Below are 144179 nucleotides of genomic sequence, written 5' to 3' on the forward strand. Positions count from 1 at the left end.
GAGAAAGGCAATATACAGGACACTAGAAATATTATGGATAATACTCCACCGACAGTAACCAACACTGCACCAAGTCACGAAGCCACCAGTGCAAAAGAGGTTGAGATGGACAAGGTAAAAATAGCTGAGTCCATACGGGCAGGTACAACTGATTCCCCGGCAAAGGTTTTGGCAATTGACACTTCTCAAGTTGAGAAGAATTAGTCTCTGAGTTGAGTCCAACTGAATTAACAATGACGGCTACTCAAGAATTACTGAAGGAAGGTATTGCAGATAAAGGATTAATAGATCAATCGGTCTTAGTATTGCACAGACTAATACCTGAGTGTTAGATTTAAGATGGACCAAGCCCTTCTGGTAAGCTCGAGACTCTAATAGAGCATATCTCTAACAATTTTAAATCTCTGAGGCATATTGCAGACTGACAGGATTTGGATAATTTCACAGCAACAAAAAGAACAACTTTTGATAAGATTATAGAAACAGAGAAGAAGAAAATTGAGGATAAACTTATCCCTATTGAGGTTTGTTTAAAACAATGCACAAATATCTACAGAGTGTGTTGTAACATAGAAAGTCTTACGGGTAATGTAGATAGCAGATTGAAGGAGTTATATGATAAAATGGCTAAAATTGCCAATTCTTTTGATGGATTGACTACACTGACCATATTTGTTGATGGACAAATTTTGTCCTTAGGGAACCAAATTTTTGCTTTCAAGAAGGAGAGAGATAAAATCATACGAAGAGCAAGAAATCTAAGAGGATTGGTACGTCCTAGACTAGATTCATTGGGTATTCATAAGAAAGAGTGCATGGACATGATAGCTAAACCCACACCAATGGATATCCAAGAGAAGGAAACACTTGCCCACTTACTAAGTGGACTTGCATCTATTTCTGATACTTTCAAATCCGACTGGGATACATATCTTCAGTTATTGCAAAAGGCATACCCGAAAATCTTGAAGATGACTAAGCTCCAATGAAACTAATAGTATTCTTTTGTTCTTTTATTCTTTCAATTCTTTCACCAATCTTTGGCATTAATGTCAAAGGGGGAGTATGCACATATGTGAAAAATATCAGAGAAACACATGGGAAGGATATCAAATGGAGTGTATTGCTTAGGGGGGCATACCGGCAGGGAATCTATTTTTCACATGAGTGTTACCATCAATACCAAAGGGGGATATTGTTGGTAATTGACACTCATTGGATTCATTTTGTTTTCATTAATGGCAACAAGATCTGATGGAAGTCATAAACCGACACTAGGAAGCATATACCGCCTGATATCGGCTTTGGAGCATTTAGGGTTACACCGGCACCGACACCGACACTGGCACCGACACCGGCATCAATAGTTCATTGGAGGCCGACATCAAGGAGGATTTACTTAATAAATCATTTTGTAATTATTGTCAAGGCCGACATTGAATACCTTTTGTAAATGTATTGTTAGCTGACATAAGGCATATTATTTGTAATAGGTATATAGGTCAGTATGCTAGGTTATTTTTGAAATGATGATGAGACATATGAGATGTGTGGATATAGGAGAATATAGCAGAACTGAATAATGTAAAATATATGTATGAAGATCATTTTGTATGTGAATGTTATATCATGCAATTATCTATAGATAGCTTGGAAAGCATTCTTGGAGGAGAAGAAATATCGGTAGTAGTTCAGGGTTTATGAACTGGTACAGAGCATAGACATAACTGGAACTCTATTTGGCATAGCAGATGCATTCTTGAGTTCATTTTTAGTAATTTACTTTAGCAGAAAGCTTGTAGTCAGTGAGGCTCTTTAGTGATGAGCAGTATTCTCTACGTAATGTGCCTTCCTGCAAGTGTAGGCCCCTATTATATGTAATATCTTTTCATATGACTAGTGAACTGATATTGTGGGTCACAAATCTCACCGTAGTTTTTCCTCATTGAGGTTTTCCACATATAAATTTTGTGTGTTATGGTGTTCAAATATGTGGATGGTTTATTTACTTCTTGTTATATGTTTATTTGTTTACCGGTTTATATATGCATGGTGTAAAAGGATAAAAATAATTGATACCGGCAGAACACTGATTCACCCCCCCTCTCAGTGTTCTTGGATCCCAACAATGTTTGCTTTTGTTAAGAATGTAATCCACAAGATAGATACAGAACTAGGCTTTGGATCTAAACCGATAGATAAACTGATAGTGGTATGTGCTTCAGAGGTAAAGAAGATAGAAACCTTCATATCTCCTGTCACTTCTGACTCTTATACAGAGGATAATTAACCTCTTGTGTTCATAAGGGTATAGAGGAAGAAAGTTGACAAGCGTCCGGTAGAAGAGAAGAAGATGGAATTGAGGAGGAAGGTAGTAAGAAAGGTGACAAATCCAATAGCATCCACACCTCCAGCAAGGAAACCTACCCAGAAGAGGAAGCCAGCTCCATCGGCCCCTGCAACCCCCGACAAGAAGAAGAAAAAGAGTGAGATAGATGAAGCAATTGAATCTAGTAATGTTACCATCATCCCCCTAATGACTTGTGCAGAATTAATTGATGAGGTAACTAAAGATGGAATTTTGAAGAATGTGTCAATTTTTTATGAGCATTTAGATGACAATGAATAAAATGAAATGGAAGAAGCAATTTTGTTATATTTAGACATATATAAGAAGGATTTGGTAGAAATTTTGAAGGAATTTCCTCTATCTTTGTATAATAAGTTGGATGCAAGGAGATTAGATGCAGTCAAGAGGGATAGAGAGATTAAAGAAGTTGAACTTTTAAGCATTTGTGGTTCTATAAATAATGAGAAAATGAAAAGATGTATAGAAGTTGCAAATAGAACAATCTTTAGCAGCAAACCCCGCCAAATAAGCTTAATGATGGGTAGAGTCAATGAAATAATAAATGAGACCAGAGAAGGATGGGCTAAATTTTTCCAAAAGAATCCTGATTTCCTTACTTCCCAAGAAGAATTTGCTAAGGCAACTGCTCCCACTATTCTCAACAGATCAAAAGGAAAAGAAATTTTGGGAAGCTTAGATCAAATTTTGAAAGAACTGATAGATAATTCTCAATCAAATAAGAGTGTACAAACTCCACTGGCAGATAAACCTAAAACTAATGAGAGTGTACAGGCTAAACCGATAGAGAAAAAGTAAGGTAATATAGATAATATATAGGATACAGATAATATTGTGGATAATAATCCACCAGCAGTGATAGATACTGCACCAAGTGGCAAATCCACCGGTGCAAAAGAGGATGAGAAAAGGGATACATCGGGAGAGGATAAGGAAAAGGAATAAAAGGAAAAGGAGACTGATAAGAGTAAAGCTACACAAACATCCAGTACCAAACCAGTAGATGATTCCTCATCAAAACTTTTGGCAATTGACACTTCTCAAGTTGAGAAGAAATCCATCACAGAGATGAATCCCATAGAGCTATTGATGATGGCTGCTCAAAAACTAATGGAGGGGTCTACAAACAAGGTAGTAATAGATCAGTCAATAACAGTTTTGCACAGATTGATTCCAAAATGTATGATTGAAAATGAAGCGAGCCCTTCCGGAAAGCTTAAGGTATTGACATAGCACATCTCTAAAAAACTTTCAATCATTATAGCAGATTTCCGACCGGCAAGCACTTGAAAGATTCAATTTGGCTAAGAAAGTTGCTTTTGATGAAATCATTGAGACGGAGAAGAGGAAGATTGAAGAGAAACTTATACTTATTGAAAATTCTTTGAAACAGTGTACTAACATTTACAGGGTCTATTGTAATATAGAGATTCTTACAACAAATGTAGATAAGAGGATAAAGGAGTTACAAGAAAAGATTGCTAATATTGCTAACTCTTTTGATGGACTAACTTCACTTACAACATCTATTGATGGACAAATTTTGACTTTGGAGAACCAATTTTTTTATTTTGAAAAGGAAAGAGATAAGATCATTCAGAGAGCCAGAAGTCTCAGAGGTTTGGTGAGTCCAAGATTGGATTCACTTGGTGTACATAAGAGGGAATGCATGGATATGCTTGCGAAGCCCACACCGACAGAAGTCGCTGAGAAAGAATCACTTGCACATTTACTGAGTGGACTTGTATCCATATCCGACACATTCAAAACCAGTTGAGATACCTATATAGAGTTACTAGAGAAAGATTATCCAAAAATCATGAAATTGGTCAAGCTCTAGTAAAGTAATCTGTAATTATTCATTCTTTTGCACAAATTCCTAACAATTCTTTCAATTCTTTCACTGGTCTTTGGCATTGATGCTAAAGGGGGAGGATATGTATGTGAAAAATAAAATGAAAAGGAAAGTGTGTATATAATCCTAGGGGGGGGATATCAGACAGAGAGTATATGAATCAAAGTGGTCAATCAGCTCAAGGGGAGCATGTTTCAGTTTCAGTTGAACCGACAGGGAATCCATTTTTTTCACATGAGTGTTGCCATCAATGTCAAAGGGGGAGATTGTTATCAATTGACACTCATTGGATTCATATGTTGTCATTGATGGAAACAAGATTCTGTAGAAGGAAGATACTGGTAGATACTGGTAGAAATCGGCAGCACCGACAGATACCGGCATTGGAGTAATCAGGATCATAACCGGCACCGGCATCCAACACTTCAGTGAAGCCGACATCAGTCTGGGATCCGGGAAAGGTTTTATTTGTAAAATAATTTTGTAATTATTGTATAGAGCCGACATTGAATATCTTTTGTAACGTGTTGTAAGCTGACATAAGGCATATTGTTTGTAAAGGGTATATAAGTCAGTTTATTAGGTCAGTTTGATAAATAACGAATGTGGAGAAGAAAAATGATGTGAAGGATATGTATGTAGATCATTTGTATGAGAAGGTAATATCATGCAAAGGTCAGTAGATGATTTGTAAAGCATTCTTAGAGAAAAGGAGATACCAGTAAAAGGGTTTAGGGTTTATGAACCAGTACAGAACAGAGCTATAAGTGGAACTCTTTTTGGCATTACAGATGCATTTTGTGAGTTCACCATTATTGTTTTATCTCAGTTGAAGCTTGTAGTCAATAAGACTCTTTTGTGTTGAGCAGTGTGCTCTAGGCAGTGTGCCTTCCTGCATGTGCAGGCCCCCATTCTATGTAATATCTTTCATATGGCCAGTGAATTGATATTGTGGGTCACAAATCCCACCGTGGTTTTTCCTCTTTGAGGTTTTCCACGTATAAAATTTTGTGTGTTATGGTGTTCATTCATGTGGTTGGTTTATTTATTTCATGTTATATGTTTCTTCATTTACCGGTTTATATGTGTATGTTATAATAAGGTAAAATCTTACAACACCGGAAGAACACTGATTCAACCCCCCCCCCCCCCGCCCTCTTAGTGTTCTGGGATTCCTTCTTTTCCAACATAAGAGTGTCAAATCCTTCTCACACACAAAAGTGTTCCCATTTTTTCAATAAAACATATCATAGTGTCTAGATTGCATGTTAAAAATTTTATAGTTGCATTTAGTATTTTGAAAACCTCTTTGGTAGAAAGATATTTAAGAGTGAGTACTAGAAGTTGTGTATTTTTTCATAATCTTTTGTTAATATTTTTTTATTGATTTTTCAAAGTGGACACATCCTGAAAAATTAGATACCTATTTCTGTGGGTCACATAACTTGTACCAAAATAACTGAAAAATGCAACAAAAAAAATTAATTGTAAAAAATGAAGCGTAGAACAATAATATAAAATTTATTTCAAATTTGGACAAGTAGGTAAAAAGTTATTATAAAAATGGTACACATATGTCTCTCGGAACTATAGAAACATTGGTAAAAGAAATTAAAAATTAATATATTAATTTTGTTCAAATCTAATAAATATTATATGGTTAAAAAGCTCGGAAGAAATATTAAAATTTACGCTTTGAATATTTTTTTTCTCTAGCATGCTCATCCATACTTGTATTATACTTATACTCCTCTCCAATTATCTCTTCACTTGTGCATGCATTATACTAACTCGTCTACTTCTATTTGATGCACTCTCATTTAGGTATGTTCATTAAGTAGCACATTTGGGATATGTTCTATGCACAATATAAAAATGGGTCTAACAAGTAGATCAATTTATTGATTTTTTAAATATAAATTTATTTTATGTTGATAAAGTATTGGTATGTTGATCTATCTACTATCAAAATTCTTAATAACTTTCTCAAAATCCTATTAACAATCTCTATATGATCATTATTCTATGAATTGTACGTATAACTATAATTTCGATGTTTTATCATCTTCTTTCATAATGTATGCTAAAAATAATTGAAAAAATTAATATCTCTATCTAAGGTGATACTCTATAGCAACCCATATATCCTCAAAAAATCTTTAAACAACATATAGTTACAACCCTAGAAGCATCATTATTCTTTTGACAAGGAATGAAATATACCATTTAAAAACCTATCAAATACTTTAAATATTAAATCATCACCCCATGCTAATTGAAGGATGAAATCCATGTAAAGTTATTTGCAAGGCTTTTGTACAATAGACAGCATATAATACAAACTATTATTCTAGAAAACACCCTTCGTAATATAGCATGTCTTACCTTTCTTAAAAAATATTTTAAGTTCTATTATAAACATGGTCAAAATCTTAACTAGATTATTTAAATCCTTTGTACAATAGACAACAATAATACAAACTACTATTCTATAAAACACCCTTTACAATATAGAATGTCTTGCCTTTCTTAAAAGATATTTTAAGTTGTATTATAAACATTTATCAAAATCTTAACTAGACTATTTAAATGTCATCCTATCCCTCCACTATGTAGCTCCTTCATTAATTTCCTACCATTAGAACTTTGTATTATACAAAACTTCCTTCTAAACAAATATCTTTCTTGTATGAAATACCTCCAATAGAAGGTTTCTCAAAACTCTTTCATGCCTCAACCATAATATACATTTGTAGTATATAGACTCTTTGTCATCTCCATTCCAACTATCTAGATATTATCAAGGTAGACAATAATTAATGCCTCTTCAAGGCACGTCTATAGCCTTATTAATTACACTAGCTCTATGCTTCGAAATAAACGAAAACCCTGTAATAACCCACTCTACTTAACCCAAGAATTTTTGACTATATTTTTTTTTCTTTTGTGTCTGATTCAATCGTATACTCTAGGCATCTATCCAATTGGACTATGCATTGATCCATCCGGGATGAGCATCTAACCATGCGGGTTAGGCATCTGTCCATACGGGACAGGGGGTTTCATCTATCCAATACGGGATAGGCATCTACCCAAACGGGGTAGGCATCTATCCAACTTGGGATAGGAGGTGCTCTGGCCAGAGATATAGACTCATCGGGACCATCTGGGTCCTAAGTCACTCTCTAAGTACGACACTCCTCTAATAAGAGTGCACCGAGGTCACCATCCTTAGGAGCAAATAAATTAACATAATACGATCTTGAATTCCACCTCAAAATTTGACCTAAAGCCTCGAGAAGTCAAGTGAATCCATATGGAATTCATTCTGAGTATGCGTTGAATTAACTTTTTTTTATTTCCCTTATCTTCCAATTAGTAATTATGTCTCCTTTGATGCAGAGGACAAGGAACTTCGAAGACCATCTGCTCACTTTGATCAACATCCTAAACCCCATCCCCAAACGCCTGAGTACTAGGGACAACTTCGTCCCTAGACTACCTACATACTCGTTTTGGCATGGGATCAAGGCGTAAAATATGTAGTTCTATTTTGTAATCTATGGTTTAATGTAAATTGTTTTAGTGGGTACGCAACCCTTTCTAGGGTCAGTGTCCCAAACAATTTCTCTGCGGTTGCTACCCACAACGGTAGCTCCAAGCAAGGGCTCAAGGTGGCCTATTACTTGTGGCCTAAAACAACTAGATCTCATTCCCTATCATAATCATCACCCTTGATCCAGTTATCATCCGTTGAAAAGCATTAAGATAAATAAAATCTGACATCATATGCAACCAATCCCTAATGGGGTTTTCTAAGCTTAAACAAAACGCATGTAAAATTCATTTAAAAATTATCTTTTTAGATTATCGATCCAAGGGGGATTACCCGCCCCTTGGATTTTAACTTTCATAAGACCCTTATTAGTCCTCGAAAATTTATAGGGACGATGCCACAGACGTCGTTGTTGCAGTTTTATTAGGCGTTAAGTGCAGTAGTTCAACATGACGACATTACCTGTAAGCGTGACCCAGAGGCACCATAGATACCGAATGCTACTAAGGTTTTTTGTTTCCAGCACCTCTTGTTTAGTCATCTAACTAAATTATGAAAGCTTAAGAAAAATTACCATGCTTGAAACAATTATGAAAATATAACTATAATACCATTGAAGGCCTAAGCAAACATTACTCTAATGCAACATGGAATCATAATGGAAAGGATTTAGATAATTGAAAATAACTAAATTTTATGAAAAAGAAGAACCACTTGAAAGTACCATCTTACTACGACTAGATGATTGATATTCAAAACTTGAAATATAACTTGTATGGTAATAATAGTTATGTAACTTGCAGGTAAATAATAAATATGTAACTGGTGTAATATCAACAAACAAAAAAACATAACTCAAGCATGAAGGTAAAGAAATGTGTAACTTACAACAACTAATGTGTATCTACAAGTTAAATTCCCTTGATTTTACACTCTTTAATTTCGCTTCTTAAAAATTGCCTCAATCATTTGAGAGGAAAAAAAAAATCTCCAAAAAAAATTCCCTTTAATAATTTAATAAAAGAGTTACAATTAATATTACCAATCTCATAATCAAATTTTATACTAATCAACACAATTTATAATCGATTTTTTTTTACATTAAAATCGATACAAATCAAGTTTTTATTATATAATGTTAATGAAAATCTTATCTATACAAAACAAATTTATAATCAATTTGTAATCAAATTTATAATTAATTTATAATCAACACAACTTATAATCCATCCATAATCAAATTTATAATCAATTAATAATCAACACAATTTATAATCAAACTATAATCAAATTTATAATCAATTTATAATCATTCTATAATCAAATTTATTAATTAACATATTTTTATCCAATTCAAAAAATAACTAATATAATTTAATAAATAAATGAATTAATACATAAATTCGTATTTAAAACCTGGCTTCCAACTGCCAATGTCGAATTTCTACGCTCTGCACTTTCTATCGGTCTTCGAGAATATTACCGAAAAGACAATCTGATCGTCCAATCTGCTCGATCTCTCTTTTGTGCTTCGCCACGTGGCATTCACTAATTGGTCCCGGGGGCTCTACCCTGACATCTCAGCATGACCTCTCTAACCACCCAGAATGCTCAATCCGATCGTCCGATCTGCTCGATCTCTCTTTTGTGCTTCACTACGTGGCATTCACTGATTGGTTCTGGGGGCTCGACCCTAACATCTCAGCATGGCCTCTCTAACTGCCCGAAATGCTCTTCTTTTTCCCTAGGTCCAACCATGGTCGCCAATTCACAACAGATAATCTTCGATTATTTTCCAGTCACGGTATAGCGACAGTCGTCCAATCCTTTTGGAAGTCGCGGGACTTTCTCACTTGTTATCGGCTAGCACTTTCCTATCGGGTTCGTGGGATAGCATAAAAAAATTCTCTCCGATATCCGACAACTTCCATCGAGTCTTCAGCGTAGTGAACAATCGATCTTCCAGTTGATATCTGATGGCTCATCAGGTCATCGGTGTAGCCTAAACACTCTCCACCTGATACCCGATGCAACCACTCCAAACCTAAGCTTTCTCATCGTCACTAGGTTAAGTGTGAACCACTCCTTCCGATACCTGATTTAACTACTCCGACTCGAGCGACCTCATCGGGTTAAGACTTGTCGATCGGGGTAGGTCTTGCCGATAAGGTAAAACTTCAAAAACTACAAACAAAACACCAAAAAGTATTTACATGCCCATAGGAAGGTCTCACAAGCCAAAATTGCTCAAGGGCATTTCAACCCTTAGGTGCTCCTGCACCATACTCCCCCAAAAACAAAGAAGTCAAGTGACTGTGCTCGACGGCAAGGAAAGATCAAATCCTGACTTCACAAAGTCTGATTCAGGGACCCAAGTCGCTTCGAAATCAAGTTTATGCATCCATTTCACCAAATGTTCCATGTAGACTTGTTGTCTAGTCTTCTTGAGAACGCGGGAATCCAACACTTTCTGATCAGCCTGAGGCACAAAATGATATGAAATATAATAACAATAATTATAATAATAGCAAGTTTTTATCAAGATAGAGAAAGAAGGTTATGACAAACCCATAGAAGCACCCCACCCAATTTGTGTCTCTTTATCAAAATTTACTTAATTATTGATGAATATTAATTCCTAATGATTAGTACATCAAACAAAGTCCATTACTATCAAACAAATAATGACCCCACTTTGATTAGGTTTAAACAATTGCATAAACTAAATATTTTTCTTGGATTCGCTAAAATCAACGAGTTTACATTCCTGAATTTAAGAAAATAGCAAGAGCCTTACCACTATTATTGCAATCCACTTTGAAAAATAGATTTCAGTAGAATAGTGGAAACTTTCATTGTGGTCTCCAAAATGTTGGTCGAGAACATTGAGAGAAAGAATCAAAACCATGTTACGATTTTTTCAATTACGACGATGACCCAGGTCGAGCAGACAACGGAATATGCGGAGGATACCATCAAATACTTGTCGACAAAGCCATGCGACTGGTCAAAGTTGTCTCGCACAAATTGAGGACGACTTTCTTGTATGTTATGGGGAAACATAGAGTGGTTTGAGGTCGTGGATCGTGTTACAAGTCGACAATTGTATCGACTCCTCCAATTAATTCTTGTTTTCCAAGTAGCAAAGTTTTAAAAGCAATCAAACTAGTAGAATCGAAAAAAATTTAAGACTAAAATGGTTAAAGTTAAAAAAGGATAGATTAATTATTATAAAAAGTGTGTGTTTTAATCTAATTGTTTTGGGATTGGCCTTTTACAAATGGAGTTTATTAGTTTGTATGTGATCAAAGTGAGGTTAACAAGAAGATGGGATAAAGAATAGAATATTGCAAATGGGTATGAAATGTGGTTTCAAAACATTTCTCTTTATTTTCTTTATTTATGTTTTCATATGAACTTATAATTACAACATCTAACAAAATTATTTTATCTTTTATACTTTGATATCCATATTATGTTTCAAAGTTCCTATTTTGGTATAAACTAGGAGATCCTACAAAAGGTTGCAAAATTTGGGTTTATACTTGTCAATTGCATTTGCTAATTGCATTTGCTTGAAAGTTTCCAAAGTCTTTTAAAAATTTGATTTTGTGACTTATCTGCAATCAAGAGATTCCATGAGAACTCTTTTCTTTGAGACATTATGTTAAATAATTCACATGATTTGTCTATGGTTCCACATTCTACATATCCTACAGTCACAACATTCTATGAGACCTCATTTCTTTAAGGTATTTTATCAAACATTTTTTGTTCCTTGTTTTCGCTTCTATATTTCCCATACATGTCTACTAGAGCATTGCCAATGATAATATCTCACAAAAGTATCCTTTCGATTAATCTTGATGGATTTTCATACAGATGACAAAATCCCTCTGTCAAATCTATCCTTTAATTGATTGTGTACCATGATCCAAAGCTCTCATTTTCACACATGTAAGGAGGATGTTGGCAAAGGTTGTGGATTTCATCTTTACACCTACCAATTGTATTTGCTTGAAGGTTTTTGAAGCCTTTTCGACAAATCCCTTTTATGTATATCCTACAATCATATCATTCCATGAGACCATATTTCTTTGAGGTATCCTATCAAACTATTCACATTTCTATTACATACATGTCTACCAAAGTTTCCAAATGTAATATATAAATAATCCCCATTTCATTCCGTTTTGATGGACCTCCATACCCTATTCTGAATCTCCCATTTTCACACAAGCCAGGATTGCACTAACAAATGAAAATTGTTTGGCTTGGAAACTTTTTTTTTTTAAATTATTCTTTGCTATATGTTAGATTGACTTCATATTTCTAGATCTAGATCACAATTGTAATGTCACTCTACACCCAAAAATTTAATCTTTGGTGATCTTTGGATTCTACTTAGTAGATTCTTCAATAAATGGATAACTAAACAATAATATCATATTTCATATTCTTAGGGTTTTTCTCTTAAGGAGGTATTTAAAAATACCTCAAAATAGATAACAACCTTCACACATACACATGAATTTTAGGATGAAAATCAGGTGATTCACATCCACTAGGATGAGTGTGATTAGATGTCCAAGATTTCTTTCCTAATTTTTGAATTTTCATGGAATTTCAAAATATTGTTCTTCTAATAACTAATTATTATTTATGTAATTGAATGAGTGCAAGATTATGTTATTTTATAGATGAAAATTGCATCAAATTTAAAGATTGTGTATAGTTTGCTTAGGACCGAAGTGTAAAGTAGGGTAGATGGAAAAAATGTTTGATTTTGATTTTGCATTTTAGTGAATGAAGATCACAGTTATGAGGATGTGTCCTTGTAACAATATACATATTGGTTATTTGAATTAGAAAAAGTTAATTGGACTATGATTAACTATTTTGAAATTCAGCTCACAAAGACATATGGCAATAGTTGAAATGGGTCACAATCACCTAGAAGAGATTACTAATAGATATTTAAAGCTTTGTAATGTAAGGACTATTTCATTTAATAAAAAGAAGGCATTCTAGAGGGTAGATTAGTCCAAGAGAAAGAATATTCATGTCTATTGAACTATCTAAAAAAAATTTTAAGAATTCTATGACAAATTATTAAGAGATTCTTAAAGTAACAAAACAAAAAGTTTGTTAAATCATGATATAAACATATGATACAATTCAAGAAATAATTGATAAAATATATTGCATAACATTACGAAGATAACACATTACTTTAAAAACTAGCATAAGAATTATACGTATGGCGAGCCAAATGAGATACTAGAAGTTTATATATAACTAAATGTGGGGTTTTAAAAAATAAATAGTAGCACAACAAATAATATAGAATGTTGAAGAAAAATTGCTGACATGGTTTGGAGATTAAATAATGTTAAGTGTGCATTTATGAATTAAGTAATAACCAACAAATAGAAACACATGCTTGATAAAAGTATACCTAGCTTCATAGAAATGAAGTTATTAACAAGAGTTTAGAAACTTCCTATAGTGAAAACACAGCCACAAAACTTAACACAAAATCACATGAGTCCAAAATCCACTGTGTAGATTATGCAACCATAAGATAAAGGCTATATAGATTATGCAACCATAACTTAACACATGATCTGAGGAATTCAATCAAATAGTTGAAGTGCCTTGTCTATGCTTCCACATTTTGCATTTCCTACAATGATGGCATTTTGTAAACAAATCTTTGGGACATTCTTTCAAACAATTCATTGTGTTGTCTATGCTTCCACATCATGTCTACCAAGGCAGTTGTCGCAAAGGGAAGCTCCTCCTACGCAAGGAGGACAGAAAAGTATAGATTTACCCACCACTTTTGCTGAAGAAACACATGCAACAATGGCATCTTCTTAGGCCTTTGTCCATTGATTCAGCCTCCTGCTTGACCTACAAATCTCCTAGCGAAAGGAAAACTAATCCAGGTGAACGATAAGTTGGACTTTATCTTGTCCTCCTTATGGTTACCCAACAACCTCCTATTCTTGAGATTTGAGAGCCAGAGATCAGCTTATGTTAAGCCATTTTCAAGAGTATTTTGACATGTCTCTTTAGATTTATAGATAACACTAAGAATGCATAGACAAACAATGTGAAGTAGTTGGGGTGCATACGATAAGAAACTTATATCACTCATAGATTTCAGTAAAATAATAGAAACTTTCATGATGGGCATCAAGAAGGTGGTCGAGAACGTTGAGAGAAAGAATTAAATCTAGCTTATGAATTTTTCAATTACGATGATGACCCAGGTCGAGCAAACAACGGAATATGCGGAGGATACCATCAAATACTTGTCGACAAAGGAATGTACAGTACATATGCGACTGGTCAAAAGGTGTCACACAAATTGAGAAGACTTTCTTGTATGTTATGACAAAACATACAAGTCGAGAATTGTATCGACTCCTCTAATTAAATCTTGTTTTCCAAGTTGAAAAGTTTTAAAAGCAATCAAACAAGTAGAATCAAAAAAAATTTAAGACTAAAATGTTTAACGTTAAAAAATCTAATAGTTTTGGGATTGGCCTTTTACAAATTGAGTTTATAAGTTTGTATGTGATAAAAGTGAGGTTAACGAGAAGATGGGAGATTGAATATTGTAAACGAGTAGGAAATGTGGTCTCAAAACACTTCATGCCCCTTGTCTATGCTTTCAAATGAAATTGTAATTATAACATCTAACAAAATTATTTTATCTTTTATACTTTGATGGATGTTCGTATCATGTTTCAAATCTTCTATTTTGGTATAAGCTAGGAGATGCTAAAAATTGCAAATTTTGGGTTTACACTTGTCAATTGCATTTGCTCGAAAGTTCCCAAAGTCTTTTAAAATTTAATTTTGTGAATTATCTGTAATCAAGAGAATCCGTGAGAACACTTTTCTTCAAGGCATTATGTTAAACAATTCACATGATTTGTTTATGGTTCCACAGTCTACATATCCTACAATCACATTCTATGAGACCTCATTTCTCTGAGGTATTTTATCAAACATTTTTTGTTCCTTGTTTTTACTTTTATATTTCCCATATATATCTACTAGAGCATTGTCAATGATATTATCTGACAAAAATCTCCCTTCCATTAATCTTGATGGATTTCCATACATATGACAAAATCCCTCTGTCAAGTTTATCCTTTGATTGATTGTGTACCATGATCCAAAGCTCTCATTTTCACACATGTAGGGAGGATGTTGGCTAAGGTTGTGGATTCTATCTTTACACCTACAAATTGCATTTTCTTGAAAGTGTTTGAAGCCTTTTCAACAAATATATTTTATGTATATCCTACAACCATGGCAATCCATGAGACCATATTTCTTTAAGGTATCCTATCAAACTATTCATGTGCCTATCTATGCACTAATATATTTACATATATTCGCATAAATGTGGCATAAATAATCCTCATTTCATTATCTTTTGATGGATGTCCATACCCTATTCCAAATCTCCCATTTTCACACAAGCCAAGAGTGCACTTACTGTTAGGATAACCAGTGGGCAACTGAGAGGGGGGGGTGAATCAGTTGTCAACAGATTATGAAACTTTAAGCACACAAAACCTTTTACAAGAATAGCAGATATAACAATTAAGCACAAACATAAATCACAGAACAATTACCATCCATCCACAACACATAACACCAGGATTTGTACATGGAAAAGCCGGTAAAGGGAAAAACCACGGTGGGAAGCCTACCCACAGTTAGATAATACTTCTGCAGTAAGTATGTGATTACAATAATAGGGGTCTGCACATGCAGGAAGGCCAACAGCCTAGAGCGCACTTCTCATCACAAAAGGTTTCTCACTGACTACAAAATAAATCCATACTTCAATCCGGAAAGATGAATGAACTGCTAGAATAGCATCTCCTATTCCTAAGTACAGTTTCGGTTAAGCTCAATACCAGAGGTCTTAAACCTCTTACACAAATCCAATTTGGTCACCTATGATCAACCAAAACCTTTGCATATGATTACAACTTTATTCGCACACGAATAATCCCATAACCCACATACCACGATCTACAAAGAGATCTTACATCATATTTATACAAACTCGGGACCTAAACAATTAGGTCAGCCACCTAAAAGATAATACAATAAATCCTTTACATAATCCCGGAAACCAATGATAAACCAAGTCAGCCTAAGACCGAAACAACATAAACTGGAATCAATAAATCCAACTGGTAACGCATCGGGAGCATCAACCAACACGTTACATAAACTAGTACATAACCTAGCAGAATAACACCGGACCTTAAATAGGTCGCCATAAGCCAAATGAAACAACATCGATCAACTGGAACATGAACACGATAACCATCAGCATCTTGATAACCTTCTAGAAGCCACACCAACACCACTTATCGGATTCATCAAAAGATCTTCAACAAAGCTCTATCGGTAAAACCCTTACCGGTAACCAAAAGGCTTACTAGAACAAATGATAGTTTTCGAATCATCAAATCCTAGACCAACTGAATGTGATACGCATCAGGAACACATGAATAACCAATCCAAACCAATTCCACAAACTGGAACATACCATAGAAGATCTTCAGATCAACATCATAATCCAACCATTCTACCAGAACCCGATAGACAACAAAATAGCTAGTGTTGACATCAATGACACACATCAATGCAACACATAATCAATTCCTCAAAATTGCCAACAATCTCCCCCTTTGGCATTGATGGCAACCCTAGATCTGAAAAACATCCAAGTGCCAAGAAATGCCAAACAAGTATCCCCCAAAGGAAGACATCCAACAATCTCCCCAAGATGATATGATAATGAATTTTTGAACCAATAGACCAAACTCCCCCCATGAATGATATCCATTTTAAGCTTTTTTTCACATAGATATCTCTCCCCCTTTGACATCAATGCCAAAAATTTGACATAAACATCAAAGAAAAATCATAAATCCTCTGAACCACACAGCTGACTACTCCCTTGAGTAGTAGCACCAACACATCAATCTGAAATGAATGATAGTTATGATAATGCATGTCGGACTGATGCCAACCAGCATCACTCAAGTCTCTACCAGAGGGGCAGAGATCCCCAATCTGTCTCTGAATTACTCAAAAGATTCCTTAGGCAAAGGTTTAGTGAAGATATCTACAATCTGCTCTTTAGTGTTCACATAAACCACCCTAACTTCATTTGCTTCCACCTTCTCCTTTAGAAAATTATACTTGATAGAAATGTGCTTTGTCTTAGAATGAAATACCAGATTCTTTGATATGTCAATAGAAGCAGAGTTATCACAGTGAATAACTACCGATTCATTGCAATCTACCCTTACATCCTTCAACATTTGCTTCATCCATAGAACTTGTGTACAGTTAGTAGCAGTAGCAACATACTGAGCTTCAGCAATAGATAAAGAAGTACACGATTGTTTCTTGTTGATCCATGAAACAAGTTTATTTCCAAGAAAGAAAGCTCCACTGAATGTGCTTTTCCGGTCATCAACATCTCCAGCCCAATCTGCATCTGTATACGCACATAGTGTAAAGTAATCATTTTTAGGATACCACAAACCATACTAAGTTGTTCCTTGTAAATACTTGAAAATCCTTTTCACCATACTCTCATGATTCTCTCTAGGATCACTCTGATATCTCGATCCAATGCAAACTGCATTCATTATATCTGGTCTAGTCTGAGTCAGATATAACAAACCTCCAATCATAGATTTATACCTTGTAGGGTTTACCGAAGCTGATGCATCTTTCTTTGTCAAATTCTCACTTGTAACCATAGGAGTACCAACCGGTTTAGAATTTTCCATACCAAATTTCTTCAACAACTCTCTAGCATACTTAGTTTGATAGATGAAAATACCTTTATCAGTCTGAGTAATCTGCAAAACTAAGAAAAATTTCATCTCCCCAATCACAGACATCTCAAATTCATTCTTCATATTATCAAAGAATTCCATACATAACTTATCCTCACCTCCACAAATGATATCATCAACAAAGACTTCAACAATCAATATGTCATCATCAGTGATCTTATAATATAAGTTATTGTCAGCATTACCTTTAGTGAAACCAAACTTTAAAAGATATTTATCCAATCTAGCATACCAAGCTCTAGGGGCTTGTTTCAGTCCATATAAAGCTTTCCTTAACCTGCAAACCATGTTCTTGTCATCTGAAAGTGAAAATCCATCAGGTTGCTTAATGTAAACTTCCTCTTCAACATCTCCATTCAAAAATGCACACTTGACATCCATCTGATAAACCTTATATTTCTTATGGGCAACATATGCAAGAAATAATCTCACAGCTTCAATCTTAGCTACCAGAGCAAAAGGCTCATCATAATCAATTCCTTCCTTCTGAGAATATCCTTTACATACCAATCTAGCCTTATTCCTCACAACTTGTCCATCCTCATTCAATTTATTACTAAAGACCCATTTAGTTCCAATAACATTCTTATTTTTAAGTCGGGAAACTAAAGTCCATGTGTTGTTCTTTTCTATCTGATCTAATTCCTCTTCCATAGCTCTCATCCAACATTCATCTTTATAAGCTTCAATAACTGATGTCAATTCAACTTGAGAAATTAAGCATACCTCATTAGCTATCAACCTTCTTCTTGTCATTACTCCTTTGTTCCTGTCTCTAATGATCTAATCTTCTGAATGATTTAACCTTAGATACCTAGGAGTCTTCTGACTTTCTATTTCTCTGCTCTGATCTTCAGTTACTGTTGAATTTTTTGATACTGTCGGGGTAACTGGTTCAATATTCTGCAGTACAGGTGCTACTAGTTTAGTTATGATCATATCCACTTCCGGTTCTCTCTCATAAGTTCTAATTTGACCTTTGTACTGCTCATCCACCTTTACATTAGCACTCTCCACAATTCTCTGCAATATTTTGTTATAACATATATATGCTTTGCTTTCATTAGAATAACCAAGAAATGTCCCTTCATCACATCTAGGATCAAACTTTCCAATGGAATCATCTCTTTTAATATAGCATTTACTACCAAAGATTCTAAAATACTTAACTGCAGGTGTATGACCAAACCATAACTCATAAGGTGTCTTACCGGTGTCTCCTTTGATATGAACTCTGTTGAATATATATATCATCATTCTCATAGCTTCTCTCCAATAAATATGAGGCAAATTAGCTTCCATCATCATAGTTCTAGTTGCATCCAAGATAGTTATGTTATTTATTTCCGGAGTTGGGGTGCAGACAACTGTATCCTTATCCCATGCTTCTCACAATAACTGTTAAATTCACCTTATGTGAATTCACCACCTTGATCAGACCTTAAGCATTTAATCTTCAACCTTGTCTCTGTTTCAACTTTAGCTTTAAATATCTTGAACTTTTCAAAAGCTTCAAATTTCTCCCTTAGAAAAGTAACCCACATCATTCTAGAATAGTCATCAATGATTAGCATGAAATATCTATCACCCTAAAAAACTTTTTATTCTAGCAGAACCACACAGATCAATATGAATAAGATCAAGAACAACATTAGATTTGTCTTGTATACTCTTAAAAGAAGTTCTGACTTGCTTTCCCATTTGATATTCCTTACATATTGGATTTTAAGGATTCACAATCTTAGGTATATCTCTAACAGCCTTAGTTGAACTAATATTTGTGCAATGCAATCAAAATTCACATGACACGACCTCTTATGCCATAGCCAACTCTCATCAATTTGTGCAATCAAACATGTCTTCTCACCGGAGTTCAAATGAAAGATGTTACCTTTAGTCCGAGTACTGATTGCAATCTCCAATCCAGATCTATTGATGATTTTGCATTTTCCATCCTTGAACTCTAATTGAAATCCCTTATCCACCAAACTGTCCTACACTCAAAAGATTATGCCTTGAACCTTAAACATAATAAACATTATCAGTGTTATGCTTACCATCCAATGATATATTTCCTCTTCCTCTAATCATGCATGCTTTCTCATCTCCAAATCTAACCAAACCACCATCAAATTATTGCAAAGATAGAAACTTCCTTTTATCTCTAGTCATATAATGTGAACATCCGATGTCTTTCACCCATTCATCCTTGTCTTCAACTTTAGCAGCAAGTGCCTTTTCCACATTTTGAATGATAGGTTCCAAAGTATCTTCCTTGATAGCCAAAAATACCTATTCCTTTCCACTACCGGATCCACTAGTTGAATCTTGTGTTGGTTCATCATCAGAATCAGTCACACCTTCCTCATCCGCATAGTAACATGATTTGTCTTTGTTCCTCCTATACTTACGCTTGTTCTGATAATCATGGTTAGGCCCAAAAGATCTTCTAGCTTTCTCTAAAATCTTGAATTCCTCTCAAGACATCTAGATGCAAAGTGACCCATCTTTCCAAGTTTTTGATTTTGTACTAAGTTCCAATTCTTCCCAATATAGGGAGCTCAAATCCAATTCAATGCAAATTTAAACATAAATGCCCAAAAATTCTTGACATTAATGCTCATCCATCATAATATAAGAGCCTAGAGTATAATCAATGTTTCAAAGAGAACCTTCATTTCTGTATTCAGAGGGGAAATTATAAAGTTTGGTCCATGTTGAATTCTTACCTAGTGGTTGAAGCCAAGGATTGAAATTAGGTACCCAATCCTCGGTGAATAATCAAATTGCATCCATTAATAAAGGTTGAGCTAATATCTTATCTTTCAAAGCTTTAGACAAAAAATTAACCAAAAAGAATCCATTGGGTAAGGATTTAAAGAAATCTCAGAGCCCCAACGATGAGACCACCAATTATGAATTTTGGATCAAGAAGACCAATTTCCCACCCATTTCACAAAGAATACTTTCTCCTTGAGTCAATTTACACTAGGATCCATAAGTCTTGAAGTAACAACAATAGCCTTGCAATCTACAATACAATTTGATTGGAACCTCTTTGTTTCCTAGTGTTGAAAATGATCTTTAAGAATACATTGTTTCTTGAGAGGAAATGATTAAGGTCGTAGGTCATAGGAAGTAAACCCAATGGTATTTTCAAAATAATGAGAAGAGTGTAGTTCTCCTAAAGGAATTCAACTAGCCCTAGTTGCAATAGATTTTCTAGTCCCAAAATTTCAATCTAAAGAAGACCCAAGATGAACTTATGCAATTCTTGGAAATTGGAATTGACCAGGATCTTTGAATTTTACCATTTTTTAGAATCCTGTAATTTGTGTCAAATAGATTTTTATTTTCCTGTATGGTTTTGTATATTTTAATTTTTCTTTGGTGTGTTAACACGAAGGTAAGCAACTCTTCATTTTTGACATGGTAGAGAGTGACCTTGTGAGGTTTGAACCTTGGTTGTTGGCTCTACAGGCAAGAATCCCCACCATTTCACCAAGGGGTCTACCTCACATATATGAGTTGTTTCATCCTCTAAGGAAGAACATAAGATGGTTATCAACATTAGCTGGTTAATAAATATGTGGCTAAGTCATAGTGTTTTTATATTGTGATAAAAATTTGAAAATAATTGTAGTGTCCCTCCTTGATTCATTTATCCTTTTTGAGAATCAATAGACTATATTGATATAGCATAGACTATTTTATGATGCTTTTGATAGACATGTATGGATTTATCTATGATTTGGATGCCCTATAGTTTATGACAGGCATATCATATTTGCATATGACATTATGGTTTCATATGAATGATGATATTCATGGACTATTGCGATGGATTTATATTTGATGATCTATATGCACTTATCTTTATGCGAGGTTCATATTTGTTGTAGTGATAGGATGGTATAACACTATGTGCTAGCCCCATTTCATCGTTATATTGGATATGATGATTATGACTGCCTTCTATTGTGTTTGTGTTAGGGACAATGTCATACCACTCATTCATGAGAACGATATGATGTTGTGATTCCTTTCCACTTGTTTGTCTATTTCATGATAGATGTTATTGTATATGTTGTTGTACGTGTATTGGTGGTGACAGATTTGCAGGTACCAAACATCGACTTCACTTGGCGTCACAGGTTTGAGCGTGTATTCATCCCAATGGCAAGTTGATCGTAGGTGACATGAGATCACATTCTACACTCTAGGTTTAAGTTGGTATCATGTTAGTTTTAGTATTGTGGTAAGATTTGTCTTGTGGTGTCATGTATGTTAGGTCATTTTGAAGAGTTGTGATTATTGGTTGATTAAATTATTAATTAATTAATTGGCTTAAATATTTAATTAATGTTATTTTATTGGATGGTAATAATATTTAAATAATTATGTGTGATTATTTTATCATGAGCCTTTCTATTTATTTATTGTGATTTAATATTTAATTGGGCCTTTTGATTTAATTACTTATTATTGATAAATTATTATTGAGCTTCATGGTTTAATATTTGATTGGCTAATTATATTATTGCCCATTTGGTTTACTTAATTATTTGGGGCTATTCTCATCATTTAAATATATTTTTACCCCTTTTGGTTATCTAAATATTATTTATCCTACCTACCCTATTTTATTATTGGCTATGAGATTGGGTAAGTTTAAATAATATTATTTTATTAATATTTACCTCGAATTTGGGTAGGGTTGGTATGAAATATATTTTTATAGATTATTTTTTATTGGCCGACATTTTTCATGGATTTTGAATCAAATTTTATTTATTGAGTTTTATGAGTTTTGTTGGGGGTTGGCTCGAGAATTATTCGAATACTACTGTTTTGTTAAATATTTTTTTGTGAATTTGGATCGTGGAAGCTTGGTTTTGGATTTACTGGATTCTTGTGCTTCATCAGAGAAATTTGTCCTTCCATAACTTCAAGTCCAGGTTGGGAGATTTTTGCTCCCTTTTATTTCTGAAAAGAATGCTTTCCCTATGCCTGTGAAAATATTGCTTGCAAGGATGGGAAGATTGATAATACTATTAATTATTCGCATAAGTTTTACTATCAATGTAGTGTTTGGGAAATTTATTGTATCCTATGTATTTGAATTGTTGATGTTTTATCATGATTGGCGTTGAGACTGTTTTCTGTGTTTGCCATAAATGTTTTGATCCTCTTGTATGTATTGTTTAGGGAGATGTGTTATTTGATAGGTGGTTACTTTGATGTATCATCTCGATGTCCAACATTGGGGAAGTTTTATTGTTTTTCTTTGTAATTGTTCCTCGTTGTGTCTGGACGAAAGTTGAGTTGTATCGTTTTGATGAGTATTGTGTGTGAGTTCTGCCAATTGATATTTTAATAAGTTCTACATTTCGTATTTACCCTTGTATCCCTATTTGACTGGTTTTGACACCATTTGTAAGCTTAATGTATTTTTCTGGGCATTGTCATATTTTTTATTTCCATATTTCAAAAGTTACCTTTCATATGCACTATACCCCATGTCAAATATGCTAATACTATGTTTGCGCTATACCCTGTGTCAAAAGCATTGAAATTTTATGCATATGCGCTATCATATGATTTGAATGTGTTGTGGAGTCCTATATTTGCACTATTAGTCAATGTGAAGGCACCAGGTTGTGTTGCATATGCATTGTAGAAACTTTTATATGTGTTATTTTGTCAAAAAAAAAGGTGTTGCCTTGTTTAATATATGCATTGTTTCAAGAGCCATACACACTGAGTTGTTTAACAGAAGCATTGTACTAGTTTTTCAATGTGCTACTCTGCTATATGAATGCACAAGACTATTGTTTTGGTCAATGTGATAGTTTTGGCTTCCTGAGTCAGTTTTTGAACTTTTTGATTTGGTATTTCGACAATCCAAAGGTTGTGTTTATGTTTCTTGAGTGTCCCAAGGTGATCTAGGACTATATTATTGTTTAAGTTTGATATTTTAAATTAATAAGGATTAAGAAAGATGATTGATACCTTATTGTTGCATTGGGATCTTGTGGAGATATTGATATTTGTGGATTTTGGATGTTTGTGATACCATGTTGCCTACGAGGCTATGTTATTGATATTGTTATGCATTATTGTTGATATTCATTATGGTTGGAACCTTGGATATCGATATTATGTTGCTTGAGAGCCCTTATTATTGTATTTGAGTATGTTGTTACCCTAAGGTCTAGGTACATGATTAGGAAGAGTGAGATTCCATGAGTTTGTCGAGGTCATGAGGAATCCAGACAACTAGGATTCCTTGTGTTAAGGAGTAGGGGTCTAGACCATTGGGATAGTTCATTGGGAGTTTATTGTAATAATCAAGTGATAACAAATGAATTAATCTTAGGTGGGATGGATAGTAGTAATTCATCTTAACAAGATAAGAAAATGTATTGGCAGTACTCCATCTCGTGGCCTGGAGTACTTGTATAGACTCGAGGTGAGGTTTGGGAAGATTTAGTAACTGGATAAACTGAACTCCCTTGATTTCCTCAAAGGTTGAGATGGTTCCACATGTGTATCACAGATGCTAGGAACGTGGAGTATCAACTCCCCTTACCTAGGATATCCTATATTGTTTTGAGTGATAAGATGTGATGAAACTCTTCCCTACATGTAGATCCTAGTTCCTTATGGCTTGATATTGATTTACCTCTAGATGTTTATGTCTTGTGCTTTTGATATAGCCATGCGATGTGTTGGAGTATTGTTCTTGTGGTTTTCATTTGATGTGGTTTGGTTTTATCTTTTGGTTGTTAGGCATCAACTTACATCTAGAGTGTGTGGGGGACCTTGTATCATCTCCAAGCACGAGGGGTGGTTCCTTATGGTTCCATATGGTCTGGTGGTTTGATGCCTTCTTTCATTGAGATGTTATTCATGGGATGCTCTTGTGCATGGATGTGGATTCTTTATCTCTTCATCTTTTGGATGGATTCTTGGAGTAGATTGATGTATTATGTTTCATGTGATATTCATGAGATAGTTATATTCATAGATGGAGTATCATGTATCTTGATGTAAAGGACATTGTATTTATATGTTATGGAGAAGGATGTAATAGGATTGTGATCATGATTCTTGTGATAAAACATGTTATTGTAATCCTTGTTGATTCAATGTTGTATCTTGGATGTTGCTCATTATGGAAATAAGGATTTAGATTTATGGTTGCATAAGTTGTTAATGGATTAGTCTTAGATGGAATTAAGTGAATGTTCTTGGAATGAAAGATGTTATTTCCTTGTTGTACTTATCTCTTAGAATTGATTATGTAAGAAGAATTGTGATATTACGAAAGGATCATTCTTATTAAAGGAAATGAATTAGCTATGTTGTATGTGATGTTTAGTAATGGAATAATGATGGTATGGTAGTAATTAAGAGAATGGGAAATTAGGAACACTTGGATTGGTGCTCTTAAAATGAATCTAAGGGGGTTAAATTACATTCGTATGATAATTAGATGTGTTCAAGACAGATAAATGAATGAATAATCTCTTATATAATTGTGAGAAGTAAATGTAGGAAAGGATAGGATATGAATGATTTTGATAGCAATTATGATGTTATGTTCTTAATGTTAATTTAATTAATGGCATTGAGATACCCTAGGGAATGTTAATTGATGAGATGCATTATTTCCACTTGCGTATTATGTTCTTATAATCATGTTTAAAAGTTGAATATATGCATATCTTGTGTATGCTTGTTTAATGCTTATGAGTACTTTAGTATATGTGTTGCATTAGTAAATGATGTTTTAAAAAACAAAAATCTCTATTTGTTAGATAGATGATTATATTTCTCTACAGTATTTTGGCGGACATTACATTTGGTATCAAAGCCCATGTTCATACATTGGGTACTCTGGTTTCATGTTGATCCCATTGTACGTAGTAGCACTATAGTTTGGATTAGCCATGTGGTTATCCCTGCTAGTTATTTTCTTGCATTAGTTGCCCTATATTTTATCTCATAGTTACTTTGCATCTTGGTTAGACAAGCTGCCTCCTAGAGGTAGAAGTCATTGATGTGGTGGTTGTATGGGTACTCGACAAAATCCTCATGTCGAGGGTTTTGAAGAGTCGCACCATGAGGAGAAACAACGTGACCAACAGGAGGAAGGAGTCTAGGGTGATGCAGTTTCATAGTTGATTGATGTGCTTCAGGAGCTTCTTGGTCGCTTACAGCCGAGACAAGAGGAGAATCGGAAAGAGGAGTCTCGTTATTCTATTCGTCAAGAGAGAGAACATTCATGTTTGCCTTGGAGGAGAGTTGATGCAAATCAAGATGCGATTGCAACAAGTCACATGAGATATCTTTTGAGGTCTCATCCTCCTACTTTTGATGGATCTAGAAGTGGTATGGAGGTGGAGACTCGGCTCTTGGATTTGAGTAGGTGTTTTTCTACGCACCCGTATAGTAGTAACACCAAGGCTAGGTGTGCAATCATGCATCTTCGCGATTTTGCTTCTAATTGGTGGCGTATGGAGGAGAAAAAGTTGTGTTTGGATATTGCAACAGTTTCGTGAGAGTTGTTTCTTAAGCGGTTTCATCCTCATTTCTATTGGATCTATGGAGGCGGAGGAAGGCAAATGAGTTTCATGATTTGAGGCAGTAGAATATGATAGTTGAGCAGTATGAGCATAATTTCTTTGAGCTTAAGCAGTACATAGGGGGTGTAGATGATGAGGCTATGTTATTACAATATTTTGTTAGAGGTCTCAATGACTGTATCAGTGAAGGAGTTCTGGTTTTCAAACCCAAGACTATGAAGGTGGTTGTGGAGAAAGCGTGCTTGGTTAAGGAGAACCTAACTTTGGCTTTGGGAGGTACACATGGTGTGCAAATTGTCAGTGCTCCAGCTTTAGGATTAGTAGTGATAGGTGCACAGTCTCAAGCATCAAGATTTGCTAGGATTTACCTTTCACTATTCAAGGGTGGACGTTTTCAGCAGAAGAAGAGTTCTCAGAATCAGAATTTTGCTCACAGAAAGATATCACAAACATATAGGGAGCTTAGTAGGTAGCGTGTTATTTTCTTTCACACTAGTCAGCCAGCACAGAGTTCTCAGCATAACTCTAATAGAGGCAATTTCTAGCAATCTAGTGCACCTTCAGATAGTCGTGGCTTTAGCAGAGGGGGTTGTTTCACTTGTGGTTAGTAGGGTCACATTGCAGTGAATTATCCTTAGAGATCAGCGGCTTCAGAGGCTAGTAGCTTTAGAGCCTACAGTAGGTGATGTAGGGAGATCTCATCGTGTATTTGTGGTGATTGATAACCGTTAGGCTGAGCATTAGGGCACAGTTGTGGAGACTTCAGGTAAGATAGGTGGTATTTCTTTCTCAGTACTATTTGATTATAGTGCTTTAGATTCTTTTGAATCTCCATCTTTTATAGAGCAATGTAGACTTGTGGTGGCAAAGTAAGACGATAGGTGGTGGGTTGAGCTAGCTTCGGGATCTAAGGTGGTGGTGGACTCCCTTGTGCATGGTTGTATATTGCATTTGGGAGTATTTTCCACCACAATGGAACTTCGTGTTCTCTCTTTGGAGTTATATGGTGTTGTGTTGGGTATGGATTGGCTTGAGGCTCATCAAGCTATGATAGATTGTCATCATAAGAGGGTGCAGTGTCTTGATGACAGTGGGAGGAATGCAGAGATAGTGGGTGTGCAATGACCTATCTCTCTTCGTATGATTTTTGCTATGCAGTTGAAGCATTATGTGCGATAGGATTGTCAGTTGTTTGTAGTAAGGGTGAACGATTTGGATGAGGGAGAGAGTCATGATGATCTCTTTCATCGCCATCCCATCCTTCAAGAGATTTCAAATGTATTACCTAGTGAGATTTTGGGTATGCCACCTAAGCATGACATTGATTTTCGAATAGACCTTGTCCTTGGAGTAGAGCCTATATCTAAGGCACCTTATTGGATGACTACTTAGGAGTTGAGTGAGTTGTGGTTGTAGTTGGAGGATTTTCTAGCTAAGAGATTCATTTGTCCTAGTGTCTCTCCTTGGGGAGCACCTGTGCTAATTGTGAAGAAGGATAGATCTCTTTGCTTGTGCATAGATTATCAATAGCTAAATAAAGTGACAGTGAAGAAACCTTATCCTTTGTCAAGGATTGATGACCTCTTTGATCAAATTAAGGATGTTAAGGTCTTCTCCAAGATAGATCTTAAGCCAAGGTATCACCAATTGAGGATTCACGAGGTAGATATTCATTGGACAATATTCCATACTCGATATGGACATTATGAGTTTACAGTGGTGCCTTTTGGGCTTACCAATGTGCCCTCAGTATTCATTATTTTAATGAATGGAGTATTTAGGACTTATCTTGATAGGTTTGTGCTTGTGTTCCTTGATGACATATTGGTGTATTTAAGATCAGTAGAGGAACATGAGGAGCATATGAGGCAAGTTTTATAGTGTCTTCGTGAGAATTAGTTATATGCCAATATGGCTAAGTGTGAGTTCTTTAAGGAAGAGGTTAAGTATCTTGGCCATGTTATTTTAGGAGAGGGTATCATAGTGGATCTCTCTAAGATTCAGGCTATTGTGGATTAGCCAACACCTACTAATGTGGGCGAAGTTTGCAGTTTTATGGGCCTTGCAGGTTATTATCATTGATTTGTTCAGGGATTCTCAAAGATTGCTCATCCTATCAGTTCTCTTAAGAGGAAAGGGAAGACATTTTTTTGGTCTAAACAGTGTGAGGCAACTTTCTAGATTCTCAAGGAGCATTTGACTAGTGCACCTCTTCTAGCAGTGCTAGATCCTTTAGGTAATTTTGCGGTGTGCACGGATGCTTCTTTAGAGGATTTAGGAGTAGGTCTTATGTAGGATGGTCATGTGATTGCTTATGAGTCGCGTAAACTCAAAGATCATGAGTTGAATTATCCCACTCACGATTTAGAGTTAGTGGCAGTGGTTCCTTCTTTGGTGAGATAGAGGCATTTTCTTCTCGGGCATCGGTTCGAGTTGCATAGTGATCATCATAGTTTGCAGTATATCTTTGCATAGCCAAACCTGAATGCTAAGCATCAATGATGGATGGAGTTTCTTTGCGAGTACGATTTCGAGGTGAAGTATATCTAGGGTAAGGAGAATGTTGTGGCAAATGCTTTGAGTCGTAAGAGGCATGAGGTATAGGTGATGACTCTCAACGTAGACTTGAGGAGTCAAATTCTTAGTGCACTTCCTTCAAATGCTTGGTACCAGGAGGTTAGTGCATAGATTGGTTCAGGTAGAGATCTTGAAGGGAGATTTGTAGGATATTCATTGGAGTCAAATGGTCTTCTTCGAGATCTGGGATGTATTTATGTTTCAACTTTAGGTGGACTCCATGCTTTGAATTTGTCAAAGGCTCATCGTGCACCTTACTTAGCATATCCAGGTGTCAAGAAGATGCACATAGATCCATGTCAATTGTATCATTGGATAAGTATGAGATGAAATATAGTAGATTTTGTGTCTTGTTGTTTAGAGTGTTGGTGTGTGAAGGCAGAGCATCAACATCCAATAGGTTTATTATCGTCGAACCTAGTTTTGGATTGGAAATGGGATATCATATCGATGGATTTTATTGTTGGATTTCCTATGTCTTCACGTCGTCATGATGCTATCATGATCACCATTGATAGGTTGACTAAGGTGGCACATTTCTCTTCAGTCAAATCTTCCTATACAACAATGACAATAGCTTGGATTTTCATGGAGGATATAGTGAGATCGCATGGTATTCCTCGTTCAATTATATCAAATTGTGATCCAATGTTCACTTTAGCATTTTGGACCTCTCTTCAACATGAATTAGGAGCTCAATTGAACTTCAATTCAATATATCATCCCAAGACTGATGGTTAGACCAAGAGAGTTGAATAGGTTTTGGAGGATATGCTACAAATGTATGTGATGGATCAACAGTTTCGATGGGAGGATTATCTCTATTTGGTGGAGTTTGCCTATAATAATGGCTATCATAGTTCAATTGGCATGTCTCCTTTTCAGGCTTTGTATGGCTGACCATGTCATATGCCTTTGAGTTGGGATCATTTGGAGGATAGAGTGATTTTAGGTTCAGAGATGTTGTAGGATATGGAGCAACAGGTGACCCATATTCGTGAGCATTTGTTGGTAGCATAGGATAGACAAAAGAAGTATGCAGATGCTCATCGTATGGATCGACAATTTTTAGTGGTGACAATGTGTTTTTGAGGGTTTGTCCACGAAAGAGTCCTATCTGATATGGGAAAGGTTCTAAGTTGGCACCTCATTTTATTGGACCATTTGAGGTTTTGGAGAGGATTGGTCCTATGGCTTATCACCTTGCCTTGTTGCCCATCTTGTCTCACATCCATTATGTGTTTCAAGTATCAGTTTTGAGGTCATTTCCATGTTTTGGATTGGAATGCATTGCAGGTAGAGGACATGCAACTTTATTTGGAGCCTGTGCACATTCTACAACATTGGGGGATGACCCTCAAGGGTCATGATATAGAGAAGGTAAGGGTGGGACTTGAATGATGATTCTTCAGCAACTTGGGAGGATGCAATGCGGATGAGAGAGTTATTTCCCTACTTGTTTTCAGGCTTCTGGAGTAAGCCGAGGACAAGGGGTAAGGATGCAGTGTCCCTCCCTAATTCATCTTTCCTTTTTGAGCATCGATAAACTATATTGATATAGCTTAGATTAATTTATGATTCTTTTGATAAACATTTATGGATTTGTCTATGAAATGGATTCCCTATGGTTGATGATAGGCATATCATATTTGCAGTTGACATTATGTTTTCATATGGATGATGATATTCATGGAATATTGTGATGATGGATTCATATTAGATGATCTATATGCACTTATCTTTATGTGAGGTTCATATTTTCTTTAGTGATATGATGGTATCATACTATGTGATAACCCCATTTCATGGTTATATTAGATATGATGGTTATGATAGTGCTTGGTTCATTATTGTCTTCTACTATGTTTGTGTTAGGGATGATTGTTGATATGTGGCAACTGGCCATGCATGTACTGTACACCCGTTATGTATCCTAAAAATAACCGACTTTGAGTGTTGCCCTAAAAATTGCTTGTTATAAGTGGTTGGGGTGTAAAAAGGAAATGTAATGGTGTTGTACTGATTTTACTGGATAATAAGAAAAGATTGGACGACTATGTTCTGTGGGTGTAGCCCATCTTGGGTGAACCACATTAAATCTCTGTATTATCCATGTTATGCATTTTTTCTTCATCTTTTATGTTTGTATCCGCATATAATTGTTAATTTGTATTTGCTTCGGATCTGCCTAAACCCTAACAATTGGTATCAGAGCCGTGTATTTTTGCAAATTGGCAAGGACTTTTAGATTTGAGTGGGAGCAATGGAAGAAACCAAATTCAAGGTTGAGAAGTTCAATGGCCAAAATTATCAATTATGGAAAATGCAGATGGAGGATTAAATGTATCAAAAGGATCTGTAGCGGCCACTGGAAGGAAAGTCAAAGAAACCAACGTGATGTCAGATGAAGATTGGGATATTCTAGACATAAAGGCACTGAGAACCATTCAGTTGTACCTTGCATCATCTATAGCATTCAATATATCAAAAGTAACGACAACTCCAGATCTAATGGCGGCACTGGCTAAACTGTATGAGAAACCCTCAACTTCAAATAAGGTATTTCTTATGAAGCGTTTATTTAATATGAAAATAAGTGAGGGAGGATCTATAGCAGATCATTTAAATGAATTTAATATAGTTACCAGCCAATTGACTTATGTAAAAGTTAACTTTGATGAAGAGGTTAGGGCTCTCATAATTTTATGTTCTTTGCTATAAAGCTGGAATAGCTTGGTTACGGTTGTAAGTAACTTTGTCTCTGGTTCAAATACTTTGAAATTTGATGATATTGTTGGTGTTATCCTAAGCAAAGAAATGCAATGGAAAAGCACACGTGAGACTTCAACATCATCAAGTACTGCTTTGAATGTAGAGAATAGGGGAAGATCAAAGGAAAGAGGAAAAGGCCCTGGGCATGAGAAGTCATGAGGGAAGTCAAAGAAAGGACACTCTCAATCTAGAGGAAGAAAGGATTATTGGTGCTACGGAAAGCCAAGACATTTAAAGAAATATTGTTGGTCTCGAAAAAACAAACAAGGAGATGGAAATGAAGATGACAGTAAAGAAGCTAATGTTGCAAGTAATAATTTACAAGATGCCTTGATTCTGTGTTTAGATAATATTAATGATTCTTGGGTAATAGATTCAAGGGCTTCATTTCATGCCACACCCCATAATTTTTTTTTTCTATATTATGTTCAAGGTGATTTTGGATAGGTATATTTGGGTGATGATGAGCCCTGCTAGATTGTTGGAAAAGGAAAGATAAAGGTCAAGTTGTAGAATGGAAATGATCGGTTGTTGCAGGAGGTAAGGCATGTTCCTAATTTAAGAAGAAATTTAATTTTTGCAAGACAACTAGGCAGTGAAGGTTGCATAGTTACCTTTATAGACAATGTCTGGAAGGTCACTAAAGGTGCATTAGTAGTAGCTAAAGGTGCAAAGGTAGGAACATTGTATTTGTGTATTGGTAATACTTATCCTACTTTAGCTGCTACAGAAAAATTCATTGCAGGGACAACTACAATAGATGTTGCAAGGATAGATTCAAAACTGTGGCACCATAGACTTGGGCATGTGAGTGAGAAAGGGATGAAAATTCTTCACTCAAAAAATTTGTTGCCAGGATTGAAGTAGATTGATTTAGAAATTTATGAAAATTGTGTTTATGGTAAACAAAAAAAAGTTAGATTTCTCAAGGTTGGGAAAGAGAAGAAGAGTGAGAAATTAGAACTTGTGCATTCAGATGTATGGGGACCGGCTCAGGTATCATCTCTTAGTGGCTCTAGTTATTATGTTATTTTTTGTAGATGATGCAACAAGGAAAACATAGGTATATTTCCTAAAATAGAAATCAGATGTTTTTGAAACTTCTAAGAAATGGAAAGCTTTGGTTGAGAATGAGATAGGAAAAAAGTCGAAGTGTCTCAGATCTGATAATGGAGGCGAGTATTGCAACAAAGCATTTGAAGATTACTGTTCTTTCAATGGAATTCGAAGGTAGAAAACAATTCAAAGAACCCCACAAGAAAATGGTGTGTCTGAGAGAATGAATAGGACCATCATGGAGCGAGAAAGGAGCATGAGATTACATGTTGGATTGCCCCTACAATAGTGGGTAGATGTTGTACATACGGTTGTTTATTTGATAAATAAAGGACCTTTAAATCCTTTGGATGGTGGCATTCCTAAGGAGGCATGGACTGGTAAAAAGGTAAACTGTTCTTTTATAAAAACCTTTGGTTGTGAAGCTTTTGTCCATGTTGATAAAGAAAATAGAACCAAGCTTGATGCTAAATCTCAAAATGTACCTTCATTGGATATGGAATGGATGACTTTGGTTATCGGTTATGGGATTTTGAAAATAAGAAAACAATTAGAAGTAGAGATTTTATATTCAATGAGAAGGTCATGTATAAAGAATAGATGCAAGAAGAGAAGCATGAACAAGTCAAAAAGGAATATGTGGTGCTAGATGAGATTCCTGAAAATAAAATGCCATTGACACCCGATGCTCAGCAACAACGAAATATCCCACAAACTCCTGCAAGTGTTAGACATTCTACGAGGTTAAGTAGGCCTTCTGAAAGATTTTCTCCTTCTTTGTATTCTATTTTATTAACTAATTCTGGTGAACCAAAAGGATATGAAGAAGCAATGCAGATGGATGCCAAGCATCAGTGGGAGCTAGGCATGAATGAGGAAATGGATTCCTTGATGAAGAATCAGACTTGGGACTTAGTCCCATTATCTGTAGGAAAAAGAGCCTTGCCAAATAAATGTGTTTATAGGCTAAAGGAGGAGGATGGAGGATAGAAAAGATATAATGCAAGACTCGTGGTTAAAAGTTTTGCATAGAAAAAGGGTATCGATTTGCAAAAATGACTTCAATTAGAACTGTTCTAAGTCTTGTGGTTGTAGAAGACTTGCATCTTGAACAACTAGATGTTAAAACAAATTTTCTCCATGGGGATTTGGAGGAAGAAATCTACATGTAGTAACCACAAGGATATGAGGTCAAAGGTAAGGAGGAATTAGTGTGCAGGTTGAAGAAGAGTCTGTATGGCCTAAAGCAAGAACCTCGACCATGATATTTAAAATTTGATAGTTTCATGGCTGAACAAGGTTAACACAAATGTCATTCTGATTATTGTGTTTATTTTAAGAGATTGGATAATGACAGTTATATTATCATGTTACCTTATGTTTATCACATGCTTGTTGATGGATCTAACATGCAACATATAAATGAACTTAAACAAAAATTAGCAAAGTCATTTTCTATGAAGGATTTTGGTGCAGCTAAACAAATCCTTGGTATGAGGATTTCACGGGACAGGAAAAATAGAACATTAACTTTGTCCCAAAGTGAGTATATAAAGAAGGTGTTGAAAATATTTAACATGCAGAATGCAAAAGCAGTTGGTACACCTTTGGCTAGTCATTTCAAATTGTCCAAAGACACATGAAGAGGTAAATAAAATGTCTAACATCTCATATTCATCAGCTGTTGGCAGTTTGATGTATGTGATGGTATGCACATGACCAGATATTACACATGCAGTGGGAGTTGTGAGCAGGTATATGAGCAATCTAGGATGGAACATTGGAATGTTGCCAAATGGATTCTTAGGTATTTGAGAGTTACTTCTAGCAAGGCATTATGTTTCAAAGGATCAAATGTTGCTCTACAAGGATATGTTGACTCCAATCGAGCATGTGATATTGATACAAGGAGGAGTACTACAGGGTATGTTTTTATTGTAGGGGGAATTGCAGTTAGTTGGATTTCTAGACTGTAAAAGGTTGTTGCACTTTCAATCATTGAAGCTAAGTATGTAGCTGCTACTGAAGCTAGCAAGGAGATGATTTGGTTACAATGTTTTCTGGAGGAATTGCACCAGATGCAAGAGGATAGCCCAATGTATATTGATAGCTAGAGTGTCATTCATCTTGCAAATAATTCTACTCTTCATTCAAGGAAAAAACACATTCAACTCAGGTACCACTTCATATGGTCTGTTTTGGAGGATGGCTAGTTACGACTTGAGAAGATTCACAAAAGTGACAATCCTGCAGATATGTTCACGAAAGTAGTCCCATGTGAGAGGCTAATTTCCTCCTCAATTTCTCTTGGCCTTCTTGACTGAAAATCATGGAATTAAGGAACATCCGAGTCCAGGAGTTTTATCCAGTGGGAGCTGCAAGGGCAACAATATTGTCCAGGATCAGTCTCTAAGTAGGAGATTGTTTGGTGTGGACCCTGATCAGTCTCCACATGGGAGATTGTTGATATGTGGCGACTGATGTTTCATGTACTATACACTCGTTATGTATCCTAAAAATAATCGACTTTGAGTGTTGCCCTAAAAATTGCTTGTTATAAGCAGCTAGAATGTAAAAAAGGCAATGCAATGGCGTTGTATTGATTTTACTAGATAAGAAGAATGTTGGAATTATTGGATGAATTGATTATGTGTTGCATTGATGTTTTGTCATTGATGTCAACACTAGCTATTATGGTTGGTTACCGACATACAAGTTTTGGTTACAAGTAGAAGATCTAGTGTTACCAACAAAAGAGATTATGGAATATGCTTGGTTACATGTGGTATGTGCTTCTGGAGAATGTTTTGGTCAGTTGATATTGACTTGGTAATCAGATACTATCATACATTCTAGTAAACCCTTACCAACATTGGTTTAAGGCTTTACCGACAGAGCTCTCACTGAAGAATCTTGACATGATGCATAATTGGTGTTGGTGCAACTTCTAGATGGATTTCAGGATGTTGAAGATGTTCTTTTATCGTGGCTCAACTGTTTGAAGACGTTTCTTTGGCGTGGTGGACCCAGAATAGGTCTGGTACCTATCTAGGTTACGGACTGGTATCATGATAACGTGTACTCTACACGTTACCAGGATGTTTCGAGATAATTAGGCATTTATTATTGTTGTTTTGGTCTTAAGTCGACATGGCATATCATTGTAATATGGATTTATATAATGATCTTATTGTAATATCTTTTAGGTGGCCAACCTAATTGGTTTAGGCCTTAGGGTTTGTATAAAATGATGTAAGATCTCATTGTAGATCGTGGCATATGTGGAATGGGAATGGAATAAGTGTTCGTGGTCTTGGAATGCAATATCATATGCGAAGGAGATTTGGTCGATCATAGGTGATCGAATTGGGATTAATGAAGAGGTCAAAGGCCTTCGATATTGAGCTTGATTGAGACTGTAATCAGGCATGGTAGATGTTATCTCTGGCAGTTCACTTCATTGGATTGTTTTCCATTTATCTTGAGATGGTTGTAGCCTCTCTATACTTAGTGAGACTCTTTTGTAATGAGCATCACGCTCTAGGTAGTGTGCCTTCCTGCATGTGCAGGCCCCTCATTGTATCACATACTTTCTGCAGAAGTATCATCTAACTGTGGGTGGGCTTCCCACCGTGGTTTTTCCCTTTCTGGGTTTTCCACGTACAGATCATGGTGTTATGTGGTATGGTTGCTTTGCATTAATTATCTGTTTAAATGTTAAATTGTGTTGTTTACCAGTATCTGTTCCTACTGACATCTATGTGTGCTTTACCGGTACTTGATTTGTTTAAAGGTTATTAAGTGGATTAAAAGTTATAATCTGTTAACAACTGATTCACCCCCCCCCCTCTTAGTTGTTCACCGATTATCCTAACAATTGGTATCAAAGATTTGGTCCTCTTTTGCAGAAGCTTAACCGCTTAAGGTAGATCCTATGGAAGCTAACACTTCTAATCCACTGGCAACTATTTTCAAAAGAGAAATCCCTAATCTTGAAGGAACAAATTATGGGATATGGAAAATTCGAATGGACATTCATCTTAGATGTCTTGGCAAGGATATTTGGGAGATCACTGAGAAAGGATATACACCTTATGATCCGACATCTGGAAATCCTGCTCCTGCAGACTTGGATAAGAATATTGAGAATGATTGCAGAGCTAGAGAAGCCCTCTTGTGTGCACTTACTGATCAGCAGATCATGGGATTAACTGATAAATTGCAAAATCTCATTGAAGGTGATCCTACTGTCAAAATTGCTAAACTTAATGGTTATCGGGTAAGATATGAAAACTTGAAGATCAAAGATAATGAAAGAATTGTTGTGTTTATGGAAAGAGTAAATGAGATTGTTATCGGAATTCAATGTTGTGGAGGATTTCTGAGTGAAGATGAAATAGTTTCCAAAGTCTTGAGAGCCCTTCCACTGGCTTACAAGATGAAGGCAACTACAATAAATGAGTTGATAACAATGACTAACTCTTAAGTTAACAAAGACATTATGATTAGGAAATTATCTGCTTTTGAGCTTGAAGAATTTGGATCTTCTAGAGTTGTAAAGTTTGAACCTACTTTTCATACATCATCATCATCATCTACTGGTAAAAGTGATTGGAAATTTTTATATGCAAAAGAATTGGAAGACGCGAGGAAAGAAAATAAAGAATTTGAGCAACTTGAAGCCTTATTTGCTAGAAGAGTACCTAAAGGTCCGAAAGGAAGTAAGTATGAAGGAAAATCACCTTTTAAATATTTTTCATGTAATAAGATTGGTCATTTTGCATCTAGATGTCCTGAAAGGAATGCAAGGTTTGAGAAAATATTTAAGAAATCATTTAAGCCTAACCAAAACATATATAGATTCAAGAAAAGTAAACAATGCTACATAGTGGATGAGGAAAGAGTAACTAATGACCTAGAGATGAACTGGCAAAAGACTCTGCTAGTGGATCCAGCAATGGAAAGGAATGGGTATTCTATGCTTTAAAGGAAGATGAACCAGAACCGGCTATCAAAAATGAAGAAAAGGCCCTGGCAGCAAAAGTTGAAGATAAGGATGAATGGGTAATTGATAGTGGATGCTCACATCATATGACTGGAGATAAAAGGAAATTTTTGTCCCTGCAAGAATACAATGGCGGTCAAGTCAGATTTGGAGATGACAAAGCATGTATGATCAGAGGTAGAGATATTATTTCTCTGGATGGTAAGCATAATACTGGCAATGTCTATTATGTAGAAGGTTTAAAGAATAATCTTTTGAGTGTTGGTCAATTGGTAGACAAGGGTTTCCAACTCTAGTTTAAAGATAGAAAATGCAAAATCATTAACAAGACTGGTTAGGAAATTGCAACCGGTATTCAGACTGGAGGTAACATCTTTCACCTGAACACTGGTAATAAGACATGTTTGATTGCTCATATTGATGAGAGTTGGTTATGGCATAAGAGGTTGTGTCATGTTAATTTTGATTGTATTGTTAAGATCAGTTCAACTAAGGCAGTTAGAGATATACCTAAGATTATGAAGCCTCATAATTTGGTATGTAAGGAATGTCAATTGGGAAAGCAAGTTAGAAGTTCTTTTAAGAGCATACATGATAAATCTAATGATGTACTTGATTTGATTCACACTGACTTATGTGGTCTAGCAAGGACTAGAAGCTTTCAAGGTGATAGGTATTTCATGTTGATTATTGATGACTATTCTAGGATGATGTGGGTGACTTTTCTAAGGGAGAAGTCTAAAGCTTTTGAGAAATTCAAGATCTTTAAAGCAAAGGTTGAAACAGAAACTGGATTGAAAATCAAATGTCTAAGATCATATCATGGCAGTGAGTTCACTTCTCATGAATTTTAACAGTTATTGTGAAACAAATGGAATCAAGAGACAATTATTTGCACCTCGGACTCCTCAACAGAATGGAGTAGTGGAAAGAAAGAACATAACCATTTTGGATGCAGCAAGATCTATGATGATGGAAGCCAAATTGCCTCATATCTACTAGAGAGAAGCAGTGAGGACAATAGTCTACACACTCAATAAAGTTCACATCAAAGGTGAAACCGGTAAGACCCCTTATGAATTATGGTTTGGACATACACCTACTATTAAATATTTCAAAATTTTTGAAAGAAAATTCTATATCAAAAGAGATGATTCAATTGAAAAGTTTGATCCTAAATGTGATGAAGGGAAATTTCTTGGTTATTCAATTCAAAGCAAAGCATATAGATGTTATAACAAAATATTGCATAAAATTGTGGAAAGTGCTAATGTGAAAGTGGTTGAGAAGTACATAAATCATTCTATATCATATGATAGGGAACTGGCAATGGAAATGATCATAACTGAACCAACAATGCCTCAACCGGTATAGGAAATTGAGACAGTTACACCGACACAATTAGAAAATTCAACTGTGACTGATGATCAGAGTAGTGAACCTGAAGTTCAGAAGACACCAAGGTATGTAAGATTAAATCATTCTGAAGATCAAATTATTGGAGATAGGAACAACGGAGTTATGACAAGAAGAAAACTGGCAAATGAAGAGGTATGTCTTATTTCTCAAGTTGAACCGGCAACTGTTATTGAAGCTTGTAAGGATAAACATTGGTTAAAGGCTATGGAAGATGAATAAGATTAGATAGAGAAAAATGAGACTTGGTCTTTAGTTGCCTGACCTAAAAATAAGAATGTTATTGGAACTAAATGGGTTTTTAGGAATAAATTGAATAAGGATGGTCAAGTTGTAAGAAACAAGGCTATATTGGTTTGTAAAGGATATTCTCAAATGGAAGGAATTGATTATGGTGAAACATTTGCACCTGTAGCTAGAATTGAAGTTGTTAGACTATTTCTTGCCTATAAGGTTTATCAAATGGATGTTAAATGTGCATTTTTGAATGGTGAACTTGAATAAGAAGTATACATTGAGAAACCTGATGGATTTTCACTGATAGATGATAAAGATATGGTTTGCAGATTGAAGAAAGCTTTATATGGATTGAAACAGGCTCCTAGAGCTTGGTATGCAAGGTTGGATAAATATCTTTTGAAGCTTGGTTTTACTAAAGGCAGTGTTGATAGTAATTTATATTATAAGATCACTGATAGTGATATTCTGATTATTGAAGTATTTGTTGATGATATCATTTTTGGAGGAGAAGATAAATTGTGCTTGGAATTTGCTAACAATATGAAGAATAAATTTTAAATGTCCATGATCGGTGAGATGAGATTTTTCTTAGGTTTGCAGATTACTCAAACTGACAAAGGCATTTTTATCTGTCAAACTAAGTATCTGAGGGAATTGTTGAAGAATTTTGGTATGGATAATTTCAAACTAGTAAGTACTCCTATGGTGACAAGTGAGAAATTATCTATCAAGGATACTTCTACACCGGTAAATCCGACAAGGTATAAGTTTATGATTGGTGGTCTGTTATATCTAACTCGGACTAGACCAGATATTATGAATGCAATAAGTATTGTTTCAAGATATCAAATTAATCCTAAAGAAAATCATGAATGTGGAGTAAAGAGGATATTCTGGTATTTGCAAGGAACAACAGAATATGGTTTATGGTATTCTAAAAATGATGATTTCACTTCATGCGCATATACTGACTTAGATTGGGCAGGAGATACTGATGACAAGAAGAGCACTTCTGGTGGAGCTTTCTTTCTTAGAAAGAAACTGGTTTCATGGATCAGCAAAAAACAATCATGCATTTCTTTATCTACTATAGAAGCTAAGTATGTTGCAACAACAACTAACTGCATGCAAGTCTTGTGGATGAAGCAAATGTTGAAGGATATCAGGGTAAATTGTAGTGAACCGGTAGTTATCTACTGTGATAACTCTGTAGTTATTAACATGTCTAAGAATCTGGTATTTCACTCTAAGAATAAGCATATATCAATAAAGTATAACCTTTTTAAGGACAAGGTAGAAGCAAAGGAAGTCAAATTGGTTTATGTGAACACTAAAGAACAAATTGCAAATATATTCACTAAACCGTTGTTTAAGGAATCATTTGAGTATTTGAGAGATAGGTTAGGGGTTTCTACCCCTCTGGCAGAGACTTGATTGATGCAGTTTGTCATCAGTCCGACATGCATTATCAGAGATATTATTCATTTCGGCACTGGTGAGTGGTGCTACTACTCAGGGGGAGTAGTCAGCTTTGAGATTCAAAGGTTTACATTATTGCTTTGATATTTTTTGTCAGATTTCTGGCATTAATGTCAAAGGGGGAGAGATAGCGATGTGAAAAAAATAAATATAGAACTTTACAAAGATATCATTCACAGGGGGAGAGTTATTGACATTCAGGAGATTATTGGTTGTCTTCCACAGGGGGAGACTTGTTTGTCATTTTTTTGGTACTTAGATGTTTTTCACATCTAGTGTTGCCATCAATGCCAAAGGGGGATATTGTTGGCATTATTGGATGAATTGATTATGTGTTGCATTGATGCTTTGTCATTGATGTCAACACTAGCTGTTATGGTTGGTTATCAACATATAGGTTTTGGTTACCGGTAGAAAGTCTAGAGTTACCGACAAAAGAGAGTATGAAATATGTGTGGTTACATGTGGTACGTGCTTCTAGAGCATGTTTTGGTCAGTTGATATTGACTTGGTAATCGAATACTATCATACATTCTGGTAAACCCTTACCGACATTGGTGTAATGCTTTATAGGCAGAGCTCTCACTGAAGAATCTTGACAAGATGCATAATTGGTGTTGGTGCAACTTCTAGATGGATTCCAGGATGCTGAAGATGTTATTTGAACATGGCTCAACTGCTTGAAGACATTTCTTTGGCGTGGTGGACCTAGAATAGGTCTGGTACCTATCTAGGTTATGGACCGATATCATGATAATGTGTACTCTACACGTTATCGGGATGTTTCGAGATAATTTATGGATTTATTATTATTATTGTTGGTCTTAAGCCGACATGGCATATCATTGTAATATGGATTTATGTAATGATCTTATTGTAATATATTTTTGGTGGCCGACCTAATTGGTTTAGGCCTTAGGGTTTGTATAAAATGAAGTAAGATCTCATTGTAGATCGTGGCATATGTGGAATGAGAATGGAATAAGTGTTCATGGTCTTGGAATGCAATATCATATGTGAAGGAGATTTGGTCGATCATAGGTGATCGAATTGGGATTAAGGAAGAGGTCAAAGGCCTCAGGTATTGAGCTTAATCGAGACTATAATCAAGCATTGTAGATGCTATCTCTGGCAGTTCACTCCATTGGATTGTTGTCCATTTATCTTGAGATGGTTGTAGCCTCTCTGTAGTCAGTGAGACTCTTTTGTAATGATCAGTATGCTCTAGGCAGTGTGCCTTCCTGCATGTGCAGGCCCCTCATTGTATCACATACTTTCTGCAGAAGTATCATCTGACTGTGGGTAGGCTTCCCATCGTGGTTTTTCCCTTTTTGGGTTTTCCACGTACAAATCATGGTGTTATGTGGTATGGTTGTTTTGCATTGATTATTTGTTTAAATTTTAAATTGTGTTGTTTACCAGTATCTGTTCCTACCAGCATCTGTATGTGCTTTACCGATACTTGATCTGTTTAAAGGTTATTAAGTGGATTAAAAGTTATAATCTGTTAACAACTGATTCACCCCCCTCCCCCCTCTCAGTTGTTCACCGATTATCCTAACAAATAAAAGATTGGACAACTATGTTTTGCGGATGTAGCCCATCTTGGGTGAACCACGTCAAATCTCTATGTTATTTGTATTATGCATTTTTTCTTCATTTTTTGTGTTTGTATTTGCATATTATTATTAATTTGTATTTGCTCCAAATCTGCCTAAACCCTAACAATGATGTCATACACTAATTCATGAATATGATATGATGTTGCGATTCTCTTTGACTTGTCTGTCTATTTCATGATAGATGTTATTGTATATGTTGTTGTACATGTATCGGTGGTGATAGATTTGCAGGTACCAGACATCGACTCTACCTGGCTTCACATGTCTGAGCATGTCTTCATCCCAATGACAAGTTGATTGGAGGTGACATGAGATCCCATTCTACACTCTAAGTCTAAGTTGGTATCTTGTCAGTCTTGGTATTGTGGTTAGAGTTGTCTTGTGGTGTCATGTATGTTGGGTTGTCTTGAGGAGTTGTGATTATTGGTTGATTAAATTATTAATTAATTAATTGGCTCAAATAGTTTATTAATGTTATTTTATTGGATGGTAATAACATTTGAATAATTATGTGTGACTATTTTATTGTGAGCCTTTCTATTTATTTATTGTGATTTAATATTTAATTGGGCCTTTTGATTAATTACTTATTGTTGATAAATTATTATTGAGCTTTGTGGTTTAATATTTGACCGGGTAATTATATTATTGCCCATTTGGTTTACTTAATTATTTGGGGCTATTCTTATTATTTAAATCCCTTTTTACCTCTTTTGGTTGTTTAAATATTATTTATCCTACCTACCTTATTTTATTTTTGGGTGTGAGATTGGGTGAGTTTAATATATATATATATATATTTTAAAAGGTGGCAGTGCCACTTAATATATTTTATTTATATATTTCTTTTAAAAAGTTGATTCAAAGAGCTCCCAGAGAAAAGAACCAGAAAGAAACACTAAAATCCTTGCTCGATAATACATAGAAAGGTTGTGAGACTTATATCCTTAATATGCCAATAAGGTACAATATATCTCGTAATGTCCAGAATACCAAATGCCACAAATCATCCCCAAGTATCGAATGCTTCCTGGAGTATGTTCAGCAAGATGAAGTCCAAACCAGAACATCACAAAAGCTATACACATTTACATAGCAGCCCACAGACTGCCTAACTTAAGCATTTATGCAGCTTGAATTCCAACACGCTTCATAGATGCCCAAATAGACATCCATTCACATCATTCAGATACATCAAAACCACAAAACCCTGCAATTATAATACCTCACATACAAACCTTTTATCATTATGAAAAGGACAACTGCATAGCCATGTGCAATATTATCCTATACACATGCCCTCCAAAATTATTTTTCTATGAGTTGGAAAAGAATCAAGATCACAATTCAGACCCATCATATTAAGCTCCACCTTGGAACTTCCCATATTTGTCAAATGATCTGCAACCTGGTTCCCTTCTCTATACACATGTGAAATGGTAAAGTTTACAAATGTATCAATAAGTGCCCATGCTTGTTCAAGAAAATATCTTATCTGCCAATTGTCAATATTTCTCTTCATGCAAGCATTGATAATAATAGCTAAGTCGCCTTCGATGTGAATATAAAAGATGTTCAATTTTTTAACTAGTAGAATGCCTTCAAGCAAAGCATATGCCTCTCGAAGTTGTTAGTACTCAGTGGAATGGAAACAGATTTTAAAGCAAAAACACACCCTGTGTGGTCCCTTATGCATACTCCTACTCCTACATCACTTGGGTTCCCTTTAGAGGAGCCATCAAAATTCAATTTGAAATGTGTTGAATCCGGAGGACACCATTTCACTTTATTTATATCAATTTTACTAATTCTCACTCTCGGAAAGTAAGGTGACACAGGAATAAATGCCCTTCCAGCAATTAATAACTTGGCCATCCCAAGAAGTAAAATCCCTATTTGGATTGAACTAATTTGAAACATGAGCATTAAACAGTTCTGATACGGATTTTTCAATGTAATTGAGAACGTCAGAAAGAGAAGATGTCTGCTTTCTAAAAATACGCTTATTTATTTCCCACCAAAGTGACCATACTACTGTGGATGGGATCACTTTCCAAATGCATGCAAAAAGAGAGGATGAGTATAAGACTGGCCAGGACTGGAACAAATTCCACACATTATTTGGAATAGGGATGCTAAAGGAAAGTTTAGCAAGCACAAACATCCAACAATAATGAGCAAAATCACATTGGAGGATAAGATGATCTAACGTTTCATTATGCTCACCACAAAGTACACGTGCAAATGGAGGTGCAATATTTAATTTATCAAGTCTCTCACTAGTAAGTATTCTCTTGTGTAAAGCAAGCCAAGCAAACATCCCAGCCTTGGGAAGAATATTGTTGTTCAATAGAAGTTATAAGCTCTTTGTGAATAGGATTGAACAGACATCTGATGAATTCCTTATACCCTTCCTTGATAGAGTACTTTCTGTTCTTCGCAAGGCACCATATCAATTTGTCCAAACCATTAGAAATAAATACAATGCGGTTCTTGAGAATCAAAGAAAAATTTACCTTTTGATCGGAGGAGATTGTGAGTGAAGCTGGATTCTTCCAAATGACACGGTTTGAAGGCTTCTCAAGGTCATCTATGTAATCATAAAGGTAAGATCCCCAATGAGTAATAAATATAGGGATCACATCTACTAGAGTTTCCTCAAGATTAAGAGGGGGGAGACCACTCCATGAATCATGCCAAAAGTTGATATCTTTGCCATTATGTACTTGCCAAGATAGATATCTAGTAATCACATTCCTAGAAGCCATCATGAAGTTCCAAACTGCAAACCCTGATGGAGGATCAAGGATAGTAAAAATATGTGATGGGGTAGGAGTATCTAAATACTTTGCTTGCATAATTTGACACCACAAAGCATGTGGTTTTACATAAATATTCCAAACCAACTTTCCCCCAAAGGCCTTATTCCTTTTTGAAAGATCGTGTAGAGCAACCCGGCCCATAGTTTTACTAGGAGTCATTTTATTAAGAGACACAAGAGGGATCTTTTTATCTTCTGAAAGATTGCTTTTCCAAATAAAATTTTGAATAATTTTCTCGATATGGGAAACAATAGATTTTGGGGCTTGAAGGACATAAAAGTTTGGGATTGTAGCCAAAATAGTTTTGACAAGAAGGATTCTGCTTGACAGAGATAACCATCTAGCTTTCCACCCAAAAATTCTTCTTTTTAATCTGTCAATCACAAAATTCCAATAAGAAGGTTTCCCTGCTCCCATAAAGAAAGGGATGCCCAAGTACGAAGATGGAAGAGAATCTACGGGAAAGCCCAAGGTCTGGATAATGTTGTTAGACACCATTAACGAAGTATTAAATATGAATAATTTAGACTTTTGGGCACTGATTTTATGCCCAGATCCAGAAGTATATATGTCCAACATTTTCTTAATATGCCTTGCTTCTTGAATATTGGAACAACCAAATAAAAGAGTACCATCTGCAAATACAGTGTGGGTGATGGAAATTGAAGTGTTAGGGATGCATACCCCCTTCCAAAGACCTAGAGTCAGCTGCTTATTGACCAATCTGCTAAAAGCTTCTACCATGATAATAAAGAGAAAAGGTGATAGTGGGTCACCTTGCTAAACTCCTTGAGTGGCTCAAAAAAACCTAGAAGGATTACCATTAATAATAACTGAGAAATGTGCACCGGAGAGACAATTTTTGATCCATTTGCACCACTTATCCGAAAAGCCAAACTTTTTAAGCACTCTCAAAAGAAAAGACCAACATACTTTATCATATGATTTCAACATGTCTAATTTAACTATGAAAGTAGGGGACTGTGAAGAGTTAATTGAGTGCAAAGCTTCATGGGCCACAAGCGCACCTTTCGATGTTTCCCTACCAGGAACAAAACCTCCTTGTTGAGGAGATATTACTTTAGGAATCAAGGATTTCAACTAGAGATAACTAGCTTTTGTGAAGATCTTGTAAATTGTATAACACAAGGAGATGGGCCTAAAGTCTACAAAATATTGAGGGTTGTTGGATTTGGGGATAAGAGCAAGATGTGTTAAATTAAAGTTCTTGAGAATAAAAGCTTTTTGTCTTGACTCCTCCAAATCCATTAAAAGATCAAAACTTAAAACGTCCCAGCACTTTCGAAAAAATAACATGGTGAAACCGTCAGGACCTGGAGACTTGTCAGGAGCCATCAAAACTACCACCTCTTGGAGTTCAACAAGAGAGAAAGGTTGCATAAGATAATCATTATCATGTTGTGAAATCAGACAAGGGATGGAATCTAACAATACCTCGACACTGGACTCCTCAAGAACAAACAGAGGAGAGGGAGCAAGAACAATTTTAAAGAAGAGTTCACCCTCCTCCCTAATTTCTTGTTCATTAGTTAATTTTACACCCGAAAAAAGAGGCATTGATAGAAAAGATAGTAGATGCAGCTTGCTTAATCTTTGCAGATGCCTGAAAGAACTTAGTATTTTTATCCCCATCTTTTAGCCATAGCTCCCTTGATTTTTGTCTCCAATACTCCTCCTCTCTAGAGCACAATTCTTCCCAGTAACTTTGTAAATGCTTCTGCCTTGAGAAGGTTTCAGGATTAATCCCATTAGAAAAGATAAGTTCGTTGATGTCCATTAATTCCTTCTTTAAATATGATTTCCCTGCAAAGATGTTTTTGAATACTTCCCTATTCTAGACTTTAATATTTGCTTTTACAAACTACATTTTCATATAGAGTTGAAACATTTTGTTCCCCCTACAGAAGGGGGCACTTACCCACCATTGTCGAAGCAAAGCATGAAAGTGTGGGTGCCGAAACCACATTCTTTCAAATTTAAAAGAAGGTCTATGATGAGAAACTTCATGTTTATCCAAGCATAACGAGATAGGAAAATGGTCAGAACCAGAGAAAGATAGAATATTAGAGCTGAAAGAATATTTTTGAAGGATCCATTCATATGAAGTGAAAAACCTATCCAATCTGCTTGCAATTTGAAGGGAAGTTCTCCGGTTTGTCCATGTAAATTGACCATTAGAAGGTAAAATGTCAGAAAGGGTGTTATTAGACACAAAAGATCTAAAGTCATCAATCACCTTAGAAGCAGTAGGGTTGCCTCCCTGTTTCTCATCCCGAGACAAAATGACATTAAAATCACCTCCTAAGATGATTTTCTGAACTCCCTACTGATGGATTTGACAAGATAAAATATTCCAAAGAGCATGTTTCTCATGAGGAGTTGTTGGACCATAAATATTAAAGAGGAGAAAGGATAAATCAAAAATTTCAATAAGAATAAGATGCCAATTTGTCCCTTGGTTCAAGGTTTTTGCTTTGATTGTCTTGGGATTCCACAAGGTCAAAATACCACCGGAAGCCCCTACTGCAGGAACATGTATGAAATCCCATAAAGTCCATTTTTTAAAAATCTTTTGAGAGGCTTCATCGGAAAGCTTTGTTTCTTGTAATAAAATGATGTCTGCTTGGGAGGAATCCAGTTGCTGCTTGATCCGCCCCCTCTTGTCAGAAGCATTCAAACCTATGGCATTCCAAGATATGATCCTCATTGCACCTGAGAAGAACAACATGTTCTTATCGGTCTTGAATGGGGTGAAAACTTATCTACAATTGTAGACTGGATACCAGGTGCGATCTCTTCTTGGATTTTAAGAATCTTGGGCTTTCGACCTCTTTTTTTAGGTGTTTTAGATAACAAAGGAGATGAAGAGACTAATTGAGCAAGAGAGAGATGTTGAGAAAAATCAAAGTCAAGCTATGTGGGAGGTTGAAAGGGCTGATATGAATTATCTTCAGCCACAAGATGATCAACATGACTAGATTCCAAAAGGGGTGAAAAAGTGGATGGTGAAGTATAAAGAGCGAGAGGCATAGCATCAACAAAAGGGACATCCTGAATTTTTGGGAATTCCTCGAGAGAAATTTCATCAATCAAATTTGATGCGATAGAGATAAATATATCATGTTCCATTAATTCGATATTTGGAGCATTCGATGAGGATCCAACAGTGGGAAGATTGTGACCAACCACATGGAAAGGTTGGCAACTAAACATAAAGCTATGAACCAGGTTATCCTTTGCATTTTGTGAAAGAGAAATTTCTTGGAATTGAAAATCTGAGGGTCCCATGAAAGTTAAACTCAGAAAAGAAGAAGTGAAATGCCTAAAGAGAGAGGAAGTAAATATGTTCTTATACAACCAATCAACCAAATTGAAGAGTAGTGGATCTTAAAAGATATATTCTTGTATCTACCCATAAATTTTTGCAGAGAACATGAACCAGAGATAACAACTTGATATTGAAGAGAATTCTTCCAATTGGAAGGCTTTGTTCTTTTTTTTGTTGGAAGTAAAATGTCTGCCATACAACCCCAAAAGAATTGAGAAGGAATCAGAGTAAGAGGAGGATCTGCCTGAAACTGAACAGCCTGGAAAGGTCTTGCAACATTGTCAACATTATTCAGAGGTATAGGACTCTCCGATAAGTCAGCACTTGCTGTCCCACTTGGTGTAGAAGAAGGAGATGCAACAGACTGATAAACGAAGCATTTATGGAAATCAGTCACAAAATCCTTGCAAACCCTAACAACATCAATAACTGATCCTTGACACTGCAAATTAAAATGACCCAATTTATCTATACGGTCATCAACATCTTTGGTACCCTGTATGCAAATGTATTGATTCCATTTCCCTATGGAGGAAGTCATTAAAATAGACTCGGGAAGTGGCTTTGTGAGGTTTAGCAATAGGCATACCCTGATGGTTAAATGGGCAAGTTCATATGGGATAAGGTCATGCTTGATAAAAATACCCATTTGATTAGCCAAAATTTCCATAATATCTGGATCATGATACTCAAGTGGGAGCCCCGAGAAAGTAATCCAAAAAGGCATGAAAAGGGGAGGAACTGAATCCAGACTAAAATTTGGAACCCACGCCAAAGTGATAATACCAACACCCTTACCAAACTACCCCTTATATCTATGAACACAATTTCTATGCTCTTTGGAATAAAAAATGGCAATGAAAAAGAGAGACTGCTTATCCATCAAAAGAATATCCTTCAAGCCCAACCAATTCTGTTTAGCCCACAATGAAAGTTCCATAAAGGAAATAGTAGAATTAAGTTTACCAATGAGAGATGTGGCGCATAACAAATCTATTTGAGGCTGAATAAGGTGGTCCAACAAAACGATCTTATACACACCCTCAGACTTGCCTAATTCTCTAGTATTAGTAGCATCCGTGACCTTTGGCGAGACTGGAATCCAGCTACCCTCTATAGCTGTATCATTTGAAAGTTGCCCATTACCTTCTGCATCCAAATTTTGTGCTAGAGAATCGGGAAGAGATGTGCAAGGGGTTTTCTTTCTCCAGTTATGTGTAACCTTTTTTGGTTTGAAGGGTGCTCCTTGGCACAAATTGTTTATTGGAAGATTGTTTGGGGTTGAAAGAAATTTGGGGTTTATCAAATGGGTATTGTTTGGCTAGGTCACATATGATGGAAGATTAACAAGATTAGCCTGTGAATCGGATAGAGACCGAGGTGACAACGGTGGTGTCCCCTCACAAATGTCAAAGGGGGGTTGTGGTGTTCGATCTAGTCGACGTTCAAAATGATGTCGCGGAAATCTTTTTTCTCTCCCTTGACCCTGCAATCTGCTTGGAAACCGCTAGACTTCACCAAAAGAATGCCTATCCTCTGATATAATGTCATGCAGCTACCACGAAGCCTGCCTAACTCCCACGGGTCTAGGCCCTAGCAACCTTGGTTGCATGGCTCGCCGCATCACTCAGGGTTAATCAATACCTTAAAATTGATCAAAAGCTTGAATATACTTTCACAATCATCTGAAAGCAAAAACAAGGAGCCAAAAATGTGATTCTGATGGCTGATAAAACGTTCCGTTCTGCAAACTACGATTCCAATGGCCGATATAAATGTCTTTTTTCTGCAAACCCAATCGAAAGTGAGAGCTTTTGTTGTTCCCACCAGGCAATCTCTATTATCGCCACCGCTTGGCTTGTTATCACCACCGCTTAGTTTGCAGAGGTCGCAAAGTCTCGCCGCCTCCCAGTTTAGGGTTGTAGAGCGATTCGCGAGCTAGACAATCGCCGCCGCCCACCCTACAAGTCTCGTCGCCTCCTAGTTTAGGGTTCGAGTTTAATAAATATTATTTTATTGATATTTACCTCAAATTTTGGTAGGGGTTTGTATGAAATATTGTTTTATAGATTATTTTTTATTGGGTGACATTTTTCATGGATTTTGAATGAAATTCTATTTATTGAGTTTTTTGAGTTTTGTCGGGGGTTGGCTGGAGAATTATTTGAATACTATTGTTCTATTAAATATTTTTTTATGAATTTGGATTATGGAAGCTTGGTTTTCGATTCGCTGGATTGTTGCGCTTCATCAGAGCAATTTGTCCTTCCATAACTTCAAGTCCGGGTCGGGAGATTTTTGTTCCATTTTATGCATTTTATTTATGAAAATAATGTTTTCCTTGTGCTTGTGAAAGATTGCTTGCCAAGATGGGTAGATTGATAATACTGTTAATTATTCGCATAAGTTTTACTATCAATGTAGTGTTTGAGAAATTTATTATTTTCTATGGATTTGAATTGCAAATGTTTTATCATGATTAGCATTGAAATTGTTGTTTGTGTTTGTCGTAAATGTCTTGATCCTCTTGGTTGTATTGTTTTGGGAGTAATGCTATTTGATAGGTGGTTGCTTTGATGTATCATCTCGATGTCTAGCATTGAGGAAATTTTATTGTTGTTCTCTGCAATTATTCCCCATTGTGTTTGGAAGGAAGCTGAGATGTATCGTTTTGATGAGTATTGTGTGTGAGCTACCGATTGATATTTTAATAAAGTCTATGTTTCCTATTTACCCTTGCGTCCCTATTTGATTGGTTCCGATGTCGTTTGTAAGCTTAATATATTTTTTTTGGGCATTGTCGTATTTTTTATTTTCGTGTTTGTGAAGTTATGTTTCATATGCACTATACCCCATGTCAAATGCGCTAATACTATGTTTGCATTATACCATGTGTCAAAAGCATCGAAAGTTTATGCATATGCGCTATCATATGATTTGAATACGCTCCAAAGTCATGTAGATGCACTATTTAACAAAAGCATTGTACTAGTTTTTCAATGCGCTACTCTATTGGATGAATGTGCAAGATTGTTGTTTTGGTCTTCTATGATATTTTTGGCTTCCTGAGTCAATTTTTGAACTTTTTGATTTGGTATTTTGACAATCCAGAGGTTGTGTCTATGTTTCTTGAGTGTCTTGAGGTGATCCAAGAATGTATTATTGTTTAAGTTTGATCTTTTGTATTAATAAGGATTAAGCAAGATGATTGATACCTTGCTATTGCATTGGGCTCTTATGGAGATATTGATATTTGTGGATTTTGGATGCTTGTGATACCATGTTTCCTATGAGGCTATAGTATTGATATTGTTATGCATTATTGTTGATATTCATTATGGTTGGAACTTTGGCTATCCGGGTTATGTTGCTTGAGAGCCCTTGTTCTTACCCTTGTTCTTTTATTTGAGTATGTTGTTTTGGATTAAGGCAAAAATAGGTTTTGAAGGGGCCCTGAAACCCTTTACAAAAAAGATTCTAAAAGACTTAGAATCAGAGCATTAGAAATATCCAAAACAAAAATAGGCTGCAAAAGATAGGACAATACAAAGTGCATCCAAGACACCAACAAAATGCCCAAACAAGCAACCAAAGGATCAACAAAGAACTAGTAGACAAAAAACACAAAACACACAAAAAAATAACACAATCACATGAGGCTCTTAGCGACCTCAACCTCTAGTAGGCTCATCTTGTCAGCAAAAATCATAATCTCTTGTGTATTTGAGTATGTTGTTACCATAAGGTCTAGGTGCATGATTAGGGAGAGTGGGCTTCCACGACTCTACCAAGGTCATGAGGAATGGACCGCTAGGATTCGTTGTGTTAAGGAGTCGAGGTCTAGACCATTGGGATAGCTCATTGAGAGTTTATTGTAATAATCAAGTGATAACATAATGAATTAATCTTAGGTGGTATGGGTAGTAGTAATTCATCTTAATAAGATAAGAAAATGTGTTGGTAGTACCCCATCTTGTGGCTTGGAGAACTTGTATAGACTCATGGTGAGGTTTGAGAAGATCTGGTAACTGGATAAACCGAACTCCCTTGATTTTATCAAAGGTTGAGATGGTTCCACATGTGTATCACGAATTTTGGGAACATGAAGCTTCAACTCCCCTTACCTAGGATATCTTATATTGTTTTGAGTGATAGCATGTGATGACACTCTTCCCTACATGTAGATCCTAGTTCCTTATGCCTTGATGTTGAGTTGCCTTTGGATGTTTATGTCTTGTTCTTTTGATTTAGCCATGTGATGTGTTGGAGTATTGTTCTTGTGGTTTTCATTTGAGGTGGTTTGGTTGTTAGGTGTCAGCTTAGATCTAGGGTGTGTGTGGGACCTTGTGTCATCTCCTAGCACGAGGGTAGGTTCCTTATGGTTCGACATGGTCGGGTGGTTTGATGCCTTCTTCCATTAGGATGTTCTTCGTTGGATGGTCTTATGCATGGATATGGATTCTTTATCTCTTCAGCTTTTGGATGGATTCTTGGAGCAAATTGATGTATTATGTTTCATGTGACATTCATTGGATAGTTATATTCGTAAATGGAATATCATGTATTTTGATGTAAAGGACATTGTATTTATATGTTATGGAGAAGGATGTAATAAGATTGCAATCATGATTCTTGTCATAGAACATGTTATTGTAATCCTTGTTGATTCAACGTTGTATCTTGGATGTTGTTCATTATGAAAATAAGGATTTAGATTTATGGTTGCATAATTTGTTAATGAATGTCTTAGATGGAATTAAGTGAATGTTTTTTGAATGAAAGATGTTATTTCCTTATTGTATGTATCTCTTGGAATTGATTATGTAAGAAGAATTATGATATTACGAAAGGATCATTCTTATTAAAAGAAATGAATTAGCTATGTTGTATGTGATGTTTAGTAACGGAACAATGATGGTATGGTAGTAATTAAGAGAATGAGAAATTAGGGTCACTTAGATTGGTGCTCTTAAAAAAAATCTAAGGGGGTTAAATGGCATTCATATGGTAATTAGATGTGTTCAAGATAGCTAAATGAATGAATCATCTCTTATATAATTGTGAGAAGTAAATGTAGGAAAGGATAGGATGTGAATGATTTTGGTAGCAATTTGATGTTATGTTCTTAATGTTAATTTAAGTAACGACATTGAGATACCCTAGGAAATGTTAATTGATGAGATGTATTATTTTCGCTTGCGTATTATGCTCTTATAATCATGTTTAAAAGTTGAATATATGCATATCTTGTGTATGGTTGTTTAATGCTTATGAGTACTTTAGTATATGTGTTGCATTAGCAGATGATGTTTTAAAAAAAAAATCTCTATATGTTAGATAGATGGTTATATTTCTCTAGGGTATTTTGGTAGGCATTACCATAATAATTTTGTATTATTATTATTATAAAATTATATTTACAAGTTGAATAAGGCATGTTGAGTGCTGCCACATATAACCTTTTTTTACTTTTAGTTTTTGAAGAGAAATTTATATCATGAAATTTAATTTTAAATTGATCAAAGTGTATGTTAAATGGTGTCATATAACTTTTTTTCTTTTTCATTTTTGAAGGAAATTTTGTACCCTGATATTTATGAGTTGTATCAATTGAATAGGGTATTGTCAAGTGGTGACAAACATATTGAGTTGGTGTAAAAATAAATTTTTCGAAGTTATAAAGAAGTTCATATCATAATGACCTATTGACCAAATAAAGAAATCATAAATTATACCAACTTATAACTAGTCACTACATGAAGACAATTTAATAGAAGTGGACCCAAAACATAAAAGAAAAATGCATGCATTTTATTATAATCAAATTTTAGAATGAAGATTGCTCATATAGTTTTGACCTATGGATGTATAATTGCAAAATACAACAACTTATTTACTATTTATTGCATACAAAGGACAAATTTATAGAAGTGGACCCAAAACTTAAAGAGAAATGCATGGATTTTATTACACCAAAATTTTAGAAATTATGAAGAAAGTTCATACAATAATGATCCATGAGTAAGTTGGTGAAGTAAAGTAATTGCAAAATACACCAACTTATTTATGAGTCATAACATAAAAGTTAAATTAATAAAGTGGACCCAAAACATAAAATAAAACTCCATGGGTTTTATTACATCAACATATTATAAGTTACGACAAAAGTTCACATAATAATGACCTATGGGTCTATTGGCTAGATAAAGTAATTGCAAACTACAGACCTTATATATTAGTTAATAAGTAAAAGACAATTTAATTAAGTGGACCCAAAACATAAAAGAAATAGACATAGGCTTTATTACACCAACATTTTAGAAAATCTCACAAATGTTCACATAATAATGATCTATGGGTCTATTGGCCAGATAAAGTAATTGTAAAATACACACCTTATATACTAGTTACTAAGTAAAAGACAATTTAACAAAAGAAATCTACATAAGTTTTATTATACCAAATTTTAGAAGTTACTAAGAAAGTTCACACAATAATGACCTATGTGTCTATTGGCCACATAAAACCTATAACCTATGGCCAATTTAATAGAAGTGGACCCAAAACATAAAAGAAAAGTGCATGACTTTTATTACACCAAAATAAAGTTCATATAATAATGATCTATGGACCTATCATCCAAATAAAGTAATCCTAAAATACACCAACTAATATAATAATCATTACACAAAATCAATCTAATAGAAAAAGACTCAAAACATAAAAGAAAAAGATATAGATTTTATTACATCAAAATTTGAGAAATTACAAAGAAAATTTATACAAAAATCCATGAACAAAATAAAACTTATTAGTTTGTACATAATACACTTTGATCTCAACCCAAATTAGTTCAAAGCAATGATATAGTTGGTTAAGGGCTTTGGGTTCATCCCATGTAGGTTCCGAAGATTGATTCTCTCCATCTTGAGTTATTTGATGATCAACTAGTTTGAGATTATACCAGTTCAAGGCACTGAGAGAACTTCTTGTGGCAGACACAAAGTCATCAATAGAGTCTCCCTCAACTCACCTAATACCCAAAATTTATCGTGCCAAAATCAATAATCACGTTAAAAAGTTTACCAAACATATTCCATATATATATATATATCCTCAAAACATAAAGAAAAGTAGCTATGTATATAAAATGGACTGAAAACATAAAAGAAAAGTAGCATGTGCACGCACTTTTATCATTGCATTCATAAAGTACAAAAACCTTAATTCATATTCATTATAATAAATAGGTAAGGGATCACGGAGAGTAACGGAGTTCTCAGAAGCGCAAGTTCCGAGATCTGAGCAGCTCTCAAATAATCTGAGAGCTGGGAATGGTTGCCATGGCGGTTGTCTGTCTCAGTCAGCAGGCAAACCTGCTCCACTCGGGGCCCGCACGTGGGGGCAGGGCCATTACCTCTGCGCACTCCAGGCTCCACCTGCTCTCCTACCCTATATACAAAAATGAAATTTCACTAATGGGGCTCCAAAAATCTTCTGTACGGAACGGTATGGATGCACTTAAAGCTCTCTGGAATGAATCCAACCCTTACATTGTCAGATTATTTGTCTCTGTTCTTTATTTTATAGTCCTTCGGGATTCGAACGCGCGATCGGACGGAGCTAAGAAAACCCCTGTTGCGACACGGCGATGGTCATATGGGAGGGACCTCCGGCCGAAGAGTAGGCGTGAGGGACACAAATCTTGGCATTCGACAAATACAGGCTGTGTCCAGCACACATCTCACTCCTAACCTCTCCCTTAATATGCCCTGTCTGCTTGACAGCCATTATTCTTCAGAACTCAGAGACCTCCACAATGGCGCTTAACGCCCTTTCTTCTCTTCCCCTCCTGACGGCCCTGATACTCCTTGCAACTCGATCTAAGGCTTCCTTGCCTCTCAATTGCTCCGACGTTAACCGCGTCTGCGAGTCCTTTATTTCTTACAATCTCGCCGCGCAGCAAACCCTAGCCGAAGTGCAGAGCCTCTTCGATGCTCTGCCCAAGGACATTACAGCAGAAGAAGGCCGGGGCTCGGATACGGGTTCGAATCGCCTTCTGTTCGTTAATAAAAAGTGTTCTTGCCTTTCGACCAAGCAATATTTGATCAATACCACATTTACAGTGAGGCGGAAAAGGGGGTCGCTGGGCCGAATGCTGGAGAGGGCGTACGAGGGGCTGGCATGGATGCCAAATAATGCTTCCAGGAATGTGCATTTGGGGGCTGTGGTGTCGCTGCAGCTGTTCTGCGGATGTTCCAGCAGCCTCTGGAATTACTTGCTCACCTATGTTGCGCAGCCGTCAGATTCTCTTGCTTATCTCGCCAGCAGGTTTGGAGTCAGCATGCAGGATATCGAGACTGTAAACAATATTGCTGATCCCAATTTCCTCTCCGCTGGAACCGTTTACTACATACCTTTGAATTCGGGTACGTTGGCTTTTCTAGATGGATGATTTTTTTGGGTCTCTAAACAGAGTTACGATCTCGTTAGTTCACGGTGAATTCTTTCGCTTGTCTTTTTCATTTTCTATTAGTTCCAACAGATCGGATAGTAAAGTACGTCGAGTTTTCCCCTGAAGGGATAATATAAGAAGCGTCTTATAATTCCGAAGTCAAATTTCAAAAAGTGTTCATAAAGCGACGTAAGCTTAACTCCAGAGTTCAAAGTCTTCCCTAGAATCTTTGAAAGCATGTAGCGCGTCAAAAAGCAGACTTAGTGTGTTCTTGACTTGCTTTTTACGTTTGAAGATAATTTTATTCTTTAATTGTCCTTTTCATTGTTCATCAACTGAATGATTGTTTTAATAGTTACAATTAATATAATATTTTTGATGTTTGATTATAGTCTATGTATAAATGTAAGGGAATAAAACACCTCCTTTTGAATTATGTGAAGTAGGTTCATGTGGTTTTGAAGGTCTTAATTTGGATCTCACGAGAGGGCTCTAACCCTAGAACCCTTGAGGGCATTACCCTTTGACTCCATTAGGGGTTTTGTCCTGATACCTTTATGAGAAATGAGGGGTGCGACTGCCCCTAGATCCATCCTCTTGTCTGTTCTTGTTTTAAAAAACAAAAAGTAAAATTTGTTTTGGAGTCCTGTTTTCCATAGATGAAATTTGTAAAATATTAATACGGATATGTAATTTATAATCATACGACTTTGTGATTTGAATTGAATTCGTTTTTAATCTATAAACGAAGGAACAACTACTCATGACTTTTGTAAATTCAATTCTATGCATTTTTAAAGATAAAGAATTTTTTATTGTTTGGAAATTTCTTAAGTTCTTTTTGGGCCAAGTTTTGGATTTTTGGCTCTAGGGAATTATTAATGAGTTTGGGTTTTTCAACTATAGTAAGAATTACTTGAGTACGCTTGTAAAACATTAAAAGAGGAGTATAAAATAGAGGCAATTGATTGTTGGTGTAATTAAGGTGTTTTACCTTAGTTATTCTTCACCTAGGTCCTAATTACATGTCACCTTAGGGAACCACATGGGAGTTGTTGGAGCATTTCCTCTTAGGTGGACTTATCATGTTATCATTTCCACTTTATGTGGTGTATCCACCTTTAGTGCCTTTATCACATTATCATATTCACCTTTCATGGTTGCACTTTTCCACCTTATGTGGGTGATCCACCTTATTGGACGTATCACACTATCAATTTTCCACTTTAGGTGGGATAATAGCTTTTCATTTTTTGTTTTATGTCATAAGATTATGACACTTGTCATAATTTTTATGCACTCCTATGTTCTCACCTTGGCTATATAACCAAGGGGTCTCCTATCTAATAATCATCTAGTTGATCCATTTGTATTGCATCATTGATGAGAATACAGTTTATTCTTGTCACTTTTATTCTCTCTTGTTATTGTGCTTTCCATTAGGCCTCTTAGATGTATTACACCTTGTTTTTTCACATTGTACAAGATTTTCATGTTGATATTGTATCATTTTTCAAGTTTTAGACAATTTCTTGGCTTTAAAAAGTTTTCATAATTGAGTTATTTATAGTGTTCTTACAAGGACAGATTTATGTCTTTATCTAATTTGTGGATGCAATGGTACTCCATTTAAATTGCATTGACAACATTGGTTGTTATTCATTATGCCTTACTATTTGAATAGGCCTTCTTTGCACACTTCTTTTATGTTCATAAACACAAAATTGATCATAGTTAAAAAATCCCAACTTGGCTGAAATTCAACAAACCAACAATTTGAATCAGACTTGAAGTCATTGAAAAACTCAGCAAATAAAATTAAATTACACAAATACACAAAATAAACTTAAATAATACAACAAAACATAAAGATTGAATTTAGAGCAATCATATGTTCTATTTTTCATCATATTAGCATCACTTGGAATTTGGATTGACATGGCAAAGCAAAAATATAAATACAATTCAATTACTCGGTAAAAAAATGGGAAACTAGTAACTGCTTAAGTATTCATAAAAATTAAAATGAAAATGGAAAAAAATGCTGTTTTCTGTTATTTCAAGCCAAATAAAGACAAAATAAACTGCTTTTTCCATGTAGCGCAGCCTAATTTTTTTTTATTTTTTCTTTTTAAGATCTGAGTTAGGGTTTGGATGCAGCAGCCTCCAGCTGGGTTGAAGAGCAATGTCCCTTGTGGGGTCTTAAGGCCTTAGAGGCCACAGGGACTTTCATGGCACATTGCATTTTTCATAATATTGTCACGCTTAATCAACTGTTGATAAATCCTTCCAATCTTTTGGCAACCAATTCATGTCGTTGAGACAAAAATAAGGGTTTTTATGACGGCAGAGTTCTCCTGTCGGACTCACCAAGTCTGAGGCAGTCTTGATAGTTACTTATCAAGTCACTCATGAAAAACTTGCGAATTTGTGCGGTGGACTCATCACACAAGTTGTGGGCAAATTACTTGTGTGCCGCAGAAACTTGCGAGTAATTGTCAGTTTAGCAAGTACTCGCTGAGTTTTTAACTGATATAAATTATCTGCTGTCATCCATACAGGAAAGTATGATTTAGTAGTTTCTGAAATTTAAATAACTAGCATTTTTTATTCCGTTTCCTACTATTATGCTGCATATTTTGAACTATATAATTTTTGAAGAACTTAATGATTTTCATGGATGGAAGGCAGATTGTATTGCATGTTAACAATTTGATGTTCTCTCCATTTACAGTTCCCGGAGTTCCATATCGCATCCAAGAACATATTGCTCCAACACCTTCCCCATCTGCAACTTTTCAATCTGTGGCTTCAGATCAAGGTATTATTATTTAAGAATCTCAGGTAGTTATAAAATTTATTCCATGCATCATTAATTGCATACCTATAACAAAAGTAAAATTTAAATAGTAAAATCATAGAACGCTTATTCACGAGTTTGTATTGAATAAGACTCTCTCTAAGTTGACGAGCTACAAATTATAATCTTAAAAATAATTTTATCATTTTGTATTGAACAAGACTATCCCTATATGTTGAAAAGCTAAAAATTAGAAATCTTAAAAATAAATTTTTCCTCACATAGACACACACAGAGATAGACAGAGATCCACACATATTCACATGCACAGTTATGGAAACTGTTTCGCAATAATTTAAATGTAGTAGAATTGTACACATGACAAGCAGACTGCAAATATCAGCCATCAGTTTTATTGATTATGGCTAGCACTTAGTATTGTCCATTTCCTATGCAAAGCCCCTACAGTGATGATCTTGATGAGGCCTAACTGGTAAATTCATTCAAAGTCATTATTGTATTATGCCATATACTATCAACGGATAGGAATTATTTATTATTTTTCCATGCAGAAGTGAATAGTGACCCATAGCAGCAAAAACTGTTTGGGGAAAAGTAGGCAAACCAAAAGTATAAGATTTTTTGAAAATTTTAGATTTGAAAAAAAATGTAAAAAATTGTAGAAAAAAGACAAAAATTACTTAAAAAAATTAATAAATTTATTTTGTTGTTTATATTCAAATCGCTGATTACATTGCATTGTACGAAGCATACTTCATAGTGCATAAATAATAACTAGATGGTTATAGTGGCAAAATTTCAATTACAATATAGTTTGTACCGAGTCAACCTATAAACTAAGTACAAAGTTCCAAAAAATCAAATGTAACCAATGACTCTTGCTACTGCAAATAGTGCTATGCTAGAGGGCTGCAGGTCCAGATGATGAAGCTCCTAGTTGAGAGCCTCTCCTAAGTCATTCAACCTCATGACTATCTAAGTTGGCCTTCGGGACCTTGTTGATGTGTTTTTTAGACACCTCTAACACAGAATAAAATACCAAAGTATTTTACCCTCTCTTGAACAAAATCACCTCGGATCCTAAATATATGATCAACCAAGATGACTCTAAGGTTCCTAATGTCAGTTCTTGACGTGTGGGTAACTCAATGGCTATTTGCTGTTTACACAAAGGGACTTACACAATTGTTCAATTCAAGCTTAGGCTTTCATGAGTGGAAGTGGGTTTGCCATGGTTTTTCAAATGACATGATTTTGCAAGATGAGCACTTGATTCTATCTCTAACAAAGATTTTAAAACAAAATGCAGAAGGAAAGGTTTAGAGAGTTCTATTCTAATCCTATCTTAATCCTAGAATGCAAGAAATAGTGAATGACTTGGTGAAATTCAACTAGGCTTAGTTTTGTCATACAATGAACAACTCCACACAAGCTTAGTGCAATCTACTAAGGTAATCAATAGATATTCAGATTCACACTCACAACACTAACACCATCCATTTGATCAATATCAATGTGCAGGTAAAATCGAAGTCAAGCTTAGATTAAGTTTCAGTTGAGCACACAAGGCAAATTCATAATCAGCAGATAGCTAGTTGTATGGATAAACGAATCTCATATAGATTCATTCAACAATTTCTTTTATTCAACTAAAAATACTTAAAGAAAATTCTAAACTAAATTGGAGGTTAAAGAACCACACAATGCTCCAAGATCTCATAAAAATCACCAAGTTCAATGATTCAATTCAATTTTGGCAGCATCTAAGTGACAATTCTCAAAATCTCTCCCTTACAAATGAGAGGAGAAGGGGTTTTTTATAAAGTCTCAAAATGAAATGAATGGCCAGGATTCATTTAGAATCAAGGGTCAAGATCATGCCAACACTGCCCTAATTAGGGTTTACATAAAAAAGTGGAATCTCATCCATATCACAAAACTCGAGGAATAAGGTCCAATGAAATGCCGCTTAGTTATCAAGCAAGCTGTCTTCTAGAAGATTCCTACCTCCATTTCTCTCTCTGGCTGCATATTCAACGAATCTGGATATTACTGAATTAAGCTCCTCCATTGTGACACTTGGCAAAACATCATGCTGCAATTTGATCACATCCAAGGCATCTGAGCAAGCATCGAAAATGTTCTCCCAATCCGTTGTAAGCTTTTGCAAGTTGCTGATGTGGACCATAAGGGAGACCAAATCATTCAGCCGATTCCTCTTGATAGACTCTAACTCTTTGAAGTAAACAAACTTCATCTTTTTTTTCAATCCTTCTATATTCAAACTGCTAGAAGTGTGGACATCTTGTCCCAATAATTCCTCAATTGAAGTGAGGATCTTTGATTGTATCTCTAAAATTGATCCTTCCATCTCCATGCACTCATCTTTCGCATGATCAAACATTGACTTCTTCATCGCCAAAGAACAATACCATCCATGGAAATCATACACATTTCCCTTTTGAATCACTCCCTCCTGGATCAATGTAGACGTAGGAATCTGCTTCAAAACCTTGAGGCAAGGAATAGTCTTGTCTTGCACTGGCTGGAACTCTTCCCATACTCCTTCCAAGCATTGTATCTTGCTTATGAGCAGCATTGTTCTATCAAAGGCTTGGACGAACTAGACTAGGAATTCATTTGCTTACTTTGAAATATCTTCTATCCATTTTCCAACCTCCTGGTATGTACTCCTCATTGCCTCATGATCATTAGGTGACCCATGAGCAATAGCAATAGGCGAAACAAATGTATGATCCTCACGCCTTAGGGGATTCAACCCTTCAATGCATTCCTTGAGTTTACTGTTTTCATCTCTAGCATTTCCTTTTTCTCTTCAACTCTATTCAATCGTGCCTCAATTGCCTTGGCGGAATCATTCAGCTCTTGAAACTCTTGTTGCTTTGTAGATGGTCCAAGGTCAATTGTTGTAACTTGATAGTCCATGGGAGTGATCACATCTCTAGGCTTATCAACTGTTGGGACAGCCACTTGCACAATGTGTTCTCTTGAATCATCTCTAGTAATCTTAGACAACTTCTTCACCTTCTTTTCTTTAGCCTTACCAATCCGGGTTAAGAAGTCATCTATATCTTCAGCGTGTTGTGCCTCTATAACTTTCTTTTTCTCCATATTGCTCATTAGCCAATCAGGAATTGTAGAAAATTCCATCCCATCTTTGAGTTGATGATGATCATCAAGTCCTCTCAAGGCTGAAATTACCTCGTCATCTGGTCTCTTCTTACTTAGATCCACCACATCATCACCTAAATGGACCTCGAGCTGAATGGTTGGAGATCTTGGTTGCTGTTCTTTATCTTCATGTGGTGCTGATTGGGCTGATGCGTGTTCATCTTGATCATTATGCGATATGATCTCTCTATCGGAACCTTGTTTGGATTTGTTGTCCTCTTCTATTATATCATTCTCCTTCACGGATGAGGAACTCATGGTAGACTGAGGAGTGTTAGACCGATGCTTCTTGTGTCTAGATTCTTGACTGGCAATCTCCTTACCTTTCGCTTGTGCTCCTCCAGGTATACCTTTTCTTCTCTTAGGAGCTGGACTTTCCTCATCATTGTTTGCTCTTACATTGCTTATAGTTCTCTCATCATCATTGAGAGAAGACTTTTCACTCTTCATTTTCTCATAGGTTAAGGTGGTAACATGCCTCAGCTTGTTTATCTGCTTGTCTACCCACTCTTTGGAGCAATCATTCACTTCTCTCATCAAAATGTTCAAATCTACCATCTCGGGTTGTGATCAATCAGGGGATGGAACTGTGATCAATCAGGGGATGGAACTGTGATCAATCAGGGGATGGAACTAGCCTATCTTTCTCTTTCGCATATTGAGGATGAATATGATTCCCATCATCCTTCACTTGGTTAGGAACCGAGAAGAAGTTACACTTCCTCATGAAGTCCACTAACATTCGAGACCACATCTTTCTCCTAACCTCGAATTCATTTGTAAGATTCACCCAATAGTCCTCGATGTCAATCCTATGTGTAAACCTCTCTCCTTTAGCTGTTGAAATTCTCTGAAATGGATCAAAATGGTTCCTTTCTTTGTATATCCCAAGATGGAAGAATTCTAGCTCTTCATTAACTGTTTCCGCCACTACTGTGGTGGGGCATCTCCATCATCTTCCCAAGCATGATAGGGAAAGTAATACCTTGCCCATGCTTCTCTTTTTGAATGCAATCAAATTCTAACAGCTGGCTCACTACCTCAAGCAACACCATCTTGTCGGTCGGATACCTAGGAAGCTTGTATGGTTTTGAGGTGAATCCTTGAATCCTTAGGTATGTGAAGGTAGGGAATTGAATAAACCATGATCTGTACCTCTTATGTACTCCACCTTTTAGCAACCTTGTGATTTACATGGTGAATGTGTCATTCACCCTTCTATATTGTTCTTTTTCATGTAGGTGGAGTTATGGATAACATTCATACACCTTATATTGTCCAAACTTGTTCCCAACTTCGCCCTTGCATACTAGTCTTTTGTATACGACGTGCCTTGCTAGCATGTAGACTAGCTAAGAAGTCAGGTAGAAAGACTTCGTCCTCTCCAAATTCCTCAACTGGATGTTTAGGTTGTCACTTATAATCTTCGGCCAATTTATCATCACTGTCCCAGCTGATATCTCCTCAATGAAATAAAATTTCCATGTCTCGAACAAAGCTCCTTGAGGTGCTCCCTTAATCTTGTTGAGTAGAAATATCATGTCACTATACTCTTTGAAATTTGAACATAGGAGTCGCTTAGGTAACTTGGAATGGTGACACCTTGTTTCAAGGACCCATTCGTTATTGATGATTATCATGCATTCCTCTGATTCCTTTTCAAACATAGCCTGGGTGTCCTTAGTTCTTACTTGCATGTCTTGGCAGCTAGGAATTCCAAACGCCTCTCATATCGACTCCTCAGCGAGGTACACAAGCACCAATCCTTTAGGTGTTCTGATTGTTCTTCATTGCGGATTGTAGGGCCTTGCACACTCAACCATGAGCTTGTTGCCTTGTATTGATGGTGGGAAGCCAACTGCGTGGTAGATTCCGCTCTTCATTATGTTGACTGCTAAGGGAGAGGGTAGCTGGTTCTACGTTCCATACATCCTCTGCTTCATCCTCTTCCTATCTAGGTATTCCATGTTAGTGTCTCCAACTTTCTTCCACTTGGAAGATATTTACGACTCTGGATAGTATCCTTCAAGCACATTCTTCAGCTGAGTCTTCTTCACAGCTATCCCCACCTTTGACATGGTACTTGTATGCAGCTAGAAGTCATTAATTTTGCAAAGATAACTCTAATAATTAATTTTCCAGAATCAACCTAAGTTCTGATTTTAAAATATTTTCAGACTTGTTAGCTTTTCTAAATCAGAGAATTAAAATTATGTAACATAATTCTGGAAAATGCAAGCAATTTAATCAAAATCTGGAAATTTCGCCCTCAAGAAACCCGATTTTCAAACTTGGTATAGGTCTGATTTTGATGCTTAAGTCTGAAAACACCTTTCAAAACTCAGAAAATGAGTGGAATCACAATCAAATTCACCGTCTCAGGTCTGATTTCTGAATATAAATGTCCGAAACACCTCTGAAAATTGTGTTTTATCAGCTGGGAATGATCCTCTTCATGGCGCAATTCATGTGTTTGAAGCAACTTGTGTTCGCTGTAGCTGGAAATGACATGTTTTCAGCTTGAACAACGGCTGGAAATAATGTTTTTCCTTTGGGAGTGGTGGCTGGTAATGTTGTCTCAGCTGGCAATGATGTCTTTGACGAGCAATGGTGCCTCCCTTCATGCTTGCAAGATGTCTCCAATGGTGGTGCAATTCATGCCTTAAGCAGAAAATCACACCTCTCTCAGCCTAGGCGATCCTCAATCCTCCCTCTTCCAGCTCACTTGGAGTCAAATCAGTGACTTAATGATATTATAATGCTTGCTGGCCTGGGTTCTTATTCAACATTTTGCCTTTCACTTTCACCACACAGTGAATGTGGGATAAAAAAAACATGTTAACCAAGCAAGGTGGAAAATCAATTTGCATTGAGACATTAAAACTTTTCTTGATTTTACCTCTTACTTGTCCACCAAATGCAATGGTGGAAAATCGATCCTCATTGGGACTGATTTGTCCCTAAATTTCTCATGAGATTCTGATTTCCAGCCTTTGGTGGAAAAATGTGGGTCATTGGGACACTTGATTTTCAATTAAATTCAGTCCCATCTTGGTAATTATGCCTCAAGTGGAAAATCGATGCTCATTTGGACTCATAAATTTGGCTAAATTCTTGCAAATCAGCCTCTAGTGGAGAATCGACCTTTATCAGGACTCAATGTTCATGTTGTTTTTGCAATACTTAATCATTTTCCTTTTAAGTGGAAAATCAAGCCTCATTAGGACACTTAAATTTCACCTTACCTTGGTCATTTTACTCTCAAGTGGAAAAACGTGGGTCATCGGGACTTAGTTTCCTCATGCATTTTCACTCTTGTAAGCCTGCTGGAAAAACGACTTCCATCGGGACTCACTTGGTCCTTTGTTTTGTCTTGAGTGGAAATTCTCTAGTCATCGGGACTTTCCACAATATCACTTGTAAACTTAGTCTTGGAGTGGAAATTCGACCTCCATCAGGACTTTCATGATCCTTAACATTAAATTAATACCTTCATGCTCAAAATGGAGTGGAAAAATGACCTTCATCGGGATTTTCTCAATTTTCACCTTTATTGCTCAGTGGAATGATGCCTCCCATCGGAACTTTGTGTTTTATGAGTTAATTGCTTGGTGGAAAAACATTTTCCATCAGGACTAAGCTGATTTTCACACTTTAAAAGCCCACACTTACCCAATTTTATCAATTTATGCAGTGGAAATTCTATTTCCATCAAGACTTTTAACATTTTCCCATGATTTGAAGGGTGGAAAATAGAACTCCATCAGGACTTTGTGCATTTTTGACTTATTTCATCTCTTGGGAGTGGAAAAACGACTCATGTAGGGACTTTTAACACTTTCGCACAAAATTCACATCAATTTGCAACACTTTCATCATTTTTTGCTCAACTTTTAAGGCAAGTTGCAATTTCAACACTTAGAAAACTTACGTTTAGGATCATTTTAACATTTTAATAGTTTTTCAACACTTTGATGAAAATTTAATTGCTCAAATAATCGAATTAAATGAACTAAATGACCATTAATAGAACAACTAAACATAGCTGACTAAATATAATCAAATATTCTAATACCCTCCCTTAATGGTCATTGTATTAATTACCCTACAAAAGACAATCTGTAGGTCTTTTGGTCACAAATGCAAAGAAGGCTACCCCTTCTCTTTAGAACACTTTGCTACTGCTGAGACCCTCCCAGGATTTGCAGAATGCTAGTGACCAAGAATACTAGAATCCATCCAACCTGATGTTGGGTAACAAAACCGAAACCTGAAACCACGATTTTGAGTAAAAATCGGCAAACCCTCCAATGAGCAACAAACATGATTTTGTCAAAAAGTGCAAAATCTTTTGTAGGTGAGCACTGAGCATTGTTCGCTGCAGCAACTCCAAAATAGATTGCAAGATACCACGGTTGTAGATGTTTGCCCTAGCAACTCCAGGTGCGACCCAAAACAGATTGCAAGATAGCACGATTTTTGTGGAAAAACCGTTAAACCCTAAAACAAGAACTCTCCAAAAGAGAATTCACAATTTTTGAGGACAAAATCGATAAACGCGTAAATCTAAGGTTACACATCGTCGTTTTTGTGGAAAAAAAGGGTAAAACTTCATAATAACAAAATCCCACACAAACTTTGTGAATTACAGATGATTTTTGAGGAAAAATTATAAACTGACAAAATAATTTTTTAGGAGAAAAATTATAAAACCCGCCCATGATTTTTTCAGGAAAAAAGCAATAAAACCCAAAATAATTTTTTTAAAGACAAAAAATAATAGAAACTCAAATAATGTTTTTGGAATAAAATTATAAAAACCCAAAAATATTTTTTTTGGAAAAATTTATAAAACCATACAAATATTTTTTTTAAATGGAGAAAAATTATACAACCCACGCAGAAACAAATCGAGGCCAGAAGAAAACACTAATGATTAAAATTGTTTTGGAAATAATATCTAGGTAGGGAGGCTCAAATTTTTTAATTTTGCCAAATCCTAAAAAAGCCCATCAATCCGCTCCGATACCATGAAAAACTAATTGCTCAAATAATTGAATTAAATGAACTAAATGATCATTAATAGAACAACTAAACATAGTTGACTAAATATAATTAAATTATCTAATATTTGATCCTGTTGACCTCAAAACTCAAAGATTTGACATTATTTGCATTGTGAAGACCTGGAAACATGACCATATCCAAGGACGAGGCTCAGACATTTAAAGCTCAAAGTCACAACAAACCTCAAAATCTTTAGACTCCAGAAAGTCATAAAAAAGACAGTTTTCCTTTGCTGAATAGACATCATAAATTACAAAACAGGAATCAATTGGTTCATATAAGTGAATTTAATAGTACTTGCAATTTCTAGAACAATGTGAAAGAGAACTATATTAAGAGTGTGAAAGGGAAATCATATGACAAATGAAGCAATTGCAGAGTTCAACTTAATAGGTTTGGATTCAAATAGCTTAGGATAGAGTAATAGAAAATGCTTGTGAATTAGAATCTTACATTTCAAAAGACCATAAATGATATGGAAATGTTCTCATTGATAACTATTTTAACAGTTTGTAAAATAGTAAAGGGGGTGTAAAATATTTTTCCATTAGATAATAAAGTGTTGAGACATGGACCAGCTAGGACTTGAACCTAGGACCTTCCATCGCTGCTGGAGTGCTCTACCACTGAGCTACTGGCCCCTCTTGGCCCAGTCCATCGTCAGTCCGGGTGTGGCTTATTTCCAACACCAACACCCACACCCCCCCATTAAGCCACACCTCTCGTGTGCTTGGGGCTTCTAGCCTAGACCTGGCTCTGATACCATGTTGAGACATGGACCAGCTAGGACTCGAACCTAGGACCTTCCATACGCTGCTGGAGTGCTCTACCACTGAGCTACTGGCCCCTCTTGGACCAGTCCATCGTTAGTTCGGGTGTGGCTTGTTTCCAACACCAACATAAAGACCTTCTAGTACAAAAGAAAAGAGCAACTATTTGTGCCACAATTTTAGCTATTATTATTCCAAGTAAATATTCCTTTATTTTGCATCTAAGTGGATGATGGAGTTAAAAACATTGATGGACTTTGAGTTGAGAATATGAGAGATTATAGGTAAAAGGTTAAATTTAAAATCAAAGCATGAGGAACATTCCCTTTCAATGGGACAGTTGTTGCTGAAATCTATTTGGACTTTTAAAGAGAAAATATATGAGGCTTGCTTCGGGAGCGATTAAGATAAGCCCATAAGATTAAGGCATGACTTCTCTCAAGGCATGTATCAGTTTGCATGACACCTATTTGACATGCATGGAATGCTATGCTATATGTCTAAACTTAAAGCATTCACGCACTGCCATTGTACTCCTTGCAGGCCTTCTGAGCCTCCATGTATATGATGATTCTATATAGAATGTAGTTCCCTAACAAATGCAGGGCATACATTTAAGCAGTGATTTTCATTAAGTAACAAAGCATTAAACCTATAGAATACATAAGAAATTTAAATATAACCAAAACAATCCTTCATTTTGAAATAAAATATTGATAAAATACATTTTTTTCATCACTACAAGCTTGTCACATCCCCACATCAGCCACTTCCAGTATGGTTGACTGAGGGGCAAATAAATTTACGAAAAGCTAAGGAGATAAGATGATTCAATGCAAGCATGGCCAAGAGGTAGGAAGTGAGGGCTTGTCAACTGTGAAAAGACTTTCTGTCACACCATTAAGGAGTATGGTGTCTTCTCTTCTCATCCACAACTTCGTGGTAGATGTACAAATTATGACTCAAAAGGAAAGGGAAGGGTGAAATACCATTACGAAGCATGGCATCCCTGCCTTAGAGTGGTCCAAAAGTCTTTGGTCATGGGTCAATTTCAGTACACAAAGACCCCCAAAACTTGCACCCCACGACTGGATTAGAAAAAAGATAGAGAGAGCTCTTAGGGCGGATGGAAACCCAAATGCGCAGGAAGAAGAGGGGGTGCTTAGCCAAATGTTGTAGCTGCAACCTCTCAAGTTGACATGTATGCAAAACATGGAAGATTAGTAGAGCACATGAACTGCTTGACACCATGCTTGAATGAAATCTGATTCATGGACTGAAATGGTTGCAAGATATGCACAGATTGAAGTTTGTTGAAAAGGATTTAGAAACTTTCGGGCATATAGTATCAGCAGGTGCAAAGCCCAACACCAAAGCGTTGCCAGAACCTCCTTGTGAATGTCAAAATGGAAGCTTTGGAACAAGGGATAGACCACCGCAAAATAAAAAAAAGAGAGACAGAGAACATAAGAGAGATAGAGGGGAGTTCAATTAGAGGAAGTTGATGAGGCAAGGGAGCGATCGAAAGAAAAGTGTGGGTATTGTTAGGCAGGATGAATTTGACTGGTAAAAATGTTTTACTCACAAGTCATTCTTTTAACTTAGCCCTCAATTCGTGCAAGACTGATTGCAGACTTGCGTTGGCTGGCAATGGTTCCGATTTTAGCAACAGTGGGAAGCGTCTCAAGAATTATGTCAATGATAGCATAGTTTGTGTGGCCGAGCTTGATATGAATAACACCGAATTGGTAGTCGATGAAGAAATTCACAAGGAATGGCAAAGTCTTAGTCACATTGATGCTTTAGTCAATTACTACGCTTATGAAGAATAGTGTGCAGAATGTGGAAGCACAGACAACGTACGTGAACTGTTTGACATATTACTAAAAAGAAAATGTGGTCTCATGGAATGCAAGGAATGCAGTATACACACAAACATATTTATTGAAAAGGCTTTTCAAACTATCAAGCAAATGCTGTTGGTAGGTGGAGAGTCAGAATCTACAACTGGTGCAAGCATTCTCCTTGTCTAAGCCACCCTTAGAACTTTGAACAATGTATGGGCATCCATCGATGTATAAGGGTTAGATGGATTCTCCCATGAGACAGGGGAAGGAAATTTTGGAGCAAAAGTTATATGAATGTAGAAAGAGGAAATTCCAAGGGTTAAAGTAAGGAATATAGCAATACAGGCACCAGAAGGAAGGACTGTAGATTCAGCGCCAAAATCAGGAATATCTTCAACTCTCCCCAAAGCTAAGTATAATATATTTCATATAGTATTGAGTTTGGAATATCTACATTCTCATTGTTATTTAGGGATTTTGAAGATGTAAATAAAGGATATGGAAATGGACAACTAAAGTAAGGTTATTGACTTTAAGTCATTTTGCCATGTTTAATTATACTTTTCAATAGTTGAGATTATTTGGTATTCAACTTAAATAGTGATGAACTTATATTCATATTTCTATATGGGATGCAGAATGTTGAATAATAAAAGAACATTTTTCTAAGGTCTCATTCTAGCTGTAAAATATATGTATGATGTTAAAATGTTGTGATCCTCTTCCTTATGGGTACCATTTACAAATGTTACTTGTTTTTGACTTGCTATTGGACCAATTAATTGGCAGGAGAAGGGTACTCCATGAATGTCCATTACATAATCAATTATGAAATATATTCACTTGTGCATACAAGCATGCAACATATGAACTATTAGATATTAATTAATGTTACTTGATTCCCTCATTGTTAAAAGGAAATCGGGTAGTGTTTTATTTCTCACAAAATTAATCCCATGTATTATATCTTTAAAGTTTAGATACTTATAGATGGTAAAGAAAATAATTTAATTAAGGATCTTGGCCTTGAAGCCATACTCATGCATGACATAACCTTAATAAATTGTCAATTGGTAACCATTTTGGGAATATGAGGTACTAAGTGTATAAAGTCGTAATCAACTCAAAATAATATAGCTAATAGTGGCTTAAGATGTTGTGTATAATAATTATGTTATTACTCCAATGGCTAAGAGGTGGCTTGGACCTTAACCTCTACCATGAAATTAGATGATCATGTCGGAAGAGATCCTAGTGGGTTTAGCCTTATCTGAAATGTTATCTAGGATGATGATACCCTTATCCTATAAATAATGTCAATTTCACAAGCTATTATTCATCTTTCCCAAGGTTGATATCAATGTGTCTTTAATTTAGTAAAACTGTGATACATGGAAACTGAATATGGTGTTAATTATTAATAACTCTACAACTATTGTTCATTAAACCTTGTCTGGTAGAACCTAATCGAGAGTTATGGTGATTATTGATTTGTACTATTAGTAACTAAAATAATAAGTATAGAGTATTATTATTATTATTATCATGGGTATATCTTTATATGAAGACCTAACAAATATAGTATCTTCACCTATCTTGAGCATGGTGTTGGTAATAATCACACGTGAAGGAAGTTTATCTTTCTTGGTGTATGCTTCTATTTAGTTGGACACAGGGTATAGTATACATGACTTGCTTCTTTTGAAGACAACAATTTCAAAGACTATGACATCGGTATATGATATGACGTTTTATTTAATAAATCCAAGTATAAAATTAGAGGATGAGTTTTAAACCTGAGCTCTCTACTTATGGTAAATTATATAAAAAAAACATATTACGATACTGTGGGTACTTGTTGTGACCCTTTTCACACATCACCCCATTGCAAATGGGGACCCTCTCTTTTCTTGCTTTCTAGGGTTTTGTTAGTGTCCCGTGGCCTTCCACCTCAGTTTTGCCAAGCCTTGCTCAGTTTTGAACGGTTTGAGTCCTAGAGATTGAAAGTCAGTTTTTGCAAGCCAAGTGATAACAGAGTCTGGATACCGTCAAAGTGTCTAGAAAGGCCAAAGGACGAAGATCGCAATTGATTTGGACGAATTTGAATGACTTTCTATTTTTAGAAAGTTTGCTTTTTTTGCTTTTTCCCATTTTTTAGGAAGTTTCGTTTTTGGCATTTTTAGCCCAATCCTCGGTATGGCTATTTTTAAAAAGTTTTCTCTATTTTTAGGGATGTTTGCTTTTTTCTATACCTAGGGTTTGCACTGATACCACTGACCTGCTTCGACCGTGATCCAAAATTTTCAAGTTTTGACCCAAAAAGCTTAGTTCTTATATTTTAGGGGGCCATGGCACATTCAAAGGATAATTAGTTCAAAAAATCATCTGTCTAGAATGTCATCCTGATCTTGAAGTTTGACTAAGTCTGGAAAATTGAAGAAACCTCCAAAAACTAGATTTTGCATTATAACTCCTGGAGGTTCGAAACCACTCTCAAACATCCTGACAATGTATATGAAATACCACTTATACTTAAATGTTATATTTCATATATAGTCCAGTCATAATGTCTATGAAACTCCGACCTATCCAAGCAAGATGATGGCGATCTCCCAAAAGTCGGCCCTAGCAAAGAGTCATAATGTCTATGAAACTCCGACCTATCCAAGCGAGATGATGGCGATCTCCCAAAAGTCCGCCATGAAGTTGGTAGTCCAAAGTCCGCCCTCATGAGAAGTGAAGAAAGTTCGCCATGTTGGAGGGAACACCAAAGTCCGCCATGCATGAGGAAGTAGTCAAAACTCCGCCTTGGTAGAGGTCTTTCCAAACTCCGCCTTGGTAGTCATGACAAAAGTCCACCATGTTAAAGAGGCCAAGAAGAGGGAGCACAAAACTCCGCCCTCCTTGATGTCCTTCCTAAACTCCGCCCAAGGAAGTAGATACAATGTTGAAGACCTACACAAGTCCACCATGTGGGAGTGCTTCCTAAACTCCACCTTGAAGAGTAAGCCCAAAAGTCCGCCCTAGGGGAATGTTCAAACTCCACCATGTGTTAAGGTGCATCAAAAGTCCGCCATGAATGTTGGAGAGGCTACGAAGAGGGAGCTTAAAAGTCCGCCCTATACCTCCTTGATGCCTTCAAAACTCCACCCAAGGAAGACCTTCAAAAGTCCGCCCTAGGAGATGCATCAAAAGTCTGCCCAAGGTGCTAATCATGGTGAAGACCTTAAATCCCGCCCTCCTTGATACCTTTCAAAGTCCGCCTTTTGGAGGTGTTCAAAAAGTCCGCCCTATGCCTTGAGGAGGTAGACCAAAAGTCCGCCCAAGTGTGATGTCAAAGGAGATGGTGGAGTCATAAAAGTCCAATCAAGCATGAGATTAAAGACAAGTAAACATGTTAGAGAGCCTCCAAAAGTCCACCCAAACATGAAGATGAACACTAAAAAAACTCTGTCCTACTCTTGGAAGTCAAACAAAGTCAATAAAATGTGAGTGATGTCATCAAATCTTCCAAGAAATTCGAACTCCTAATCAAATTAGAAAGTTGGAAATTAAGATTTTTGAAGATCAACGAGCTGGAAAATCAAAATAGAAACTCAGAATTAAAATGGGAAAAGAGATATTTATGATTTTCAGACTGAGTTCCAGATTAGAAACTTTTTGGAAGATGCTAAATTGTAAGCCTAGTTCGAATTTATGGACTAAAAACAATTTAGAAACTTGCACAAGTAAAGGATTTTCGAACTAAAGAAGATGACAACACTTTACCCAGATTTGAGTTAGATTTAGAAACATGAGTTGGATGATTTTGCGTGTTTCTAATTAGGAATTCAACTTCATTCTTAAACCAGGAAGTTCGAAATGCTTTAGCTAAGGAGAGCATAAAGAAGTGTTTGCAGATTGGATTTCATTTGGAGAAAAAATCAATATTGCTTGCAGTTGGGTGAGCTTCTTGTCAAAGAATCCACAGATTTTGGAGTATAACCAGCTAATAGGAGGCAGATCATTCAGATTTTCTGAGTTTTTCTAAAGATCTTGTTGATTTTAACACTTTCAGATTGATATAAACTTAGAATTTAGATTTAGTTTCTAATTAGTTTGATTAACTGAAAGAAATTGGAATTAATGACAACATAGAAATGAACAAATTGAGAGCAAGACACAGTTACCCTAGGAAAACCTCCTAGGAGGAAAAACCCAGCCAGAAAAGATCCTCAGATCTGATTATGGATTATGGTTATGCAATCATTACAGCACTTATCTCATGTATTTGCAGGTTCAGATGTTGCTATCACAAGAGGTATGACAGATTGAGGTGACTGCCTTCAACAATCGCTTGCTGTCATATGAGAGATAGATGCTGCTGCTCCCTTACCCTAGATTGTAGGCCTTCAAGGAATTCACTGTGTATAACCTAGATGGCAGACCTTCAAGCAATTCGCTGTGCATACATAAATGGCAGTCCTTCAAGTAATTTGCTGTGCATAACATAAATTTTGCTAACACCTCATGATGGATTTCGCACCTCCTAATGGTAGATGAAGGTTGCTGTAATTGCAGATGACTGAAGTTCGCATTTAGGCAAGCATGAAGATTTTCGCATGAGATGAAGGAGCTGATTGACTTGAATGATTAACAATGAATTCTTACCTTTGCTTATAGGAGGAGCGAAACCCCTTAGCTAGGTTGGCTTTCATTTTAATTAACTTTAATTATTTTCCTTAAGTGCCTTATGAATAGGGTCGGCCCTATTTGACAACACGCTGAGTGTTAAGTTGTGAGACGAGGGTTTAATGTAGCGTGAGGGATAGGGCTTTGCCCTACACGTTTTGAGGGAAAAGGGGCCAGCCCCTTTTGGGCGGATTCCAATGTTGCCCAAGGCCATTGGAATCCGCCATTCCCTAATTAATATCAACAGATCTTTTTGTCTTCTTGTCTTTTTCTTCTCTCCCCATCGAAGGTGAAATTGGTTAAGTACAGATTTATTACATTCTCTGAGTTTTCAAAATCCGTTGGAGATGATTTTTGTGGACTTGTTCAAGTTTTTAGTGAGAATAATCATGGAAGTTTTGAAGTTATAAAAGGTTGGAGAATCTACATGTGAAAATCCCATTCTCATGGCTAAGTATGAAAATGAAATAAAATCTCCAAACACTTAGCCCTTCGCAGCCTCGATTTTCTTTAATCCAAGATAGATTTTTAACTTATTTTCCTTTGGTTTTACAGGTCACAGGAGGAAATAGAAGCGAGATCATCATAGAGATCGCAGCTGGAGTTTCAAGCCAAACGGAAGATTGAGGACAAGTTCACAAGCAAAGTTCATCCGAGCGTGGAGATAGCCAAAATTTGGCTCAGTATGAGAAATGTTTCTTCCAATTTCCTCAATTATGATGAAGGCATGGAGAAATTCTTCTCCAAATGTCAGGGTATCAAGAAGGAGGGCATGATCACAGCGAATGTCTGAGCAACTTGATCTTATCATTTCATATTTGCGAGAAATTACCCATAGCTTTTTAACCCTCCTCTCGTGCAACATAAATTGGAGCCACAAAGAAGCAAGCATAGAGTCGTCAACAAGAAATTATTCTAAGAAATTCAACAATTTTCTTCATGGGCCTGCCAATCATTCCTCTCGAACCAGGCAGAGAACCTCATCCAGTACTTCAGCCAGACTTGGATTTCAGCGACGAACAAGAACACGTTATCACAGAATTGTACAGCTTGGCGTGGGAAGTGAAAAGAAATTCTCTTGATTGGTATCGCATGTGTTTTATCCTTGACAAGGAGCTAGAAATTGCCGCGCGTATTGACGCACAAAATCAAAGGGAACAACAAGAAGTTAATCAACCTCTCGTACCTTCTCTGCACCGCCTTGACAAGATTAGGAGTGGCTTACGTTGCGGTGGCACCTCGTCATCTTTTGACCAATCAGATTGCTCCAAGTCAACATGTCCAGGTTCAATGAACCCGACTTATCCAGAAGCTTCTAGAAAGGCACACTTCACAATGCAACAACCTTCTATTTTCATTGATGGTTCATTTTTAGCAAGAATGGCAACTGTGCCACATGTAATGTTCTCATTCATCCGAGCTGATTGTGTTTTGGGAAACCCTAATTAGGGTTTGTAGCTTTCAATCTAGGCTCTTGATCACTATTTGGTCTCGGCTGTTCATTTATTTTTGAAAAACTATATAAGGCTACCTCCTCTCATTTGGAGGGTGTGAGGTTTTTGATGTATTGTTGCGTAAGGTCATTTCCAGATAATATATTGCATGTGCGCTTTCTCTTAAGGCTTTGTAATCCCTATTGTTTGAATGATTTGCATGGTTTCAATTTCCTCAACACTTAGTTAAAGTTAATTTAGATTTGCTTTCATTGTTGTTAATTTGAATGAAGGATTTGATAAGTGTCAATCGATGGCGTATCTCCGCTCATACTTTTGGTGAATGGATGATTTCCATTTCACCTTGCAAAGTTAGTCTGAGCCCATCCTTTGTGCATCCCAACATCTTAATCATAAGCACAATCCATTGAAGATTGCACCGGCTTTGTGTAGTTGTCCCTAGTGTGGCGAAGCTAAGTTTGGTTTCCCGAGAGCACCCAATTGATACCGTCTCCAGAGTTTGTAGGATTAGATTAGCTTTCTCAAATCCTATCTCTTTTCTCCTTTTTGAAAGTCTAAATCCCAGAAAATCCCCCCAAAAAAAGGAGCCTAAAATTGCTAAATCCGTCTAAGTCCAACAGTTCAAAGACATTTGTTAAACTTAAGTCCCCCTTGAGATTTTCAGCATACACTACCCAAGAAGCTATTTCACTAAAGTCGCTTGTTTGCACATATAGATCTTGGAATCAGTAGTGATTTTTCAGGAGAGAATAGAATACCTTCGGGTATCCTATTCTAATGTTTGGTAGATGATAAAACAAACACCAACAGTACTGTACCCTATTGGTATCTACAATTATTAGCAATTAATGTCAAGTGCAAAATTATCTAGTCCAAGAACGAAGCTATTATAGGAACAATGGGTTACACAATTAGGGAAATGAAACTAGTATGTTAAGATTATTATTATTACTAATATTAGGGAGTGAATATCTTATATGAAAATACATGAAGCATATTGTTCTAATTACCTCAAGTGTGACATAAACATTGATCATGCTTGATGCAAGTTAGTAAACATTGAGCACGTCTTTAGGGAATAAGAAGAAATTTATGTGGCTTTAATAAGAAGATGTCCTATATTTTTATGATGCTTGATATCATTGAACCATATTGAAGGAATGCCACTCAAAGCCTTATCGAGGCTTTTGCGATATTCTTAATCATATCAATCTTTTAACTATACGATGAATATTGATCTCTTAAGTACAATAAACTTGATAGAGGACTATCATGGGAACCGAGGTAGGGTAATATAGTTGCGTTGTAAGATTGTATGTTTGTGTAGGAATCATGGCTTAAGCAATATACCTCTATGTTCTGAATCCTACGAGGTTTCAAATACTTGGGATATTGGAAACATTATATATATTGTTATATTGAGACTAGAAGATATATATTGACCCCATGGTAGAAGAACCTCTATACTAAACCTATTAGGTGAATTTTGATTGGTAGTGTTCTCTTGTGGGTTTGTGTGAACTAAGGTAATTTCAGGTTGAGTAACAAGTTTAGCTCCTAGGTTGATAAAACCAACCTTGGACACTCAAATTGGAATATGAATAATAATGAAGGGACCTTGAGTCAAAAAACCTCGATATCCAAAACGGATAGACACTCGGTGTGGTATGGGATGCATCGAATCTTGTTCTGCTTGCTCGTTGGTGCAAAAGACTGGACAAAAGAATGTGTCCCATGGTGTAGTGCACAGTGCATTGACATTTTGTTTATTTGGGATGCACTAGGGGCAAGAGGTAGCTAGTTTTTATGGATATGTTGGTTCCTCACTATGTAAATGCTAGTCACTAGGTATGTGATGCCTATTGAAGCTAGTCACTTTCTACGAGACATATATGTTGAAGCTAGTCCCTATGAATAAGGGATGTCTGCTAGAGCTAGTCACTTTGTATATGTGACGTAAGCCAGAGCTAGTCATCATGTGTGTGATGTGTATGAGCTAGACACTAGGTGTAAATGGGAGGTGTGCTCGAATCACTCATTATGAAAAGGGAATGTTTAGAAGGTCCTGACCCTTGTGAGATAGTGTATGCTTGTACGCTACCTGATGGCCAATGGTTGTCATCTATTAAAATGAACTAAGTTAATTGATTGCATGAAATTAATAATTAGGGTTAAAGAGAGATCAAGGATCCTATACAAGAGGAGAGAAGGATCTCCCTCTAACACTCTAGGTGAACTACGAAGCCTCTAGATTCCCTTGAAGGGATGCATAGCCAAGTTCATTAGGGATGAAACCTCTAGGCATATGTCAAGGTTTAGAGGTGACCTTGAACTTAAGATCTTACTACCTTTGACAGTAAGCATTACTACAAACCCTAAGGCAAATGACATTAGTGTGGAATACTAAGAAAAAAATTGCAGATCTCTTAACCATTCTATGTTAATGTCCTTAACATCAAATGTAGAAGCATACCAAAGAACGTGTCTCTATTTTAATGTCCTTAACATCAAATGTAGAAGCATACCAAAGAACGCGTCTCTATTTTAATGACCTTAACATCTATATTAGAAATATATGTCCATTAAAGGTCACCTACTTGTGATTTGTTTCAGCAACTTGATAAAATCTGATGATTTTTTGATAGTGAATCAAATCCCAATGGCTAGTGCTCACTTTGGTGCTAAAAATTGATGAAAAACATGACTAAATAGCAATTTCGTGCTGTAATGCCCTCAAGTAAGTTTTACCAATTCAGACATCATTATACTATGTTCATTGTACAAGAATTGAAAAAAGTATAGTTATAATTTAACTTAATTCGAGATGTAAATACAAGATACTAATACTATGAATATTAATATATCATCAGTACATGCCAGTCTTATTATGTGCTCAGTCTGAGAGAAGATACAAGACGGGGACAAGTTGCTTTGACACCAAACTCAATGGTTTCCCTCAAGTTGTCGGATCCAAGCCCTTAAGCCTTACATGGGCCCCGCCCGCAAGGTGCTCAGGGTCGCTGATCCCTACACTTTCTTGGGACAACTCATTGGCTAGATTTACACAGGCCTTTCCTTGACCGCATCCCTGCTCTTCTCTTTAGTACATGATAATAATAAGGATGGTATTGTGTTTATATGTGTATTTGATTATATCAAAGTCTGTTCATAGTACTGTTTAGATAAGGTATTCTCCACATACCGTTAATAGATTTGCCATGTCGGATTTCTATTTGTGTCCTCTTCCACAGCGCCTCGGCGGTGTAAGGCTAAAGTGTTTTAGCAGACCCTCGGAATCTAGTCCTCCCCTTATCGAATTGCTAACCTTAGTATATATAACTTTCAATAAGTCGCAACTTGAGTGGAAACGTCACTAAGACGTGACTCTAACAGGAGACGTGGCCTCTATCGGTGATTAGTGATTATGCTATGGTGGACGTAAATCCCATTAACATTTGTTAAGCAATGGTTGATGAATCGTCTAAGTTTAATAAGCAATCCGATTTAGTATATACCCGAAAACAATGCATAATGTGATTAACTAAATGTAGTCATAACTAATAGAAGTGTATGTAATATACTGATAACATGATATTCATATATTCGTAGCATATTTTGTGATAAGTTAAATTCAATAGAATAAATAATACGCTTAGGTGCGAATGCCATTACCTGAAAGTATTTAATTACTATACATGATTTGATTTACATATCTAGATAGGGTTATCACACGTGCAATTAGGGTTTTGTGCCAAGTTGGTGATTAAATGCATTTTTCAAGAGCTTTTTTTTTCACAATTTAAACCTTTAAAAGAATTTGAAATCATGGCCAATTAAATCACAATTTTCTGGGCAAAAAATTGGTTCGGCTGAGAAATATTTTAAAAATCATGAAAATTGGGATCTTTTGAGGATTTATGCTTCGATGGTGAATATAGAAGGATCATAATGGTGCTGTAGGTTTCTTTTGGGATATTGGTAGCATATCCTGATTGTCAAATAATTTTTTGAAACTAAATCTTACTTATGTTAGTTGAACTCTGAGTATTTTGATCTGGTACCTCTATCAAGGGATACGGATTGAGTAAATCAAATATTTTGTGTAATGTCCCCTACCTGATTAACATAATTAATCTAGTTCAATATACTTATGACTTAAACTAAATTGATTAGGAGACAAATCTGTTTTAACATGAATCAAATCTGTGCTATCCATAGTTCAATTAATTTATTATTAATAAGTGAATTGTTCATCAACCATATTAGATAATTAAGTTTGTTCTATAACTCTTAATGCAAGTACCAACCCTTGTTATTACTTCAGCTTTAAGGAAGGAGGATATGTATGTTACCAAAGTGCTTAGAGACCAACTACAATAGGTTCCCTCAAAGTTTACAGATCCAAGCCCTTACCTATCTTGGGTCTATACCCTCAAGGCTTATGGGTTGCTAATCCCCACCCTATCTTGGGACTTAACCTATTGCTTGGATTTAGACTACCCCTCTTTGGAACATCTTATTCCCATCTTCTTAAATACTGACAGTAACAGCAAGAATGAAATTGCATTTACATATTCCTCTTATTGACTAGTACCTTAAGAGAGCTCCCTAAATATCAGTCTGAAATTATTATTTTACTGCTCAAGACATTTTATATATATATATAAATAATTTAAATTATATTATCAATTATTAATGTATTTGCTTTTTGTATAAATTATTAATACTACTAAAAATAATATTAGTTGTTAGTATAATTGTGGCTGTAAAGGCAGACAGATCTGACATGCATCAGATCTGGTCTGCCACTATATATTAAATATGACTGTCATATTTATTGCAGTCTATATTAATATTACTATTAAATTCTGCATAAACATTATCAGGCTTCATGTATCAAGCATACGTTTTAAGCACATCCCAATACATACCACCAAGAACAAGGATATTACTGCCTGTAACTTAATAAAGTTCTGATTTCATATGATCCATGGTGATCAATCCTTACCAATAAAAAATTGCTGACTGCCTTCCCAGTCTTAGTTTGACCGAACTGCTTTTCCCTTGAGCATTCGATCCCTTTTAACTTACTTCCCATTTTTTCCTCTTCACATATCATCGAGGCTATTTATTTACCTCCGTTGGTGGTGGAAAGCCACCCTTCAGTGGCAGCGATTCCTTTGAAAGGTCGCTGCCTTTCCTTTTTCCTTAATTGGCGGCAGTCCACTCATAACATAACAATAATGATTCAATAATAATGCTATTAATAATTGATAATAATTATTCTTATTTAATTAATTAATATAAAATTATTAATTAAATAGTTACTGTTAATAGTGTATTTATATTCTTAATTTATTATTTTATTTATTTCTGATTTCATTGGTATGTTAAGGAATATAATAATCAATTTATTATTAAGTAGTTCATTCAAATCTTAAATTTGAACGAACAAATAATTCATAATTAAATAATTAATACATAAGCATATTTAGATACAGATTATTACTATTTGACAATATGGGGATATCACATTTTGTGTGATATCCAATTAGAATACATATACAACATTGTCATATCTGGGGCATATCCGAACAGGTGCTGCCATATAAGATGTATATCAAGACAGGCACAGTCATATCTAATCAATAATCTTGTATGTTGAAGGAAAAAACAATTGTCATATTCGTTGTCATAATTTAATCTCAGCATGCTTTTGTCTTATTTTTTGGTTTTCGATATTGCATTAATATCTTTGTAAGTATTTATGTTTTTTTTAACATGAACAAGGCTTGGCATCCGGTAGAGTGGGTAAGCAATGCAACGTTCTATGTTCCATTCCAAGTGCTAGAAACATTAATAGCAAAATGCATTTGAAATTTTGAAGCCATCGTACTTTTAAACTTTTCAGTGCATCAGCAACCCTATAGCAAAAGGAGATTGGCAGTAAAGGAAAGAACAATACCAGAAAGTTATATAGAATGAGAATGTGGAAAACAGAGAAGAGCATTAAAATTAAAAAGTACACTGTCAGATAATATGCTTCTTACAGACGCATTTTAAAAAAAGAAAAGAATAAAACTTCTGAATTACAAGAAAAAGTATGCCAACAAACAGAGAGTTAATTTATACACATTTTCTTTTTAATGCACTTTTTTTCTGTTTTCTACATTTATTAGAATTAATTATTTAAGTTATTTTTATGGACGTATTGAAGCAGCATCTCAGGTCTCTGAAAAACTGCCATATCCACATTCATATTTTGGTAAATTAGTTTAATTTTTGAAGAGATATTGTAATCCCTGATATGGAGATCTGGATGGACTTGCTTATCTGGTGAAAGCTGCAATGAATATAAACATTATATTCTTCTACAGAATTAGTCTTTCACACTAATGATGAGACAGTCTATTATTCTTGACATGGTTTTTGTTCATACACACAATAGTTAAGTGAAATTATATTGACATTATCTCAGATATTGAGGCTTGTATAACATAGCCATTGGATGGGATTCTGCTTGTAGTAATAAATGACTTCTTACAGAGCATTATAATATGTACTCAATCATGTTGATTTTGATACGCCGATGACTGTGTTTCTGCTTGGAAATCACTTTATTTTTTCTATTTTTCTCCCTGCCGCTAAACATATTTTTAACATTCAAAGGTAATCTTTGCCATGTAGTCTGAACCCTATGATGCTATTTCTGACAAAGCACTGAATCTTATTTATTACTTTGCCATTTCAGGAATTCCAAAGGATATATCAAGCGGATTCTCTCTGGGATGGATACTGGGCATAGTTGGAATTGCTTTGCTTTTGATTCTTGCTGTTGTGCTAATGTGGATTTTGAGGCATAAGTTGCTATGTTGTCAACAAACCAAAGATGGGGAAGCCAAAAATCACAATGTAAAAGACATAGAAAAACATCCTATTCTCTGTAGGTCAGGCTCTTGTTTTCCATCAAGGGGTTCTTTTTGTTGGAAGGGAGATGACATCAGTGTTAATGCGTCCAGCAATCGCCAGATAAGCCTTTCAACAGGTATGAGAATAATCTGTTTCTCTAATACTTGAAAAGAGCAATTGGGTAAATGTTTAATGAGTCAAAAGTGGTATCATTCCTTCTTGTTTTCATTTATAGCCTTCCTTTATTGGTCATTGCAATTTTTGAATGGAGAAAACTTTAATGGACATATGTAGATATATCTTCTGTTGGAAACTTGGAGGGTTAATATGGCCTTTCAAATGTATGATTGATTTCAACCAAAGAAATTTTTGAAGGTGACTTCAAAATGGCCAGAAGGTTTAGGGCTACAATATTCAACATTAGCAATTAAGGTCAATCTTCATTGTTATCTATAAACTTACTCAGATATGATACTTTTCCATTGATGAGGGTGAATACCAACACATCAAGACTAAGACAAAGACTTAATATATATTTTCCACTTGATAAGCCACATATTACCCACAAAGGAAAATGGGTATACCAAATTCCTATAAATTATGATAAATACCAAGTTATACATGTATATGGAAATCTTATTTCTAAGTTTATAATTCTCAAAGGTAGTAACAGTTTTTATTCATTATCTTTACATGTTGAAGTCTCCTTATGCCTTTTCTTTCATTTGTTTTCAGTGTGTCTTGGACTTATAATACCCGCATCTTCTTCCTATACCTTGCATGCTGTTTTGTGCTCATATCTTTGTATAATGTAGGATTCTCACAATAGTCACCCTGCTTCCATTCTGTTTTACGCTACATACTCAAGCTGAATGAGTACAATACTGGCTAATAAGGAACTATTTTTACATGTATGGCATTTTGTTGAGGGCTAAGAAGAAAACGGTAGATCTTGTATTAATTTTTCCCCCTTTCATAAGTCTACATCTTGGGTGTATTTGAGCCAGAGTTCCCAAACTCGCCGTGAATCAAGCGAGTTCGCCGAGTTGGCGAGTTGAGCCAAGCTCGGCGAGTTTTGCTGACTCGGGACTCAGACTCAGCGAGTTTTGACCATGACTCGCCTGAGTTATGGCAAAACTCGCCGAGTCCAAGCTCCAAGACTCGGCCACGATAGGTCAATGTTTTGACTTGTTTGACAAGTTAGTCTCTTCGCCAGGATTCATGTATGGAATATAACATTTAAGTATAAGTGACTTTTATACTTTAAGTTATATTCCATATATATTGTTAGGATGTTTGAGAGTGGTTTCGGACCTCCATGAGTTATAATGCAAAATCTAGTTTTTGGAGGATCCTTCAAATTTCCAGACAGTCAAATTTCAGGCCATTTCAGGATCAGGATGACATTCCAGACTTTTAAGGCAAGTTCACTCTGACCTTGATGTAAGGGACGGGACCTAGGAGGACACTATGCATTCAACCAAGGTTTGATTTAGCAACTTGAAGCGTGACCAAATAGTACACAAAAACCCTAGGAATGATCTAAATAACCCCTAATCACTCAACTGACCTAACCTCCTTCACTCCACCTTGAGGAGATCCACCTGATTTGATGACCTTTGAGAAACTCAATCCCTTCAATGCAAAGGCTAAGACACTAAAATGACCAACAACAAAACTAAAAGATCTAACCCTAGAAAGCAAAAAGTGGGGGTCTTCATTTGCAATGGGGCGATGTGTGAGTACCTCACAACAGGGATGTTTCTTAAAATTTTGAAAAAAGGGGGTGAGTTGGGGACATTTCCTAGCTGTCCCAACATCCCAAAAAATCCCCCCATGGGGCACGAGGTTATTGTTGGCAAGGGACATGTCTCTGAGGAGCATATTTTCAAACCCTTCTGGCCTCACAATTCCCCCTTCCATCCAACATATATATAGCCTAAAAACTAAGAGGTCCAAGAAAGGCCAAGGTCAACTATAGTCCCAAGTTAAAACCTAAGTTCAACAAGCACACTATTTAATGCTACCATACACATGCACTCCTTACAGTTTCCAAGTGAAGATGTTCATGATGTCTCATGTTGGTGCTCCCAAAATTTCAATTTGGCCAAAGAAAATACTAAACAGAAGCCCCAAACAAGTAGATACTCTACCAGCATGCCTTTCATGGCATAACAAGCTAGCACACATTATAATTGGACTTTATTCAATAATGGGTGCATGAAATGAGTTTTAAATTGTTAAAAATCTCATAATTTCAAGGGTTTTTTTATTTTGCCGAGTCATAGCTGAGTCACGAGTCGAGTCGGCCGAGCCGAGTCCAAGTCTGGGAACTTTGATTTGAGCTGAGATCCTGATGCAGTGGAGACATTTGTGTGATGTTTCCCTTTAACATGGACTAGTAGACAACTAATACGAACTGAAGGCTCCCTTGCAAGCTCATCCGCTAGATATAGTATTTTTTTTTTGTTTCTTTGTCTAGAATAGTTATGTTCAGAGACATTTCTTAACCAGGAGTTACTTGGTTACTACTTGAGAAGTTGAGATTGTGTAAAAGAGTCCTAGAGTCTCATAAAATTCTATATTTAAATAATCTTATGATACTTTATAATGGTTTTGATATTAGATGGATATTTTTTGGTTGATTTACATTTCTATATTATTTATTCTTTCTTTCTTATAGCAGGCTTATAGAATATTGGGTGCAACATGTTTAGTGGTTCCATTGATCACTTTGTTATTCATTTATGAGTTATAACTTATAATAAGATTTGTCCTAATGGTACTTTTATTAGTTGTATAGTAATAACTTCTTGTCTTTGGTTTCTTTTTCTAAGAATTATGGTTTTTATTAACATATACAACACTTCATCCAAAATTTCTGTAGTTTCTGAATATTCATTTCATTGCAGATATGGTTACTGGAGTGTTTGATGTGGAAAAGCCAGTTGTATTTACTTATGAGGAAATCCTTGCTTCAACCGAAGATTTTAAAGATACAAATTTACTTGGACAGGGAGCATTTGGTACTGTTTATTTTGGAATATTGCGAGATCAGGTGGTGTGATTAATTATAGTGTCTACTTTTTGGGAAATATTTGCTGATAATGTTCTGAAAATCTTTACTGCAGTACAATTGAAATAGCCACGGTTCTTGTGTACTTGTACTTACATCCACGAAGTTCATCTTGTTTTCATACAGGAAGTTGCCATCAAGAAGATGACAGCTACTAAAACTAAAGAATTTCTGGTAGAAATGAAAGTTCTCTGCAGAGTGCACCATACAAATTTGGTAATTGATTTTTATGCCTGTTCAAATAGAGATGGTTGATTCCATTTGTCATTCAGGTATATGATTGGTTTCATCATTATTGATTTTGAAATACTTAATGTTACAAGGTAGAGCTCATTGGGTATGCGGCAAGTGAGGATGAACTCTTCCTTGTGTACGAATTTGCACATAAAAGCTCAGTTAGTAGTCGCCTGCATGATCCTTTGAGCAAGGGTATCACCACTTCCAATTTTTTTCCGTCTTATAAAAATAATTGTCTTGTATTGCAGTTTCCTTTGTAGTTACATGTTCTGGATAAATTTAAAAAGTTCATCTTTAAGACAAAAAGAGTAAGCTACGGGTAACCACACCATTGGGCTTCTATACTTCAAACTTGCCAATTAGAATTGCTACATGAGACTATTAAAATTGATATCTCATGGCATAATAATGGTTATCTGTACCATAGTTCTCTTCCTACTAATATTTGGATTCACTACTTACTAATTTGTCTCTTCAGAGATATGTATTATTAGTAAATGGGTAGCATTAAACGCATCATTGATTGAAAGGAAGGTTAATCTCTGCATATTCATCCAAACTAGATCTTAATTATTGCATTTCAAAGGCCCAATTTTTCAGTTGATGTGGTAAATAATTAATGATATATAGCAGGTTTTTGTCATGGTTTTACTTCCATACAGAATTATGTGTACTTTATTACTTTTGATGATATATTAGTATATCTAGTCACTCTTGTCTTCTAATTTCTTTTAATAGGTGCTTATCATAGTCTCAAATGGCAGGCTTCGCCTTTGTTTTATAACTTGCATTTTTTTCTTGGCTTTTACAAGTTAAAATAGTTTTATTGAGCACATAGAAAGCACGTAGATAGGATACATTTATTGCACATGACAAACAACAAGAGTTACCCATAGAGTAGAAATCTTCTAGTAAAAAATACGTACATTTAATATCATCAATGTTTTGATTTAAATGTTGATGAAAATTAAACGCACACAACTTCTATCAGAAGAGTTTACTTTATGTCCTGGTCTGTGAAAGCATAAAGTTCATTAAAAGTTAGTCATGTCTGGAAACCATTGAACAACATTAGACCATCACATTAAGCAAAATTATCCATATTATATCATCTTGTATTGCTTCAGCCTCGATTCCCTATAGGGAAAATAGGAGCCATCATTATTGACTTGGGGACTACTTAGGATGAGTTTAAGAAAGTGGAAGGTGATAATTCGAGGATAGATTATTAGGCATCTAGGAATTCTCTTGGAAAGGATGTCACCTCCACTCCTAGATAAATTGGAATTCAAACTGTAATGTGCCTACCATTATGGAAAAATTCCTGCTATTGCACATGTTTTCTAGTCTAGTCTTTCTACCTCTTGCCATCTTTACAGTAGCTACAATAAGCTGGGCAAAGGATCTTCTAGTGCTTGGGATGTTTGTATTCTTCCCAATAAGAAATTTTCTCTTGGATTAACCCTCATGGTCTTCTGATTTTCAGAATGTAGATTTCTTGCCAATAGGATGCAGCCGATTGAAATCCAGGTTTCATCACTAGAAGTCTAAAACCATTTTCTCCAAGACTTAACATAGACTCTGATGTATATGCTATTAACCAAGACAAATTTTTTGTTTTGTTGAAAATTTAAACTTTTGGAGTTGTAAAAAGGGAATTGTTTTTTATGGTCAAGAAAAATTATAATCACTTTAACTGTGCCTAAATTCACCAGCTGGCTATGGGTATTATTACATATATACATTCAGGGAAACGTGAGGACACAGGTCTGGTAGACATCCCGAACATCCAGGACTTGGCTGAAATCAAATGGCTGAAACCTCTCATGAGCAACAAAGGGAGGTCCTATAGATAGATTTGAATGCAAATTATAAAATACCCAACCATTGTGGATAAATTGTTGATGTTGGACATATTTTCACCTTTTTAACCTCTTCCCACCCTTGCATTGTTACAAGCTGGGAAAAAGGTCTTCTAGTGCTTGGGATGTTTGTATTCTTCCCAAGGAAAAACGGGCTCTTGGATTTACCCCCTTGATTTTTCACTTATCAAAGTTTGGGTCTCAAAGGTTTCACATAGACTATCCACTTAAATTTCAAAACTTTTCATGAAAAGTTAAATTTTTAGTATTTACAGTTGTAAAAGGTAAATGGTTTTCATGGTCAAAGAAAATGATAACCACCATAACTATGTCTCATTTCTCCAGCTGGCTCTGGATATTATTCCAAATATATATTCATGGAAACGTTAGGAGTAGGATACATCCAAATGGTCTGAGAGCCATGCTGGATGTCCAAGACCCCTAAGACAAAATGTACCTCTTCCCCTTCAAGCATCCTTCTGAAAACTTCTCCCCTCCCTATGCACATTCTCCTACCCCCCTATAGTTCCTCTCCACCTGCAAAAAAGAGGGATGTCCTCCCTTTTTCAGAAATGAAGTGGAGATGCCTTTGTCATCCCTAGGATGTCAAGATATCCCCAGCAGCAGTCAGCACTTCTTTTTGAAATAACAGACAATAGAAAATAAAGGTCAACAAGATTGGAGAAAGGATGATATAAACAACTTCTTGGTATACGTCCATACTTGATTACTGCCAATCTTGTATTTTTTAACCAGCTTAGCTGCTGGAAAAATTATCTCAGAAACTAGAGGAAGAATGCCATAAGCTGAAGTTAATGTTTTGGAAACTGTTGATGTGTTTTTTATGCACATGTGAACACAAAATAAAATACCAAGGTATCTTATCCTCTCTTGAACAAAGTTAATCGAATGCTGAAGATTTGCCTAAGGATCAATCGAAATAACTCCAAGGTTCTTATATGTAGGGTCTCTACGTGTGGATAAGCTCTGTTGGTGTGATGTGATTATGCTGGAATCACAAGAGGACTTACATTCGAATGCCTGAATGCTTGATTAGCTGGAACTTAAGTCCTAACTACTCACCAGGGAGAATAAAGAAATAACAAAAGGTGTAGGGTTTAGAGAGTTTAATCTAAGACCTAGAATGCAAGAAGATAGATGAACGACTAGGTGGAATCCTACTGGGCTAGGTCTCACCATCAAACTGAACAATTTGATACCAGCTCAGTGCAATCTTCTAAGAGATGCTTCGAATATGTTCAAATCGTTACACCATCAGACACTGATCACCATTCAAGTTAATGCATGAACAATAGATGCATAACAATTCGAGATTAAGCTCATTCAATGCCAGTTGACCACACAGGGCTCCCTTACAATCAGTAAGAGGCTAGTGGTATAGACTAGGCGGATTCCACATGAGTGCATTCAACAATTTTCTGCATTCAATCTAATTATCTACCATCAAATTTGAAGATCCAACAAGAAACCATGCACATTGCAAGAAACAACACATTTCACCTTAACTTCAATGAAAATGGGGTTTATTTACAATTTTGGGCAACAATCTCTTGCCTTCTCTTCCTACTTTACTCTAATTTCTATTCTATTGGCTATTCTATTCTACTTAACTATTAGCTATTAACTATTAACCTTTACAAATGAAGAGCCAGAGCTTTATATAGAGAGCTCTTTACATTTCAATGGCTCTGATTGATTTACAATCAATGGCTAGGATTACAAGATGAAAACCCTAATTAGGGTTTGTTACAACAAACTCCTCTAGCCAATGATAAAATTACATTCAATGCATGAGAACCAATAGGAAACAGGGGTAGGTACATCGAAGTTTGTGCCCTCGTGCATAAGTGTGATTCATTGAATCTAGACGTGTTGAGGTGGAGCCTTTTGATTGGAGGAATAGTGACTGGGATGCCACCTTGTTTGGCACTTGCTTAATCAAGGAACGTTGTATCTCTATTGATACTCAATTTGGTGATGATGAGAAGCTAACTTTGATTCTGAAACTATCTGCTTCTTCAACATACCCTTGTACTGACCTTGGTTGATCCTCCTTCGTCCTCGATGTGCTTGAGGAACGATGTACCTTTCCTTGGCTCTCCTATGTTTGATGAGGCCTCTTCACGGTCAAGTCACTCCTCCTCTGGTAGCTCATATCACCTTGAAATGTTTGTAAGATCCTTCCTCCGACATTTTGTCATTTCTCTATGTGATAGAATGAGGTCCTTGAAAATATCTTGCTCTATTGCTTGAACACTTGAAGTCTTTAACACTTTAGTCTTCTTCTCCGCACTTAAGGTGTCCTTGATGATGATGAGGTTTGAAGAAGTCATCCTTGTCCTGGCCTGATCTTCCTCCATCTTGATTTTGTTGATCTGCAAAACAAACAAAAATGGTGTTAAGTACACATGATATATTCGTTCTAACATAGTATTCCTCACTTCAAACTATCAACAAGAAGGCACTATAATCAACTTCGCTCTGAACCCTTTGGAAGGACAAGACCTATAATGAAATTTTCGCTCTGGAGCCTCTCCAAGGACAGGATCTATAATGAAATTCACTCTGGACCCTTTCCAAGGACAGGACCTATAATGAAATTCAGTCTGGACCCTTTCCAAGGATAGGACCTATAATGAAATTCGCTCTGGACCCTCTAGAAGGGTCAGGAGCGAATTTTGCATTTTTTGCACAAATTCTTCACTTTCTCATCATTTTTCTTTACTTCAATTGTTTCCAAGGCATGATAACATCCTAGTTGAGGTTCTAAAGCATGAAATTAGTCCATATTTGAAGCAAAAGGGAGGGTCTTAGGAAAATTCGCTCTAGACCCTTTGGAAGGGTCAGGAGCGATTTTAGGAGTTGTCTCAAGTTTTCTCACTTTTCAAATAAAAGCATTCTCAAATTCATTGTTCTTAAGATTGCTCGAACAACAGAATCACCTTTAAGAAGACCTTCAACACAATTTCATTAGCTAAACCCTCTCTCCCAAGGAATTTCGCTTTGGACCCTTTGGAAGGGTCAGGAGCGAATTTGCTCCATTTGCTCAATTCTTCCTTCATAGATTTCATTTCTCATCCTTTTCTCATCAAAAACAAGTCTTTTGTCTTTAAAAATGCTTAGGAATAGGTTTCGCCCAAGGACTTAGGCAAGGTACAAGACCTCCTAGGAATTTCGCTTTAGACCCTTTGGAAGGGTTAGGAGCTTAGGTGAAATTCGCTCTGGACCCTTTGGAAGGGTCAGGAGCGAAATTGGCAATTTTTACTCAAATTTCTCATCCAATATTGTTGCAACTCATTCCAAGGGCATGGATCGATCAATCTTCATTCAATCAAGGCACAGGAACAAAGATTTTGACCTCAAATAAGGAGTAAATAGGTGTTTAGGAAAATTCGCTATGGACCCTTTGGAAGGGTCAGGAGCAAAATTCTTGCTTTGATGCCATTCATCTTCCATTTGTCATTACTTTGCCTTGAATTTAACCTTTCCAACCCTCCACTTATCATGATTATGCAACTCGCCTCTATCTTAGCTTAAAACAAGATCTTTTTAGTGCATTAGGTGAAATAGGGAGTCCTTCTAAGGATTTCGCTCTGGACCATTTGGAAGGGTCAGGAGCGAATCTGCTCCTTTGAGCTCTATTCATACTCAACTTGCCTTGGACTTGTCTTTTCCACCCTTCTTCTATCACAATCAAGTCAATTCGTCCTCAAATCTGCTTGAAATGGGATTCATTCAATTGTTTGAGTGAGATAAGAGGTCCCTTGAAGGATTTCGCTCTAGACCCTTTGGAAGTGTCAGGAGCTTAGATGAAATTCGCTCTGGACCCTTTGGAAGGGTCAGGAATGAAAAAGCTATTTGCACTCAAACTCTCATCATTTCCTTCAACTTTGCTCTTAGACTTAGCTTTTGGGTCCTTCCTCCGTCTCAGTCAAGTCCATTTGCCCTCAAAGCGATGTCCACTCAATGCTTTTGGCGAGAAATTAGGCCTTTCTAAGGATTTTGCTCTGGACCCTTTGGAAGGGTCAGGAGCTTAGGTGAAATTCGCTCTGGAGCGAAATTTGCTTCTTGGCTCAAATTTCCCTCATTTTCCTCATCTCACTTGGTTGGAACTCACTTCAAAGGCATGCACACATCGTTTCCTCTCTCATTCATGCCATGGGAACAAGGTTTTGTCCAAAATAGGAGGGCAAAGAGAGCTAAGGAAGAATTCGCTCCTGTATCCTAGAGAGGGTCAAGAGCGAATTTGACACTATCACTCAAATTCCTCATTCAATTCTCAAGTTTTCAAGTCTAGGCTTGGTTGTTAGGCATTTTCTAAGGATAAATAGGTTAGTTTCATATCAATCAATGCCTAGAAGTAAAAGAACTTCATCATTCATCAACTGGACCAATCTCAAACCCTCAAAGGGAAGAATCCTTGAGAACACATGCTCACATACCTCCATTCACTTCCTTAACTCAATGACATAGGTCTCAAAAGGCAAGACTCCTAACATGATACCATGACTTCCTCAAACTCAATCAAGACTCAACCCTAGAAGCAAGTCCCAGGCCCAACCAAGAAGAAACTTTCAACAGAGACCCTGACCTGGACCACCTACTGACCCACTTGAGCCTAAGCAGACCATCCTATCCTAATGAGCTCTCTAGAAACTCTCCAATGCAAAGATTAATAGCACAAACCTAAAAGACTAAGCCAAGAAAACTAACCCCAGAAAGCAAAAAGTAGGGGTCCCCATTTGCAATGGGGCGATGTGTGAATACGTCACAACAGGGACATGGTTAATGATGTTGGTGCAAAACTTCTTGTTTAAAAGAGTGAATACAGCCCCTCGATTGCCCTTTATTGTTTTAAGCCTTGTCTGTAGGCGACCCCACTCTTGCTGCTCAAGAAGAAAATGTGTTGTTGAAAAGAAGTTCCTTTATGAATATTTTCAAAGAGACTTAATGTGACTTCTGATGAGGGAAGAAATTACATTTTTATTTTGCAGATCCTGTTTTGTTATATTACATTCTGTAGATGCTTGTTTAGTGGAATTATGCTTGTGGATTTTTTTTCATGATATTAGTATAAGATGGACCATTAGATCATGGATTGTCATTGTCACTTAAACTCTTTGTATTTGTATTAATCATAATGTGGCCATGCTATTTAATGTTGGATGATGGATCAAGTTATTTTGTAAAAAAAATCACTTCTTTTAGTTGGCACAGTTTTGTTTTGTATTGGTTCTCTGTCCTCATGAGAACCCAAGTAAACTATTGCAGAAGTTCTACCAACTTAGGAAACCATGCATGATCAAGTGAAACCTTCTCCCCAACCCTCTTCTCCTCATAAGTGTGTAGGGCAACTGGGCAAGATACTCAACAAAGATTTGCAGAGCCAGACATTGCCATTCTCTATTTGCAGGAGATCAAAATTTATTGCTTCTTGCTTACTGTTGCCACGTTGTCTGGCCTGAGTTTTTTTCTTTTTAGCAATCATGATCAGTTTTTGTATGTTTGTTGATTTGTTTTATGTTAATAATAAGCCCACTTTACTGTATGTCATGTTCCTGTTGGAGGACTTCTTAACTTCTTGCTATTTTCTTCTCAAGGTTATGCACCACTGTCATGGAATACTCGAGTACAAATTGCTTTAGATGCTGCCAGGGGTCTTGAGTACATTCACGAACACACAAAGGCTCACTATGTCCACCGAGACATTAAAACAAGCAATATTCTACTTGACAACTGTTTCAGGGCTAAGGTAAGGTTTGTTTCAGTTTAGTCCTATTTTCTAATGTATTTTTTATGTTTCTTATTCATGCAGGATAGTAGCTCTATACTCATCAATATGATGGATTTTGTTGATCTTTTGATTTCTCGTTGGACCTTTTGTTTTTTTCCTTTAGATCTCAGATTTTGGGTTGGCAAAACTTGTTGGTAAAGCTGGAGAAGGAGAAGCATCAGTTACGCGAGTTGTTGGAACATTTGGATATTTGGCTCCAGAGTAAGTATAATCAAATAAAATAATGCATATCCTTTCTGCTTTGCACAACATAAATTCGAGGGAAACCAGTGCAAGTAGATGCATGATAGAATTGGAGACATCTAACATGTTATCGTGGTCTATGGGTTGGCAGATACTTGCATGATGGTCAGGCAACAACCAAAAGTGACGTGTATGCCTTTGGTGTTGTACTGTTTGAGCTTATATCAGGAAAGGAAGCTGTAGCCAAAAACAAAGGTGTGGCACCCAATACACCAGAAAGACGAACATTGGTTTCTATTGTAAGTATCTGGTTCACTGTTTTTATTCAAGCATTGACGCTCAATTATTGTTGTCTTCATCCAAAATTAAAATACAATCTCCTCCAAAGCTGAGGGGAATCCATCTGATTGGGAGAACAGTCCCAACTATTGGTAATTCTAAATTAGTTGCAGTAAAACATATTACAGAACTAAAATCTAATAGAGGATTTTTTAATTAGGGGAAGCCACACATCCCAGCAACTCAAATTAGGTATCTTCCACATTACATTCACTGATCTCATCAATGGTACATTCACTTACAAAAACCTGTTTTTTTTATTTGTCCTTGAGCCAATGCCCACAAAAATCGAAGGGAGGCTACAAGATGGGTGGTTTAAACTGAACTCCGATGGAACATCCAAAGAGAAACCAAGGTCCAGTGCGGGATGCATTATTTGCGATTGGAATGGAGCTGCAGTTTGCAAGGCTTCTAAATGTCTCAAAATTGGAACAAACAATGAAGCCAAGCTACAGGCTCTCCTTCTTGGAACACAATCATGTTCAATTTTTAAGTTGTCCATGATAGAGATTAAAGGTGACTCCACCTTAGTAATCAATGTGTTGAGGTCCAAAAATCTTCAAGATTGGAAGTTAAATTTGCTCCTCTAATAGTGCTTTGTTATCTCACAAATCTAGAAGACTACATATTCAACCACTTTTATAGGGAAGCTAATAATGACACGGATAAGTTAGCTAACATGGTTGTCGATGGGAGTGGGAATTGGTTATTGAGTCTTAGGAATTATGGTTGCGTGTAAAAAATTCGATTGATGTTTGTAAGGACACATCAATTAATAATTTTCATTGTCCTATTGCTATGCTCTCATAGAGTAAATGTCATATGAAGTAGAGCAACATTGATTGTCAATTATGAATCTTACTCTCTACTCCCTCTGCTTGAGTATCCTCATTGAAGAGTTGCCTTCATCTTTCAGAGATGCAAATGCTTTAGCATGCTTTTTTTTTTCATTCATTTTCCTGGGTGCTATGGATGTCCCTATTTGTTTGGTTTATTATTAGTGCCATATGTCTTTTTTAGGGTTGATTTTTGAGAAATGCTTGTAGAGCATCTCTAAAACCCGCCATAGTCTTATTCTATTTGCTATATAATGGGTGCTGGGTGACGAGTTCTTGCACATAGATCACAGATGTAGAGGGAACTTGAGCATCGCCTCAAAGTTTGTTGCTTCTCTTTTGGACTTGAGGGAAATAAGGAAATTGTGAATTGCATTGCCTCAACTATGATGAAGAAGTGGTTTTTGGGAAATCTGGAGGATGCATTGGAAGTGGTATGTTACGACATGAGTATTCCTTTGCAGAGCCAGTTTCCTCTGATCTCTTTAGCAAAAATCTGAGGTGACAGCTTTTACTTTGTCTTTTTTGATCTCATTGCTCAAATTCGAAAATAGGATTGTTTTAATGATTAAATAAAAAATATTTAAATTTATGATTAAAAGTTATTAAATTATTTTGTATATTTTAACATGACAAACAAAATTATGATTTTCAAAAAGTATTAAAAAATAGAATGATTTCAGAAACAAGAATTATACAAAATTATAATTATGCATACAATAATTAGTTTTTTTAATAGAAATATTTGCTATGTAATGGTTGTAATGAAATGGGGGAGAGGGACCAATAGGTGAGCAGGTACCAATATATGCTATGGTACTTGGACAAAATGAGATCAATAGTGGTGCCCTAAAAATGTCATGTCATGTTAATGCTTATCCCCAAAAAAGTACCTCTAAAATTCAAAAAATAACCAATCATGTGATGCCACATCAACACACAACTAAACATGACTTAGTGCACATCTATTGGTCTTATCACAATTTTGGATCATTTTGGACACCTTCACAAAAATGCATGCTGATGTGGCATCATATTCGACCATGTGGACTTGAAACGAAATTTATAAGTAGGGGACTTTGACAAGTAAGTTGTCAAGTATAAAATTGAATTTTTTTTTAAATGTCCACATGAAGTTAGGGTGCACCTGTATAGGGCCCTCTCTCCTAGTTTAATTTTTTATAAAATAATTAATTGAATTTATTACCTATATTTTGACCATGTGGACTTGAAAATAAATTTATAAGTAGGGGATTTTGACAAGTAAGTTGTCAAGTATAAAATTGAGAAAATTTTGAAATGTCCACATGAAGTTAGGGTGCATCTGCATAAGGCCCTCTCCCCTAGTTAAATTTTTTATAAAATAATTAATTGAATTTATTACGTATATTTTGAAAAATAAAAAAATATTGAAAGTTTTATATCTATATAGAAAAATCATTTTTATTTATAATATTATAAATAAAAATAAAAACTATTTGAAACTGACATTTATTTTTTAAATATAAAAAAATCTAAAATAATCCTAAAAAAATGGTACAAAATAATTTATTAATCGGATTTGAAGGAATGCAATAGAATTGGTAGGCAAGTACTAATAATTTATTTATTAAATATGAAAATTTAAAACACCTTTTAAAATATAAAAAAATTCAACCGTGCCTCATCCAATCACTGTTCTGATTCATTGATCATCTAATTAATCCGGAGAATGAATTACGATTCATTCATTACTGCTCAATCCACACCATGATTACTAGGTTGATTAAGCATTGGTCTTTACATGGGCTGTAGCTAATCTAGCTCCAAAAACGCCACGATTTCCACATAACACGAGGGTAAGTCGAAAATTACAGATTTCGGCCTCTTTTATTTTTGGCTGTGTATAACACGAAGGCGAGATTAGCCATGTCCCTTTACATTGAAGTGCATGGCAACCTCTAGCAGCGATCAGGGACTCTTTTCAATCAACCAATAAATACATTATTTTAGAATTGGTACTATTCCTATCTTTGTGCATTTTCGTCATTTCAAATTTTAACTTTTTATGGTGTTCCTGAGTTATTTCTCTTCAGTTACTTTTCCAATGGCACTGAGCGTAAATTTTGGTCATAATCATAACTGTTTATGGCAACATCTGCCAATATCAACTTTTGCTGAGGATTTTGTTTCTACACCTTACCGTTTTCAGAAGCAGAGTCTAGCACTCCAGAATATTAATTAGGAATAATCCAAATTTAGATTTTTGACATCGTTTTTACTGCCATTTTGTTTTCATTGTTCTAATGTTAATATGTTTAACGAGAGATTGTCTAGAAGGAAGATTGACGAGACACATCAAAGTTTTGACTGGTATCTGATTCCACAGATGTTATCTGCACTTCGAGATTCTCCGAGTTCAATTAGTATGAACAGCTTAATGCAGCGTATAGATCTGAATATGATGGATCTATATCCACGTGATTGTGTATATAAGGTCAGTTTATCGTTTAAAAAAAATAGTTTGGTTGTTTTCTGATCATATACCCCTAACAGATTTTTATGATAGCATCTAATGGTTCAAAAATTTTGTTTTTGAAATGAAGATGGCCATGTTAGCAAAGCAATGTGTGGAAGAAGATCCCATCTTGCGTCCAGACATGAAGCAAGTTGTACTCACTCTTTCACAAATCCTCTTGTCTTCTGTAGAATGGGAAGCAGCCCTTGCTGGTAATAGTCAAGTTTTTAGCGGACTTATACAGGGCAGATAGTTTTGAACATCAGATGCATATCCAGGCTACAGTATCTGAGCTTGTATAGATTTGATTTTACAAGCAAGGGTTGCAATCTGGACATGTTTTATCTATATGTCATTTCTGTGTGCTTTACAATGTATTTATATTTATTATTTATCAATAATTCAATTAAAGCCCCGCAAATCCTTTAAGCGGATTGCAACCTATAAATTTCTGTGCAACCCCATGAAATATGTTGTAAAGCAGCACAGTCCATTTGTTGCTAAAAATGCAGGTTCTGACCAAGTTTATACTAGTATACAATTTTTTTCCTTTGTAATGATTCCTAGAATTTAGAAATGAGCAAAGCCATGGGATAAAGGTAGAGTAATGAATGTTGAAAATGTCTGTTCAGTACAACAGTTGTGTCTCAACTGGACTCAAGTTCATGATCAGTTTGAGGGGTTAATACTTGTAAGTGTACTGAGTAATAAAGGATTTGTTTTTTAATATATTGATAAAGTTTACAAATATAGCTCAAACAGCATGACTACAACCAAGATGACCAATATAACATGACAATAGCATAAGAAAACAGCATGAGTCCACACCAGCACTCCATACCAGAACTGTGAACAAAAAATGAAAGCCAGCTGCCACCAAACCAAGCATATAATAATATAAAAAAAACTGCAGTGCATCAGTCCTTAACCATGGATCTCAATAGCACATGTCATCCATCAAAAAGAAACACAGCAGCAGCACCACCAAAAGTGGAAAAAAGATCACTGTATTTTAATCTTTAGGCTTCATAGCATTTTCATCATTTCCTTGGCTTCAATGGTATCAATAATATTCTTAGCCAACTCCTGAACTGTACTTCTTATGCATTTCCTGATCCACCACACAAATGAATATCAACGAAGTCCCCAAACTCTCAAATATTATAGCCTTTGTAAACAGTAACCTTGTCATTCTTTGAATCATCACCCTCAACAACATTATCTGCTCCTTAAGCACTTGTATCACCCCTGGCATTAGCATTAGCCTTAGCCTTGGGCTTAGACCTCAAATGTTTTTCAATCAGCTGCTAGATCTGCTCTTCAAACCCATTAACTAGCCTATCTTAGCAACCAATGGTTTTCATCCACTAATTAGCCGATAAGCTATTTTATGTTTGAAACCATCCAGCGGAATGTAATGTCTCACGCCGGTCGGGTGCCCGCAAAAATTTCTGGCAATGGTTAATAGTCTTTTTCTTTTCATTTCTTGAGTCACGAAAACGTCATGGCGCATTGGGCCTTCCCACTTCGCTTGTAGAGTTCACTGTTGTTCTAGGGCAGCTCGTGGATACCATTGCTTAACTGGATGAGCTTCAATTTCTGGAAACCAGCAGGAATTCCCATTTACATGTATGCCAAGTGCAGGAGTTTAGTAGATGCCCATAAAGTATTTGAAAATTTTGTCAAATGTCATAATTGCAACAGTCATGATAGATATGTATGCAAAATGTGGAAGCATAGGCAAGGTGCGTGACTTTTTTGACAGAATGCTTCAAATAAATGTGTTCTCATGGACTACAATGATCAGAGGTTATGCACAAAATGGATTTGTTGGAAAGGGATTAGAGACTTTCAAGGAAATGCAATTGGCAGGGTAGAGCCAAATTCCACAACTTTCGCCAGCATATTCCCTGCCTGTACCAAAATAGGAGCTTTGAAACAGGGTATGGTCATCCATCAAAGGAAAATGGAAGGAGGGCTTTTGTATTGTAGTTGGAAATGCTCGGGTAGAAATGTATGTAAACTGTGGAAGCATCGACAAGGCACACAAACTGTTTGACACAATGACTGAAAGAAATGTGGTCTCGTGGAATGCCATGATCACACGATATGCACATAATGGATTTGTTGGGAAGGCTTTAAAAACTTTAAAGAAAATGCAATTTGCAGGTGGAAAGCCAAATTCCACAACGTTTGTGAGCATCCTCCCTGCCTGTCCCAAAATTGGAGCTATGGAACAGGGGAAGGACATCCATCAAATCATAATTGGAGGGGTCTTTTTTGTGATAGACCTACAACTTACAGAAAATTATCATGTGGTGTTTATCCTAAGACTACTACTTTGCCTTGCAAATCTTAGAAAAGCTCAATGTAATAGCTATATGTCTGTACAATGGAAGAAGCTTGGAGTTCCATACGATAGTTGAAAGATACTCATAAGTCTCTTAAAATATGAAGGTCAATAAAGGAACTTTCCCGTTATAGTCAGGTCAAAACTTTGTCAAAACCCTCTTTAAAATCCTCATCAAAATTCAGTACCTTGAAGATAGTTTTCAAAAGCATAGCACAACAACTAGCATGTTCATGGGTTTTTGTCAAGTTCTCTATGGTTTCATGAAAATATTTTTAGGATCTATCATACATTCCCAAGGCCTATAAATTTACAGTCTGTATATCCATTTTGCTTCATTTGAGTCTCTCAGAGAAGGGGTTTCCACCATAAACCTTGTCTCTTGTTATGTTGCCAATATATGCATTCTTGGTTAGTGAATGGGGTTCTGCTGGAGCAAAGTTTTATCAAAACCCTTGACACTGATTAAGCTCGAAATTTGTAGTGAGAGGATTGTAGACCTATCATCAATCCTGAAGTCTAAAAATATACACAACATATGACTCAATGGTCAATGTTAATGGTACATGGCAGTGCTAAAGATATGACAAACATGACAGAGATGCGTGACAATACCATGAAGAGTTTCAAGAAGACAAAGTAGCGCTAAATGTCAATGTATTAATGTAAACATTGGCTGCATTAATAGCAAACAATGGAAATAAGGTATGGAGACAATCATGAGTAATGTAAGCATAGTCATAGCATGCTAGAAATGAGCATTGATGAAGGGGATAGAGTTATGGTAGAGGATAGATTGAATGTATAACCAGGTCACCATGGCATGTAATGTTACGAAGTAAAGATAATGGAGTGGTTCCTTATGGCAGTGAGAGAAAAGAAGACTATTTATTGCCATGAAGTCTTGGGTACAATATATTGACATTGGGTTACAATTAGAAAAGAAAATGGAAATGATAGAAGTATTTCCTAGACTTGTGAAGAGCGAAAGATGACAATGTATTGTCAAGGAGACCTACCACAAACATGGTAGGGTTCATACATACTAATGACAACACATGATAGTAATGGAAGATAGAGTATGTATAGAGGCCTATGGAAGATAATGGCAAATCTTAAATCATATGGATTGTGTTGACAAGTGACAAGATAGGAGTCAATGACAGTGAGATGCATAGCAAGCGAGATGCTAGTAGAGTAGGTCATGATTCATCCAAAGGATAGAGTTTCAAGACCAACATATAGACAAGAGAAGATAACAGTGTCGCAAGATTGTTAAGACCACAACAAGGCTATGCACAAGACTTCCTAAGTGATAGGTCAACGACATAGTTAGATAAATGGCAGTCATTAAAGCGAGGTAGAATAAAGATGAAGTTTGAGAGACACAAAGGTGATACTAAGAAAAATTCCTTAAATAAGAAGTGATCACAAAGGATAATGGTATACTTTGTTGTCTAATGTAAAAAGCCTTGTCAAAATCTTCATCCTTAGGGCAGCTCATAATGTGTCATGAAGATTTTCAGCATGAAAGTATCCAAACCTAAGAGAGAGAATGAAAGCACATGCCAAACGTCAACTATGTGAATTAACAAAGATGCATAAGAGCTCAATTATATTCATGACAAGAAAGTAATAAAAGGGATACCAAAAAAAATACAAGGCAAGGGCAATAAGGGCACTGCTAAATAAGCTTGCAGATCAAATGTGATAGTGATAAAGACATTTCATGTGTTTGTGAGAAGTATGCATGATCCTATGACAATAATATGAGATAAGTTAGACAATCCCAAGCAAGTTAGAAGACAATTATGAAGAGAGAGAAAACTAGAAGTATGAAGAAGACAATAGTATAGGGAACACCATTAGCAGAGCTCTCTATGGACAAACATAGATGCACATAAGAGGATATAACACAATGAGACCCGATGAAAGGTGAAAAGGTGGTAAGATGCATGGTTAAATTAGGGGTATTCTAACCATAAAGAACACAATCATGGAAGTAGTATCAAACAATCTTATCCATTTTGAAGAGCTTATATTGTCATTGGAGCCATGATGAGGTTTATATCTATTATAACAATGAAAAGGTTGATAGTAGACAATGTTGGTGTATTTTATGTCTCATAATTACACTTTACTTGAGTTGACTTAGAGTAATGCATTTCATAGTAGTTTGCAAATGAGACATTTAGGGAAGTGTTGTGACCTTTTTCACACATCACCCTATTGAGAATGGGGACCCTCTCCTTTCCTTCTTTCTAGGGTTTTTGTTAGTGTCTCGTGGCCTTCCGCTTCAGTTTTGCTCAGTTTTGTCAAGCTTTGTACGGTTTGAGTCTTAAGGATTGAAAGTTAGATTTTGTAAACCAAGTAATAACAGAGTGTAGACACCATCAAAGTGCCTAGAAAGGCCAAAGGATGAAGAACACAATTGATTTGAATGAATTCAGACAACTTTCTATTTTTGGAAAAATTGCTTTTTCCTATTTTTTAGGAAGTTTCGTTTTTGACATTTTCAGCTCGACCCTCGGGATGGCTATTTTTAGAACATTTTCCCTATTTTTTAGGGATGTCTTCTTTTTGCTTTTTCAGAGTAGGGACCTAGGGTTTGCATTGGTACCACTAACCTGCATCGATTGCGATCAAAAAATTTCAAGTTTTGACCCAAAAAGCTAAAGTTCCTACATTTTAGGGGTCATGGCTCTTCAGATGGGTTACTTGAGTATGGATTTCAAATGTCATGTTAATTTGGCTAAAATTGAAGAAGTTATCAAATTTTGAAGTTTTCCAAGTATTTTTCTAAGTCTGGCTAATCATGTTTGGTGTCGAATGTTGTGTCAGGAACTCCAAGAAGTTTGCCCAAGCAAGGTGAAGTATTGGTGTCAAGGTGTGTTCCAAAGATTTGAAAAACTCTGCCCTCCTTCATAGCTTGGTGTCATGTTCGATTCCATGCATTTGAAAATCTTCGCCCTACTTGATGAAGTGCTAAGACTTGTGCTCTAGAAACACCGCCCAAGGTGAAGTATAAGTGTCAAAGGTTGTTCCAAGAGATCCAATAACTCTGCCCTACTACATGAAGTCCTTCCAACACCTGTTCCAAATGTTAATAAACCTCCGCCCTGCTGGTTAGACCTCAAGACACCCCTCCACGATGGCAAGATGAGACTGAAAGTTGATAACTTGATCAAACAAGACTCAGATAGAGGTTAGAATGATCAAATTTGAAGGTGAAATAATTAATTTGGAGGTGAGATGGTAAAATTTTGGTTAAGTATGGTACCATATTTGGTGCCAAGTGATCAAATAACTCCACCCCCTTTGAAAAGAAGTTCCAACACCTGTATTAAGACACCCAAAACCTCTGCCCTATATGATAAATGGCGCCAACACTAGTTCCATCAATTTGAAAAAGTCCGCCATGTGTAGGAGGAGTCAGACTAGTCAACATAAGTTTGAAAAATCAGATGAATCCAAGAGTGATGTTAGCAGATTCATGAGAAATTCGAACTATTAACCAAATAAGAAATTTTGTGTAGAAGGAGATTTAAAAATCTAGTTCGAATATGAACTCAAAATTGAAATAGAAACTTGTATTTGTGAGAAATTCGAACCATGAATCTAAATTGGAAAGTTTTGAAGAGGAGATATTTGCAGATTGAGGCGATTTAGGACTGAGTTCCAAATTAGAAAGTCTTTGAAAGATGGGAATCTGCAAATCTACTTCGAATGTGAAGTGGAAAATTAAATTAGAAACTTGCATTTGTGATGAAGAGTGAGAAGATCGAACTGGATAAAGGTAACAATGCAACTCATTATTAAATTAGAAACTTTCTTCATCACTGAAATCGAATTGGAAACAAGGATGGAAAATGACTTGCGTGTTTCTAATTGTGAAATCCAACTTTAATACAAATGAGGCATTTCTTCTCTCATTTCTACACACAAGAGTGCGAATATTTTTAAGTGTTGAGAGCAGAAATAAGAAATATTCTTACAGGTTGAGAGAGATTCAAGAGGTTTTTTGCAGGTTGAGCGTATTCTTGGTGAAGTTATGACTTTAACTATCATTTCAAACCTTAGCATTCTCAGATTTTGGGAGTTAAACCAACTGATAGAAGGCAGATCCATCGAGTTTTCTGAGTTTTCTTGAAATTCCTTCTATCTTCTTGTCTTTTTCTTCTCATTCAATCGAAGGTGAAGCTGGTTTTTGTGGGCAAATTCATGAATTTTTTGAGTTCGTTGGGGATGATTTTAGCAGATTTATTCTAAATTTCAATAAGAGGGATCATATTAAGACTGAATATTCATACCTTCTTTCTTATTTCTCGCCTTTCAAAGCAAATTTGGATAAGATTGATTTGATTGTAAACCTGGTTTTTGGATTAAAATCAGAATTTAGTTACCCTAGAGTGTGGAGTTCTAATATCATTTTTGAAATTCCTACATGTGAAAACTCCATTTTCATGACTAAGTATGAAAAATGAAGTAAAAACTTCAACCACTTAGTCACTCAAAACCTCAAATTTTAAGTTGAAATTCTAATTTCTAACTTAGGCTTCATGTGTTTTCACAGATTTCAGTCACAATGAAGTTCCAAGTAGATAAGGATGCTCCTCCTGAATCAAGGATGAACTCGAAATGGAGAATGCCAATGATACCAACCTTGAACATATCAATCTGAGGGAGTTTAAGAAGAGGATGTTCGGCTTGGACAACCTTGTGCCTACTGTGACCGCACGTAAGATGATGAGGAGTGGCGTCGTGCATGTTGATGGCTTTCTCCCTACTATGGAGTGCACAAAGTTGGTAGTTGAGTGTGCTAGGCACTATGACCCTATCAGTAGAGATGTTATAGCACCAGACAGAAGAGTGTTGAGCCTTTAGAATTTTAGAATACCACAACGCTGTGTATGTGACCAAGGATGAGGCCACTCAAATGTATCAAGACCACATAGAGGAGTATGAGGCCATCATCAATCATTCATGGTGGACAAACCGAAAAAGGGTGCCTCTAAATTGCCGAAGAAGAACTTGGTGAGGGCATACTTTAAAGAGGATATTGGAGACATTATTGTTCTATTGAACAGAATAATGGGCAATCTCCAAGGTGCTCCATTTGAGCCTTGGATGTATTACTTCATAAATCAGATAATGAATGGAGTCAAGATGAATGATTGGGCTCAAATGATAAGCACCAACTTGCACAACCAGCTGAGAAATTTGGAGGAGGATAGAATCTTCTACATGAGTTCATATTTGTTTTATTCCCTTGCTAGAACTTATAGATACAGAGGCCTCACCTGCAGAGGAGAGGTGGAAACAAGGAGAATCAATTTGTTGTTTACAATTGTTACCCCAACTGCATATGGAAGAAAAATTACATTTCAAGAGGGCGAATGATGCATTTTTGATGCATATCACATGAACACTGCAGGGTGGCTTACATCATAGAGTCTCTCAAGAGTCTAAGGATCTCATCAGAGATTCGGGTATTGGTACATTCAGTACCCAAAATTCACCTATATCAGAATTCAAGGATTTTCTGGACCTCCCTACAAGCTCCCAATTTATCCCACCAACCGAGTTGTGCTGCAGGAAGTTGTGAGGCAACTGGAGAACTTCATGACGGTTCAAAGAGGGAAAGAAAAGGCAGGAGGGTTTTTCCCCCTTCATGTTGGCAACGGATTAGAAACATGTTCATCATCGCAAGTTGCTGCCACTGTGGAGAAAGAGTTGGCATGGTACCCCTTCTACCAATACAAGGCAAGAAGGAACTTTGATCCATTCCGTAAGATGAAGAAGGTAGAAGGAATTGTATTTGAACACATGATTGATTTGGAGGATTATTGGGCTAATGCAGCTGATAGTTTCGAAATCAGAAGAAGATTTTGGTCGAGAATTCCCCTAAGTATGGTGAGAGCAATAGAAGTATTCAAGGTCGTTAATCAAGTAGAAGACAATCCTAAACTTGAACAACCAGGTTTCAAGAAGATAAGAAATGAGCCAGTTGCCTTGATTGATTGGGCAGATGTGGAAAGGTCAGATTTGGTTGATCTCATGAGATCAGTAGTTGAATACTCTAAATGGTGGACATCTGAGAGAATAAAGGAGTTGAAGTCAAGAGGTGTTGCTCTTACTTATGATCTTGTGGGAGCGGATGACTCTATGTCTTCCAACCATGGTATTTCTTCAGGCAATGCTCGGAATCCAGAAAGTGTTGGGTCTCAAAAGAGAAAAGAACTCGCTGGAAGTTCTAGAAAGGCCAAGGGAAAGAAGATTGTTGGAGATACAAGTAGGAGACGTGAACCAAATGAAGGTCATTCGACCTTGAGTGCCACATCTGTTGTTCGTGACCATAATACAATTGAAGAACAAGAGATGGACATAGATATTGGGGTTGATGAAGTAAGAGTACCTTTTCCTTCGGTTGAAGAGATAATGAGAGAGGCTGTTGAAAATCCAGCCAAGGAACCGATTTTTACTAGAGCTACAGAGGTTGAAGAACCCGAGCCTCCAACGTTTTTTCTTGATGGTATAGTTACTGGACCTAGAGAAAGGGATGGTAGATTTGATGAAGATACTATGGAGCAATCAACCATTCCTGATTGGGTGAGAGAAAGGATAAGGGCTACAGTTCCTGATGAAACCCACTCAGAAGAGAATACTACAACATTAAACCACCTAAGCTAGCTAGAAAAATCTCTTTGATTCAGAGGGATAGTGCAGTGTTTCGGCCTGTGAATTTCCTTGTTCTCGTCGTGCGGTCTTTTGGGGGCCGAAGGGATTCCCACCGACAACGTGGGGGCGAATCAACCCACAACATGGGTTTCCCCTCGCTGTGGGGAGATCCCCCATGACACCCGTGCTCCTCTCCCTTCGCTATGGGATTTTAACCTCGCATGCGTTGTGTAGTGATTTTTAATTTGCTTTATCGATATCTATTGAATGCGATTTTGTATAGTGTATTGTACACACATACACAAACATATACAAAATGATTTTTGTTTGTTTCTTTCAAATAAGGGAATATAAAAGTATTCAGTAACTGTGAATAAAATCTAGTTTTGTTTAGTTTTAATGAGATTGTATAAACGTAAATGTATATATATAGACACACACACACACACACAAGATTCTCATTTATGTCTCCTTTATGGAATAAAGCATATTTCAAAATTGTGTTATAAATCCAGTTTTATTATGAGTGTATAAATAAATGTATATTTTAATCTTGAACTCTAAATTCTTTCTTATTGTAATTGAATCAGTCATGAATAGTGAAACTAGTAGAAATGTATTTAGTTTCATAAAGGACTGATCTTTGAAAAGTTAGTTATTTTTGTGTAATAAGAAAACGTATGAATTTTAATGTTTTGGATTTTGGAATTTTGGGAACATAATGTTAAAATTGAATTAATGAAGTTATAGATGTTATCTTGAACTCCTTGGTTTTATAGTATAATTGCTCTTGTTACATTTGGCTTTATGAGACTATGGTATTAGTCCGTTTTGTCCATCATAATTGAGTACATGTTGCTTTAATTGTATTTAACTCCCAGAGGCTTGGATGGTGTTAGAGTTTCTTTTGTACAAGTTTTATCTTGTCCTTGAGTGTTATAAGATTGGTGTCTTGCAAGTCTACCTTGTTGGTCATCAATGTATTGTTTTCTCTTGATATTTTGATTCAGTGGAATTTTGCATGCTAGATGACCATTCCTAGCCTATTGATGTTATTTCTCCTTTTGGGGATCTTTTCTAGCATGTGTACTAATCGTGCTATGGTGAGAATCCTATCTCCTTGTGTTCTGTATATCATGTCGTTGTGTTTATTTTGTTTTCTAGGTGCAAGTAGGGGGGAGTGGCTTCTATTGGGGGTCGGGACCCAAAGTGGTCGCCAAGGTAACCTAATGGAAGTTTTGTAATCAAGTGATAACCTAATTAATGAACTTGGGTGGGTAGTTAGTTCACATTAACTAAGATAATTCTCTGATGCCTCCTTGCTCGCAAATGCTCGTATAGGTTTGAGGGTAAGTGGAGAAGGGCCTGAAATGACTTCCCCCAATCTTGTCTCCTCGAAAGGTTGGTGTGGTCCGCTAGTGAATGTATGGGGGTCGGGACCTAGGGAAGATCTACCAGGGTAACCCATGACATCCTAGTGACAACACTCTTCCCCTTGCTACCTAGTGGTAACCCGTATCTTTATCCTTCTATGTATTGTTGAGTTTTTTGGAAGTGGTTGGTTTCTCATGCTTGTTATCTTTTTGTGTTTCTTTGGGCCTCTGGTGAATGGTTGTTATCTTGTGTTCTTTGGTGTTCTATTGTGAGCCTTTTAAATGTTAGATTTATTGATTCTTTGTTAGTAATGCTATGTTGATTCTTTTGCGAGTCATGTTGGTACCCTTGTATATCTTGCTTCCGCCTAGAGGGTCTGGTTGGTACCTCCTAGCACAAAGGGTGAGCTGTATGGTGCCACATGGTTGGGTGGAGCACTTTTCGCACCCATTGGGTTTGGCTCTTTCAGTTTCATGATTGTGAGGCTCAAGGAAGTTTTGAAGACTGTTATTGATGTACCAGATTCATGTGTACTACCCTACATGGGACTTTTTGGAAATTTGTATCTTGAGGATCCATCAGTATGTATTAGAAATTCTTATGTAAAATTTTCAAGTAATGTAATGAGAATCTTGTACCCATGTAATAATTTATAATGTAATTTGTATAGCAATTCCTTATTAATTATCTAAGATGATGTTTAACCTCGTGTTGCATCGTTATGGGGCCTTGAGGACATTGGTTAGTTGATTCATTATTTATCTTGTTAAATGTATCTTTTAGCATTTGTATATGTTATATTAAAAAAGAAGGAAAAAATTCGCATTTTCATGTTCATGGATGTTTTGTCCTCTAGGCCTCATAGCGGGGCGTGACAATATATATATATATTTAACCAACTTCATTAATAAAATGCATAACCAACATGATAAAAACCATCACATAAGAAAGTATCATCCAGCGTGACTATATATATATATATATATATATAAAATCATTTAACCAACTTCATTAATAAAATGCATAACCAACATGATAAAAGCCATCACATAAGAAAGTATCATCCAGTCACATAAACCACTGAAGAAAACAACGAGAGTCAAACTAAGTTAGACGGAGTCTGATCGAGGGAGGAGCACTACAATGACATCTACCCATTATAAACAGATGCATTATATCTAAAAACTTACCATATTGTTGAAGATAAACATATATAAACACACACACACACACACACACACACACACACACACACACATATATATATAACCAACTTCATTAATAAAATGCATAACCAACATGATAAAAACCATCACATAAGAAAGTATCATCCAGTCACATAAACCACCGAAGAAAACAACGAGAGTCAAACTAAGTTAGACGGAGTCTGATCGAGGGAGGAGCACTACAATGACATCTACCCATTATAAACAGATGCATTATATCTAAAAACTTACCATATTGTTGAAGATAAACATATAATTGTCGATACTTTTATATAATTCTTACTCAAGGATTTAACAAGCAATAAAATCAAATAATACAATAAACTCAATAATGTTAGACACTATGAGTTCAATAAAAAAAAAGTAAGTGGCAAAAAAGTTTTCCAAGGCCTCTAATCTCAAGAAGTTGCTTATCTTACCCACCAAACGATGAAACAACCATGCCCTAAATTTAAGACAAGCACGAATATGTGGAGATAGAAAGTGGTGTTGCTAATAATGAAACTAACACCTAGAAGTGTAACTTTGTCTCAACTACCTTTGTTGAGGTAATAAAAGAATACAAGGCACATGGAAATTTGATTCAATAGGGCATCTCCTTGGTCTAGGGAGAAAACAGTAAATTACTTTGTAGAATATGATCTTATTTGTTGTTATATGAATGTCATTTTAACTTGATTTTAGACAGGATTCATAAAATGGGTAAATTTCAATCCTATATCATATGAGAGATTGTATAGCTCCTCGAGAGAACATAAGATAGGAGCTATGACAAATGACACTTATAATTATAATAATGTAGATTTAATAAGTTACTAATTTTTGTTGCTTGGTTGTTAAGATGTATATTTGAATTTTGCAACAAAAAAAAAAGGAATGCATCTTAAAAAATATATTTTGTTTTATACTCAACATTTGAGATCAAATTTATTGGCAACAATTCAGCTAAATCACAAAGCGACCAAGGTGGCAGTAGTGGGTCGGGAATTCGAGGTGGCGGGCATGGTCGTGGCCAAGGAAGCGGTTGCGAGCAACGCAACCAAGGTGGCGGTCATGGTTGCAGTCGCAGTAGGTGTTGTGGTCGAGTTGGGGGCTGTGGACGCAAAGGTGGTGGTAGTCTCGGCTTGCCTTCACCAAGCCCTCTTCCTGGTTCTCCGCCCTAGTCGCATTTTCAAGCAAAGAGATATGAATTGTTTTTAGTTTTTTTCTCCTTTTAGAAGCTTTCTCGTTTCAAGTTTAACGATATACTGTTAATGTTTCAGACTATTGTTTTTTCAGGTGAACTCTTGAAATTTTGTGGGTTCCTAAAAGTTTAAGCCTATATTTTCCCATCATGGTAGGCTTGAAGACTATTAATTTTTGTAATTACTTAATCTTTATTAATATAAATTTTGGCTTTTCCTTTTGCTGATAAAAAAAAACACATAGGGTATGCATAGACATGTAATATAGTTTAAAAAAATGGATTTTCATTTGTATTTTAAGATTAAAAAAAATGTGTAAACATGATAGATATCAAGTTTTAGTCCATATATTAAACACGAGAGTACTTAATATGTGTATCTATGCACATGCATTTATATCTTCATTGATGTGTGACATGTAGGACACATACTTGCTCATGTACCCACAATCACATTAATATGTGTCAACTATGAATAAGATTTAAAGTTGATGATTCAAATTCAAAGAAATGGTGCTAAGCTAATGTTGATAGACATTTTATAATGACAACAAAGATATTCATTTTGTGACTATACATAAAACCCATTAACTTAAAGTTGATAGTCATTTGTATGTAAAATAATCAATATTTAATAATGTACATATATTTTAAAATAACACATAAGTCTGATATTTGTTACATATTTCAAAATAAAAACAATAGAAAATAATTATTAATATAATGAATAATATTTTTAAAAATGAAATTAAAATTTAGATACAAAATAAATAATTTTTAAATAAAGAAAATAATTATTAAATTTAAATATTTTTTTATGTTTTATCTACTTAATGAAATAAATCTAAAATAAAATAACTAATTGTTGTCTAACTTTGAGATATAAATGTTTCAAATATCTATACAATTAATTTTTTATTTTTTATTTTCAATAAAAGTGGTCAAGCCACTAAACTTTTTTATTAATTTTAGAAATTTTTACAATGGGTTCAAAAGGCATACCGGCAGGAAAGAACCCGCAAGAAAACCTCTGGTTGTCGCCTTAAATAAAGAACTAAACTACCCTTACAAAAAAGTTGGATCCAGTTGATCCGAAATCCCACCCATACCCATACAATTGACCTATATACAGAGGTCCCATAGGACATATCTAGATACAAAGAACCTCAACTGATTAGATACTCAGTTGGGTGCAAAATGAAGATCTGAACTCCAAAAAAGTTTCCTCGAGAAGATCTAGGAGCCCATCAGCTGTTATCAATTTGGGAGCAGCAACAAGTTACAAAATGTGGATATCATAAAAAATTGTCTCCTCAAGAAGATCATGCAGAGACACCAAGGAGCCCATAAATTTGAACCAAAGGGGAGCCAAAACTGAAATAGACCAATTATATCCAACTCCAAAAATTTGAGCCAATGAGAACTGCCCAAAAACCCTGCACCATAGTGCAATGTGGCTTTCAATTCCACCATCCCATAGACCGCTGCCTGCCAAAAAAGAGTAAGAGATACTTGCAAAAACATGTAATCAATTAGCCATAAACCAATTACTTGAGCTTTCCACTGGTGGAGTAGGTCGAGCATCATGAGGAACAAGAGCTTGTATAGGGACCGCAGGGAGAGGAGTAGCAGATGAAACAAAACAGAAATTAATCAGAGCATGAAGGCCAATTAACACATCTCGTGCCCTAGTCAAAACCTGGGGAGAGATGAACTCAAGCAACCTCTCCACAGCTTTTAATGCTTCATTAATAGTATCGCAAATCAGGCCCATTCTAATTTCAAAAAGCAATTCTCCACAGTGTCCATTCTCCAAAAGATCTTAAACAGAAAAGAAACCCCCATAAGGAAGAGTACCCATATCAAAATTATAACTATCCAAAGCTAACCCAAGATAATGCATATCAAGCAATAGAGGGGCCACAAATTTTGATGCAATAAGTTGGACCAGAGTCTTATCCCACAGAAGATCATAACATATAGTAAAAAATGAGACAAAACTTTTGAAGAAGAGATAAAAGAAGGAGAGAGCAACCAACGATTCCCCACCACCCTGCGAATTTCAGACTCCAACTCCAAATCATGCAAAACAAAAACTCTCCCAAGCTTCTCAGAATCATACCCATAATTATCAACAATGTCTACCTTTGGAAGAACTAATGAAACACAATAAATCAGAAGTGTAATAGACATGAGAGATAGTTACCTTTCCCACATAGAGAAATACTCACCAAGTTACCTTCAACGCAGATAACAAATGAATGCTGCACAAAAAATCAATATATAGCCGAAGCAAAAAAGCAACTAAAACCTATATTAATTTACCACCTTTCACAATAATGAATGATCCGATCGTGTGAAAAGCCAAGTATCCAGGAAAATCATTCCAAGTGATGCATCCCAGCTGATCCAAATTAAGCCAAAAAACCTATATTAATTAACCACCTTACACAATAATGAATGAACCTCTCATGTGAAAAGCCAAGTATCCAAAAAATCATTCCAAGAGATGCATCTCGGCTGATCCACATTAAGCCAACAAATAAATAATGATTATACCTCATTATCACCACTGTGAGAAGTACCAAAATATCACCACCAAAGCCGAAAAATAGTACAACAATAATCATCATATGAAAGGATTGAGCATGTCACAATTATCGTGCCACAAATTGAAAACCCCTCGTGTGAGAACAACTTGAAAAAGCTTTGAGAGAAAAACAATATCAAAACCAAGCCGCTACTCTTAAAGACTTTAGAAGTAAATAAGAACAAAACCAAGCCGCCACTCTGAAGGCCAATAAACATAGCCACCCTTATTACCTATGACAGCTCAAAACCAAGCTATATATATGAGAACAAATTCCCACGTACAGAGCCACATTGCTAGCTAGACATAAACAATAAACATACCTACCCTGACTGGAAAAAGAGAGTCAACTTTCAAAAAACAGATACCAAGAAAACCTCATATCATTGCAAGTATTCCAAAACTGAAACAGGAATTTCAACAGAACTTACATCACGTAGATTAGCATTACTGTCAATAGCTAGATTAGCCAAAAAATCTGCTACTCTATTTATCTCTCTATAACAATGAGTAATGAAGAATGAATCAAAGAATTCCAGTTGTTGGAGAATATGGTCAAGAAGATATTGCAATTGCCAACAATGAGAGTTCCTTTTTAACACACTCTGAATGATCACCAATGAATCCCCCTCAATGATGAGGTCTTTAATTCCTAGGGAAATAGCCAAATCCAGACCCAAAGACAAAGCCTTAAATTCAACAAAATTATTAGTCTGAATACCAATTGCATGACACCTAGCATGAATAATGCGAGTATGATGGTCAAAAATCACCATACCTACCCCAGCCAAACCGGGATTTCCACGAGAGGCTCCATCAAAGTTCAACTTAAACTTACCAAGAGGCGGAGGTTTCCAAGAGGCCAACTTTCTTTTGTTTAAGGCATCACCCTTTTTCAAAAGTGATCCATGAGAGGGAAGGACGGATAACATTCTCCAAACTCTAGTCACCCTACTATCCCAATGTGAGAAGGATGTGAGGTTTTCCAAATTCTTGCTTATATGAGACAAAGCAACCTCAGAAATGGACGATTCAATTTTTCAGTAAGACCTTTGGAAGAGAAGAGCTAGTGTTTTTAAAGATCCTGCTATTACGCTCTAACCAAATATTCCAGATTAAAATAGATGGAGAAATAACCCATAAACACACATAAAATGATGAAGTAAACAAAAGTGGCCAAGAACTAAAGAAGGTAATCAGATATTTTCCCATAACAAACGCCAAATTCAATTTATCAAACAACCACTGCCAACATTGATATGTAAAGTCGCAATGCAGAAAAAGATGGGAAGAGGATTCCAAGTTTTTATGACATAACACACATGTGAAGGCAACAGTGATACCCAACCTATCCAATCTCATGCCTGTAAGAACCCTATCTTGAACTGCCAACCAGGCAAAAGCACCAGCTTTTGGCAAGCAAGCCGAGTGCCAGAAAATCTTATAAGGCCAAGAAGGAAGATCATTCTTTCTCATAAGGGAATTATAACCATCCCTCACTGTATATTTGCCAGAAATATTCTTAGTCCAAACCAGTTCGTCCTCATAGTCAGAGAGAATAACCACCCTCTCACTCAAGACCTTGGTATACTGCAATTTCAGTTCATGATCAATATCCAAAAAGTCAATCGATTTCCATTTAGCCAACCTCACATTTCCACTATGTATTATGTCAAAATAATCTGCCACAAAGGTTCCCCAAAGGGAAGAAAGAATAGGTATCAGAGGAGACCAATTCCTTAGACTTCGTAATGGAGGGTGGTCATTCCACCTCTCTTCCCAAAATCTAACCTTTGTGCCTTTATGGACAATCCAGGAGAGATTAGGCAAAATAACAGATATGCATTTACATATGAAGTTCCACATAACTGATCCTGAAGGTAGATTAGAAATTTGAAAAATATACTCCCTAGGACCATTATTAAGATACTTGGCAAACATAATTTGTGCCCATAAAGAACCGGACTTCTCATATAAATTCCAAACCATTTTAGCCCCTAAAGCCAGATTTTGTTTTTCCAGATTTCTAATCCCTGTACCCCCTAAGTCCTTAGGCAAACAAACTTTATCCCAGGCCACCAGAGGAAGTTTATTTCTCCCATCTTTATTGCTACTCTAGAGAAAGGACCTAAGAGTATCCTGTAAGCTTACCAACACATCCTTTGGAGATTTTAACACTGACATGAGATAAATAGGAACTGCATTCAACACAGACTTGATGAGAACAATTTTCCCAGCTAGACTCAACCATCTGTGATTCCAAGAAAGAATTCTCTTTGAGATGACAAAAATGATTTTATCCCAAAAGCTTAAATTATCTTGTTTGATAAAGAAAGGTATACCCAAATAAGTGCATGGAAGATTGCTAGGCTCAAAACCCCAAAAAGACAATAATCTATTTTGGATTAATTGCAGGGTGTTTAGAAAGAAGATTTTTGACTTCTCAGTATTCACTTTCTGTCCTGAAAAAGAAGCATAATTCTAGATAATTTCTTTAATGACTAAAGCTTCCCGCATAGATGCCTGACCAAATAACAAGGTATCATCTACAAATAGGCAGTGTGATATAGATCCTAGTACTCTCAGGATTTTCACCCCTAACCAAAGTTCTTTCAATTCTACAGCCTCAATAGCCCAGCTAAAAGACTCGGCTAAAAGTATAAACAGAAACAGGGAAAGAGGATCTCCCTGTCTTAAACCTCGAGAGGAGGGAAAAAATCCACAAGGGGATCCATTAATTAAAATCGAGAACCTTGCAGAAGAGATACAGGCATTAAGATATCTATATTATATGTTAGATTCTCAGTAATTTGATAAACATTTTTCTTAGTGTTGTTCTATTTTGGACTACTATTTTTTTATGTATTTTCTTTCAACTTCATTAAATTAAAAAACAAAATATAAATGATAAAAACTTCTTTTTTAATAGAAAAAAAAACACATCTTAATTTGTCCAACATCCAAACACTTTAATGAAAGATTGGTCTATGATACTTTCGTAGTATGAGATGTAAAGATTGGTAAAAATTGAGGACCTTACTCTCTCATTACTATTAGATTGGGCACATAAGTTTTTTATGTAATGCATAATCCAATGTGGAGCCATTACAGTATGTAATAAGTTTATTAAAATTTATGCATGAGTAATTTTCCATATTACATTTAATGTGGAGGGCCATATTAAAGGATGAGAAGATGTCTCATGGAATACTATTAGTGCACCATACTAAAGATATGCGTCCTATCCGATGTAGTTTCAAACTCCCAAAACCCCCAAGAAAAAATGGAAGCAAAGACAAGGCATGTGAGCTTGTTTGTTGGAATGCCTCAAAGATATATGAATCTATGTATTGTAACAGTTACAAGGTATAAACCAAATCAACTTGCTGAAAAAGGTTTTAATTTTCTTTTAAGTATATATGTGGTAGGCATAAAGTCAAATTTCATAATTTTTTCAACATCTTCTCTAAATTATATTGAAATCCATCTATTTTAGATGGTCTAAGATTTAAATGTCTAAATGTCATAAATTATTTTCATCTATAAAATATTTAAGCATTCATTAGTCAATACGAGCAAGATTAATAATTTTATCGCTATTATTACTTAAAAATCAAACTAAATGAGATAATAGAAAATATTAAAAACTTGTGTATTGATTCGTTACTTGCTCATATTATATTCACATTGTAAGGAATTCTTTGTTTTCTATTGACTTATTATGGTTTGTGTCATTTGTCTAGAAATAATTTTTAAATACTTCAAGGCTTAGGTCATTGATGGGTTAATATCAGTTTTAGCCACAATCATATTATTATGAGATCGATTGCAAGCATTTTTGTTATTATTATTGTCAAATTTGGAAACACAATAAGCTTAAAAATCTCATTTTTAAGCTTGTGCTTCCAAACTCTCATTTTTAAGCTTGTCGTGTTTCCAAACCCTCATTTTCAAGCAAATACGATTTGAATTTTTTAGTAAAAAAAAACTTCTTTGTCACAAAAGCAATGATTTATCAAGGTGACAAAATTCACAAACTGCTTAAACTTATCTGTTGGGATGTACAAATGCATTGACTTCATTGAAACCCCTATTAAAATTGTATTTGCTTGAAAATGAGGGTTTGGAAACACGACAAGCTTAAAAATGAGAGTTTGGAAGCACAAGCTTAAAAATGAGATTTTTAAGCTTATTGTGTTTCCAAATCTGACAATAATAAGAACAAAGTCGACTGTATTGGCCCAATTTTATTGATACTCATATGATCGTGAGACTCTTGTTTGTTACATATTATTGTTCTTTTCAAATTACAATATTTATTGAACTTTGATATATTGTAAATGGTAGGATTATTCCATTATAACAAAAGGTGCAATTTATATTACTTTGTTAAGGTAATTGAAAGTTGGAATTCTACGTAAGAAAAGTTAACACGGACTTAAATAAATACAAATAGCACAATGAGGGTTATATAGAAGTCTATTTCTCTTTTGCGAATCAAAGATTTTGGTTAAGAATATTTGATTTCAAACATTCAATAAATACAAGGCATTGACAAAATTTTCAACTATTAGACAAGATTCCAATTAAAATATATAGAAGAAAAAGAAGGAAATATATTTTCTATGAGAGAGAATGCAATCATATAAAAAAAAATGGAATGTTTTAGTAGTGGTGGTGGAGGCATGATACTTTTCTACCATCTTGATTTCAAGGGGAAATATTATAATGGAATTGTATGAGTCTAAAGGATAAGTCTCATTAGTATGACATTTGCAATTTAAATATGTTTTGATCTTTTTTATATCTAAAGTGTGTTGAACCACAATTAGTGATAGTTAGTGGTAATCATCATTGGAGATATCACCATTCAATTCAATTAGGAGGTTCTAATATCTCATAAACGTATTATTTCTTGTGAAATAATAGTCTACTATCATCCTCCTTAAAAATGATTATCATTGTCAAACAACTCATTTAATCAATATTTCAACTTAAAAAATAACTAACAATACCTACTCATGCTTTGATATAATGATAGAAAAATATCTTAGATCACTAATCATTACAAATAAATATATAATAAATAAAATGAAAATGAAAAGATGCATAAATTTAACACATTATAAACTAGCAGTTACAGGGGGAGTGTCTGCAACAAGATGTCGATAGGTGAAAATGAGTTAGTTGTCATTTGAATAAAGCCAAGTGAACATAAAATAATGTGTGTTAAGAGTAGGTTTGTAAAATCGCCATACAGAATTGTGAAGGGAGATATTTTTGGAGGAAAGAAGAAGCGAAAACTTTATTATATGAAAAATGTCAAACTATACATAACCCAACCAATGTTTTTTAGTTGGTCCCAAAACTTGAATTTAACCACCCACCAACCCCCATGTTGTGGAAGGCAGCATGATGTACAATACGACGGAGCAATATAAAGGTATCATTAGAATGGTAGCTTGTATGATAATATTTTTTACTATACAAAATTATAAAAGCAGACTATTTTAAACTGTATAAAACCCAACCAATTTGATGTGTTGGTCCCATAAAATCAAAATTATCCACCCTCCAACACCCATGCTGGATTTTCCAGCATGTTATACAACCATTTAAGGTATTTAATTGTGAAGTGCATAAACCAAGTTATCTAATATGTTGGTCCCAAAGTTGAATGAAAGCACTGAGGAGTTGCTGCTCTGAGAGAGGCATTTTGATGTAGAAGTGGAGAAAGCCTTGTAATCTCAGTGTTGTATTGTATTGTATTGAGGTTGTGTTGATCATGCATTTTGTTGTTGGACAATGTTTTAGACTGTATCAAACTCATCGTGGTGTACCTATTAGCATTAAAATTGTATTAGAACATTTTAGGTGCTTTAAATAATTGCAAGTGGAAAAAGTTGGAGATGGAAAAGAATAGGAAAGGAAGGCACTCAAAGTTGTTGAAAGTGATGTGAACGATATGGCTCATGAAAGTTTGTTGTGGTTGGTAAATCTACAAAGAAGATGAGAAGTGCAAGAAAAAGTTAGCATTAATAAATTGGAAGGTCACACAGATTGAGATAGCCTTGAATCATGTGTGGTTGAAAATGATCTTTTTTTGATGGCCTACAAGGATGAGAACAAGAGAGAAGTATTAGTAAGACATGAGATACTGTAATTGTAGGAAGTAAACAATAGAAAGAGGGTAACAACAAGGAAGTAAAACCGTGTGAAGTGTGAGTGGAGGTGCTATGCAAACCTGTATTGTTTGAATGTGAATGGCAATGAGAAAGACAAGGATGTAAAATTGTAGAAGCAGTGGAGAACAAAAGATAAGAATAGCTGGAAAACTTTCTTGCTACGATGGAACCTTTTACATTTGTTGTTGACCCTGCAAGATGCAATTGTTATGAAATGTGGAAATGCTTGAAATAAGATATACAATATGCTAAAGGGTATAGATGATGCACTTGCAGCACCTGTGTTGGACTTTTTTGCAAGTGTTTTGTCTTTGTGATCTCAGAAAGCTTAAGAAAACAAGCTTTTTCATTCTTTTTGGAAATGGTTGATGGACCACCTAATGAGCCTAAATAATGGATCTAATTTGATAGATTTTTGATATAATACTCCTGCCTAGGTCTTGTGATTAGATGACATTTGGATTATAATACTCTCCTAGTTGATACCTTTTAAGTATTTTTGAAACTAGTTTGACTTATAATTAAGGATGTCATATAATGGTTTTAAATGATTTATCTATGCAAATATCTAAAATCAATTTTAAACATGGTTTACATTATATCATGTTAGCATTAGTATATACACATGTTTTTTGTGCATATTAATAGCATGATGCAGGGTCGGCAAAGGTGAAGTAAAGACTAAATGGCGGTTTAAAGGAGCACCAAGTATATAACCACAATGCAGACCCAGTGAGAGAAATGCAATAATGATCAAAGCCACTTGACCGGTTCTTCAACAAATTGATTTATGAAACATTTATAACTATTCTTAGTGGAGCTTAGATCCAGGAAGCAAGTCATGCTATATATTCTCAGCTGCAGGACATATGTTGTTCTATTTTCCTGCAAAGACTTCTTCTTCTTCTCTTGTTAATAAATCTTGTTCACCTATTCCGTAGGAATGTGGTTGACCAGTTATAAGTTTGTTATAAGTTTTCTTATAAATAAAGGGATCTCTCTCCTCTCGAGGATAGTAGAGAATGGCCATAATATTTGTAATACGCAGTCTTCTGGTATTTTATGTATTTTTCCATAGTCAAGATAAAATAAAGAGATCAAAGTGATTTTGAACGCTTAAATAATTGTAATATGAAATTCTGGAGATACTCACTCAAGGGGGCCCACTTGGTGAGTAATCCTTTGTATGTTCTAGCTAGTTTTCATACTTCTGTAATAGTTGTTTCTGCAATTGTCTGTTCATATAGCCGTTGGAAATAGTTCCTGTGTCTGTTCCTACAGCCATAGCAGTAGAGTAGTTCATGTTGCTTGCCAGAACTTTACCATTTAACAGTAGTTGTTTAAAGAAATTTTCAGTTGTGAGATTAAGCATTAGTTCATTGAGATTCTGCATGTTTATTTTAAATGAATTTTCTTTCCTGCAGTAATATAGAATGGTTGCGATATGAACTTGGTGCACATACAGTGTTGGCCCATTTTAAATTTACGTCCCTAGTTGATAAGTAAATGAGCCTTTGCCACAGGAAAGCTAGCTATTCAAGGATATTCAATCTCTGAATTGTCTTTTATTACCTAGTTGTCATTCCAGTTGTGAGGACCAACATTTTTGGTGCCGTTGTCGGGGATGGTGCCAAGCTAAGAACCCGTTGTAACCATTAGTTTCTAAGTTTTCTTAGTTAGCTCTTTGAATTTTCTTCATTGATCTACATGCATAGGAGGAGAAGAGATGCATTAGGAATATTTCTTCCCTCACATTCCACTCAAGATATAAGATTAGATCAAGCACCTGAAGTAAACCCTTTTGCAGAAACTTATGTGCTAAATAGAGGTGTCTTTAATTTGTCAGAAGGAGACCTAGACTTCCTGAACAAACCCCCTGAACAAAACATTTTACCTCTAGTCCTTTATCAGGGGCCAATGGCAACAAATCCTCCACCTTCGCCTGTAAATCCAACATTTGAGTTTCCCATTCCTGACCAGGATGATAATGCAAATTTGAAGAATATATGAGCTTCTTCGCTCCCAAAATTTTATAGATTGGTAACAGAAGATCCGGATAGCTTTTTGTTTGAATTTGATATCCTTTGCATAAGTTATGATTATACCATTGACGCTCATAAATTCAAGTTATTCCCTGCTACTTTGAAAGAAGCTACCTTGAGATGGTTTATGAGTTTAGGAAGAGATGTAATCACTACCTGGGAGGAGATGAAGACAAACTTCATGGATAAGTATAAAGACTATTGCAAGGGAATGGACCAACATGGTGATGATATCTTCAAGATGACACAAAAAGAAGATAAAACCCTAGAAGACTATTTGGAGATGTTTTTATTTAGTGTCAGGAAATCCAAGCATAGTACTCTAAGTGAAGATTCTATGAAGTTGATCTTTCTAAGAGGCATCAATGAGGATTATGTTGACTCCTTAGATCTAAGGAGAGGAGGAGATATTACTCAAGTTCAATGGGATGACATCAGACAAATCTGTCAAAAGTACTCTAGAGCTGCAACCAAAAGGGGAAGACACTATAGGCCTGGTTCTTCAATTGCAAAGTCATCTTCAACAGTTTCAAGAATGGAAATAACTCATTTGTTGAAGGACTTTAAAGAGGATATAATTAATAATATGGCTACCCAATTGGATACACTTTAGGAAAAGAAGAAGCATGAGGAAGCAAAGGCTATGCTTGCTGAATTTTTTCCTCACTGTCGACAAAAGAAGAAGGACTGTAGATGCAAACTGTTAGCTAAAATTGATAGCCAGCAGAGTTCCCTAGATTTCAAGCTTCTCTATGGAGATGATGAACAACTCTTTTATGTTGCACAATGAAGACCTTGGCCTCCAAGACAAGGTATGCCATAAGATCCATTGTCATTTTCTAATCCTTATATGAACTTCAATGCACAAAACAATCAGTGGCAACCCCCATATTCCCAAAATTTTGGAAATTATACTCCTCAGTCTCAGAATAACTCTCAAAACCCTTGGCCTAACTATCAGAGTCCTTAATCTCAGTGGCAATAGCCATAAGGGAATTGGTCTCCTCCTCAAGGTAACTGGCAAAAGTCACCACAATGGAGGGGAGGACAACAATGGGCAAACCAGTCATCAGGTTTCCTGCAGCCACAACAACAGTCCCAACAACTAGCCTTAATGCCACCAACTCCTAATGCCACTCCATCCAATCCAACCCAACTACCAGCTCAGCTTGTGCCAAATCCAAATAATAAACCCCAGTAGAAACAACAAGTTTTTTTGACTGATCCTAATAACTATCTTGCATACTCTCTCAATATAAGTGATATTTATTTACAATCAGGGACAACACTTCCTACTCCATCTCCTCCAATCATAACAGAGTTACCATCAGAGGAGACTACTCAGGAAACCATACCTGATAAAATCAGAAACCCTGAGTAGGTTCAGCAGTCTGAAACTTTAGATACACATGTAAGAACTCCCCCGTTTCCTCAAAGATTGCATGTGGAAGTGTCTAGGCAACAGGATGATATAGCTTTTGATCTTATTGATCAGCTAAAACATATATGTGTCAAGATTCCATTGTTTCAAGCTATTAAAGACATTCCCATATATGGAAAAGCTATTAAAGAGGCATGTTTGAAGAAACCTGGGAGAAATAAAAAAAGACCCAAAAATAGTGCATGTAGTAGGACAATTGGCTGATATTATGCTAGGAAAAATTGTTGTCCCTAAATATTTTGACCCAGATAGCCCTATTGTGAAGGTAGTTATAAATGGAACTCAAATTTAAAATGCCTTGATAGACTTAGGAGCAGCCATAAATGTGATGACTAAGAATGTCATGCAACAACTCAACATTACTAGTTTTAGATCAACTCCAACAGTCCTATAGCTTGCTGACAGCTCTATTGTTCGGCCTAAAGGGATGGTTGAAGATATTGTTGTCACATTAGATTCTTGGGAATATTCTGCTAATTTTATAATCATCTCTCCTAAGGAAACATTAGGTGGATATCCAATTATTTTGGGCAGACCTTGGCTTGCAACAACTGGTGCATGTATAGGTTGCAGATCAGAGGATATGACAATTTCAGATGGAATTACTACTAAAACACTTGCACTCTATTCTCCAACACAACCACAACTTGATCAAGAGTGGGTAGTATGGCCAGACATAGGAGAAGAAGCAGAGGAAATTAATTATGTTCAACAACTAATGATGTTAGCAAGGGAATAATTTATAGCACTTCGGGAGGATGATATGATACTCTCTAACATTATAAGAAATAATTATGGAGTAGCTCAACAGTCATTAGGTATACCAGTAAGTCCTTTGCATACTCTTCTTCTGTCTATAGGCTCTTTAGATTCTCCTGCAGCCACAGATATGTTTCACACATTGCTACCACAGGAGATTCAAACCTCTTGTTTGTCTAAAATATCTAATGTTGAGTCAGTAACTCAAATAGAGGTTGTTACAGGAAGAAATCTAAATATCAATAGTCAATTAGCAACAGATCAAAGATTGTCATTAACAAAATTACTCAAAGTCCAACAAAAAGCTTTCGCATGGGATTATCATGACATGAAAGGATTAAATCCTACATTGTGTACCCATAGGATTTATATCGGAGAGGATTGTAAACCGATTAGACAGCCTCAACGAAGGATTAATCCTAATTTAAGGGAAATAGTTAAAGAAGAAATACAAAAGTTGCTTAATGCATGATTCATTTACCCTATTTCAGACAGTCAATGGGTTTCTCGTCTGGTTATAGTTCCAAAGAAAGGAGGGAAATGGAGAGTTTGTGTGGACTATAGGGAGGTCAACACTGCTACCAAAAAGGATCACTTCTGACTTCCATTCATAGATCAAGTGTTAGATTATCTAGCAGGTAAGCAATACTTTTCATTCTTGGATGGGTTTAGTGGTTATAATCAGATCAGGATAGCTCCAGAAGATCAGGAAAAGACCACCTTTACCTGCCCCTAGGGCACATATGCCTATTCAGTTATCCCTTTTGGTTTATGTAATGCTCCTGCAACCTTTCAAAGGGCTATCCTCAGTATATTTTCAAACATATCCCATGATTGTATGGAAATTTACATGGATGATTTTACTGCTTATGGGACTACATTTTAGGAGGCATTACAAAATCTGACCAAAGTGTTGCAGCGGTGTGAAGATCACAATTTATCCCTAAATAGTGAAAAATGTTTTATGATGATGCAAGAAGGAATAGTGTTGGGGCATCGTATTTCTCAATCAAGTATTCAAGTAGATCCAGCTAAAATTGAAGTAATACTTGCTCTTCTTGCCCCTACTAAACAAAAATATTTAAGAAGTTTTCTAGGCCATGCAAGGTACTATAGGAGATTTATCAAGGACTTTAGTCAAATAGCAGGGCCATTGTATTATGTATTGACAAAGGATGTTGAGTTTGAATGGACAGTTGCATGTGAAGAAACATTTTCTAAACTAAAAGAAGCCTTAACCCAGGCCCCTGTGCTTAAAGGACCTGATTGGTCAATTCCTTTTCACATTCATACAGATGCATCCGATTTTGCAATAGGAGCAGTTTTGGGGCAGAGGCAAGGAGTTTTGGAAATTGCAATTTATTATATCAGTAAAAATTTGCAAGGACCAGAACTGAATTATACTGTCACTGAAAAGGAAATGTTAGTTGTCATCTATGCCCTCAATAAGTTCAGACACTATATAAATGGTTATCAAATCTTTGTGCATACTGATCATGTAGCCATCAAGTACCTCATGAACAAAAGCTCCATTACAAGTAGATTGGAAAGATGGTTGTTGTTAATGCAATAATTTGATATTACTATCATAGATAAACTAGGAAAAGAAAATGTAGTGGCATATTTTATGTCTAGGATTCAAATACCAAATAATCCTGAGGTCATTGATGATTCTTTTCCAGATGAGCATTTATTTTCCGTCACTTTGAATAGTCCATGGTATGCTGACATAGCTAACTACCTAGCAGCTAAAAAGATACCTCCACATTTCTCACCCAAAGAAAAATGATTGCTGGTAGAAAAGAGTTTCAACTTCTCATGGATAGCAGATTACTTATTTTATATAGGGCCAGATCAAGTTATGAGGCACTATGTAAGGGAAGATGAGACATATGATATACTTCACACCTGTCATGATGAACCTTGTGGAGGTCACTTTGTAGCCAAAAGAATAGATCTCAAGATATTACCTACAAGGTACTATTGGCCAACCTTGCACAAGGATGCAGTCAAATACATTAGAAAATGTGATAGATGTCAAAGAATGGGAAGACCAACTCGGTTTGATGAAATGCCTCTACACCCCCAGGTGGTTGTTATACCATTTGAAAAATGGGGCTTAGAATTTGTTGGTCCAATTGATCCATCATCAAATGGTCGGTCCTACATTCTTGTTTGTATCGACTATGTCACTAAATGGGTAGAGGTCAAAGCCTTCAAGCATGCTAGAGATAATAAGGTAGCAGAATTTTTATATGAAGAAATCTTCACTCGGTATGGAGTTCCTGGAGAAATAGTAATAGATCAAGGGGCACAATTCACTTTCACTTTGATCACAGCCCTGGTTAATGAATACAATGTCAGGCATAGGAAATCTACTCCTTATCATCCTCAGGCTAATGGACAAGCAGAGATCACTAACAGGGAGCTTGAATCAATATTGACCAAAACAGTAGCTCTCAACCAAAATGATTGGTCTAGCATATTATTTGAAGTAGTATGGGCTTATAGAACCACTTGGAAAACTACAACAGGGTTTACACCATTTGAAATGGTATATGGGACAAAAGAAATGATGCCTGTAGAATTTGAGCATAAAACCTTGAGAACAACTATTTCCTTAGATATGACTCTTTCTGCAGCACAAGAGGAAAGGCTCTTGTAGCTTAATGCCTTAGATGAGATAAGAAAGTCTACCCTGTAGCATACCGAATCTGTTCAAAACCAGTGCATGAAGTGACATGATTGCTATATCAAAGATAAATCATTCAAGCCAGGTGATTGGGCTCTTCTCTATGATTCGAGGTATAAATATAATTTGGGAAAATTACAGACACGGTGATTAGGACCTTATGAGATAGTTGAAACATTCTCTAACGGTGCTATCAGATTATCTACAATTGATCCTGTTAAGTTTAAATTGTTAGTCAATGGTCATCGGTTGCACTTGTACCATAAACCTCTTAGCAAAGATGACTTTCTGTAGCAGTTTTCCACTGTCGAGCATGTCGAGATTCCTGCAACAACTGGCAGCGGCTTTCCCGTCACCACTCCATCTTAAAATCTTTGACGCATGATCATAATAAATACTTCCACATCTGGAGGAAGTACTTTTCTACGTAATAAATATTTCATTCCGTATTCACTCATTTCTTTTCTTTCACTCCATCCATTTCCGCCTCATTTTCCATGCATGACGGCTCAATGTCTTGAGCTGCAGTCATTCTTGCGTGATGTCAGGTACGCTCATGTGTATTTATTTTTGTTTTGATTAAGTAAAAGAAGGTATTTGAAAGGTACCCAAATCTTGTACAAGCCAGGAGATCAGAAAAACATGAAAGAAACGTGCCTGATCACTTCAAAAAATAGAAAGATCCCATCCGAACAAAAAGGGATCAACTTACATAACATAAAAAACTAGAAACAGACAGCGAAAGGACAACACAATGACAACAAAAAGACAGAACCAAGAACCCCTACAGAAATAGAGACAAAGACCTAAATACTTTTCATGATATCCTCGGCATGGACAACCATTTGTTTCATGTTGTTTGCTGAGGTCTTTAACTCCTCCAGCTCATGACCTTTGATGTCGCCCTTGGTCCTTGTATTGGCTCTGGTCCTCTTTTCATGACCCTTCTTGTCTGGTTGATCTTTATCACCATCCTTCTCTGCATTGTTCTCAAATCTATTGATCAGGATGTTCATGTTATCCACTGAAGCTTTGAGGAAAATTTTGATCTGCAATCTTCTTAACATTGAGTTCCAGTCTATCAATTCTGCTACCCAGATTGTTCATTTTATTTTCCATTCCTTTAATCTCCTTGTTATCTTCCATCTCATTGACCATTTTCTCCATTGCTATAATTTTACCCACCATACATTCAATTGCTTCTGCATTGTGAAGTACAACAACCAGTTCCTTAACATGTTCCACCAGGGGTTTATCACCAACTGTAACTCTTGTAATAGCCTTCATATCAGTCTTCAAACTATTAATATCCTTCACCATGGTTCTGATGGTATCATAGAAATTATTTATAGTATTTTTATCACTGATACCACTTTTATCTCCTTTATCCTCCTTTTGCAGACTTATGGTGGTCAAACTATCAATGTTGCCCATCACTGGGTTTTCCTCCCCCTCTTTATCCTAACCCTCATCCTTCTTGTTCTCCTCAACTTCCTCCTCAGAATCAACCAGAACATGGCTAATGTCTTTATTGTTTCCCTTTTTAGTGTTCTTCCTCTGAATCTGCTTTCCAATTGCTTTCCCTTCCTTTTTTTAAATAATTTTTTTCTCAAAGGATTCAGTTTTAGATTCTGAAATGTCTGAATCCACCACAGTCCTTTTCCTCTTAGCCTTATTCCTCCCTTTTTTAATAGTCTCTTCCGAATCTCCCTCAGTCTTCGAATCAAAGTTGAATCCGCTGGCTTCACTCTTTGTAGTCTCATTTCTTGTATTTTTGCCTTTAATAGGCTTTTCAATGCATTTCCCTTTAAGCATTTTATAAACCAGAACCATAAGCCCCTGGTGGAGGGCATGGTCACCTTTGGGATCTTTCTAAACCTCCTTGATAGTGTGGTCCATAGAACAAGCTAGGTAATAAGGCAAGCTCACCTTTTCCCCATGGCAGAAATGGTTGAGTAGGACAAAGTGATGACCATAGGCTCTAGTAAACCTACCATCCAAAGTAATGTAGGTGATAGAAGCAAATAAAACAAACCTCCATGGCCTGCAAATCCTCTTTGGGTCATGGTAGGAATTGTCGATTTTAACCATCTTTCTCCTCTCATCATCCGTGACTGGGAACTTGTTTGCTGCTTTATCTGATATGCTATGGTCCCTATAAAATTTCATGCCCTCAGTAATCATCCTCGTAGCCTCAGCAATGACCTCCTCATCAACATTCATCATCTGGGACCCGACCAGGATTTTGCCATTTTTCCAGTTCTTGATGAAATAGTTGGTAATTGTGGGATCTTTCCCACTTAGCCTCTCCATGAACACATTCAGACCCCCCTGCTGAAGGATATCCCACACTTCATTGTTCCTTCTCCAGCCTGAGCAAGAGGTGGGTTCGAATCTTTTCTTATTACCTCCCATTTTTTCAGCGCTTTCCTTAACATTCCTTCTCTCGGCTTCAAAACCTCTTCTCTAGTTTCTGTGGATGCCCTGTAAAAACACCTAGAATCCGTGCTAGACAATTATGATAAGACACCTATATAAATGCTCATTACCTCTGAAATAACCCTGCATTGAAAAAAGTGGTAGAGGCATTAGAAACTATGATTAAAAATACCACATTGCCTAGCCTGGCTGCGGTCCAAATTAAGCAAGAATTTCATTTCACTTGCAATCTCACTTTCACCATAACTAGTAATGATGTCTTCCGATTGGCAAGCTAGGTTGGCAGCCCAATCAGCACAGGAATTGGCCTCCCTATACACATGTGTAAAAACACACATTTCAAATTCTTCACTAATTTTCTTAGTCGCTTTAATAGCATTGCTAATTGACCAAGAAGGCAGGAATTTCATATTTAAACAATTGATTATGTTCAATGAATCTCCTTCACACCAGACTCTAGTGCAATTGGCTTCCTTAGCAAGGATCATCCCATGGTAAGCCGCCATGGCTTCAGCTACATGGTTTGTCTGATTTCCTATGGGGATGTTTTTTATGATTTTGCATGTTCCCCATTCATCCCTAAGGATCACTCCACATCCAGTAATACCCGTATTACCCTTTGAAGTACTATCAAAATTAATTTTCATCCACCCATTGGGCAGGCTGACCCATATACCACCCTCTCTAGGATTGATCTGAAAGTACTCTCGACCCTTTAATCTCCACTTATTGTAGATAAATTGATCATCCTTGTCTTGAGGATTATCAATGCCTCCTATGATATTCATATTTTCCACTATGTTTCTTTTAATTTTCTCAAACACAATTTTAGCCTTAGAAACCTTCTCTCTGAAAACTCTGTCATTTCTCTCTTTCCATATACCCCAACACACATGAGGTAAGGAAAGTTTCCACAATAAAGTAGTAGACTTATTTCTTGAAGGATGATGCCAAGAGTTGAAAACCTCCTGAATTGACTCTGGGAAGCCCCAACTGATTTTGAAGTGGTCCAAACATCTTCCCCAAACATCAGCAGAGAAAGGGCAATGAAAGAGCATATGATTAAAGGTCTCCTCATTCTTCTTACATATAATACAAACACTAGGCATGTTGATACCTCTTTTTCTGATATTCTCAATTGTTATAATTTTATCTTGAAGGGTTGTCCAGAAAAAATGTTAATCTTAGGGGTGAGGCCTTTCACCCATGCCTTAGCCCAGGATGGGATTTCCATGTTAGAGTATTGTTGATAATAAAGAGAAGCCACAGTGAATGTACCACTTGTTGTGAGTTTCCAAATTATTTGGTCTTCCTCTTCAATCCTTACCATAGAGTTCATAACTTTGTTCAGACTTCCCAAGGATTGATCCACCTAAGATAAATCCTTCCACTGTCCATCTTCCCAGTAATCACCCACCATAGATCCAAATCTTTCCTTGCACTGGTTCTGAAATCTACTCCACTTAGGATTTTCAGTCAAAGGGGACTCTAGCAACCATGAATCATCCCAGAATTGGATGAGATTCCCTTTCCCCATTTTCCATTTAGCACCTTTGGCAATTAAGTCTCTTGTTCTAGAAACATTTTTCCAAATGTTGGAGCCAATTGGAATATTTTCCGCTTTAAGGAAGATTTGAAGAGTTGGACTTTGTCTTTTATACTTGTTGTCCCATATCAGTTTCCACTCTCCCTGATTTTTATACCCTCTCCAAATCTCCTGGGCCATAAGGAACTCATTTATTTCTCTTATTCTTTTAAGACCCAGTCCTCCCTTTCTTATTGGCTTGCATACCTTATCCCAAGCAATCAGATTCATTCTCTTCTTCTCCTCCACCCATGTCCATAAAAAATTTCTCTGAATCTTTTCAATAGCCTCCGCATACTTGGCATGAATTCTAAAGAGACTAATGGCATAAAGAGGGATACTTTGAAGAGTAGATTTCAGCAGCTGAACCTTACCAGCTTGGCTTAGAAGAGCACCCTTCCAGCCATTTAGCTTCTTGTGGAATTTATCCACCAAAGCTTCCCAAAAAGTGTCAAGTGGATCATGGCATAAGGGGAGCCCCAAATAGGAAGCCAAAAGACTCCCTACTTGACAACCCAAGATATTACTTATTTTAATCCTCCTTCTCTCTGGGGTGTTAATAAAATAAACAAAAATTTTAGACCAATTAATAAGTTGTCCAGTAGCTGAACTATAACTATCCAGAGAATTCTTTAAACTTCTAGAGTCCTCCATAGTAGCTTTCCCCATTATTATAGAATCATCAACAAATTGCTGATGGGAACAGATTTGATCCATAGAAGATGGATTCAACCCACAAAACTCCCCTTTCTCAACTAGCTTCCCAATACATATCCTCAGACACTCCGCCATTATAATAAATATAACCAGGGATAGGTGATCTCCTTACCCGAGACCTCTAGAAGCTTTAAAGAAAGGGGAAGGAGATCCATTCATTAAAATAGAGAAAGAAGCCGAGGAAACTAATTGTCTGATAAGATTAATACTTCTAGAGCCGAAGCCAAAAGTAGAGAGCACATCCATCCTAAAATCCCAATCCACTCCGTTGTAGGCTTTAGATAGGTCAAGCTTCAGAAAAAAAGCCTTCTTTTTTAGAGTTAGATAGAGAATGGATATTTTCATGGACTGAGATGATCGAGTCCAAGATTTGTCTACCCGAGACAAAACCACTTTGTTGAGGAGATATGATAGAGGGAAGCAACTTCAGGATTCTAGAAGTTAGAACCTTGGAAATTATCTTATAAAAAGGGTTGCATAGACTTATAGGTCTGAAGAGATCCATAGAATCAACCCCCATCTTTTTGGGGATAAGAGCAATAAAAGTGCCATTTACCTCTTTCAAAATTTTCCTAGCGCCAAAAAACTCTTTCACAGCTCTGGACACATCATCTCCAATAATATGCCAGTACATTTGAAAAAAGAACATGGGAAAACCATCCGGGCCTGGGGCCTTGTTGCCTTCAAAGGAGTTGACAGCTTTTAGAATCTCATCATGGGATGGGATAGCAGTCAGGTGAGAATTTTGATCATCCCCTAAGATTGTAGGAATGCATTCTAGGAGATTCCTTTGGGCTTGCGTATCCAAATTCTAATCCTTAGCAAGTAGATTGGAGAAAAAATCCATAGCAGCCCTACTCATGGGTTCTTCTTCTTCAACACCTCTACCATTCACTTTAATCTAAGATATTCTATTAATGGCCTTATGTCTTAGGGTTGACATGTGGAAGTATTTAGTATTATTGTCCCCTTCCTTCAACCAAACATTTCTTGATCTTTGTTTCTAGTAGGTTTCTTCTTTGGCTATTATGTCATGATATTTCATAAGGATAACATCTTCAGCATCTCTTGAAGTATTAGTATAACCATTATTCTATATCTCATCTTGAATATCCTTTAGCTCTAAGAGGATTGTGGCTTTCGAGGAAAAGATATTCCCAAAGCACTCCTTATTCCACTTCTTAACATTTTCTCTTACAATCTTCAATTTTTTAACTACTCTGTACATGGCATTTCCTTCAATACTGACCTGCCACCAATCCTTAATCTTGCTTTCCATATCCAGGTGTTCCCACATTCTTTCAAATCTGTAAGGGAAATGCCTCTTTCTATTCTTTGCCTCCACCGTAAAGGTAATTGGGTAATGATCTAATCTTGCCCTTATGTGAGAAGATAAAGAACAGACATGAAGGTTAAACCAATCTAGGGATAGAAGAGCTCTATCAAGTCTAACCTGAATTAAATCCTCGCCACTCCTTCTATTAGTCCAGGTAAATTTTACTCCTTGTAGCTCCAGGTCATGGATAGCATTGTTGTTAATAAAGTCCATTAAGTCCAATCTACTGTCCAGATTAGCTTGACTCCCTCCCTTTTTCTCATTTTCCTTCAAAGGGGTGTTGAAATCTCCCATAATAACCCAACTATCCTCAACAAACCTGCTTCTTAACAAAGTAAGATTTCTCCACAAATCACTTTTGCCTGTCTTAGTGTTAGGAGCATACAAATTTGTTAAGACCCAAGTAGTGCAATTTTTAAGATGCCTAAATCTGATACAAGCCAAGTTGTTCTCCTGAATCAGCACCTCTCCTTCTATATTGTTTTTGTTCCAGAAAGTAACAATACCTCCCGAGGCACGTTCTGAACTCCCTCCACTAACTCCTCCATTTTTTAACATCTTCAAACTTTCTACTTTATCTTTTGCCATCTTGGTTTCTTGAATGAAAAAAATATCAGGGTTTTTATCTCTAATCATACTTTTAACTAAGTCATGTTTGTGAGGACTGTTTAGTCCTCGAATATTCCAAGATGATCTTCATGGTTTTTTATTTATTTTTGTTGCATGTATATAATTAAACCATATTAACTATAATTATGATATTTTGCATAGTGTCCTTTTTCGGTCTTCCTCTGCATGTGTGGACACCTATTAAACCTTAGGTTGGGCGGGAAAGTACGCTAATAATGACTAGCAGATAATTCTTATGTCCTCTCGGATTACGTTTTATTTTTCAAGTTTCTAGTCTGAGGTGATATCTTGTATTCTACTTTTTTGTCTACTTAGAGCTATTTTTAGATTGCAGCTAGGTTCAGACCAAGTAAAGGCACATTGAGTATATTGTAGTGTAGAAGTTAGTGCAAAAATTAGGCAGATTTACGCCATTATAGAGTAGAAAGTGCTATCACTGCAATGGGTGGTCCACCTGTTCATCATGAGATGACAGTCCATAAATTCCTTCTTTAGGACCAAGATTGTGAGCCAATATTCTGTAATAGTGGATGACTGGATTATTTTTTGAAGCTGATGGAGTTTAGTGAGGAAATTGCAAGGGAATTTATCCGCACACTTTCAAATGGAGAAGCCCGGGTAAAAGGTTTGAGAGTGGTGGTCATAGAGGAATGGATTGCAAAGGTAACTGGATTACCAACAGACAAAGAAAAGTACTCAGAATCCAAGGATGCACGTAGTGTAAGAGTAGAATTTACATGTCTAGGAGACCCACCATTAGTAGTAGATAGACAAGGAGCTAGGTGAGAATCTCTTTCGCCTAAATGGAAAGCAGTAGCATTATATGTTCTAAAGTATTTAACCTGTGAAGGAAGGTTCCCATGTTTGCATTCCCATCACTTCAAGATTCTAAGTCATCTACGCCACAGAAGAAGGATGAGTGTTCCAAGCCTATTATACAACCTTCTTTCCATAAGTGTAATAGAGACCTAGAAAGGTAGGCCTCACTCTGTTTCTCATCATTGCCTAATTAAGCTATTAGTTGAAAGATCTTTGAGAGATGTGTCTCCAATTCTTTGGAATGAATTTGTTGAAATTAGATGTTTAGGGTAGAAAACATGGGAGCCACTTCCATCTCAAGAACAAGAAAATTTGGAAAACCTTGAAAAACTTGATTCTCCTCTTGAACTCTCATCCTCCAGGATATCATCAGAACAAAATATTCTTGCAGCAAAGGAACCATTACAAGAAGGAGCTACAGCAATGGTTCCTTCTCAAAGTCTAAGAAAAACTAGGGCTGTCACACAAAAAGAAAAGGGCAAAGAAAAATAGTTTGACATAGAACATAAGGAAGAGAAAGGTAAAAGTGAGAATTTACCCTCTCCTATGGCCAAGAAAAGGAAAGTTGTAAAAACAGTTTCTCCAATAACCATTGAAGTGGTTGAAGAGTTGGCTACAGGAAGTAGTCCTGCAGCCGAAAAAGGGAAATCTCAGAGAAGTAGTGGTAGGCTCCATAAAAATCTTAAAAACCAAGACCAATCAATGGAGCCAAATATTACCATCCTGATTGAATCTCCAAAACAAGAGCAACATAGTCCACCTCACAATGATGTTCCTCCTTCTCCACCTAATGAACCCCAAAGAGAACAAGAAAAAGAGGAAGAACTGCAAAATATGGAGGAAGAACAAGAACTGTAGCTACAAGAAGAGGAAGAACTCCAGAATATTGAGCACCCTCATAAAGAAGTAGGTTTTGAAAGGCTAGACAACTTAGCATCTGTTGTAGAATAGGTTATTGAAGCAGGGGGCAAATTTGAAAAGAAGAAACCTAGGGCACCTATTCATAGGCCACCTACTTCCCTTACTAGTCATGCGGTGGGACTTGCTCTCTACGAGGATTGGGAATTGGAAAAGTTAAAAATGCAAATGATAATCGACTGGCAGAAGAAAATTATTGAACAAAAGGATGAGGAAATTGCTCAGCTTAAAGCTAAGGTGGAAACAGTAGCCACCATGGTACGGCAACTAATGCAATGTCGAGCTCCTCCTCGTGTTTACTCTTTGTATTTAAGAGAACAACATTTCGGTTTCCAAATGATGAGAATTGTCAAGGATTTAAGTCCCTCATTGCAGACACCAGAGGAATTCTATAGTGCTTATCAGACATCTCCTACAACAATTAAAAATCTACTTTGTGAACTTTATGTACACAACTATGTTGTTCCTAATAATGTCAATTGGAACCCTCTCCTCTACATTGGAGATATCCAACTGAGAGCTCTTATGTCATGGATGCAGAATGCAATAGCAAGGGGAGAGCAGTTTTAGGTGCATAACAAGGAAGAACTTGAGCTTTCACTGCCCTTAAGGGTTGAATCAAGGAAACCTAGGCAACTTTATTTTGATTGGCAAAATATTGTATATGAGCCATATTATGCAAAGGAAATCCTACCCTTAATGGAAGAAGTGTATAAAGAATACGAACAAATGGCTCCAAGGGAAGGACAAGTAGAAATAGGACATAAAGTCCAACGTTGGAATAGCCTTCCATATGAGTTAAGGCAATCTGAGTCACACTCTATGCAAAACTACCATGCAGCCTTAAACAAAGCACCCAAGTATATGCACTTGGGAAGAACAAAGGGACAACATTGGCTGCCTCTGAGTTTTCAGCCTCCAATCCTCCTATGGCCACTTATGGGATTCATGGACAATGACCCACCATACAGTGAAGCAGCAGGATGTACCAGGTGGAAGAGATTGGAGAAAATTAAAGGATTCTACTAGAGTTTGTCTACAGGTGGTTCTGGACAGGTTACTCCAGGCAATTTCCGAATCAATGCCAAAATTTGGAATTTTCCTGTTGCTAGAGGATCAGCAAGAAGTTAGGTTAGGGGGAGATGATGAGCTTAAATAATGGATCTATTTTGATAGATTTTTTATATAATACTCCTGCCTAGGTCTTGTGATTAGATGAAATTTGGATTATAATACTCTCCTAGTTGATACCTTTTAAGAGTTTTTGAAACTGGTTTGACTTATACTTAAGGATGTCATATAATGGTTTTAAATGATTTATCTATGCAAATATCTAAAATCAATTTTAAATATGATTTACATTATATCATGCTAGCATTAGTATATACACATGTTTGTTGTGCACATTAATATCATGATGCAGGGTCAGCAAAGGTGAAGTAAAGACTAAATGGCGGTTTAAAGGAGCACCAAATATATAACCGCAATGCAAACCTAGTCAGAGAAATGCGGTAATGATCAAAGCCACTTGACCAGTTCTTCAGCAGATTGATTTATGAAATATTTATAATTGTTCTTAGTGGAGCTTAGATCTAGGAAGCAAGTCATGCTATGTTTTCTCAGCTGCAGGACAGATGTTGTTTTGTTTTCTTGCGCTGACTTCTTATTCTCTTGTTAATAAATCTTGTTCACCTATTCTGTAGGAATGTGGTCGATCAATTATAAGTTTATTATAATTTTTCTTATAAATAAAGGGATCTCTCTCCTCTCGGGGATAGTAGAGAACGACCATAATATTTGTAATATGCAGTCTTCTGGTATTTTATGTATTTTTTCATAGTCAAGATAAAATAAAGAGATCAATGTGATTTTGAATGCTTAAACAATTGTAATCTGAAGTAATCCTTTGTATATTCCAGTTAGTTTTCATACTTTTGTAATAGTTTATGTAATTGTCTGTTCCTGCAGCCAATGGAAATAGATCATGTGTTTGTTCCTGCAGCCACAGCAGCAGAGTAGTTCTTGTTGCTTACCAGAACTTTATCATTTAACAGTAGTTGTTTAAAGTAATTTCTAGTTGCAAGATTAAGCATTAGTTCATTGAGATTATGCATGTTTATTTTAAAAGAATTTCCTTTCCTGCAGTAATATAGAATGGTTGTGATATGAACTTGGTGCACATACAGTGCTAGCCCATTTTAAGTTTACATCCCTGGTTGATAATTAAATGAGCCTTTGCCACATGAAAGCTATCTATTCAAGGATTTTCAATCTTTGAATTGTGTTTTGTTACCTAGTTGCCATTCTAGTTGTGAGGACCAACACCACCTTGCAATTTGGAGTACCTCTCATAAGTGAAGGCTTGGTAAATCTGAAGATCTTCAATTGATATTACTCAAGATAGTGTTGTGAACATGAGACCCTGTTTTTCTATTTTTCCAAAGTTAATTGTTGCAAAGTCTAGTGTGAGTCCCTGCTATTTATGGATAGTAATACCCCAATCCATTGTTAATGGGATTTGTGTGCGGTTTCCTCTAGTAATTGGTAGAATGGGAACATATTTTGGATTGGCAGCATCCCATGGTGGTCCAATGCAATGTTGGAAGAGGACAATGATATATTTTGGTAAATTTGGTGGTTTAAAACCTGCATCGTAGACAATCATTTTGATTTGTCCCAAAGAACCATTGACAAGACCAACTTAAATCCATAAATTTTCAATGAGCATGACTTGCTGGTCTATGGAAAGAAGAATTTAAAATAGGAGTTGCTCATCTTGCTGACTTTGTTTGTCTCTGTGTGTTGCTATGATTGTCGGTGCACGTGCAATGGGTGAGTGCAATTTCTTTAAAATTTTAATATTGTGTGAGTTTGAAGTTGCATAGGTTGCAAACAAATGTTTTTTTTGGTCAAAATGCCTGTTTTGGTCGAGAGTGAGGCCATGTGTTGAGCGCATTTGAAAATTTTCCCAGTCTGATTGCAATGGTTTTGTGTTGTGTACATTTAGCAAAATTTTGCGTAATTGGATTTGTGATGGGGAGAGCCCTTGTTGGCAGAAAGAAACATCTAAGGCAACAAAATCAGTGAAGGAGTGCCATAAAGAGAGCATTGTTGAGGGGGATGCATACAATGGTTTGTCCATAACTGGGGGCAACTGACCGAGGTCACCAACCAACACAACTAAGAGGCCTGTGAATGATTCATGTTGTCTGGTGGGAAATGCCTCTCGCAATCTGTTATCAGCTTTGATGAGTAATTGTGGGCCAAGGAAACTCATTTCATCAATTAAAATGTATCGTAAATGCTTGCATTGCTCTTGAAACATTAATAAGGAATGCCCTGTTAAAGGGAGATATTCTTGAATAGGTATGCAAAGGGCAGCATGGATTGTTGTTGCTTGTGTTATATGCGGACACACATGTTGGTGCAAGCACAAGAAATGGGTATAATTTTAGATTTAAACTAATATTTAGCTTATTTCATTTGCGGTCAATAAGAAATGATTTCTCAGTACCTGTTGCGCCTTGGATGATTAACCGTAATGGTGAGGCATTCAAATTTTGTGCAATGTGAGAGCTTATAATATCAAGTGCAAGTTGTTGATTTTTTGCAAGTTCAAAAGTATTGGGGTGACTTGAGTTAATTTTTCCAAGGGTGGCAACCAATTGACTTTTTTCGGTTGAAATGAATTGAGGAGCTATGCTATGAAGGAATTCATTAGGTAGGGATGCACTCCAATTAAAGTGGAGGTCATAATCATGCCTACCAAGCATTTGAAGGGTAGTCACATCAAAGTTGTTTGAAGCACCCATTTGTGAGAGGAACTCGTACTCATAAAGTTCTTGATCAGTAGATTGTGGAATATCTTCTAAGTGTGGGTCTTCATCATTTTCAGGAGTGAAATTTTCTTGGATACCATTAACATGCCATTGGACGTAATGAGTTCTATGAAGTTGTTTCCAATTTAGTATAACTTCATTAGCTGATGTTCTTAAAGGCTTGTACAAAAGTAATTCACTCCAACAAAAAGATTCAAATGTACTATCATCTTCTACAAGCAAGGATTTGAACTGGGGGAAGACATTTAGAATGTCTTTTAGTTTTCTTTTTTGCCATTTAATTTTTTTGTGATGTTGGTTGTATGTATATTGTTGGGATGAATGAAGCAAAGTAATGTTAGATAACTCGGTCAGTCTTTTCATGTAGGCGAAAATGAAAGAAATGGAAGGCTGAGAAGGTTCATCATAGTTTGTTATACATTGGAAGATTTTTTTTCCAACATTGAGGGTGACAAATTGACATGTGCAGGAGATCAAGGGGAGTTTGAGCAACATATGGCAAGTTTCTCGAGCACTAATATCCCTATCAACAATAATTCCCATCATAAATCTCTGATATGCTAAGAGATTGTATCTTTTGTATTTATTGATGCAACAATTCATTTGAGCATGTCAGTATAGCTCTCTGATTTGTGTTTAGTTTTTTATGCATATTTAGAAATATATTGGAGCACTGCCTTTTGTTAGTAGACAGGCTGGCAATCAACATTTGGCCTCCATATGGCTAACATGGCTAGGTTGTGAACATTGAGATGATTGTCATTCCTTGTTGGTTGATAGCATGGACTATTATTATGGTCTATTGTCAATGTTTAATTTTGTTGTTTAGCCCAAGGCACTTTGTAATGACATTCGAGAGTTGTGTTCTTCATTTTCAAGCAAGTAAACTCCGAACACTTTGTATGACGCTAAACAACATTGACTAATTCGACATAGTTTATGGAAAGATCATATCTTAAAATGATATCTATGTTTGATAGGCATGGATCTGAAATAGTAGGTGTATATTGCCTATTTGATCGCTTGACTTCAGTGTGTGGATTCCATGTTGTGATGTATTGGTCAAAGAAGATTTTAGCTAATTGAACAGTTTCATGATCTGTCCAATCAAGGTTGTCCATATTAGGTGCATTTGGCAACCATAGAAATCCATGTACATGTGCGGACCCTCAGTGTTTCCATTCATACATGTACCAATGGTCGGTTGCGTGCAACAGATTGACAATTACTTCATCACGAAATATTTGGAATCTTAGATGCAAGTATAAAGCAATTATATGCGGGTTATTGACAAGATTCTCAATACATTATTTTCTAGTGGGTTGTAAAATATTTGGAGGATTGTTTGGGAACATTTTATGAAAGTTGGACCATTTTGTATCAGCTGAGCTTAACATGAAGAAAAGCATTAGTGGTCCCAACTGTTCTATCATTGCGGTGAGGTCCCTATGAGATTTGCTCCAAATGTGTGTGTGTTGCGTAAGGAAGCAGCATAGCACATGATGTGGTTAGACAATTCATTTGAAGGTGTGTTTTGCAAGTGCTCCCTCAATACTTGAACGTTGCCTGGAAGAGAATCTTCCAAATTTGTCTTTATGAAAACAACAACTGATTGTTGGGAGCGGTGCCTCATCATAAGATTGAAGATGTAATATTTGAATCATACATTTTGACCAAATCTTTGATCATGATATTTAATTAAGTGCAAAGCATATTCATTCAAATGTACATGTTTTTCTCTATCTTGAAGTGGCAAAGCCAATCCATTAGGAAACAATGTTGGAAATGTCATTGGAAGTAAACCTTTTGTATTGTATTCATTGATAGGTGAGGAACTGATTTGTGGCCAAGGTATCACATTGTTCTTGGTAGTATCCAGATGTATCATTGTCCTAATTGCATCAAGTTCAGGAATTGAGGATGGAAGCCTTGGAATAAATGAGGAAGTGTTTTCCACTGCATCTTCGTAATGGCCAGTGGAGGCTGCATCATCATTGTTTTGTATAGGTTGTTCTTGAGGTGTGTGAACTCTATGTAACAAATCTAAAACATCAATACTTGTTTTAGGCAATAGCTCTAGTGCAATAATATCAATGAATACATCTTTGTAATATTGGTCATGCTGAATTTTGTAATGCAATGCATCCATGACGTGATACCTATGAACGTAATAGTCATAACTTAGCCCTCCCAAATTAGTTCTATGAACAACAAGGATTTCTAAATCCTGTATTTTTTGTGGCAAGGAAATAGCAATTTCTAAAATGTCCTATGGGAAGTTAATTGTGTGGCATGTATATTTATATTGGCCTCCCCTTGCATGAGTAACTTGCAAAATAGGAGCAACCCTTGCTATGAGCATTTCTTCTACTTGGGAAAGACACTTTAAAATAAAAGGTTGCTCACTTGGGTCCATGTTGTTTGATGAAGAGAAACAATGAATGCCTCTCTCACTAGAACACCTCATGCAAACAATAGCATTCTCTGCGTGTTTAATAATCATGCCCACATAGCTTTCTTTACAAACAGAACACGTTTGTGGGAGTCCCAACTTGTCAATCTTTTTTCAGAAGTTAAACAATGTATGTTGAAACGTAGGAGTGTGGACAATGAGTTCAAGAGTAGTGGTAGGTGTTTGGGGAGCACTGTTTGGATGAGGTTGATCGCTTTGCATTCCCAATAATGTTTGGAAGCCAGTATTGGGTGCTTGTTGTGTGCATTGTTTCATTTGTTGTTTGTTGGAGATATCCACTCTATTCTTTGCATAGTAAATTCTATTTGTTTCCTTCCTCTTGGCTTTGACCACAACACCTTGTTGTGTGGAAGGTTGAAAGGATATCTAGTAGTTGTAAGAGAATAAAAGTGTACTAGAAGTAAAATAATTGAAGAGGGCAGGGATGGAAGCATGTGTGACAACAAGGATATAGTTATAGTCTTTTATGGTAATGGAATTGCAAGAAAGTCAAGGCACATAGTTAGGCATATATATATAGATAGATAAATACGTTTGTATATATACGCACATGTAAATACATATGCATACATACATACATATGTACATAGATATACGTATGTATGTAAATACATATATAATTGTATTGAGACATATGCATATACATAAATATGTGTATATGTATATAAAAGTATATAAGTACACATATATGTATTGATGTGGACATATTTAGGTGTATACAAACGTATTTGCTTGCACCATAGTTTAATTTGAGTGAATTGGTTTGTTGTTTAGTGGCGATGGTGACATGTATGTTGTGCACGCATCCTGAGGAAAACAATGATCCGTAAGTGGAAGCCTTGTGTTTTGGTTTTCATTTCTTACATTGTTTTTTGTCTGCAAATTTTTGTTTCATTAGGGTTCCCATTTGGCATTCCCTAAGTGCATGCTTTGCCTGCAAGACCATTTGGTGAAGGCATTAGAAGAGGTCTAGATGTGTTTTTTTTACTATGCACAAACATTATGTTTGTGTAATGGTAACCTAATTTCTAATATATGTGTGTGTGTGTGTGTGTGTGTGTGTGTGTGTGTGTGTGTGTGTGTGTGTGTGTGTGTGCGCACTTGTATATACATACATACATATATATATGTACGTAGCTATACATATGAATTAAAATATGTGTATAACTTTATAGACAGCTATGCACATATATAAATACATGTATATGTACATATAATTGTATAACTATGTATATATGCTTATTTGAACATACATGTATATATATACATATCTATATATGTTAATTTATATATAGAAATGTACATGTCTATGTTTATATACAAATCTATATATGCATATATACATATGTATATATATAAATAAATATGTATGTGTATATTAGTTTTCATGTGTAGATTATTTTTTTTATGTTTTCTATGTGTATGAAGAGTCAGTACTTATATATGGAGGGAATCCCAAGGAAATCAAATTTATTCTACAAGGCAACTAACCAGCATAGATGAGTATGTATTCAAAGACATTGAAGTTTGACATAGTCTGGGGCCTTGCATTGTGCAATGCAGCGAGGAGTGTTGGAACATATGCTAACCACCTTGTATATTTGCAAGTATATTTACATATGTATTTATCAATATGCAGAGATGCACATTCTTAATGTTCAATGTGTGAGCACAGACATATATATGTACATGGGTGCAGCTATATAAAAACATGCAAACATAGACGTACATTCTTGTAATTCTTGTTGGAGACTTTGAAAGAAAGACATTACTTATATAATAAAGAAGTGAAAGTATTTTAATATTAGAATATGTAACTCTACAGAAATGAAGTGCAAAACTAAAATTGAAAGTAAATTTCAAAAGTTGGAAATAAAGTTGAATGAAGAGAAAGTTTAAAGTGTAGTGCAAGCATCAGAGAAGGAAAGCATTTGTAAGGAAATAAGTTATAAAAGAAAGAATACAATGTTATATCTTGTTTTGCAATACATTTATATTTGGAACAATAGAATAAAGACAACATGCAAAGGATAATGGGCAAACATTTGGCCAACAGGTTATAAAAGCAGTATATTTTTCATCATCATTGCATAAAGTGAAACATAGTGGAAAACATATTGACATAGGAGGAAGCATTTACAAATGTAAGAGAGATATATAGGTACACCACCATTTAGAGAAAGAAAGCAGACATATATGCACATACAAACATGGAGACATATAAACAAAGGTGCAAACAACGTAGGA

At 36.0% G+C, this 144179-nt stretch overlaps 1 protein-coding gene and 1 non-coding gene across 3 annotated transcripts; one reads left to right on the top strand and one right to left on the bottom strand.

The window, feature by feature from the left end:
• Positions 1-55900: 55900 nt before the first annotated feature.
• On the top strand, positions 55901-99258 carry LOC131073830 (lysM domain receptor-like kinase 3). Of its 2 annotated transcripts, XM_058010345.2 has the most exons (11): positions 55904-57054; positions 59815-59901; positions 83654-83947; positions 86724-86869; positions 87014-87103; positions 87211-87316; positions 94608-94759; positions 94905-95002; positions 95136-95283; positions 98528-98635; positions 98745-99258. In XM_058010345.2, exons 1-11 carry the CDS (start codon positions 56445-56447, stop codon positions 98907-98909), a joined length of 2004 nt encoding a protein of 667 aa, XP_057866328.2. In that variant the 5' UTR covers positions 55904-56444; the 3' UTR covers positions 98910-99258. The 2 variants fall into 2 exon arrangements, with proteins under 2 accessions (XP_057866329.2, XP_057866328.2); XM_058010346.2 differs by lacking the exon at positions 98745-99258 and having other exon boundaries at positions 55901-57054; positions 98476-98590.
• Positions 68731-68801, bottom strand: TRNAA-AGC (transfer RNA alanine (anticodon AGC)). Its single transcript has one exon. It is a non-coding gene; the product is annotated as a tRNA-Ala (tRNA).
• Positions 99259-144179: the final 44921 nt, after the last annotated feature.

This window comes from Cryptomeria japonica, chromosome 6, assembly GCF_030272615.1.
Source record: "Cryptomeria japonica chromosome 6, Sugi_1.0, whole genome shotgun sequence".
Lineage (NCBI taxonomy): Eukaryota > Viridiplantae > Streptophyta > Pinopsida > Cupressales > Cupressaceae > Cryptomeria > Cryptomeria japonica.

Coding starts and splice junctions, on each gene's coding strand:
- LOC131073830 (XM_058010345.2), top strand. CDS start 56,445: ATGGCGCTTAACGCCCTTTCTTCTCTTCCCCTCCTGACGGCCCTGATA. Junction 87,104..87,210: donor GAGTGCACCATACAAATTTG/GTAATTGATTTT, acceptor TAATGTTACAAG/GTAGAGCTCATTGGGTATGC. Junction 87,317..94,607: donor GCATGATCCTTTGAGCAAGG/GTATCACCACTT, acceptor TTTCTTCTCAAG/GTTATGCACCACTGTCATGG.